Source organism: Myotis myotis, unplaced genomic scaffold (genome assembly GCF_014108235.1).
Source record: "Myotis myotis isolate mMyoMyo1 unplaced genomic scaffold, mMyoMyo1.p scaffold_m19_p_6, whole genome shotgun sequence".
NCBI classification, from domain to species: Eukaryota; Metazoa; Chordata; class Mammalia; order Chiroptera; family Vespertilionidae; genus Myotis; species Myotis myotis.
In genome coordinates this window covers 78,955,081-79,069,284 of record NW_023416368.1, presented here as the reverse complement: position 1 = coordinate 79,069,284, position 114,204 = coordinate 78,955,081, and the positions used below count along the sequence as shown (strand labels likewise).

At 52.7% G+C, this 114,204-nt stretch overlaps 6 protein-coding genes and 1 long non-coding RNA gene across 25 annotated transcripts; 2 read left to right on the top strand and 5 right to left on the bottom strand.

The window, feature by feature from the left end:
- Window positions 1-9,591: 9,591 nt before the first annotated feature.
- OAZ1 (ornithine decarboxylase antizyme 1) lies at window positions 9,592-13,361 on the bottom strand. The gene is given in 6 exon segments (XM_036313614.1): window positions 9,592-10,163; window positions 10,407-10,492; window positions 10,861-11,033; window positions 11,506-11,592; window positions 11,594-11,651; window positions 13,124-13,361. Coding segments are annotated over 6 exon segments (684 nt in total). The 5' UTR covers window positions 13,270-13,361; the 3' UTR covers window positions 9,592-10,029.
- Window positions 13,362-13,792: 431 nt separating this feature from the next.
- LOC118658295 lies at window positions 13,793-16,334 on the bottom strand. Its single transcript, XR_004968276.1, has 3 exons — window positions 15,022-16,334; window positions 14,119-14,169; window positions 13,793-13,892 (listed from the first exon to the last, which is right to left on the bottom strand). It is a non-coding gene; the product is annotated as an uncharacterized LOC118658295 (long non-coding RNA).
- Window positions 16,335-23,500: 7,166 nt separating this feature from the next.
- Window positions 23,501-27,710, top strand: JSRP1 (junctional sarcoplasmic reticulum protein 1). Its single transcript, XM_036312889.1, has 7 exons — window positions 23,501-23,992; window positions 24,977-25,071; window positions 25,540-25,577; window positions 25,717-25,846; window positions 26,218-26,388; window positions 26,970-27,061; window positions 27,170-27,710. Exons 2-7 carry the CDS (start codon window positions 25,017-25,019, stop codon window positions 27,620-27,622), a joined length of 939 nt encoding a protein of 312 aa, XP_036168782.1. The 5' UTR covers window positions 23,501-23,992; window positions 24,977-25,016; the 3' UTR covers window positions 27,623-27,710.
- Window positions 27,711-27,903: 193 nt separating this feature from the next.
- AMH (anti-Mullerian hormone) lies at window positions 27,904-31,313 on the bottom strand. Of its 2 annotated transcripts, none has more exons than XM_036312884.1 (5): window positions 30,295-31,313; window positions 29,508-29,650; window positions 29,174-29,303; window positions 28,935-29,094; window positions 27,904-28,850 (listed from the first exon to the last, which is right to left on the bottom strand). In XM_036312884.1, exons 1-5 carry the CDS (start codon window positions 30,731-30,733, stop codon window positions 27,983-27,985), a joined length of 1,740 nt encoding a protein of 579 aa, XP_036168777.1. In that variant the 5' UTR covers window positions 30,734-31,313; the 3' UTR covers window positions 27,904-27,982. The 2 variants fall into 2 exon arrangements, with proteins under 2 accessions (XP_036168777.1, XP_036168778.1); XM_036312885.1 differs by having other exon boundaries at window positions 29,174-29,282.
- A 123-nt stretch (window positions 31,314-31,436) lies between these two features.
- Window positions 31,437-41,291, bottom strand: SF3A2 (splicing factor 3a subunit 2). Of its 3 annotated transcripts, none has more exons than XM_036312888.1 (9): window positions 41,161-41,291; window positions 36,915-37,078; window positions 35,522-35,593; window positions 34,757-34,803; window positions 34,126-34,235; window positions 33,052-33,101; window positions 32,832-32,972; window positions 32,388-32,456; window positions 31,437-32,279 (listed from the first exon to the last, which is right to left on the bottom strand). In XM_036312888.1, the coding sequence occupies exons 2-9, from the start codon at window positions 37,038-37,040 to the stop codon at window positions 31,563-31,565; spliced, it is 1,332 nt and encodes a 443-aa protein (XP_036168781.1). In that variant the 5' UTR covers window positions 37,041-37,078; window positions 41,161-41,291; the 3' UTR covers window positions 31,437-31,562. The 3 variants fall into 3 exon arrangements, with proteins under 3 accessions (XP_036168781.1, XP_036168780.1, XP_036168779.1); XM_036312887.1 differs by lacking the exon at window positions 41,161-41,291 and adding an exon at window positions 40,751-40,896; XM_036312886.1 differs by lacking the exon at window positions 41,161-41,291 and adding an exon at window positions 40,691-40,845.
- Window positions 41,014-43,518, top strand: PLEKHJ1 (pleckstrin homology domain containing J1). Of its 4 annotated transcripts, none has more exons than XM_036312891.1 (6): window positions 41,248-41,513; window positions 41,619-41,686; window positions 41,774-41,840; window positions 42,648-42,738; window positions 42,860-42,887; window positions 42,965-43,518. In XM_036312891.1, exons 1-6 carry the CDS (start codon window positions 41,273-41,275, stop codon window positions 43,028-43,030), a joined length of 561 nt encoding a protein of 186 aa, XP_036168784.1. In that variant the 5' UTR covers window positions 41,248-41,272; the 3' UTR covers window positions 43,031-43,518. The 4 variants fall into 4 exon arrangements, with proteins under 4 accessions (XP_036168787.1, XP_036168786.1, XP_036168784.1 ...); XM_036312890.1 differs by having other exon boundaries at window positions 41,300-41,513; window positions 42,824-42,887; XM_036312893.1 differs by lacking the exons at window positions 41,619-41,686; window positions 41,774-41,840 and having other exon boundaries at window positions 41,085-41,513.
- A 931-nt stretch (window positions 43,519-44,449) lies between these two features.
- Window positions 44,450-110,017, bottom strand: DOT1L (DOT1 like histone lysine methyltransferase). Of its 13 annotated transcripts, none has more exons than XM_036312869.1 (28): window positions 109,869-110,017; window positions 98,849-98,892; window positions 90,863-90,937; window positions 87,406-87,469; window positions 86,662-86,890; window positions 84,810-84,904; window positions 84,188-84,250; window positions 74,734-74,789; window positions 71,849-71,928; window positions 69,641-69,709; window positions 68,606-68,712; window positions 68,095-68,136; window positions 66,979-67,089; window positions 66,462-66,696; window positions 64,015-64,128; window positions 63,103-63,194; window positions 62,559-62,660; window positions 62,055-62,192; window positions 60,921-61,046; window positions 58,458-58,942; window positions 58,163-58,298; window positions 57,502-57,645; window positions 55,905-56,034; window positions 54,089-54,666; window positions 53,614-53,819; window positions 51,409-51,473; window positions 50,033-50,968; window positions 44,450-49,283 (listed from the first exon to the last, which is right to left on the bottom strand). In XM_036312869.1, the coding sequence occupies exons 1-28, from the start codon at window positions 109,947-109,949 to the stop codon at window positions 48,694-48,696; spliced, it is 5,193 nt and encodes a 1,730-aa protein (XP_036168762.1). In that variant the 5' UTR covers window positions 109,950-110,017; the 3' UTR covers window positions 44,450-48,693. The 13 variants fall into 13 exon arrangements, with proteins under 13 accessions (XP_036168762.1, XP_036168772.1, XP_036168763.1 ...); XM_036312879.1 differs by having other exon boundaries at window positions 44,450-47,075; window positions 109,869-110,016; XM_036312870.1 differs by lacking the exon at window positions 109,869-110,017 and adding an exon at window positions 101,598-101,666.
- Between the last annotated feature and the right edge of the window lie 4,187 nt (window positions 110,018-114,204).

Below are 114,204 nucleotides of genomic sequence, written 5' to 3'. Positions count from 1 at the left end.
GCAGTCAGCAGAAGCATGGCCAAGAGCAGCCTCTCACTTGCACCCCCCCCCCCCCGCCCCGCCATGTTACTCTCTGGGCCTCAGTTTCCCCATTTGAGCATGGGGGGGGGGCGATTTCTGTTCTGCTCTGCAAAATAGGCACATGTCAGAGGCTTTGGAGTGCCTCCTCCATGCCTGATTTCAAAGAAGCCAGAAAGTGGCGGGCACGGGCCTTATTTTTCCTAGTCCTCCTGCAGCAAAAGCAGGAGAAACGATTGCTTCGTGTGCCTCAGTTTCTCCATGCCTGGGTCTACTGAGTCCCTAGTTCAAGCCAGGTACAGATTTAGGATTTTCTAAACCCTGGCTTTTTTTTTTTTTTTTAATATATTTTTATTGATTTTTAGAAAGGAAGGGAGAGGGATAGAGATAGAAACATCCATGATGAGAGAATCATTGATCGGCTGCCTCCTGCGCGCCCCCTACTGGGGATCGAGCCTACAACCCAGGCATGTGCCCTTGGCCAGAATCGAACCTGGGACCCTTCAGTCCGCAGGCCGACGCTCCATCCACTGAGCCAAACCGGCCAGGGCGTCCTTGGCTTATTCTTGAGGTGGGGGTGGGGGGAAGGGAAGTCAGATGATTCAATTTTTTTTTTTTTTTTTGAGAAGAGAGATTTCAATTATTCAGTGTCCTTGGTTTTTCAATGATGGATACAGAAGGATAAGCCAGGGCCTCTTCCCACAGAATTGACATTGTGAATAGAGAACAAGACAGACACTACATAACAAAGGCAAATAATTCCTGGAGATAAATATATGTGTTTTGCAAAATACACATCTTCATACAAATGCATAACTAAATAGTGACTCCACGGTGTTTCAGTTATATCTCGAAGGGCTGTGGAGTGTCTGGGTGTAAAATAAATCCCATTACCGGACAAAAACTAGTGGTCCATGGAGCGAAACAGCATTCCCAGAGGCATCAAAAGAAGTGGTAGGGACGGCAGAGGGACGGGTCAGATACCTATAACTGTACCCAGCCCAGCTGGAGCGGCTCCGGTGGTTGGGCACCGGCCTGTGCCCCGAAAGGTTGCCGGTTGGATTCCCGGTCAGGGCACATGCTTGGGTTGCAGGTTCAATCCCTGGAAGGCAGCCGATGGATCTCCCTCTCTCTCTCTCTCTCCCCTCTCCCTTCCTCTCTCTAAGAATGTCCTGCAGGGGGGATTACAAAAACAAACAAGCACAAAAACTTTGTAAATGTATCCAAAGCTTGCAAACACCATGAGGAAGCTTAGGAATCCCAGCAGTCAGTGACTGGGCTTCTCAGTGTCCATTGCACCTACAGGCTTCATATGCAGCTGCTCAGGCTCCGCCGCTGAGCGGGGTGTACAAGAAGTGCATGACTCCCTGTGTTGGCTTCCTCTTCCTTAGCCTTTTCTTTTTGTTCTTCAATCACCTCTGTCACAGAATAACTGTAAGTAGCTGTGAAGTGTTAAATTCCGACAGCAAAGCAAAATTAGAGTCAGCCCTGGCTGGTTCTGCTCAGTGGATAGAACGTCGGCCTGCGGACTGAAGGGTCCCAGGTTCGATTCCGGCCAAGGGCACATGCCTGGGTTTCGGGCTTGATCCCCAGTAGGGGGCGAGCAGGAGGCAGCCGATCAATGATTCTCTCATCTTTGATGTTTCTATCTCTCTCTCCCTCTCCCTTCCTCTCTAAAATCAATAAAATATATTTTTTTTAAATTAGAGTTAAAGGCAAATGTTTAACCAAACGTGTTTAAGCACAAGCCAGTGAATGAAGAACTTTAAGTTCAAAGAGCCAAATATTCTGCATTTCTGAGAAATCTGTTTGTCATTGCACTTGGCTTCCACAAACCAAGTGGGTGTACATTTAAAAAAATATATTTTATATGTTTTTATTGATTTCAGAGAGAGGAAGGGAGAGGGAGAGATAGAAACATCAATGATGAGAGAGAATCACTGATCGGCTGCCTCCTGCACACCCCCCACTGGGGGTGGAGGCCAGGCAGCATGTGTCACGACCGGGGATCAAATCGTGACCTGCTGGTTCATGGGATGATGCTCAACCACTGAACCACACCAGCCAGGCTACGTGGGTATACATTTTTGAGTGTTGATTTATCGCTAGAAGACTTGAATTAGGAGACTGAAAGAAAACATGTTGTACCTACGTACATTTTTAAAAACCCATCCAGGAAGAAGGAGCCAGGTGTCAGCTTCCTGTGGGGAGACGTTCTCATGGAGGTACTATAAGGCCAAGTCGGTCCGCTTTATTTCTTGTTCTTTAACGGATTCTGTGGTTCCACCTTGTCCCATTCAGGTTCAGAAAGCTTACTCAGTAGTATTGCAACATCCTGTTAAGATGATTTATCTTCTTTTTTTAAAAAAAATATATATTTTTTTTATTGATTTCAGAGAGGGAGAGAGAAGGAGAGAAAGAAAGATCAATGATGAGAGAGAATCGTTGATCAGCTGCCTCTGGCACGCCCCCTACTTGGGATCAAGACCACAACCTGGGCATGTGCCCTTGGCTGGAATTGAACCCAGGACCCTTCTGTCTGCAGCCGAGGCTCTATCCACTGAGCCAAGCCGGCCAGGGCAGCAGTTTATCCTCTAGACAAGCATTGTCAATCAAATCCAAGATCCTTCCATCTCTCTGTACCTCCTGCAGCTTTGATCTTGTCAAGTCGGCACCCAACCCAGCGGTGCACCCACTAATGCCAGAACCCAGATGATTCAAATTTTTAATCCTCACTCGAGGATACATTCATTGATTTTAGAGGGAGAAAGGTAGGGTGAGAAAGAGAGAGAGAAACATTGATGTGAGAGAAAACCATCGATCGGTTGCCTCCTGTGCAGGCCCTGACCAGGGATCAAACCCCCAACCTTTTGGTGCCTAGTTCAGTGTCCCAACCAACTGAGCCACCCAGCCAGGGCAGGGCTCAATTTTTTATTTTTAAATATATTTTTTATTGATTTCAGAGAGGAAGGGAGAGGGAGAAAGAGATAGAAGCATCAGTGATGAGAGAGATAAATCTGGCTGCTTCCTGCATCTATTGGCTGCCTCCTGCACGCCCCCTACTGGGGGTGAAGCCTGCAACCCAGGCATGTGCCCTTGACCTGAATTGAACCCGGGACCCATCAGTCCACAGGCGGACACTCTATCCACTGAGCCAAACTGGCTAGGGTGGGCTCAATTTTTTTAAAGAAAAATCTAGCTAGTGTGGCCAAGAGAGGGGGAGACACTTTTCTTTGTTGAACACAGAGTGCTGGGGATTTGCATAGGTCGCACAGCAAGTCAGAACAGAGTCAGGCCCCAACAGGGCAGCACCCGCCCAAAGCACAATCCTGGCCTGAAGATCCTGGAATGGGGGGGTGGGTGGTAAGGGGGGCCACGCACTGGGGGTTTCTCAGATGGTCCCACAGAAGGGGAAGTGGTTCTCCAGGAAATGAAAGCCACAGAAAAAAGAGCCCTGGTTGGGTTTCTCACTAAACAGTCTTTGTTGGGGTTCCTTGCCCTCCCCAAAGGTGGGGGACCTGAAACCTCTCACTCCCCCTAATCCCCTGGGACTACCCACTGCCGCCCACCTGGAGTGACCTTCAGGACTTCGACCTGTCTCCCCTCCTGCCCCTGCCCTGCTCTCACCCTGGACTGTTGACTTCTGGCTCCCACTTCCTGGTGTTTAGCACGCAGGCTGTGCTTCTGCCTGAGACGCTGTGCCTACCTTTGAGGGAGTGTGTGGCTGGTTCCCGGAGGCAGAAAGGCTCCCGCCCCACCGGCCTTCTAGGCTAACGGTTTCCAGGTCGCTGCCTGTGACAGATCAGACTGTCCTGGGAGGCCAGGGGCGGCGGCTCTTAGGAGTTTGTTCTCAAGGCCGCCTGCCCAGCAGTCACTCCTGCCCTGAAGGTAGGAGGCTCCGGGAGGAGTGCTGGGGCAGGACGAGGGCAGAAGCAGCAACTTTTCCAGGCTGGGGTGATCTGGAATCGGGGTGGGGCAGGGCTGGAGGTGGGGCTGCTGTTGTCCTGCAGGAGCTGAGCTCTGGGGATGAGGCCCAAGCACAGGTCCCTGCATATTGTTGCTGGCCCCCAGCTTTCCCGGTTGGCCCACCCTTACGGCTGGACAGTCTATCCATGTCACAAAAGCACCAGGTGCTTCCCACTACCCTGAAATATTGATGGGCAACAACCCTGTCTTGCTGATGAAGAAAGGAGCTCAGAGAGGGCAAGAAGCCCCCCCAGGATCACACAGCAGGGTTAAGGCTGGGCAAGAGGGCCAAGGTATGTGAGACTGCCCTGCTTTCACCGAGGACCCTGCACATTCACCCACAACCATTAACCGCTCACAGACACCCCATAAATGCCCACTTACACTTGCCCCCCACTTATTCAGCAGCATGAGCAGCTCCAAGCCACTCACCAAGACCCCGAGACCCAGTGCCCCCACCTTGCTGATTCGCCCACATTCGACACCCTTGTTGAGCCACCTAAGGGGACCCTGGGCTGGCGGGGGGGGGGGGGGGGAGCGGGGGGGAGTGTGCAACCAGATCCCTCCCAGGTGTCCAGAGAGAAAGGATAGACTCTCTAATTGAAGGTACTCTCTGCCTAATGATGGTTTTAAGTCAATTATATTAGCTTTTTTACTACCTTTGTTTAAAAAAAAAAAAAAAGCTGGGCTCACCAGGTTGTAAAACTCTGAGGAAACTGGAGTTCAGAGAGCTGCAGGGGGCTGCCCAAAGCCACACAAGGAAGTGGGGGCTGGAGGGGCACCTAGAACTGGGCTTCTCTGCCACTGAAGGTCACTCCTCTAAGCTGTGTCCTCCTCTGTACACAGGTGTCATCCTACTCACAAGGCACAGGGCAGTTGGCTATTAGTGTTATTTCCATTTCAGAGATGGGGACACGGGGCTGAGGGCTGGAGTCCTGTATCTAGGGCCCCATACTCTGTGCATCTTCCCCCCTCCTCCCACAGGTGTAATCCAGGTCCTCCTCAGCTGACCCACAGCCCCTGCCCCCACCCCTGCCTAAGAAGACCCTGAGCTGCCCCCCGACAGGGCTCCCAGCCCCAGCCCCACTCCCAGCAGGGCAGCCTCAGAGGCCCCTTCTGGGGTCCCACAGGGTGGACGAGAGTCAAACAGGCAATGACAAGACTGGCCAACTTTTCCCCCTGCAGAGCTGCCCTTCTGCTCGATGGACACCGAGCTGGGCCTGTCCTTCCACGACCAGAGGCCTGGCAGCTGGAGGGCTTCTGTGCCATGCGTGCTTGGCTCCCAACTCGGGTCCTGGGGGGCACCCGGCCCTCCCGCCTGCATGGAGAGCAGAGCGGGAATGCCCTCTACTACCGCACGGTGCGGGCGGACGAGGCCTGGCCTGGCCTGGCCGCCAAGAGGAGCCCCACCATCACCGCTCCTCCGCCAGGGGCTCTCCAACTTTCCCGCCTCGGCAGACCCACACCTGCTTATTTCACAGCCAACGAATTAACAGACAGCCCTGGGAACCACGTTTCTCCATCACCTGGGAGACTTGTTAAAACTCCCTCCCCACACCACTCAGGGGCCAGCAATCTGCAATTTTAACTCACTCCCCAGTAGATTCTGGCTAGAAAGCCACTGAGTTTGCCAGCCACAGCCAGCTGACAGCCACCACTTTAAATAATAATAACTATAATAACCATCATCATCAACTTCCAAAATGTATTGAACAATTCCTCTGTCTTGCGCTGTTCTAAGGCCTTTTAAATGTTTCTTTTTAATGTTTTTATTGATTCTAGAGAGAGAGGAAGGGTGAGAAAGAGAGAGAGAAGCATTGATCGGTTGCCTCCCGCACACACCATAACCAGGAATCAAACCCGAAACCTGGGTATGTATCCTGACTGGGAATCAAACCAGCGACCTTTTGGTCCATGGGATGATGCTCAACCACCTGAGCCACACTGGCCAGGGCTGTTCTAAGAACTTTTAGACTCATTTACTCATCTAATCCTCACTCTGGCTTTATGATGCAAGTGTCACCGCATTTCATCAGATGTTTGTTTTACCCTGGTTGGTACTCAGTGGTTAGAGCACTGGCCTATGCACTGAAGGGTCTCTTCAAATAAATGGTGTTTGGAAAACTGTACAGATACATGCAAAAAAATGAAACTAGGCCACCAACTTACACCATACACAAAAATAAACTCAAAATAGATAAAGGACTTAAATGTAAGACGGGAAACCATAAAAATACTAGAGGAATCCAAAGGCAACAAAATCTCAGACATATGCCGAAGCAATTTCTTCACCGATACATCTCCTAGGACATTGGAAACTAAAGAAAAAATAAACAAATGGGACTACATCAAATAAAAAGCTTCTGCACAGCAAAAGAAACCATCAACAAAACAACAAGAAAGCCCACTGCATGGGAGAACATATTTGACAGTGTTATCACTGATAAGGGTTTAATCTCCAACATTTACAGAGAACTCATACAACTTAACAAAAGGAAGATAAACAATCCAATCAAAAAATGGGCAAAGGACCTAAATAGACACTTTTCAAAAGAGGACATTTGGAAAGCCAAGAGACATATGAAAACATGCTCAAAGTCACTAATCATCCGAGAGATGAAAATCAAAACAACAATGAGGTACCATCTCACACCTGTCAGACTGGCTATCATCAACAAATCAACAAACGACAAGTGCTGGAGAGGATGTGGAGAAAAAGGAACACTCGTGCACTGCTGGTGGGAATGCAGACTGGTGCAGCCACTATGGAAGACAGTATGGAGTTTCCTCAAAAAACTAAAAATGGAACTCCCATTTCACCCCGTGATCCCACTTCTAGGAATATATCCCAAGAAACCAGAAACACCAATCAGAAAGGATATATGCATCCCTATGTTCATAGCAGCACAATTCACCATAGCTAAGATCTGGAAACAGCCTAAGTGCCCATCAGTAGATGAATGGATTAGAAAGCTGTGGTACATCTACACAATGGAATACTATGCTGCTGTAAAAAAGAAGGAATTCGTACCATTTGCAACAGCATGGATGGACCTGGAGAGCATAATGCTAAGTGAAATAAGCCAGTCAATGAAAAATACCACATGATCTCACTCATTTATGGATAATAAAGGCCATTATAAACTGATGAACAAAAATAGATACAGAGGCAGAGCAGCATTGAACAGACCGTCAAACTATAGTGGGAATCCTGAGGAGAGTTGGGGGGAGCGATAAGAGATCAACCAAAGGACTTGTATGCATGCATATAAGCATAACCAATGGACATAAGACACTGGGGGGTAGGGAAGGCCAGGGGAATGTCAAGGGGTGGGGGGGAAGCAGACATATGTAATACTCTTTGTAATACTTTAAGCAATAAAAAAAGAAAAGAAAAGAAACCAATATGTAATTATATGTTTTTGCGATGGTCTTAGGCAACACCTGTGAAAGGGTCGTTCGACCCCCAAAGGGGTTGCGACCCACAGGTTGAGAACCGCTGCTCTAGAGGCTCTGTGGTCTGGTGTCTGAGGGTGCACTGCCCGAGAGGCGCCCTAGAGCAGTCCCATGGGAGCACAGAGGCCCACAGACTTCGCCTAAGCCTTGGCCTTGCTGCTGCTGCAGCTGAGCACAGCCCTGGAGCACCTGGAGGCCTGGGCACATTCTTAGCAGAGCTGCGGCCGGGAAGCCTGCTGCTGGGATGCCACGGGACTGCTCGGACTCCAGGGCCCTGTGCCTGCTGCTCTGGGTGCCCAGGAACTGCAGCTGGCTGTCTGCTCGGCCCTGTGCCGTTGGCCGCAGACCCGGAACATCTGGCATCCCAGGTACTGCCCTGGGGACCCTGGCCGGAGCTGTGTGGTCACAGAGCACTGCTGGGCCCTGGCTGCGGGTGTGCCACGCTCTGCTGGTCCTGCACCTAGTGGAGCAGCTGAGCTGTGGATACCTGGCAGAGGCCATGAAGGCCTCACTGGGCCGCACCCTGGCACTGCTGTGGGACTGACCCTCCGAGAGTGAGTGCCTGTCCAGGGCCTCTGCAGGAGGTAGGCACTCCCTCCAGGGCTGGGTCTGGTGGCAGTGCCTTCACAAGAGGGTCGGTGCCCCCTTCCAGAAGGCTAGTGCGTCCCTCCTCCAATGCCTGCCCCCTTCTCTTGTTGGGTATTTAGACCCACGTCCACCCCGAGAAGGCAGGTGTCCCCTTCCAGGGCTCAGGACTAAGGCCAGGGCCAGCGAGGCTTCCTGATGCCAGGGCCACCTGCCCCTCTTCCCGGTGTGGACACCCCCGTCCATCAATGTGTGTGGAACTCCTCCCCCACCGTCCAGCAGAAGCCAGGGTGTCCTTCTAGTGCTGGGGTCTGATATGGTCTCCACAGCAGCAGAGCACGGACACTCCTTCCAGTGCCAGCACAGGTTGATGAACTGGCCTGCAAGACCCATCAGGGGACCTGAGGGAGTGAATGGGAACTCAGTTTATGCCTCTGAAAATGGACACAGGAGCCCTGAGGGGTCCCACTGCTCTTGCCTGGGCCTCCAGCCATGCCTCCTTACTCCTCCTGCCCGAACAGGGTGATCCTGGAGGGACTGTTTCTAACGCCCAGGTATGACCAGCTCTGTACCTCCAAACCTTTGAAAACTGGCTCCACCCCTCAGGCAGCTGAGTGTCCCATCCCACCGTCTCCCAGCACCTTTGCTGTCAGATACCCCTTTGCAGCCTATTTCCCAGCCAAGGCCTGGATGAATTTCAGGCAATGCCCAGATGCAGCCAGCAGGTGGCGCTACGATGCTGCCAATCTCGGGACTTGAGCGCCACCTCGCCCCCTCCACTGCAGGACCAGTCTCCCCCAGGAGTGCTCCTATTCCAGCATGGCACTGTGAGGCCCTCCCCAGGGGCAACTGGGGTGCACAGGGTCTGCAGTTGCTAGAGGGGGGCCCACATCCACACACATCCATACCACCCTGGTTGTCTCCCACAGGCCACCCCGAAGCCTCAGGCAGAGGTGAGGCCATTCAGGTAAGTGGAAGCCAGCCAACCTCTAGCCTTGGTGACCCCAGGGAAGGGGACGGGACAGGGGACCTGAAGGTCCAACATGTGGGTGAGGTAGGGCGTATTGCCATCCAGAGCTGCCTTGCTGAGGTGGCGGCAAAGTAGGGCCCCAGGATCCTGAAACCTGCCATGGAGCCAAGCCACTCAGCACATCCCACAGAGCCTGGTTGTGGCCACACGAGACTAACCCAGGGGCGGGCAAACGTTTTGACTCGAGGGCCACAATGGTTCTTAAACTGGACCGCAGGGCCGGAACAAAAGCATGGATGGAGTGTTTGTGTGAACTAATATAAATTCAAAGTAAACATCATTACATAAAAGGGCACGGGTTTTTTTTTGTTTTTTTTTTTAGTTTTATTCATTTCAAATGGGCTGGATCCAGCGCAGGCCGTAGTTTGCCCACGGCTGGACTAAGCCATTGGCTTCCCACCCTGGGCCTGTTTCCTCTGTGAAGGGAGTTACTCAGCTCAGAATGCATCCATCACACACTTGCAAACAGCCCCAGGCCACACCAGATAACTGAGGCCCCTCCAGGCCAACTTAACACCACTGAGCCCAGACAGATCTTAGATGTAATTTTTATTCAGAGTTTTTCAAAGCAATAGAAGGGTAGATTAATACCTATCTTTCCAAGTTAAGACCTAAAACTGTTTCCAAAACTTCAAATAAGAAAACTCCTGCTTGAAGTACAAGGATAATCTGTATCACCTTAAACCAGCAATAAAAAAGTAAAATATAAACTTTTATTTAGAATTAAAGCAAATACTTCAGTATCACAAACACAATATTAAACTTCAAGAAATATACCGCTAATTTGGAGTGAGCATTTATTTGCACAATTACAACATGCGGACAAAACCCAGAAGAGGGGAGTGGGCCTGGCATATGCACCCCAGTGCAGCAGTTGGCCACACCACCAGCACAAAGCGAGACACATGAAGGGGCTACGATCTGCGATGATCTGACAAGTGGTGGCAGAGGTGAGGGTGCAGGTGGTGCAGCTGCTACTCGCCCTCGTCCGAAGACTCTCTCTCAAATGTGTAGGCCATGAAGCAAGCGTCGGGTCTCTTGGGGACAAGGGGATGCCCCGGTCTCACAATCTCAAAGCCCATAAAGCTGAAGGTTCGGAGCAGAGCGGCTGTGGAGGAAAACTGCATCTGAGCCCGCTGGCCTCCAGCACCCTGGGCTCTGTGCCCGCCCACCTTCACAGATGGCCCTAACAGGAGCCTCCCAGGGGCTGCAGCAGTAACGGGCAGGGGAAGCTCAGCAGGGTCCCGTAAACAGCATGGCCAAGATCTGACAACAGGACCTTGGGCCACAGGTCTCCACCCCAGGTCTCCTTTTATCCCTGCAAGAGCAGCTGGTGATGGTGGTCACCTACCTCTGTCATCACGGTTCTTGTGGAAGCAAATGAAGACATGGTCAGCATGCAGCTGCTCCTCAGCAAACTCGAGAAGAACTGCAAAGCTGAAGTGCAACTGTCAGAATCTGCCCCCCCTCACGTGCCCCTCATAAGGGCCCAGCGTGCACCTCCACTTCTCTTAAAGGGCTTGATTGATGGGAGCACAACTTTCAGGTGTAGACCTAGAGGCACTGGGGCTGGGTCATTCTGTGTGGAGGTTGAGCATCCCTGATTCCATCCCCTCAATGCCAGGATCAACCCTAAGGGGCACCCCCGGATGTGACCACCAGATGTCCGTAAATATGGCCGTGCCCCCTGTGGAGGATCTCCGGAAAACTGCTAGACCACTACTCAAAACAGGGATGGCCGGCCCGACTCTGGACTCTGGTTCCCTCCTCCCCTAGGAGTGAGGACATGACAGGCTGGCCCTCACCTGTCTTTGCTCCCCTCTGGCAGAGCTCCGCCTGGGATCTCGATGTAGAGGCAGCTACTGCTCAGCACTGCTCTCCAGTTGATGTGTTTGGCATCTGTGAGCCTGGTCTGGACATTGAGAATTCTCGTCTTGTTATTAGACGTTAGTTCCTCTGTTACATTCAGCCTATTATCCTGTGAAAGGAAAAAACCAAGTTCAAACCTTTAGACATCAACCCCCACAGACCAAGTGGCCGATCTTCCTCCTCAATGCCACAATTTGGTAAACCCAGAAAAGCACCAAATCAACCAGTCACCCAGCCCCCTGCAATGATGGCTTCTGCATGCAGGGCTTCCCAGGCTTCTAGGGGAGGTGGCTCGAGCCAGGGCCAGGGTGGGAGCCCCAGGCTGGGGCAAAACAGTTCACCAAGGGCTACTTTGGCTCAGTAAAGCGCCTGGGCTGCAACTTCCACCTATGTGTGTCCCCTGATCCTCAGATTCTGAGAATTCAATAAAATCGTGTAGTTAGATTCCTAGCACACAGCAGGTGTACAAGAAGTCTCCACTGCTCAGAAGCAGGGCTGCAGGTATGGTGTGATGTGGCCTGGCCAGCCCACCCACCCCCACACCCCCCAAGGTCAGAGAGCCCAGAGAGCCAGATACTTACGGAGTAAAATAAATTAGCTGAAAGATTGTGATCCCTCTGACTATTCCCTCGCCCACCTGGGATCTTCAGGGGTGGGTGAGGGACATCAGGAGCACCACTGAGGCCCTGGACCCAGGTTACTACAGCAGTTAAGGGAGACCCTGGAACTGGAGGAAAACAGGCTGGTTAGCAGTGTGGCCTTTACTGACAAGACCCTGAGCTTCAGCCAGACAAAGCTGAAGGCCAAGGCATTCCCGAGTCCCAGCCAGAGTGGTGCCCACCCGAGATCGCCCTCCCCAGTCCCATGCTTACACCAGTCAAGGGGTCAAAATCAACAGCCGCCAGTCAGGGCAGCTCAAAAGCTCCACCCGCCCCCTACCCAGAAACCAGAGAAACAAGCGGTTACTTAACGGGGCCTTCTTGGGCCATGCTTGGGTTATCAACCCAAATTCCACTCAGTGCTGTCTTCCGTCCTTGAGTTATATCTCAAGACAAAGACAAAATCTCACTAACCCAATCCTACCTCCCCATCAAGTTTTACTTCCCACTTCTCACTCGGACCACTTCAGCTTCCCCCTTTCCATTTTGCAGTCTGTAGCAAAAATCGGAAATTCTAGCGCATTCTCCGAAGCCAGCAACATTTTGTTGGTCCACCACCGGCAGGGCGCGCTTAGGGGGAGAGGCCCGCGGAGGCGCCCCTCCCGCTGGACTCGGGATTGCGTCATCTCAGCAGCCTGCCCTGCGCCCCGGGGAGATTTTCACAATCGCGCAGTCGGGAGCGCCAGCAGCCATTTGCTGCGCAGTGTAAACAAGTCCCGAAGTCGCCTCCATTTTGCACGGCTCCCGTCTGGGGCCCCTCAAACCCCTGCCCGCACGCTTCTCGGCTCAGGACCCCCCCGCTGCGGGGCCAGTGGAACCCCGGAGGTGGCGGTGGTGGGTGCCTAAGATCTTACCAACTACTAGCAGACTTCACATCCGACCCCCGGCCCCTGGAAATGGGCACAGCTACGTTCACCCAAAACATCTCTAGCGCGGGGGCGGCAAGAAGGGCCAGGCCCGGAGCCCGCGGCAGGGCGGTTCGGCGGCCACCGCCACCCACAGAAAGCCCCCGGCGCCGCCTACGTGGCGCAGCCTCGCTCTGCCTGCCCTCGGGGCCTGGCGCACCCGGACCCATACGCTCTGCGGCCAAAAATAGGGGTCACTAGGGGGACCCCGCTTGTTCGAGCTTTTCCTCCGTCTGAGCGCTCAAGATCCCCCCGGTCACCGCTAATGGGCCAGCGCCCGCAAAGTGCAGATTCACGGGACTCGTGGGCCCGACTCGGCCTCGAATCAACCCGCCCCCCCAATCTTTCCCCCCAATCCCGCGACCCTCTCCCAAACTCGATTTCGTATTTCCGCTGTCTCCCTAACCCAACCAGGTGCCCCCGAGGCCCCCAGGCCGAGACTCCGGACGGGTCCCGCTGCCCGCCCCGCCCCCATCCAGACGAGAACCCGCCCCCCCCCCCCCCCGCGCGCGATTGTGGCCTCGACAAAGGGGCGGGTCTCGAGCTCCCGGGGCTTCCGTGGCGCCCCGCGGCCGCCACCCTCCAGCTAGCGCGGCGGCGCTTCTGGAAGCTTCGGGCAGGGGCGGGCCGCTCACCTCTCGCTGCTGCGGCCTCCGCGGCTGTGCAGACTGATGAGCGGCATGGTGCGACTGGGGTGAACGGTGACGCTGGGTTTATTCCCTTCCTTCTCTCTGGCGAAACAGTGGCTGTTGAGGATCCGCTGCAGGGAGGATTTCACCATCCGGCCGCTGGGGTCCGAAACCAGGAAAACCTCCGCTGCGCCTCTCCGCGTCGCCGCCGCTGCTCGCCGTTCGCAAAATGGCGTCTCCGCCGCCGCCCGCTTTTATAGGCGCCGCAGAAAGGCCACGCCCCCTACGCCGCCTGGAACGCGGCCGCGCGAGGGGCGGGGCCTCAGGGAAACAAGGCACGCACGCCCCTCTCGGCGTCTGATTGGCGAACGGCGAGAGAGAGGGTGAGATCACGCCGAGGATTGGGCTAAAAGCGTAGGGTCCCGCCCCCACCCGCTGGCGTCCCTCTGCGGGCGCGCGGAGGGGGCGGGGCCGCCTTGGCGCCGGGAACCCGACGCGCGCGCCCCGCCCCACCCCCACATTCGGACCGGAGCCGGGTGGTGGCTTCGCGCTGGGTCCGTTTTCGGCGTGTCTCCCCGTGGCCCAGTCTCCTCTGTGGTCCCATCGCCGTCACGAGGGTCCCTTCCCCCAGCGGGGCCCCCTCCCCCGATCTCGGGGCGGGGAAGGGGTCCTAGGACCGCCACCCCCCCAATAGGTCAAAATTATTTTCCGAAATTACCTGCGAATAATGGGTCATAATGATGGCTCTCTGGATTCGATCTCTCACGTTTTAAAACTTAAAATTAAAAAGAATTTTCAATGTTAATGACATTCAAATTAGTAAAATATTTTTCTCTAAAATTTGGACTTAACAAAATATTACTCTTTGCAGATAAAGTCAGCTATTTCGTGTGTGGACTAAAAATTTTCCCCCCAGCAAAGATATTACTTCTTTGTTAATTTAAATTTAAAAAGTTAAATTCAGAAACACATTTCACGCAGGCACTAAATTTTGCACTTACCGCGCGACACGAGCATTTCTTGCGGGTCCCACGGTGTTTCGCGGTTTCGAGCTGTGGGCACAAACAGAAACTCGGAGGGTGGCCTGGGGCTGCAGCGGCTAAACCCCGCCAGTCATTTTTATCCCCTTTTTATCCCCAATCCACTGTGTTCATTGGGGTCAGGAACACAAACTTCCCCCAAAGGACCTTGAATAATTACAAAACGGATAGACATTTACTCTGCAAAACATGCGTCTAGTCCCTGTGTGTCTCTGAACGCCTTGTTATGTGGAATGCAATACTTACACAATATAAGTAAGAAAAACGTCTAATTTACAGTAATATCGGTTATTTTTTTTAATGTATTTTATTGATTTTTTACAGAGAGGAAGGGAGAGGGGTAGAGAGTTAGAAAATCGATCAGCTGCCTCCTGCACACCCCACACTGGGGATGTGCCCGCAACCAAGGTACATGCCCTTGGCCAGAATCGAACCTGGGACCCTTGAATCCGCAGGCCGACGCTCTACCCACTGAGCCAAACCCGTTAGGGCAGTAATGTCAATTATTAAAACAACAACAACAACAACAACAAAAACACTAACAATTGCAGTGGTTGGGCCAACCAAAGAATTTTCCCGGAGAAAAAATATGTAACCAGCGACATTGGGTAGGATTGCAGCTCCTGGGGAAAACTAAAGCAAGGGGCTTTTCCGTTAACGCTATCATCGTTTTCAGCTTCTCTACAGAGGCGCACACTTTACTGGGCGGGCTCACGCCCACACCCTAGGTGTAGAATTAGTGTCCTCATATTTGTAGAATTAGTACCCTTGTTATTATTTAGGCCTTACATTTTCTTGAAGCGGGGAGAGCCCCCCGGTTTTGAAATTTGTTTTTTCCTTCTTCCTAGCTCTCCAGTGTCTTACCCGGACAGGCGCTGCTGGGCCCAGAGTCCAGAATCCAGGCCTGCCGACGGCTGGCCACCGGTCCCTGGGTCACACTGTGTTTACCCACCATGGCTGAGGCCAGAGCGTGACCCAGATCCCAGCTGACCCCCAACACAGGGGGCTTGCAGCCCCAAAAAGACTGTCCCAGTGGGGTTGTCTCCAAAATCTCCGCAGAAGCCTCCGGACCCTGGGACTCGAGACTTGGGGTGGGGAGGGTTCTGTCTTCATTGGCAGGCCCTGTGCTGTTTCCCGCCAAAGTAAACTTAAGTTTGTAATCATCATGGGTGGAAAGGGGGGGAAATGTGGCCTCTTGGAAAACAAACAGAAGCAGGTTGCTTTTTGCAGGGGTGGAGGAGGAAGGGGGTGCGTTTGGGGCCAGGGTAGGGCAGGTTGGGAAAAGTCACTCGAGGGGGTCACGCTGTCTGAGGGCCCCCAGCCTGGGCAGGGAGGTGGGGAGCAGTGTTGTGTCACCCTCGCGGGGACGGTGGGCTCGGTTCTGAAACAGTTGCCTCTGCCTGTTGTCATGTCTTACAGCAGCCACAGGAGACGCACACATGGGAGGCAAGGTGGGCATGTGGTCTGCTTTGCGCCGATGTGGTGGTGGGGCGGGGACTGAGGTCCTTGCCACCCCTAAGGCTGTGAACACTGAAGCCAGACGGGAATCTCCTTCCGGGTGTCACCCGGCACTGAAAGCCTTGCCGCTGGTGGACCTTGATGACGGAGCAGGCAGCACCTGGTGGCTGAGGCAGAGATGAATTCCCACGCTCCACATCTGGGCCGGCCCCGCTCTGAGAAGCCGTCCTGGGCCCTATGGGGGGTTAACAGCATCCCTGGCCCCACCCATTCAATGGCAGCAGCACCCCCACTTGTGACAACCACAGATGTCCTCAGACATTGCCCCGCATCCCCCCAAATGTCATTTTGTCTTTCCTCTGTCTCATCCGGGGGCCCCTGCAAATGCTGAGTCTGTGAGAAACCATGCTCAGCAGGCCAGGGCGGATAAAGGCACAGGGTCCGCACTGGGGACTGAGGGAAATCAGACAGGTGGGAGGTGCCCCGCTAGGAGAGGGGAGTCGACAAGAGGTGAGGGGTCCCCATACTGCAGCGCGGGAAAGAGGGAGTAGGGACGGCTTCCTGGAGGTACTGAGGGCTGAGCTGTTGAGAAGGGGCAGCAGCGGTTGTGGGAAGGGCATGTCAAGGATGGAGGGCCCATGCCCGGGGTCCTGTAGAAATCAGTGTGGCCAGGTTAGGCATCTGCATATGGGGGTGGGTAGAGGAGGCCATGGATCTCACCATGACTTAAAAAAAAAAAAAAAAAAAAAGACTTGCAAAGTATATTCAACTGAATAAGAACCCCCAAAGATATCTACTTCTTTTTTAATATATTTTATTGATTTTTTACAGAGAGGAAGGGAGAGGGATAGAGAGTTAGAAACATCGATGAGAGAGAAACATCGATCAGCCGCCTCCTGCACACCCCCCATTGGGGATGTGCCCGCAACCCAGGTACATGCCCTTGACCGGAATCGAACCTGGGACCCTTCCGTCCGCAGGCCGACGCTCTATCCACTGAGCCAAACCGGTTTGGGCTCTACTTCTAATCTGTGGGACTTGTAGATGTGTCACCGCATGTGGCGGGGGTAAGAGGAAGCCGAGGCCCCTGAGATGGGAATGACTGCGGATTACCAGGGAGCCCCGGCTCATCAAAGGCCCTCCTAAGAGGAGGCAGGAGGGTCAGAGTCGGAGATGCAAGAGGCTGTGCTGCTGGCTGTGACGATGGAGGAAGAGCCGAGAGCCTGGGATTTGGTGCTGGAAAGGGCGGAAATGGTTCTCCCTGGAGCCCCCAGAAGGACCAGCCCCGCCCACACCTGGGTTCAGCCCCTGAGCCCCTGTGTGGGACTCCTGACCCCAGGACTGTGAGATGATAAATGTGTTGTTTGAAGCCACTAAGTTCATAGTTGATTTCTTACAGCAGCCACAGGAGACTCCTACATGGGGTGATGGGAATGACAAACACCATCTGACAGTGCACCGAAGATTTGACATTTCACTTCATGTAAACGTCTCCTGACCACGAAAGCCACAAGCAGGTTCTGGTCTCTAGCACATGGTGTGTGTGCTGAAGTGGTTCCATGCCTGCGACTGACTTCGAAATGTAATTTCAGAAGTGAGGTGGGTGGAGCCCTGGCCGGGTGGCTCAGTTGGTTGGAGCGTCCTATAAAGGCTGCAGGTTCCATTCCTGGTCAGGGCACGTACCGAGGTTTCGGGTCCAGTCCCTGGTCAGGGTATGTACTGGGAGCACCTGATGGATGTTTCTCTTTCACATCGATCTTTCTCTCCCTTCCTCTCCCTTCCTCTCTCTCTCTTTCTTAAAAAGAAAAAAAAAAAATCAATACGATAACATATCCTGGGTTGATGAAGCCATGGACAGACAGACAAAGACGGAATAGTGCAAACACAACAGAATATTACCTGTAGCATCTAAATAGCAGGTATGTGAGCCTTCACTGTAAAACTCCCCCAATCTTTCTATATATCTGAAAATTTTCATAATAAAATGCTAAAGAGTAACAATAAAAAAGGATGAGGCCCTAGCCAGTTTGGCTCAGCGGGATAGAGAGTCAGCCTGCGGACTGAAGGGTCCCAGGTTCAATTTCAGTCAAGGGCACATGCCCGGGTTGCAGGCAGGATTCCCATGGGGAGTGTGAAGGAGGCAGCCGATCAATGATTCTCTCTCATCATTGATGTTTCTATCTCTCCCTCTCCCTTCCTTTATTTTTTAAAAGATTGATTGGATCACCTTTCATCATGGTTACTGTAATTTTCAAGCCTGGCCTCTTCTAACATTATTCTTGCTGCGGGGGCGGGAGGGGGGGTGGCGGGGGGGAGGCGGAGAGAAACTCTTGAGCAAGCAGCAAGAAAAAAGGGAAGTAAACAGAAACAACTAGTTTAAAGAGGCATCAAACATACTTCAGAGAGAAGCAGGGCCAAGGAAGGCTTCAAGCCGTTGCGATTGGCCACAAATCCACACACACATCTGGGGGGGATGATAAGGTGTCCGTGGTGTTGCGACAGCTTTGTGAAAACACCCGCCAGGGACGAGAGGGCATGCGCCAGAATTAGCAGGGCCTATCTCACACTGGTGGCTGTTTTTGTCTGTTTTGTTTTGTTTTTAATTGATTTGAGAGAGAGAGGAAGAGAGAGGAACATCGATGTAAGAGAGACACACGGACTGGTTGCCTCCCACACAAACCTCACTCCAGGCCAGGAAGTGGACCCAAAACCCAGGTATGTGCCCTTGACTGGGAATCGAATCTGAAACTGTTCAGTCCAAGGGTGACACTCTAACCACTGAGAAACACTAGGCAGGGCAAAGCTTATGTATTCTTTTTTTTTTCTTTACTATATTTTTATTGATTTCAGAGAGGAAGAGAGAGAGAGAGAGAGAGAGAGAGAGAGAGAGAGAGAGAGAGAGAGAGAAACATGAGGAGAGAGGATCATTGATCGGTTGCCTTCTGCATGCCCTCTACTGGGGACCGAGCCCACAACCCAGGCATGTGCCCTTGAAGCATCCATCTTATATAGAAACTGCTGTTTGAAATTTTAACCCTGCATTTTGGCTTCTGGAATGCTTGCTGGCTTAAATAATAAGGAACATAAGACTACTCCCATTTCAGAGAGGCCATTAAACCTTCCCCAGCCGAAACCGGTTTGGCTCAGTGGATAGAGCGTCGGCCTGCGGACTGAAGGGTCCCAGGTTCGATTCTGGTCAAGGGCATGTACCTGGGTTGCGGGCACATCTTCAGTGGGAGATGTACAGGAGGCAGCTGATCGATGTTTCTCTCTCATCGATGTTTCTAGCTCTCTGTCTCTCTCCCTTCCTCTCTGTAAAAAATCAATAAAATATATTTTAAAAAAAAAACAAACCTTCCCCAGACTAAGTTATCAGTGCTGGCGTCAGGCCAAGCCTTTGGTCGAGGTCTCAAAGTCCCAGCACATAGGGGCTCTTTAAGAACTTGCAAAGGGAACCAGAACAGAACCCCATATTTGGGAGACAACGAGGGTAAGATGGTATAAATACAGGAAACTTCCTGTGTGATTTCGCCCAGAATTTGTGAGAAATTTTCCTCTGGGCCCGCGCGTAATAATAATAAATGTAACTCCATCTCTCTAAGCGTTGCTTGGTTCTTCTCTGGTTTTCTGTAACACCCTGACTGGGAATCGAACCGTGATCTCCTGGTTCATAGGTTGACGCTCAACCACTGAGCCACACTGGTAGGGCAAAGCTTATATACTCTTAATATGAACACTCTGCCACTGAATTTTTACACTGACAGATGTGTATTAAAAATATTTCATATACTAAATACTGCACTGGTTTCTGCATATATGAAGCCAGTGATAATAGTTTCTGTCCTACTTGATTAAAAATAGGTCTTAAACAAACTAATTTTAACTGTACTAAAAACTACAACAGTTCAAGAATCTATGACCCTATATAAAGAAATCCAAAATGTACAAAACACAACTATAAAAGCAAGGAACAATATGGCCATGTAAAGTATTAAACTAAAAATTGCATAGAAATGTGATTTTAAGCCCTGGCCTATGTGTGTGGCTCAGTGGTTAGAGTGTCGGCCTGCCCACTGAAGGGTTGAGGGCTTGATTCCCTGTCTAGGGCAGGTACCTGGGTTGCAAGTTCAATCCCTGCCCACATCCAGGCACCTGTGGGAGGCAACGAATTGATGTGTCTCTCTCACATCAATGTCTCTCTCTCTCTCTCTCTCTCTCTCTCTCTCTCTCTCTCTGTCTCTCTCTCCTCCCTCTCTCCCTTTGCCTCTCTCTCAAAAAAGTCAATGGAACCCTAGCCAGTTTGGGCCAAGTGCATAGAATGTCAGCCTGTGGACTGAAGGGTCCTGGGTTAGATTCTGGTCAGGGGCACATGCCCGGGTTGTGGGCTTTATCCCCAGTGGGGGGCATGCAGGAGGCAGCCGATCAATGATTCTCTGTCATCGTTGATGTTTCTATCTCTCTCTTCTTCCTCTCTGAAATCAATAAAAATATTTTTTTTTAAAAAGTCAATGGAAAAATATCCTCATGCGAGGATTAACAACAACAACAACAAAAAAAAAACAAGAAAAAAGAAATGCAATTTAAAATGGCAAACTCAAATTCTGTAACTCTCAAGATCAAAAGTCAGCATTAAATTCTACCAATGCTTGCGAGGATTTAGAAAAGGAAATACATTCTCTGCTAGTATCCTATATAATAAAAGGGTAATATGCAAATCGACCAAACAGCGGAATGACCGGTTGCTATGATGCACACTGATCACCAGGGAGCAGATGTTCAATGCAGGGGTTGCCCCATAGGCGGAGAGCTGCTCAGCTGGTGGCTGATGACTGGTGAGCGCAGCGGCAGTGACGACAGCCTCTCCATGGGGAGCCGGACTAAGCCGTCAGTCAGACATCTCCTGAGGGCCCCTGGACTGCAAAAGTACACAGGCCAGGCTGAGGGACTCCCCCCCCCCGCCAATGCACGAATGTCGTGCACCAGGGCTCTAGTAATGATATAAATTATATCTTTAAATCCATGGAACAAGTTATTTGTCTCTAACCTCTAGTTCAGTGGTTCTCAACCTTCTTAATGCTGCGACCGTTTAATACAGTTCCTGATGTTGTGGTGACCTCCAATTTCATTGTTACAAATTGGACATAATTAAAGCATAGTGATTAATCACAAAAACAATATGTAATTATATATGTGTTTTCCGATGGTCTTAGGCGACCCCTGTGAAAGGGTCGTTTGACCCCCAAAGGGGTCGCGACCCACAGGTTGAGAACCGCTGCTCTAGTTCAAAAAATTAGCTCTTGCCCTAGTCGGTTTGGCTCAGTGGATTGAGCATCAGCCTGCAGACTGAAAGGTCTGGGTCTGATTCTGGTCAGGGGCACATGCTTGGGTTGTGGGTTTGATCCCCAGTGGGGGTCATGAAGGAGGTAGCCAATCAATGATTCTCTCTCATCATTGATGTTTCTATTTCTCTCTCCCCCTCCCTTCCTCTCTGAAATCAATTAAAAATATATATTAATAAAAGGGTAATATGCTAATTAGACCGGAAGACCTTCCAGACGTCCTTTTGGACAAAGCCATGGTGGTGGGCTAAGGCAGAGGTGGTTAGGGGCGATCAGGCTGGCAGGGTGGGGGGAGTTGGAGGCGAGAAGGCCGGCAGGGGGGGCAGTTGGGGGCGATCAGGCTGGCAGGCAGAGTGGTTAGGGTTGATCAGGCAGGCAGGCAGGTGAGCAGTTAGGAGCCAGGGGTCCCATATTTCGAGAGGGATCCCAGATTAGAGAGGGTTCAGGCTGCCCCCCCCCCCCCGCACAATTTTCGTGCACCGGGCCACTAGTATGTATGTATGTGTGCCGGTGCACAAAAATTTGTGCACTCGGGGGGGAAAGGGGGGTCCCTCAGCCCAGCCTGTGCCCTCTCGCAGTCTGGGACCTCTCGGGAGATAACGCCCTGCTGGCTTAGGCCTGCTCCCGGGTGGCAGAGGGCAGGCCCAATCCCTAGGTGCAGCCCCTGGTCGGGCTCAGAGCAGGGCTGATTGGGGAGTTGGGGCGCCGCCCCCTGTCACACTCAAGGCAGGGTCAATGGGGAGGTTGCGGCGCCACCGCCTGTCACGCACAGAGCAGGGCCAATCAGGGGGTTGGGGCGCTGCCCCCTGTCACTCACAGAGTAGGGCCGATAGGGGAGTTGGGGCACCGCCCCCTATCACACACAGAGCAGGGCCCGTGGGGGGGAGGGGTTGGGGCACCGCCACTCTCACACTCAGGGCAGGGCCGATGGGGAGGTTATGGCTCTACCCTGTCACACACAGAGCATGGCCCGTGGGGGGTGGGGGGTTGGGGCGCCACACCCTGTCACATGCAGAGCAGGGCCGATCAGGGAGTTGGGGCGCCGCCACTGTCACACACAGAGCCACAGGGCGATCAGGGGGTTGGGGAGCTCCCCCCGTCATGCTGATCCCGGTGCTGGGAGGCCTCTTGGCTCTGCTGATCCCAGTGCTGGGAGGCATATTACCCTTTTACTATATAGGATAGAGGCCTGGTGCAGGGGTGGGGCTGGCTGGTTTGCCCTGAAGGGTGTCCTGGATCAGGGTGGGGGTCCCCACTGGGGTGCCTGGCCAGCCTGGGTGAGGGGATGATGGCTGTTTGCAGCTGGTCACACACCCTTCAGGGTGGGGGTCCCCACTGGGGTGCCTGGCCAGTCTGGGTGAGGGGCTGAGGGCTGTTTTCAGGCTGGCGGGTGACGGAAGCTCCCAACTGCTCCTTTTTTTCTTTTTTTTCTTTTTTTATTCTGGGCCAGCTTTAGCTCTGGCTCCAGCTCTTAGGCCTCCGCTCCTGAAAGCAGGTATCTGGTTTGTTTTGGTTCTATAATCGAAACTCTGTATCATCTCCAGCTCTGAGTTCCCTGCTTGCTGAAAGCAGGTTTCTGGGGTTTTGTTTAGCTTCTATATTTGTTACAATGTTTCTTAAACTTCAAGCTCAGAGGCTGGCAAGGCAGGCGGGGAACATTGGAGTCCTCCGTCACTGAAGCAAGCAAGCCTCATGTTAGTTTCAAGCTGCCTGGCTGCCGGCCGCCATCTTGGCTGGCAGTTAATTTGCATATCTCGCTGATTAGCCAATGGGAAGGGTAGCGGTAGTACACTAATTACCATGTTTCTCTTTTATTAGATAGGAGAATATATATATATATATATATATATATATATATATATATACACACTCTTTAACAGTTGTTTTTATGAAAACCTTTTCTTTCAGTTAGGTCATAAGCAGGATAATCTTCATGTACCTTTTTGCAAATCTGCTTCATTTTAACTTCCTCCAAGGTAGCACTGGCCAATAACTTCGTTACTATTTCCTTAATTCTGTGCATATTTTTAATATCTGTGCTTATATTGTATATGTGTGTGTAGCCAGACACAAAACACACAGTGTGTGATTCCATGAACTGTTCAGAACAGGCAAACCCACAGAGACAGGAATTGGGTGAGAGGTTGCCAGGGGCTGGGGAGATGAGGGTTTGTAGAGCTACTGCTAATGGGGACGGGGTTTCTTTCTGGGGTGATGGAATGTTCTGGAATTAGATAGAAGTGACGGTGGCAGAACTGTACTAAACACCACTGAACTGTACACTTTCAAAGAGTAAACAGTATGGTGTGTAAATAGTATCTCGATAAAGCTGTTACTTTTTTTTTTTATGACAAAACAATTTCCCATAATGCTAGGCTGGGCTGGGTGGTGGAGTATTTGATGTTGGACTAAACGAGAGTGTGACTAGGTGGCACGACACAGCCTACGGTTACCCAGAGTTTACTTAACACGGAGCAACTCACTTCCACCTCACTGTCCCCCGCAGGCAGTGAGCACGCTTTGCAGAAGAGCCCGGAGCCCAGCTTTCCCAAGGGGGTCGTACCCTCCAGGAAGCCCTCCCTGCTGCCCTGGGCTCCGCAGGTCAGGCCAGCTATGGGGGTGGCACACACCCATGGTCCATAAAGGCTTGCTGACAGAATCCACATGGAGAAGGCAAGAGGACCACCTTTTATGGCGCTCTCACCCCTAGAGCCCCTTTTTCTGATGCTTAGGGACAGGAGAGAACATTCCCCGGTTACCAGGGCCAGCCTGACAGTGACTTTATGCTGCAGTGGGGGTGGGTCACCCTTCAGCCAATGCCTGGCCCTCCTGCAAGCAGAGGGGGTGGGGGGAGGACGCCCCAGCTGTGCCTGGCTCTCCTCCCCTTCCTGCTCCAGCCGCAGAGCTGATTGGCCCACCCTTCTGCCTCTGGCCACCTGTTGCTGTCTTTCCAGGAGTCACCCTCCATCTCCATCCCGTCTCCCAGGCCCAGCATGGTGGCTGTGAAGTAAGCGGAGTAGGAGGAGGCCTGGGCGGAGGTGAGCATCTCTGGGGGTCTGGGGAGGGCATCTCTGAGGTCCATGGGGGTCCCCAACTCTTGTGGATGCCCCTTACACACCTAGGGGTGCACCCCCCGGTCATTAGCCTCCCCCCACCACTGCCCTGTGACAGACCCAGAAAAGAGTCACCTTTTGGCCCAGGGATGGGACACACCAGCACCGGCAGCCAGAGGGACTGGGGATCCCGGAAAGCAGGGCTTTGCGATGCCCATGGACTTGGGTTTGACCTCGGGCTCTTGTACGACCTCTGGCCAGTACCTCCGTCCTTAGCCTCAGTTTCCGCCTCTGCTCTGAAGGAGCAGAGGCAGTGAGAGGAGACAGGGACCCCAGTGTTGGGATAGAGAGGCCCCCAGGACCCCCTCACCGTTCCCCTGTCTGTTTTGGCCAGAGCAAGGCTGGTCCTGGCTGCTGGAACTTGAGCTCCTAGATTTAGGGAAGGGGGGGCGGGGGTGGGGGGAGACTGGGTGCCAGGTATAGCAGGTAAGAATGGTCCAGAGGGAGATCCCTAGGGGGCAAAGGTCTTGAAGGGGACGGGCCGCATGCTGGCCCATCCCATGGCTCTTGGGCAATGGATAAAAATAGTCCCTGGTCTCAGAGACATGAGCCGACCCTGGGGCCCAGGGTTCTGGTTTGAGCTCTTTGCCCATCTCTTTGTGACTTTGGGTGGATCCTAATCCTTTCCGGGTCACAGCTGCCTCTGCTGTGTACTCAGGGGTGCTGGGGCCCAAGAGAGACTAGCCACTGGGGAGGGGTCCCAAGGCAGACCTGGGGTCAGGGAGTGTACCTGGGCCAAGCTCTGGGTGAGTATGGGGGGTTCCACGAATAGGGTCCTTCAGGGCTGGGGGAGGCAGAGGCTGGGTCATACATGTACTCAGGATCCTCCCCACCAGGTCAGGCCCAGGCCCACTCAGGGGCTCAGTAAATGCAAGCTCCCTCTTTCCCATCCCCCGCCCCCCTCCACAGCTCCAGTCTGAACTGAACCTGCTGCTTCCCAGACATCTCCATGACAACCATGGCCTTGGAGAAGCCTGATGGAGGCCTGGGCAGCTGCCAGGCGGGTGAGGACCTCTCTGTGCTGGCTGATCTCTGACCAGGCAGGCCCCAGGAGAACCGGGCTGGTGATATCCTTGGGGGTGCTGGCAGGGTGAAGACCATGCCCCCCGCCCCCCCTCCCCCCGTTCTGAAGATGGCTCCCCTTCAGAGACCAGGACTTGGACCCTTACACTGGCTTAAACTGTGAACTGTGCTCCCATTTCCCACCTCTGGTTCATTGGTGCCTCAGGGGTCTATAAGAAGCGCTCCCCCCTCCCTGCCCCTCTCTGCCCCCCTGCCGTAAAGAGGGGCTGGGACGCACGGGTTGGGGTTCTAATCCCCGCCTGCCAGGAAACTGCTGTGTGCCTCTCGGCGGCTTTCCTATCTGTAAAGTGGGAGCAATTACCTACCCCTCACCCAGCAGAGCCTGGGGGAGGGTGGGATTGGCCTGAGGATCCCCACGACCTTGAGTCTTCCTCTTTTCCCACTAACAGTGACACCCAGGCTGGCCGACTCCAGCAGCTGGGCCCACGTGAGTAGCTGGAGCTCCCCTGGAGTCAGGGACACACTGGCCAAGGAGGGTGGGTTTCTACAGTCCATGGGAAGGTGTTGGGCTCCCCCAGAGGAAAGACCGGAAGGAAATACCCAAGATGACTGGTGACTCCCCACAGGATTCTCAGGAGCCAGAGGCTGAGGGTAGCCCTGCGGGTAAAGTGGATGCCAGGCCCAAGAAGACAGAAAAGGAGTCTGTGGCCAAAGTGGCCCCAGGACCCAGCAAGGAGAGGCTGAAAGCAGGAGCAAGTCGGTTTTCAGGAGGCAGGGGTGAACTGGGGGTGGGTCTGGACTGACGTGGGGAGTTGGTCCGAGGTTGGCTGGGTGGATCTGGGGTGGAGGGGGAACGGGGTGCTGCAATGTTGGTTCCTGGCTGAGTGGCGACCAGGTGTCACATGGAGTAACCAGAAGGTCTGGGAGCTTCTGCTAATTCATTATGACACCAGCTAAGGTGCTACTAAGCTTCAGCTAATTATCCGGAATATTCTCCGCATAAGAGAACCCCTGAAGCTGCCAAATTAGTCCCCTGCCTAGGGCCACACAGCCAGGCAGGGCTGGGCCGGGTTGAGGGTGCAGGTCCGCCCTGGGAACCGCGCCCAGCCCCACACTTGCTCCTGAAGCTCCAAGGAGCCCCGCGCGCAAGAAGACGCAGGCCGCGCCACCCCCGCAGCCGCCGCCGCCGCCCCCGGCCCTGAGCGAGGAGCTACCCTGGGGAGACTTGTCGCTCAACAAGTGCCTGGTGCTCGCCTCGCTGGTGGCGCTGCTGGGCTCAGCCTTGCAGCTGTGTCGCGGTGAGCCTGTGCCCCGGGCCTGATTCTTACACGTCCCCCTCCTGATGGACAGGCCCACGTCACTCCCCCGTCTCCCCTCGCGCCACTCTTTTCCCCTAGCATGGACCTGTGCGCGGTCCTCCTCTTCTGTGCACCCCCAAGGTCCGCCCGGGCCCCTCTCTCCAGGATGGGCTTTGCGTGCCTCCTTCTCCACCCCCCCCCCCCCCCCCCCCCGACCTTGCAGTGGTGGAGGGGAACCTTCCCCGCCCAGTAAGGAGCATGGTGCACCTCCCTGCCCGGTGAATGCTCCCCCCACTCCCCCAGGGGCCTTGCACGCCCAGGATGAGCCACGGGCGGCCTGCAGCCCGCGGAGAAATATGACCGGTCCTTTGGCAACCGGAATGCGATCTGGAGCAGCAGCGGGGACCCGCACTCTTTCCAAGGGCTCGGAGGCACGCAGCCCAGCTCCGAGTCCTGGAGAAATCGGCTCCTCCTCTCCACCTGTCCCCGGAAGAGGGCGCTGTACAGCGGCGAGGGCTGGGAGGGACGTGGGTCTGGCTCTTGGCGCCGGCTGATTCGCACCCGCTCCCGTCCCCTCTCAGACGTCGTGGTTGGAGTGGCGGACGCCCCTGCACCTGTCCCTGAGCCATGGGTCCCTCCACGCTCTGCGCCAAAGAAGCCGGCGTCGCCCTCGGTAAGTGTTTCCTTCAGCGACTTGGGGCGGCTGAGCCCTCTTTAGAGGAAGGGGCTGTGCCTGGGGGGTGGGTTTGCGCCGATTCCATCCACCCGCACTGCGTTGCAGCTGAAGCCCGAGGCCTGGACTCCCCCAGCGGGACCCCCTGCGCCCCAGGTGCCGGCAGAGGAGAAGACAGAGGTTCCCAGGAGTGCGGAGGCTGCAGAAAAGGAAGAAGGGGACCCTGAGGAGGCCGCTGGGGAGGAGCGCGCGCCCCTCGCCCACGAGGGGCCCAAGGAGAAGCTGCAGAAAGAGAGGCCGCGGAAGGAGAGGCCACGGAAGGAGAGGCCGCGGACTGAAGAGAGACCATGGAAGCCAGAGAAGCCACGGCCCGGCAGGGAGCCCCGGGAATCCCCACCCCAGCGCTGGAAGGCACGAGAAGAAGGCCATCGACCGTGGGTGCGGGAACCCAGAGACCCTAAGCACAGGAAGAGGCAGGCCTGGGCCTCTCCGCGACGCCCCAACGCAGAGGACTGGCCTCCGGGCCGCCAGAAGCACCGCGCGGGGAAGGGGCGAGACTGAGCCGGGCCTGGGTCCCGCGCCGGAATCCCGGGACCTCTTCCGAGTAGCCCCTGGTTCTAGCGAAATAAAGCGAGTGCTGTGGCCCCCACGTCGCCTGCTCCTTTGCACCTCGACCTCGGATGGATGTAGCCCGGGGCCTGAATGACTGGGATGGGAACGTCAGACAGGGGTGGGGTGGCGAAGGGAGGAGGCAGTGCCAACCGGATGACCCAGCCCCGCACGCCAAAAGAGGGCTGGCTGAAGGAGGCCCCGCCTGCCCCCAAAGTGCACGGACACCTCAGCCGTGTGCTTGTGGTCTTTATTGGGGTGATGATTTGGGTCCGAATAAATATGGACAGGGGCGCCATTCGCAGCACGGAGTTACCGGCAGCCGCACTCGGTGGCCACCATGTTGGGCACGTGGTGTGCGCTGATGCGCTCCTCCGACAGGGTGATGAGCAGCTTGCCCGCGTAGGCCGTGGGCACGCAGCAGGGTGGACGCGCCAGAGCCGCCCCACGGGCCTGCATCTTGAGCAGCAACACCACGTGGTTGCCATAGCGCGGGTTGCGGTCGGACTGCGGCCAGCCGCAGGAGCCCTGGCAGTTGTTGGCCTGGTAGGTCTCGGGGATGAGTACCGAGCGCTCGGCACGGAGGTCCACACTCAGCTCGCGCAGCGCGCACGGCTCGTCCGCGGTCCTGGGCCCCGCGCTGCGCTGTGCCCGCGCCGGCCCGCTCCACTCCCTCCCGCGCCACTCGGCGCGCAGGCCCTGCAGCGCCTTTAGCAGAAGCAGCGCGCGCAGTGGGCCGCCGGGTCCGCGTGGGTCCCCCGGGTCCCCGGGGCACAGCGCCAGCAGGCGCGCCAGCAGTGGCGGGGCGGCGGGCGGCAGCCCTGGGAGGCCGCGCAGCTCAGCGGCAGCCGCCTGCAGCTCTGCGGCCACTCGGCGCGCCAGATCCGCCGCCCACGGCGAGGACTCCGGACCCTGCAGCGGCGTAGGGTCCCCCGTGGTGGCAGCCGCAGGTGGCAGCAGCAGCAGCAGGGGCTCCTCGCCGTCAAGCAGGCGCTCCAGTGCCACAGGGTCCGACAGGTTGACCAGGCCCTGCGGGAAGCCGGCCAGCGCGGCAGGGTCCAGGGCCAGGCGCGGCGGCGAGGCCCGGTTTTGGGGCCCCCGCAGCGTACGCACCAGACGTGTGAGCGTCTCCAGAAAGGGATCCGTGCCGGGTAGTGGCTCCTCGGGCTCCGGGGTGGGACTGGAAGGCGGAGACTGGATGTAGGCTCTGGGCTAAGCTGTCCCCACCTACCTCCCCGCGCCCCTGGGCTGGGCCAAGGCGCACCTGGGCGACGGGAAGGGCAGTGTGTCCAGCCGACCGTGCGCGGGCATGGGCGTGGGCCCGGGCCTCAGCAGCAGGAGCAGGGCCGGGGTCATCCGCGTGAAGCAGCGGGGGTCGGCGCCGAACAGCAAGGCTTGCAGCTGCGCGGTGCTCAGCGGGGTGCCTGAGAGCAAGGCGCCAGGCTGTCAGGAGCTGGGATCCAGGGCCGCGGCCCGCGCCCGCTCCCTCTTCTCCCAGCCTACCGTTTTCGCGGTGCCGCAGGGTTAGGGCAAGGCCCAGGCCGTGCCAGGCCCCCGCCGGATGGTCCACCGCCAGCGTCAGGTAGCCGGTGTCCCGGGATAGGCAGAGACTCTGAGGAGATGGGAGCTCAGCCTGGCTGGGCGGAGGCGCAGGCTGCCAGCCCTGCTCTGTTCACTGCCCTCACCACCCCTTCCAGGTTCGACTCTGGACCCTGGAGACTTTCCCTGAGGTGAAGACGGTTTACCACCCTCCCCGCGCCCCCCCCCCCCCCCCCGCCGCCCCTGCTATGGGTAAGGGTGACTGGGGGTGAAGGAATGCCCAACTCAACCCTGGTACCTGGGTGCCCAGCAGCCCGGCCCCTGTTACAGTGACCTCTGGGCCGGACCCCGGGTACAGCACCAGCAGTGCCATCTCTGAGGGGCTGATTTCTCCAGATGGAGGCTCCTGGAACCTCAGTGAGGGTGTTGGCTCCCAGGTCACTGCCGCCAGGATAATGGGGAAGGGGGACAGTTGAGCCACTGAGGCCTGAGCCCCTGGCCCAAGCCTGTCCTTCAGGGAGGGAGAGCTCCACCCCAATGGGGAGCCTTGGGACACTCGTGGGGGTTGACACCCCTCAACACAAGGGGCAGGACCTTGCCAGGACATGGGTGGGAGGACTGACAGGGTGGGTGGCGGGCTGCTGCCTGTCATCCCTGAACCCTTGAGGTCTCTTGGGTTTGGGGATCTCCTGGGTGGAGGTCCACGTGTCACGTGGGCACCCCTTCCCGGAAGTGTATCTGAGGACAGACCACCTCTTACACTGGGCTACCTGCTGTGTCAGAGGGGCACTCCTCCACTGCTGGCCCCAACCCCATGGCTCCTTCCTGGAGTGGGGACCTTCCCAGGCAGTGCAAGAGGGGTGGTCTGGGAGCCCAGCATTCACTGGCAAAGATAAGGACACACACCTCCCAGGCTGCAGACTCAACCCAGCCCAAGTGAGCAGGGCCATAGGCTTCAACTTCCCCAGGTCAGAGAGGGGTCTGGGGTCTTACTTGGGAAAATAATGGTCATCATGTAATGGGAATGATGGCTAGGGGACCACAGCAGAGGAACCTGCCCAGCCTCAGCCATGGGCCCGACGTACCTTCCTCCAGGTGCAGGACCGCCAGCCGCTGCCCCCGGGGCTCCCCCAGCCACACTCTAAGCCACTGCAAAAGGGGCAGGGCAGCGTGCTCATGGCTAGGGGTGCAGACGCCAAAGGTGGCCAGGTCACGAGGCCCCCAGTGGGCTCGATGCAGGGCCTCCAGGAAGGCCTGCTCGTAGCCCCTCAGGGCTCCCATCACCTGTAGGGGGGCACTGCTGCCATTGCTGCCACCAACCAGCGTCACCAGGCACAGGGAGTCTCGCTGACTGCTTGGAGGCAAGCCCTGGGGGGCTGGCCAGTCCCAGTCTTGGTGGAAGATGAGACCGCCAGTGCCTGCAGGCTCCCCAGGCAAGGCTTCTTCTCCAGGGGTCCCAGCCCCCATCAGGGTCCCCATCGCCCATAGCACCAGGACCAGCCGAGAGAGAGGTGCAGCCCTCATCCTGGGAATTGTCAGGGGCTTGGCCACTCTGCTTATATGGGCCAGCCCAGGGTGTTTGTTGCGGGAGGACAGCCCTATCGCCTCCCAGGAGGTGACCTTGGGGGCCAGTGCCTGAGCTCCCCTACAAGCCTGGGCCAGCTCAAAGCCCCTTCTGTTCTGGCCCCGCTGCCTATCTCCTTCCCACCAGTGATAGAAAGTGTGGCCTGTGACCGATTTGTCCAACTGTCCTTGAGTTTTCTCTCTGGAGACAGCGGTGGGAATGTGAGCAGGGAGTGACCGACCCAGATGGACCAAACATCAACAGCTGCGGGGCTGGGCCTGGAAGGCAGAGCCTCCTCCTCGAGGACCCAAGACACCAGGTCTCGGTGTTCAGACCACCAGGTGGGTGGTCTCCAGACTCAGCTGGCGCTCTGAATCTCCTGCCCACTCCCCCTGCCCTTAGGAATCAGGGTGCAAAAGGAACTCGGGCATCTTGGCCTGGAGACCCCAAGGACAGAACATCCTCTGCTTTGCTCTCCTCCCACAGGCTGGACCCCAGACCCACTGCTGGCTGGCTGGCTATGTCCATCTTCCATCCTGGAGTTTCTAGGACACAGATGACTTGGAACATCCACCAGTATCCTGATGGGCCAGTGTCTTGGAAGCCTGACCCTGAGCCACTCCCACTCCCCTGCCCACCCACAGACACAGCAGTGCACCCAGGTGTCTGAGAAGGCTGTTTAATGAGATCTAGGGACACGGCACAGCCCTGTACAAAAACACCAAATTCCATCAGGGAGAAAAAACAGGAAAACAGGAAAGTAGACTCGCAGTGAGAGGGGGTGGCTTTTCAGTTGGCTGGGGGAGGGGGTGGAATGTTTCCAGGGCCCTCGGAGGGCAGTGGGGGTCTCATCATTGGGGGCATGGGAGCTGGGGGGTGGACCCCGGGATTGGAGGGATGAACTCCAGGAGGCTGGGGGTGAACCCCAGGAGCTGGAGGATGAACCCCTGGAGGAGGTGGGTGTACCCCAGGTGGCTGGGGGTGCATCCCCGGGGCTTGGGGGTGTACCCCTGGGGCCTGGGGGTGGACTGAAGAAGCTTGTGGGTGTACGCCTGGGGCCTGGGGGTGGACTCCAGCAGATGGGGGAGGGTGGACACCTGGGGCTGGAGGATGGACTCCTGGGGCTGGAGGGTGAACCCCGGGAGCAGGAGGGTGAACCCCAGATGTTGGTGGGTGGACCACCGGTGCTGGGGGATGGACCCCAGGAGCTGGAGGGTGGACCCCAGATGTTGGTGGGTGGACCACTGGTGCTGGAGGGTGGACTCCAGGAGCTGGGGGGGGCAGTTGGGGAGGACCTGGGGGCCCTGCAGGTGCAGGCCCACTGGGTGGCATGGGGGGCAGAGGCAGGCCTCCTGGTGGGGGTGGAGGCAAAGACTCAGGCAGTGGTGGCCGTGGGGGCAAACCATTCATCAGTGGGGGTGGTGGCCGCTTCACCCCAGGAGGCCCAGCAGGGAGGCTTGGTGGGGCTGGAGGCTTTTCCATCTTAAAGTGGAACTGAAGAAAGAACTGGAAAAAAAAACACAGAAAAGGTGAGTGGAGCCCCTGGGGGTCTTGGGAGGGTAGACAGGATGGTCAGGGCAGCCACCAGAAGTTCCTTGGACCTAGAGTGATTACCTGCTTGGTTTCCCGGTTCCAGTGAGTCCAAAACTTGCCCTCGGCCTTGTCAATCTCTCTGCTTGGCACCTGCGAGGGGGAGGGGTGGAAAATGGCCTCAGGGGGCCCATGGCCCAGGTTTAGGCAGGGACTACTCCCGGTGTTAGAGCAGGCCCAGCCGGGAGAGGCCCTCATGAAGGAATAGGGCTTGGTTTTGGGGTACCAGACACAGCTTACATTCTAGCTCTGCTGCCTAGTGACCCCCATCACCCCAGTTAAATAATAGTTTCAATATGTGTTCATCAGTGTCTGTTAGGGCACAGGACACAGTCAAGGAATTCCTGACCAGCCCAGCACAGAGGCATGCACTGCTCTTGGTGGGGGTGCCACCTTAGGGTGCCCTTTCCCACCCCAGAAGCAAGCCCCTGTTGGGAAGGACACCTCTGGAGTAGGCAGCACAGCTACCTTGAAGGCGATGGTCTCGTAGGGCTCAGCAGCCATCAGCAGGTACTGCCAGCGCCTGTCTGGGGGCTCGATCCTCTGCTCGTAGGCAGACATGAAGCGGTGGCGTGGCATGATCCCGTCAGCGATCTCCGGATAGTCGATCTGCGGCGAGACAGCCAAGTGGCAGCACTGCTCTCCAGGAGCCCCTCCCCTCATGACTGGGCCCCGGGCCTCGTCTCACCTGGAAGAGGAGACTCTGCTGGCCCATCTCTGTGTCCCTCTGCTTGGTCACTGCAACACACAAGGGTCTCAGGTCCAGGCCAGCTCGTCAACCTCCCAAAGCTCAGGACCCCGGAGGGCAGGACACCAGGGGAGGTCACCTGGCTGCAGGGCACCACCCAGGCCTGGGAGAGCTCTGTGCTATAGGTGCCACCTGCCCGAGACCATGCAGGTGGTGGTGGGAGAATGGCTCGGAGTTACCCCAACCCCCCGAGGCCTGGGACAGCAGTGAGCAGGAACTGAAGACAGGAGGCACTAGGTGTGTGGGGCAAGCGAGGCCTGCAACCCTGCCTCCAAGAGAGGGTGCCCTTCATATTAGAGTCCTGTGGCTTTTAGGCTGTTCTCTGCACAGCTCCCAGGCACGTAAAATTTCCCCATAACCCCCCCGATTCTCCCCACTACACTCATGACAGAAACTGACAGTCTATCACAGCCAAAAGGCCTTTGGTGGCCCCACGTGGCCCCTGCCATTGTAGCTCTGGTTCATCAGCAGGCCTGCCCCAAGGCCTCTGCACGCTGTGTCCTGTCTACAGTGGCAGACACACACAGGACACCCCCACATTTTGTTAGAACGTAGTCCCCTATGTTCCAACAGGGCCATATAACCAGCTTTCTGAACTAAGTAACCCAGAGCCCTGTTCCCTGCTAATGGCCCTGCTGAGTAAGCTGCCACCAACACAGACCATTACCCTCCCATTCCACTTTCTCTTCGGGTTAAGAGGAGCCAGCTAGTTCTATGCTCACTGCCCCTCCCACACGTCACTCATCTTCACTAGGAGTGCAAATAATTGTGAGCTCTCACAACTCCCTGATAGGCGCACAGGGGAGTGACATCCACAAGGTCATGTTTGAGAAAGTTCATATGGAGATGGGGCCCCAGTGGGGTGGGTGGTCTCTGAAAGCAATGAAAGGTATGAGCAAATGAAGGCCAGTGAATAGCAGTGTGTATGGCTCAGGGGCGGGACCAGGGTTCTGGACAAAAGGCTCACTCCTTCCCACACCAGCTGTGGGCCAACCTACACCCAAACAGACTTACCTTTATAGCCCGGGCGGCCGATCTTCACAAACTTCTTCACTTCCACCTTGACCTTCTCTGGTGCTGGCTGGGCGGGGGCCTCCTTAGCCTCCTTGGCTGCTCGCCGGGCCCTGCAGGCATGACAGACACAGTGCTGCTGCTCCTTCACACGCACACACACGCACACACACCGCCAAGGCCACAGGCCCAGGTGCTAGGAGCCATCCTGCCCCCACATCGACCTTGGAGAGCCTCTGCTAAGTGAGGGCGTTGGGAGGGGTGGGACTGAATGGGTGGGTGGGTGGGTGGGGTGTCTCCAGGTTTGAATGGAAATGGATGGGACAGGCATGGGCACCTTTCTCTTCTTGTCACATTTCCCACTGTTTCTTACAAGGGAGCCCTCTGAGAACTCACACCTCTTTCCTTGCTAGGTAAGGAGCATAACCTGTTCCTCCCCTCACACTCGGGTAGCTGTACCCACCCACCCAGCCACCCACGATGGACAGGGCTCAATGTACTGATCACAGGACGAGCTGGCCCCAGACTACCTCTGTACCATTGTCTGGTGTGGCTCACAAAGATGTCAGAGAAGTGCCAGCTCCTAACCCCGGGGCCCAAGGCTTTGAGCAGGGAGTAGGGGTGACATACTCACAAGTTGGTCTGGTGCTTTTTCCCCTGGGTGTGCGCGAGGTAGCTCCCCTAGAGTGGGACAAAGTGAGCAGGGATGGGGCCTGGATGCCCCTCAACCAGGCCTGCTCTCCCTTCTGCCTCCTGGGAGCAGGGCCCCAATATCCACAGTGCAGAAGGGAGACGCCCTGACATACAAGGCTGTTCAACAGCACACTGTCCATGGTTGTGAACAAATTCCAAAACAAAGCGAATGTTCAACAACACAGGGAAAGGACAGACAGGACCGGTTCATTGCTGCATGCTGAGCCCAACGTGAGAACTTGTCAGACTAGCGTATCGATGACCTCACAGTCGTTAAAGGAAATGAACTGGAGCTACACCGCTAGACCTCAAAACCCAATGTCAAATGTTCCAAGATGTGCTCATAGATGCACATCTGTATAACCACGGCACCAATGGTATTAAAGGACAATGGACAAGCAGCAAATTCACAGCACTGGTGGCCTCTGGGGGCCAGGAGTGCAGGGCACAGGCGGGGGACAGAGAGGGCTCGGTTTTCATCTGGAGTGACCAGTATCTCTCCTAGAGAGACGCGTCTGAAGCTGTGCTCAGTGAGTGAGTGGTCAGGCGTGAGTGGCGGGCCCCAATCACCTCCTTCGCCCTCGGCCGAGCTATGAACAACAGGTTAACAAGGCAGAAGCCTGGAGTGGGTGGGAGCAGCGCGTCCTGCCAGCTTTTCCGCAGGACAGGGGAAGGGACGTGTGGGGAACGGGCCCTGAGAACTCACCTCATTGTTGTGGAGTGTCAGGCACAGCTTGCATTCATACGAGCCCAGGTGGTTCTTCATGAAATAAGGGTCCTGGGAGGGAGGCACAGTCCATTAGATCGAGGGAGATGGTACCCTGAGCGCCGTCTGCCGGGAGCAGTGCCTGAGAAGCAGGGCTCTCCCCTGGCTGGCAAGGGAGGGGTGGCTGTTGTCCTCTGGGACAGATGTTCTGGGACGAAGGACTAGAAAACTGGGGCCAGCTCGGCACCAGCCTGCGAGGGCAGTGCTGCGGGGCCCCGAGTCTATTTGGCAGGGCTGGGGGTTGACTCAGTATCTACAACAAGCGCCTGGGGCAGGGGTGGACATTGCTGGTCCCTGGCCCCTCCTCTGAGCTGAGAGTTCTTCAGGAAAGTCCCTGGCCCCACATTGGTGGCCATTTTGGGTCTGGAAGGAGGCAGAGCCCAAAGAGCACTGCTGGTCACCCATCTCCAGGACTGGGGCAGGGATCTGGCCACAAACCCCACCAGCTTCCAAGTGTTGCAGCACAAGGCAGATACAGGCAGAGGACAAGCAAGCAGGTGAAGGGAAAGGCGATGGAGACCCATGTCTCTACAAGTCCTGTGGGCCGGACAGGTGACTTTCCATAAACCAGGGCAGCATGGCAGTGCTGCTGATCGCTGATGCGGAACAGACCCGTGGGGTTCAAATCCTAACTCCACTGTCAAATCCTGTCATCTTTGACAGTGACACACCCTCCACCACCACAACGGTTTCTTCGTCTGGAAAATGGGCAAAGTAATAGAACTGACCTCACCAGTGAGGCTTTGAGGGGCTGCCTGGCACACGCAAGGGCCGTACACACCTCAGGGGGTTTCAAAGTCTACGTGAACCATACACTGGTTCACATACCTGGAGATATCCGTGATCATCATGACTGGAGGTGCTCCTGGCATTGAGTGAGCAGAAGGGATGCTGCTCGACAGCCACAGTGCCTAGGATGGCCCCCCCAGACTGACGCTGCCCAATGTCAGCAGAGCCTAGGGAAGAACTGGTCTACTAACAGCTCTGTGTGGTTAAACTAAAATGTTGCCCTTCACTGCCTATGGCTGGAATTATATCAATTCATGTGCTGCCATCCTGGCCCTCCCCACTGAAATTCTCCAAGCCACTGATTAATTAAATAAACAAAACCAAAATGCCTCACACAGTAAAAAGAAACCCTTGAAATTTAGGGTCAGTAACAGTGGATGGGCCATGGAAACCTGCTGCTCTAGGTCAAGTTCCCTTTTTTACCAACTAGGAGACCAGGTCCACAGTCAGGCAACTACTCAAGGTCTCACTCAGTTGTAAGAATCCGGAACATGACTCCATGGTGAGATGGAGGCTGTGGGGACCCCCTCTGGCCCCACCTCACCTTGTTGATGTCGATGGTCTCCAGGGCCAGCTGCCGGAGGCGCTCCCGCCGGTCCCTGTTGCTCTCGGAAGAGGAGGCCACGCCCCCACTCCCGGTCTTGCCCCCAGGGCGATGCTGGAAGTCCATGGTGAAGGCCTTGGGGCTTTACTGGACTGGAGGGATACCTGAAGGAGGGGGGGGCAAAGGGGAGAGGTGGTAAACGTTGCTAAATGTGGCCAGCTATCACAGGGGGACTCAAGCCTAACAGGGGGAGCATGTGAAGAGACCTCGCCCCGACCCCTGGTTTTCACCCCTCACTCCTGCCACACACTCCCCCTACATACCAACACCACGTGTAAAAACCCCCATGGGACCAGTCTTCAGTCTCCGTGGGACTGGAACAAGCCCAGTGCCTTCAGAATAAGCACCTGAATTGCTAGTGGCAGGCTGGTGTTGAGAAAGTACCCACTGAATCTGGCTCAGGGAAATCCAAACCAAGCAAATACTTAACTGCTCACCTAGAATAAAAACCAGTAACTACTGGAAACCAAACTGCTGGTTACTCAAGCCCACGGTACACGTCACCCCTCCCCTGGCAGCACCCCCTCCCCGAATGAACTGAGAACTCACACCCCGAGAGGAAGGTCCCTGCCCCGGTACCCTCGGCTCCCCAGAGAAATCAGTTTTATATTCAGAAAAAATGGAATGAGGGGTCTCTCAGCTGAGAGAGGCAGACACGAGAGGCTGGGGGTGAGGGCCAGGTTGAAAAGAGGGGAGTCCATCAGAACCAGCCCACTGACCAGCAGGCAGACTGTCCTTCCTCCCACTGTGTCCAGAGGGCAGGCAGCCCCGCCTGCAGGCCCCCAGCCCAGGGCACCTTAGAAGACGTTCCCGGGGAAAGAACGCCAGGGAAAGTATTCTCAGACACTGACAGCTGGGGGTTCCCCATGCCAGGCCCACTGAGCAGTGAGACCCACAAGATAAGCATGGCTCTCCCACACAGAGCCGGTGACTTCACGTAACAGACACAAAGAATCAAACATACCCAAGGAACAAGACACCTACTGGAAACCCCAACAAGATGACAGCATCCTCCTGAATTATCAGAGATGTTACTGTACCACGAAACCTGAACAGGATGCCAAAGGTCAGCCCAGTGAGTGAACCCTTGGAAAGTAGAGACTGGATGATCCAAATAATTGAAAACGAGCGCTTGAAGGTCAATGAAATCTCTCAAAAAGGAGAACAAAAAAATGAAAAGAGAGGAGCACAGTAAAAGCCTAGATGGGATTCCAGAGTGAAAACAGAAAGAGAGAGTATTATCAAAGAAGTAAAAGAAAATGCCCCAGGACTAAAAGGATCTAATTCTTCCCACACGACAAAAAGACCTTCTTCAATAAATGGCTCATGAAACGTAAACCACCGAGGAAACCCCGTTTCTATTAGCCAAAGAAACAACAGGTCAGAAAGCAGCGTGGGGCCAGCATTATTCACCAAGGTAGAGGCCGGCTGTCAGAACAGCACTGAACTCTAAAAGGAGCAACACTCTCACAGGTCTCCATGTGGATCTGCAACCCAGACTTTTAATTTCATATCCAAGCTGTGACGGTAAACGAAGCCATTTTCAAATAACCAAGGACTCAAAATCAATCCACTGATCAATAGATTTCTTCAAAAACTACCAGGAGATGAGCTTACAGTAGGAAGAGAAGAAAACGGTCAGACTGAAAACAGAAGCCAACCCAGAAGAGCGCTAACAAAAAGTTCTAGGACAGTGGTTCTCAACCTTCTGGCCCTTTATTTTTTATTTTATTTTAAATATATTTTATTGATTTTTTTTAAAGAGAAGGGAGGGATAGAGAGCCAGAAACATCGATGAGAGAGATCAATCAGCTGCCTCCTGCACGCCCCCCAGTGGGGATGTGGCCACAACCAAGGCACATGCCCTTGACCGGAAGGAATCGAACCTGGGACCCCTGAGTCTGCAGGCCAACGCTCTATCCACTGAGCCAAACCGGTTCAGCCCTTCTGGCCCTTTAAATACAGTTCCTCATGTTGTGACCCAACCATAAAATTGTTTTCGTTGCTACTTCATAACTGTAATGTTGTTACTGTTATGAATCGTAATGTAAATATCTGATATGCAGGATGGTCTTAGGCGACCCCTGTAAAAGGGTCGTTCGACCGCCAAAGGGGTCTCGACCCACAGGTTGAGAACCGCTGTTCTAGGACAACTGAGGAGTAGCAGAGTGCCAGGGTCTGGGGAAAATAAAAGGATCAATTCCTTTAAACCTGTGGGAAAATACAACCTACCGCTGTGACGTGCTGGAGCTTTGAGGAAAATATTGACAACTGGCAAAGGAAATCAGGCTCCCGGCCGGGTAGCTCCGTTGGCTAGAGTATCATCCAATATACCAAGGTTGTGGGCTTGAGCCCCAGTCAGGGCACACACAAGAAGCAACCAGTGAGTTCACAAAAAAGCAAAACAACAAACCCAAGTCTCTCTCTTGAATCGATATATAAAAATTAAAAACCAAGCTAACGGAAAAGATGAAGACATTAATTAGCGCCCTGGCTGGTTCGGCTCAGTGGATAGAGCATGGAGCTGCAGACTGAAGGGTTGCAGGTTCAATTCCGGTCAAGGGCACATGCTGGGGTTGCGGGCTTGATCCCCAGTAGGGGGCGTGCAGGAGGCAGCCAATCAATGATTCTCTCTCATCATTGATGTTTCTATCTCTCTTTCCCTTCCTCTCTGAAATCAATAAAAATATATTTTAAAAAAGACATTAGCTTTGGGGGGAGGGGGGAATGAACAGTACAGGAAAAGCAACACAGATGAACATGTTAGTTGCCTTAATACTGAACAATATTTTCAGTCTCAGAAACAGAACTGGCCCTGGCTGGGTAGCTCGTTGGTTAGAGCACTGCCCGGATTGCCTCCCCCGTCAGGGCACTTACAAGAATTAAACAATAAATGCATACATAAGTGGAACAACAAATCGATGTTTCTCTTTCCCCCTTTCTTGCTCTAAAATCAATCAATAAAAAAATTAGTAATGAAAACAGAACTAATGATTTGACGAGCGCGCATGACATAAAGTTTATGTTACATCCAGGTATGGAGGGTGAAGTTGGCGTGGATGGGCGGGGGGCAGAAATCAGACCGCATCGATCACAGTAGAAGCCAAAAGGCTGAGTGTAAAAGCGACCCGTCCAGAAAGCCGCAAAGGCCGGCGTGAAGCTGTGCGCAGCGGCGTCCCCTGGGGCCACGGAGGATGCAGGGATGAGTGACAGCTTTATGAACAGGCTATTGTCTCCTTCAACAGGGCAAACGGATGATTAACCTCGGGAACTTCTCCCCTCGGTCCGCGCTGCCACGGGGCAGAGGAAAGAACGGTCCTGGCATCTCGGTCTGGCCGGGAGGGAAGTCGTTAACCCCGGAGCCTCGCTGGCGGAAAGGCCGGCTAGCGGGGGCACTCGGTCCTCAGGACCCTATTTACTCTTTAGCTAGAATCCGTGACCGCCCTTACCCCATGCCAGGTAGCGACCCTGAGGCTCGGCGGAGCCGTGTGACTCTCGGGCGACAAAGCCAGTCAACTAACGGTCGCAACCTGGTGCTCACACAGGTCCTCGGTTACACGGGCGGCGCCCTGTGAGTTAGGACCCCGACACGATCTCAGCGGGTCTTGGAGAGATTCAAGCGGGCGGTGGGGCGCCAGGGACACAGAGGCCCGACATTCCTGAGTGGGCGACGCATCCGCCCGCCCTCAGCCGCGCCGCAGGCGCCCTTCGCTCACGTTTGGTCCCTTCCAGGGAACTCCGGGCCACGGGGCCGCCGCTCTCGCCTCGTTCCTCACCTGCACCCGAGGCCGCGATCTGGTCGCCTTTCCACCCGCCACGGCCACTACGACTTCGTTCAGCGAACAAGCGCGGCCTAAGGAAGCACTTCCGGGGCAAACAGGGCGGGACCTCCCTTGTGCGCAAGTTCCGCCCGCCCAGGAGCGTAGGCCAGACACTCGGAAAGTGCGAGGGAAGAGGAGGGGTTGAGAATGCGGGCCGGAAGCAAAAGTGCGCATGCCCACGAGGCTCAACAAAAAAACAAAACACACACAAAAAACACACCACGAACTAAAAAACACCACCTCTCAGTCAGTCTAACTCGCGCGAGGCCAGTTATCGCGGGAAGGAGGGCTGGGACTTGCCCTCCTCGGCCTGTTCCGGTCCATTTCAGTAGGGATGCTTACTTTCCAACCCGGCTCCAACTTACTGTATGGTTACAGAAAATGACCGTGGTGTCGCCCGCTGTCCCCTACGCCCGGCGAGGGCGCCACTCTGTGTGCCCCACTCCCACCCCCGGGACGCTAGTGCCCCTCCCGGTGATGGACAGGTTGAGAGGTCTGGGAAGCGCAGGCGCAGTAGCTTCGGAAGCGCTTCCGGGACGGCGCTGTGGAACTTTTTTGGCGCGAGTGGGGGGCGGCGGCCGGGAAATCGCGGTCCGCACTCCGCGTTCTGGGTCCTGGGCCGCCATGCGCTACAACGAGAAGGAATTGCAGGCGCTGTCCCGGCAGCCGGCTGAGCTGGCAGCCGAACTCGGCATGCGAGGCCCCAAGAAGGGCAGCGGTGAGTGGGGTAGGGGCTGTGAGCCGGGGACCGGGCGGACGGGGGTGCCGGTCGGGGCGGGATGGGCGGTCGCCGAGCCCGCGAGAGCCCGCCCTGTGTCCACAGTGGTGAAACGGCGGCTGGTGAAGCTGGTAGTCAATTTCCTCTTCTACTTCCGGACCGACGAGGCCGAGGTAGGGCGGCGGGAAGGCGGGCCCCGGGCTGGGGTTGGGGAGCTGGGGTCCCCGGACGGCCCGCCCATCCGGCTCGTCTGCCCCCAGCCCGTCGGAGCTCTCCTGCTGGAGCACTGCCGAGTCACCCAGGAAGAGCCCAGCGGCTTCTCCATCAGTGAGTGCGGGGGGCGGGGACCCGGCAGGCGGGGACCCGAGCTCCGCTCTGCCCCTCCCCATAGACGAAGTCCGCGGTCCGGGCAGGGCTGCGCTTCTCCCCTTTGCCACCGCCAAGGCCACCAGGGTTTTCATTTCTGTCGGCGAGCACTGTCCTCTCGGGGTGCCTCTCCCGAGACCCGGGGAGCACCGGTTCTCAGTGCCCGGCTGGGGATCCTAGAGGATTATCCGAGTCACCTTGAGAGGATCGGGTCTGCAGGGAAAGGCAGAACTTTTCGTTTTCTGGAGTGGCCTTAACGTAGTGCCACAGACTGAGGCTTCAGCAGCAAAAACGTACTTCTCCCAGTGCTGGAGGGTAGAAGTTCGGGGTTGGGGTGTCTGCAGGACTGGTTCCTTCTGAGCGGGGAACCATGCTCTCCCAATTTCTGGAGGCTGTTGGCAATCTTGTAGAAGTGTCACCCTGATTTCTGCCTCCATAGTCCCGTGGCCTTTTCCCTGCGTGTCTGTGTCCAGGTCTCTCCTTTTTTTTATAAAGACACCAATCCCACCCCACTCTAGTGTGTCCTCACCTTAACTAACTATACCTGCAACGACCTTGTACCCAAATAGGCTGTTCCCAGGTTCCAGGAGTGAGGTTTTGAACATACTCTTTTGGGAGATACAGTCTCTAGCCTGTGGGAAGCGGTGAACCCAAGCTGGGTCTAGAGGAGGGGACAGTTGTGGACAGTGGCAACAGGAGGCTGAGGCCGGTGGCCAGCATGGCTGGTGGTGGGAGTGAGCAGGGACAGATGGGCCCCTTCCTCTGCAGGTTTCATCGAGGACCCGGAAAGGAAGTATCACTTTGAGTGCTACAGCGAGGAGCAGTGTCTAGAGTGGATGGGAGCTCTGCGTCGAGCCAGGTAGGGTGTGGGGTACATCCTGGCCTGGGGGCCTGGAGCAGGGGCAGAGCTGGGCCCTGTGAGCACAGGCCACTTCCTTTCCCAGCTACGAGTTCATGCGTAGGAGCCTCATCTTCTACAGGAACGAGATCCAGAAGATGACTGGCAAGGTGTGCGTGGGGCACGGGAAGTGGTGGTGGGGGGAGAGCTCCCGGGCCAGAGCTCATGCTACCCGTCCATCACACAGGACCCCCTGGAACAGTTCGGCATATCGGAGGAGGCCCGGTTCCAGCTGAGTGGCTTGAAGGCATGAATCTGGGGGTTAGGCTTGGGCTCCTCAGCTTGACTCACCGAGGCCCAAAGGAGCCCTCCCTACCTCGCCCGGCCCTGGGCTTCCGGGCCAAGCCTGGATTTCAGAGTGAGGTGTTCAGTAGCCCCAGGCTGGTGCGGGTGGGCAGAAGCTGTGCCTTGGGACCCATCATACTAGTCCAGCACCTCTCAGTGCCACATGCTGCTGCTAGAGGGCGAGTACACACTCCCAGGAGCTGTGCTTGCTTCCTCGGGCTCACCCATCTAGGGCCTGGTGGGCTCCCGAAGCTGGTGCAGCTCTCTTGCCCTGTACAGGCTGAATGTACAAACCGAGATAATGCTGTGAAGGGCTCGGGAGCCTTGCCTTCTGGGCTGCTGTGAATTCTGCTGAGGGCCAGGGCCCGGCCAACACCTCTGGGCAGAGCTAGAAGCATTTGCCCTTGGGCTGGTGTACTCGTTCTGTTCAAATAAAGGTACCTCTTTTCTACACGGGACAGTGGTGCAGTGAATGCAAAAAGGGGCGTGTCCTCCACAGGCTGGTGGAGCTGGTTTCCAAGGGAAGTAGGGTTCCTGGGGGACAAGAGGTTCTCTTTAGGCCTGAGGTTCAAGTGCCTGGGAGGAAGGGGTGGGCCATCCAAATTGAGGGGAGAGGACACAGAACCTAGAGCCTAGAACAGCGGTTCTCAGCCTGTGGGTTGCGACCCCTTTGGGGGTCGAATGACCCTTTCACAGGGGTCGCCTAAGACCATCGGAAAACACATATAATTACATATTGTTTTTGTGATGAATCACTATGCTTTAATTATGTTCAATTTGTAACAATGAAAGTACATCCTGCATATCAGATATTTACATTATGACTCATAACAGTAGCAACATTACAGTTATGAAGTAGCAACGAAAATCATTTTATGGTTGGGGGTCACCACACCGTGAGGAGCTGTATTAAAGGGTCGTGGCATTAGGAAGGTTGAGAACCACTGTTTATATATGTGTTTTCCGATGGTCTTAGGCGACCCCTGTGAAAGGGTCGTTCGACCCCCAAAGGGGTGGCAACCCACAGGTTGAGAACCGCTGGCCTAGAAAGTCAGGGAGGCTGGGAGCCCAGCTCAAGGGCCCTGAGGGAGAACGGGTGGGTGATGGGACCCTCAGATGGCCCGGGATCCCACCTCCGGTCACAGGCTGATTCTTTGAGTGCAGGCAGGACCTTGCACAGGGTTTGGTTTTTCATCGAAGTGCCGTCTCTGGTGGGGAGGAGGCCTGACCTAGTCAGATAGGTCTCCCCGAGGTGGGCACTCACTGCCAAAGCCACAACAGCTGCTTTTGGGGCTGTGGGGCCTCTGCTGGGAGTGACCATTCTCCACACATGGAGCCCTCAAGGTCCTCTAAGGTCTCACCATGTGAGAAATGCCAGCAGACCAGGTTCAAGTGAAAACAAACATTTTATTACAGTCTGGAGATGGAAATCAGAGTACAGTGGGGTTCCCTTGGGAAAAGAGGGTCAAACCAGCAACCCCAAGTGAAACACAGTCTACCAGAAGGACAAAGCAGGGCTGGTCTGAGACACAAGACATAAGCCAGCATGGATGGACCGTGGGAATGGGGGCGGGGGCGGGGTGGATGAACAGTCTCCTTCGGACTTCGTGGATAAATAAAAGGGTGAGCGGGTCTTAAATAAATCATAAGTCATAGCTGGAAGGGAAGGCTGGCTCCTGACCGGAGGGTCTTCAGAGTTAGGTTTTCCTGAGCAAAGCACCCTCATAGCCCTGGGCTTCCCTGAAGTTGCCCGGAGTCAGCAGCACTGGTCTCTGCCCAGAGACTAGAACCTGTCCTCCACAGAGGGATGGTTGTTCATGCACCCCGCCCCACTCCTTCGCTGCCCTCCCCACGCCCTCACTGCCAACAGCGGCTGATCAGTCTCACAGTAGGAGGGCTGGAGGGTGCACAGAAAGGAGACCCCAGCGCTTGGGCAGACATGGTTGTGTGGGGAACACAGATACAACACGTCAGTAGGAAGTCCTGCACGGTGGCACACAGTTATCACGGAAGTGATGCAGTGTTTACAGGGTTGCTTGATTCCAGACCAGGGACTTGCTACATGCTGCAACTTTGCTACTGCTAACCCTGTAGCTTTTTTAGGGAGCCCTGTGCTGGAGAACGGGATTGCAGGATGTGGGGTGAGCACAGCACCTTCATGTGCCAAGAGCACAGACCTGGAGGTAAGGGAGCCAGGGCAGCAGTTACAAGACAGCCAGTTATGAGAACCTGTCTAAGCACCATCTACAGCCTGACGATGGCTCTGGGCCAGGCATCACCCCTAGTACACAGGGCTCTACCAGGACGCACCCGAGGAAATTGGGGAGTCAACAGCCAGGCCTGTTCTGCACCCTTTTGGGCCTGTGTTCCACAAGGCCACTGCCCACCCCCCAGAAAAGCTGGCTCCAGCCCTGCCTCCAGTTATCAGGAGGAGTGAGCCCAATCCAGGCTTGCCACATCAGCCCTCCCAGGCAGGCCACGGGCCCTGGCAACCACATCTGGAAGGATGGGCTGTGCTGGCCAGACTGGGGAAGGTAGGAACTTGAGGCTTTTCTTGGGTTCCCATGTTCCCTGATGGTGCCATCATGGGGACAAGCACCAGAATAGCAGGGCTCTGACTGAACCAATCTAAGCCTGAAAGCACCCCCTGCTGGGGGTCCAGGCCCTGCTACCAGCCAGGACCTTTGGCTGATGGCCCTTCCAGAGGACTGAGGGCTTCTGGACACACCCTTTCAGGGAAAATGCACAAACACTGTTCAACTGAGACCCAGGACTGTTAGAGGCTGCAGCACTGGGGGGACCCGATAACCCTGTTGGCAACTTCTAGAAGCATCAGAACAGCTCTCCTGCCCTCATGTGAAGCCGGCCTTTGCCCTCATTGCTTACCCACAGTGCATTCATTCCCAAGCACCAGGGAGGCTGCTCCAGGCGTGGGGGCAGGTGTCAACCCAGCTGTGGCATTAAAGGGCCACGGAGCAGCAATACAGACTGACCAAGGGGATGTGGGCGCTTTGGCCCTGGGCCAATGCCACTTGTATGCACTTGAATAAATAAAAAGGTTTTTCCCCCTCACTTTTTTTTTACATTTACTGTGCATTATACAATCTAAAAATAAATGAAGTCAAGTCTATGAAATTTATAAATTTTCATCACATCTCTATAAAATACTGTCACTCGTCAGCGTGACTCTCTTCTATACAGACACACCAGGCACCCATGGCTAACCTGCCCCATGCCCCGGCCAGTGCCTTGCTTGACTGCGCAAGCCCGAGACAGTACAGACATACAAAGTAAAGCACTTGCTCCCCAGCAGCCCCACATTGGAGTCAAGTACCAGACCTGCCCCATGAGCACCACTCACAGCAGCCCTCCTCCGTGCAACATCCAGAGGCCGCCCACTGGCCCTTCCTCACCAAAAGGCGCCATCCCTGGGACCAGGGCTGACAATCTGGCTGGAGCGTTCACAGTGAAGGGGTGGGGCAGAGGGCCTTTTCTGAAGGGCATTAAAAACCAAGCGAACCACCCTTGACCAGGAGATAGGCATGCCTTTGGTATGGGAGAGCTTGGGGATGACAGGGCAGGCGCATCAAGGACTGGTTTTGGCGTTGGTCAACCTCGAGTCAGCACCAAGAGAACGTGGAGATGGCAAGGCCTGGCGACGAGATAGCACCGGGCCCGGCTGTTGGAGTCTCTGCTGGCGGGCCAGTCCGTCCGGTCGATATCTTTATATAGATCCTCTCATATATAGTATTTACATTTCTTAATAGGTTGCCTTTATGACTTCGGTGGAATAAGTCAAAATTGTTTATACTTTTTAAAAAACGATAAATATTTTATCTAAAACTATTGACAGTATAAGCTGGAGCCAGGCCCAGCATCTCCCGCAGGTCTGCGCAGCGTGGACTCAGAGCAGAGCCTCGTCCTCGGTCCATCCCGCCATCTGGTCGGCCACCAGCCCTGCAGCCCACCTATCCTTGCACAGGTCTCGAGGTTGAGGTAGAAATCCTAGTTACCTGCAGAGACCGGCGCAGGAGGAAAGGCAGCACAGTGTTAGCATCTCACTGGGAGAGGCCCATACATCCCCAGGCTGGGAACCAAAGCCTATAGACAGATGGATGGACAGAAGGAACTTTGTTGCAAACAACGCCCTGCCATGCCCCTGGTTCAGTCAGAGGTGGGAGGTCACCAGCCCAAGGCCTTTCATGGGGCGCTGGGTCCCGGCCTCCTCACCTCCCTGGTCGCCGGATGCCAGCTCATGGGGAGTGAGCAGGAGGTGTACCTGTGGGCAGCCCCACTGACAGGCCTGCATGCCCCAGCAGTGAGGCCATCACTGTCCAGCCTAGGGAGACCTGTGATGGGCCTGGATAAGATGGAAGGCAGGTGTCCGCTGTGGGTCAGGACAGGGAGCCTGACACCCAGATGCTTCCTCGTGTATATCTTTGACCTCTTCAAGCCAGTGCCTTCTCTGACAGCATGAGGACACTGTGAGCTGGAGCCACCCTACCTTCCAGACTTTTCCATTGGGACTGAGGCACTACCAGAAGGCCATCAGACTCCTGCAGCCTCATGTCTATTTCCACTTAAACACATGCAGATGGCCAAGGAGAGCAGGCAGACCTCATGCCTGGTCCTCAGTGCCAGTTAGCACCTAGCTTGATCCTGGAGTACTCACCCCATAGGCTGTGGACTTGCCCAGAAAGGCCCTTTGCCCTACCAGCAGTGGCTGAGTCAGCTGCTCCAGGGCCCCAACACCCTCACAGCCAGCAAAGGAGCAGATGGCCTTCCTGCAGGCCTCATAGGCACCTTCCTTACCCCATTTCCAAAGTCAGGCCCTTCCTACACTGTTCTCTGACTCCACACTGACATCGAAATCCTTGAGGGCCAGAGGAGCACCAATCACCTGCCCAAGCAGCCCTTCCTGTGGCTGTGCTATGCTCATCCCATTTCCCACAGGCCTCTGGTGCATGTGGGTTGGGCCTGCACAACCATCATCTTCTGAAGGCCAGCCAAGTACCAGAGGCCTCAAATGCATAAAAATTTCCTAAAACCATGAGGTACATTCAATAAAACAGGCTGAGAGAAGCCTAAGAGTGGGCAAACAGCAACACTGAGATTCAGAGCTGCCCCAACGGCCCACACTGGGTTTTCCTGGGTTCCTGACAACTGCAGACATGCAGCCAGAGGGTGGCAGCAAAATGGAGCTGGACTGCACAGCCAGGACCCTGGCCGCATCCACCTCCTGGTCCCCTCCATGCAGGACTTAATGCAGTACCCTGCCTGCCCAGCCTGCAGGGCCTCCCTGATCTGCTATTTCTTTGGCCTGGAGCACTGTGGGACCTGGTGGGAAGGTCCAGTGGGCACCAAGGGATTGGCCACTCCCCTCCTGAACTCTGTGGTGGAACACAGGCTGCACTCAGACGTCAATATGCATGGCTGCCACGGTCTCCCTTCCCGCCCTGTGCTTATTTTTCCTTAGCGCCTCTCAGAACTAACGGTCCCAGGTCCCTCTGCAGGGCCCTGTGGGCCTGTCCACTCTCTGTGGAAGAAAGGACAGGTGAGTTTCTTGTATGGGCCACCTGGTTGGGCTCTAGCCTTACCTTACAGAACAGAACGGCTAGCTAACCAAGGTCTTTATCGCGGCTTAACCCCCGCAAGGCGCGCGGCATAAGGAGGCGGCATGCCAAGGGAAACCCACACGGCGGATGGCCCCGTGGAGCTGGCCTGTGGGATCATGGGTGAGGCCTGGGCCAGAGCCAGTCCAGGCAGGGGCTGGTGGTGCACCATGAAGGAGGGGCGGGAGACCTTGTGTGGGAGGGAAGCGAGCTTGATAGACAGAGAGGCGTTAGCAGGAGGCAGAGAGGCGGCAGAGGAGGCAGGTAAGAAAGCTTGGTTAGCCGGGAGGGGCGCAAGATTCTGCAGGAGCACAGGCTCAGAGTTAGCAGGGAGCAGTGCAGGAGCAGGAGGCAAGGCAGCGTTAGGAGGAGGGGGGGGCGCGTGAAGTGCTGGTGGCCCCGCAGGGGGCCGACCCAGGGGCAGAGGAGGCTGGGGTGGGGGCTGCCTGGTCTCCACAGAGGACAGGGCCTGAAAGGAAGAGGCGGGGGTACTGGCCACCGCCTGCATCGGGGTTAAGCTCAGCGTGGTGCTGCGACAAGCAGCCCCGCTGCCGAAACTGGCTCCAAACGGATGAGTGGAGGCGGAAGGCACCGTGTGGTTAAAGATACCTGCAAACAGGAGAGAAAAACTCAGCTTCAACAGGCGGGCATTCTCCAGGCAAGCGAAGAGACACACGCAAAAAAGGGGAAGCAGACAGCAGCCGCAGCTCTGAGTGCACACAGGTGCAGGGACAAAGCAGCAGGCAGCAGGAGTGCAGGTGGCCAGGTGAGACTTACCTGCAGGATGGCCCCATGCCACACCCCCCTCAGCACTCCCTCCTAGGTTCCCAGCTGTGGGCATCTTGCCCACCTGTACCCAGCAAGGAGCCACCTATGGAGGTCTGGGACTGCAGAGGACCCAGCCAGTGGCTCCTCTCCACCCGACAAAGAGCCACAGTGCAGGAGGCGCTGTGGTCACTCTCCCGCAATGCCCTGACAGTCCCCAAGGCTGTCAGATCTGACGGTGACCTCCACAGGGAGGCCTGAAAGCTCTAGTCACGGCGCCAGCTCTCCTGAAGGTGCGAAAGACACTGTCACAACCAGAAAGCCTGACAGGCAAACTCACGCGTGAGTGCTCTGCCCATGTGAGTCATATCTGCATTTTGTGAAAAGGAATGAGGTGGCAGGTGCAAAGTGGACACAAAGGGACACGCGGGCACAGCCTCTCGCCCCTTAGGGGGCTCTGGAAGGGAACCTGTAAAGCAGTTGTGATTAAACACAGTGGTCCAGGAGGCTTCCTTGACGACGTAGTGTCACAGACCCCAGAGCAGGTCCCATGGGACCTGAGAGTCAGACAGGAGAGACGCGCTTCTGCCTACCTCCAACTGCACCACCTGCCACACCGGAGGAAAAGCTGCCCATGGCATGAGAGTTGGTCAGTCTGGTTGCAGCGGATGAGACGTGCACTAGGCCAGCAGCAGCCGGCACAGAGCTGAACAAGGACTGCAGCACAGATGAGCCTAAGTTGGCCTGCAGGGACATGGGGCCCAAGGCAAACTGTGGGCCAGGTGCAAAAGTGCCCAGGAAGGGCCGGTGTGTCTGGGAGGAGGGGGCTGTGCCGCTTGCTGAGGACGCTGCTGTGGTGAGGCCTGGCCCGCTGAGGAGGCCCCCAGGAGGCACGGCAGCGGCAGAAATGAAGAGATTGTGGCCATTTTTGAAATCAGGCTCGCGGTCCCGGCCCTTGCCCACCTTGCCATGTGATGAGGCCTTGTCTGAGGGTGTGCACACGGGCAAGCTGACTTCTCCCTCCCTGCCCTTGACCCCCTCACCCTTCGGGCCACCCAGTCCATCCAGCTGCCTCTTGTTCACAAAGGGGCCAGGCTCCGTGCTGCTCTCCTTACCCCTCGGGGCGGAAAAGCTCAGGGGGGCGCCCAGGCTGGCCACCTCAGGGGCCTTGTGGGAGAGAGAAGCACCATCACTGAAACTGTGTAAACTGAGGTCGGCAGCCAGGCTCCCGCTGAAGGCAAAGCCGTTGGGGGGGTTGCTGATGGGACTCAGCCCGCCAGGCCCCGACAGTGCACCCGGAAAGCTCTTCCTGGGGTGGGTGGCCAGCTTGGCATCAACTGAGCTGAGCTCCTCTAGGGTGGGCCGAAAAGCGAACAGGGAGTTCTGGCTCAGAGCGGAGCTGGCCTGTAGCGGGCTGTCAGTAGCCTTGGCCAGGCCAAGGTCAGCGATGGGTGAGAAGGTGGACTTCCACTTGCTGCTGTTGATGGGCTCGCTGGAGGGCATCGGCTTCCTTCCTACCAGGCTGCCACCTGATGAGGAGAGGCAGGGGCTGAGGCCTGGGTACCTCCAAGGGGTCAAGTGGGACGGGAGCTGTGGTAGAAGGTCTCCGAGGGGGTCGGGAGGAAGCACCACAGCTCAGAATGATGGATGCCCCTTCCACCCAGAAAAGGTTGGTCCTCCATGTGGTTAGGGTGGGACGGACTACAGGAGAAGGTAAAGATGAAAGGAGTGCTTCTGTGGGAGGGCAGGTGGGTGAGTGAGTCAACACAAATCAGACTTTGGCCCATTTCACCAAGAAGGAAACAGGTCTGCTGCCCAGGCAACTGAGGATATGGTACCTGGCAGCACCAAGACTGGCCTGTGGTGGAATGGCCTTTCTAGCACCACTGTGCTCAGGAGCGCCTGTGCAGAAAAGATAGGGCATGCCACCTAGCACTGGGGACTCATGCAATGGAGCACTGTTACTCACCATTTTCCAAGGTTTTCGGAGGAGATTTGCTTTCTAAGGAGATAGTTGCAATTTTTCTCTCAATTCTATCAAGAAAAAAAATATGACTGTTTGAAATCCCTGTGCATCCTGAGAGCTGTATGTTCACTGAATCGCCCAGGGAGGTAGAGCAGCAGTAGACACACAGCTCCCCTGCCCTTGGACCTCCTTCAAGAACGACCCATGGCTGTTATGTCCATGTTGCAGCCCAATTACTGAGGGTTCAACAGCTAAAGAGGAACCGGCATTCCACTTCCCCAGATACAGAGACACACACATGTCCCAGATAGAACCATCTCTCAATCTCTTTAAACCCTTGTGTTTGCCATGTCATCTATAGTATGTCATGCATGTGACACATAGGCTGTAGTACACTTCAGCAAAGTGGAATTCATAGCAGCCCCAAATTATAAATAGTGCGCATTCTATGTATCAGTGTATTATGGCCTTTTCCCAAGGACATAGAACTTCCAAATGAATCTGGAAATTGATAAGTTGGATGTGCCTGAGACAAAAGAAGACTACCCAAGTGCAATCTTTAAGAACATATATATGTGGAAAAAACAAAATAAAATCACTTTGATGAGACACCAAAAACATAGGCAACAAAAAGAAAAAACAGATAAATGGAACTTCGTCAAAATTTAACCCAGGGAGGGAGGGGAAAGTCATACCACAAGGGATCACGTACCTAGAACAGTGGTTCTCAACCTTCCTAATGCTGCGACCCTTTAAGACATGTGTGGTGACCCCAAATTGCACTGTTACAAACTGAACATAATTAAAGCATACTGATCAATCACAAAACAATATGTAATTATATATGTGTTTTCCAATGGTCTTAGGCGACCCCTGTGAAAAGGTCGTTCAACCCCCAAAGGGGTCGTGACCCACAGGTTGGCGACCCACAGGTTGAGAACCGTTGATCTAGAATAAAGAACGCTCATAAATCAACAACAGCAAAGTACACCCAATTAAAGGAAGGGCCAAAGACCCTGGACAGATACACACAGACAGCCAATCAGCATATGAGAAGATACTAAACATGACTAGTCAGGCAGATGAAAGTCAGGACCATGGTGAGACACCACTTCACACCCATAAGAAAGGAATTCACATTAAGAACAAAATCAGACAGCCGAAACCGGTTTGGCTCAGTGGATAGAGCGTCGGCCTGCGGACTGAAAGGTCCCAGGTTCGATTCCGGTCAAGGGCATGTACCTGGGTTGCGGGCACATCCCCAGTAGGAGATGTGCAGGAGGCAGCTGATCGATGTTTCTCACTCTCTCTATCTCTCTCCCTTCCTCTCTGTAAAAAATCAATAAAATATTAAAAAAAAAAAAAAAAAAGAACAAAATCAGACAATAACAAGTGCTGGTGAGAATGTGGGGGAACTCGAACCTGAGTGCACAGCTGGTGGAAATGTACAATGGAGTGGCCATTGTGGAAAACAGGATGGCGGTTCCTCAAAAATTAAACATAGAATGACCATGTGACCCAGCAATTCTACTTGGTACGTCCAGTTGGTGTGGCTCAGTTGTTGTGTCAACCTATGAACCAGAGGGTCACAGTTCGATTCTCCGTCAGGGTGCATGCCCGGGTTGCAGGTGTCATGCGAGGGGCAGCCAATCAATGATTCTCTCATCATTGATGTTTCTCTCTCTCTCTCTCTCTCTCCCTTCCTCTCTGAAATCAATAAAAATATATTTACATATATGACAAATTCTACTTAGTATGAGGTAAATTGAGACAAAAAACATACATGACAGTTCACAGCAGCACCATTCACAATAGCTAAAAACTGGAAGCAACCCCAGTGTCCATGGACAGATAAATGGACAATCAAAATGTGGTCCATCCACACTGGAATATTATTCAGCCTTAAAAAGGAAGAACATTCTGACACCTGCTATGACATGGATGAACCTTGAGGACATTACACTGTTACATACGAGATTCTAGAGAAGTCAGATTCATAGAGACAGACAGTAGATGGTGGCTGCCAAGGGCTGGGGGAGGGAGAGAATATGGGGAATGATTGTTAAGGCCCCCTTTACCCCCCAACTAATGGCAGGTGGAAGCTGCCTGTCCCTGGGTCACACATGACCACAAGGGCCTGTCCTTCAGAACCCTGCTGGTGTACGCCCCTCTCCCAAGGGTGGAGTGCCTGCCCTGCCTGGCCCTCACCTGGTGCTGCCTTGCTCATCCTCAGAGCCCGGCTCCTCATCGGAGGTCAGTGGGGAGTAGTGGGCTCCATTGGTCTGGGTCAGGGGCTTCTCTTTCTTGAGCACGGGTGGCTGGTCATTGTCCGGGTAAGGTACAGGGGAGCTCTTCAGGGAGCTCTCAGGGGACGAGATGGCTGTGATTTCCAAAGGTTGGTTAATGTTGTTGACCTGAGGGACCAGCAAGACACAGCACAACTCTGTCAATGGGCTCCCACAGCACCAACCCCAATGGCTTTGCTCTGATCCTTCTGCCTAAGCTACCCAGGCATGGAGTTCTGGGGAATCACAACGCCTGCCAGCTGTTCCTTCCAGCATGGGCCCCTGGCCCAGCCCATCTCGGCTAGCCCCGGGAACAAGAGACCCAACGTCCAGTGCCTGCTTGTCTGTACTGGGTGGCCCCACTACCTCCTGCCCCAGACATTTGTTCCTGGCCTCACCATAGAGTTCAGGTTGAGGGGAGACCCTGAAGACTGAGTGAAGAGGCCGGCAACGGATGGTAAGGCCCGGCGCTTGGGGGACACGCCTGAGCTCAGATTGGGGGTCCCCGCGGATGCCCGCTTCCTCCTGCCCCGCTTTCGACTGTCCTGCCCATGGCTCTGACTGCTGTCTCCACGAGCACCCCCAGGCAGAGGGCTGTGCTTGTTGGAAGGTGACTGCTTGGTGCTGCTGGCAGCAGCTGAGATGGTGAAGATGATCCTCCTCTTGGCCTCGCTCTCTGGATCTGAGAAGCCAACCTCAGAGGGAAGGTCCCCTTTGCTCGCATCAGGGAGTGAGCCCTGGGCAGCGGTGAGTCGGGGGCTGACGCAGAGCTGGTGCGTGGGCGAGGCTGGACCGGAGTTCCGGGGTTGCACTAGCAGTTGAGGGTGCTGTGGGGTGGAGCTGCGGGAGCCCATGGTAGTGAAGAGGCTCCCCGAGCTGGAGGACTCATCGAAGACAGGGGGCTCAACTCCAGGAGCGAGTGGGGCCGGGCTGCCTGCCAGGGCGCCACTGATGGCGACTGAGCCTGCATAGAAGCCTGCCAGGAAGAGAAACAGTGTTTCAGGGAAGCCCATCCCAGGAGAGGACACTAAGCCCCGCAGAGGCACCCTCCATGTCGTGGGTGCGGCCACAGATGGCACCAAGGGACTAGGCAGGCACCCTTGGGCTGGCGCAAGCGCAGGTGAGAGTGCTCAGGCATGGTGAGCTCCTTCCCATGTTTGGATCTGGCATCACTGGAGGCCCTGGAGCCTGTGTACCACTCCCCACCCTGAACCCTCTCTCCGGACCTCCCCTAGAGGCTCAGAAACCCTTGTGACATCCAACTGAGACGGAATTTGTCCTTTGCCCAGAACTCATCATGCTGCCAGCTGCAAAGTGCCCCCCACCCCCACCCCCGTGTTGGAGTAGTGGGACGCAGGGAGCCTAGGGGAAGAACTGCTCTCAGTAATGGCCTCTACATTTTATTTTGTTTTTTAATTTTCAAAAAATTGATTTTTGAGAATGAGGAATGGAGAGAGATATTGATTCTTGTATGTGCCGACTGGGGATCGAACCCACAACCTTGGTGTATGGAGACAACGATCTAATCAACTGAGCTACCTGGCCAGGGCTGAATTTTATGCCTGGAAAAATAATGTCCAAACAGGCCATGGTGTTCACAAAAGTCAGGAAACTACAGCCCAGCCCATGGTCCGGCGTTTTGGCTGCCAACCTTTGCTATAGCAGTTTTACTGGCACATGCCCACCGCCTGTCTACGGACTTTCACAACTAGAGTTGAACAGCTGTGACAGAGCCTCTCGGCTTCAGAGCCACAATTCCCCCCACCCTGGGGCCCTGTGTCAACACCTAGATGTGTCAAAAATTGGAGCCCTGTGAAGGAGATCAGAATCCAGCTAGAAACTGGGTGGCCCCGGAGCCCACGGTGGTTTGACAAGGACAGTGCCACCACACCACCCAGGCTCTAATACAGTCAGACCAAGCACATCCATATCAGGATGCCAGCCAGAGGTTCAGGTGATGCACGGAGGGCCCACCCTACAGTCCCCGACCCCCAGGTCTCACTGGGCTGCTGCTGTTGCTAAGGAGGACAACAGTCTGGACTCAGCATAGACCCCATGGCTGGAGGAGTCAGCTCTGAGCCAGGCATCTCTGAGGGCCTCACTATAGACACTGTTCACACCTTATGCCCCCAGCACAGCCCCTGGAGAGGTGGCAGTGGGCACAGGTGGAAGCTGACCTACGGAGACAGGGCAGGAATAGGAGAAGCACCCTACCTGTGGGCGCCAGGGTGAGGTTTTTGCTCCCAGCAGCGTTGCTCCCAGCACCATGGGCGTTAGCACCCATCTGCTTTTCAAGTGTGGACGAGGACTCTCGGGTCTGAGGCACAGGACTGGGGGTGCTTCTCTGTGGAGAGAATGCACTGTCAGCTGAGCTGGGACGGCATGTGAATGTCGGGGAGGGGGTCACGGGTCACAGAACGTGCTGAGGACATGAAACAGGGAAAATAGCAGGTGTGTGAAAAGCAGCTCGAAGAAGGGAAAGTGACCTGCTCAGGGTGTGAGCACAGTGGGCAGCCACCAGAAGGGTCTGATCAGGGTGGGACAGATGTCTGAGTTGGGTCCTAAAGGATCGTTCTGGCTAATGGGCTCAGGGTGGGGATGAAGGGTACAGGGAAAGCAGTGAGGGCTGCAGCTGCAGTTATGATCTGACCCAGCAATTTATCTCCTATGTGCAAGGAGATGAAAACACTGTCTACACAAACCTGTACACACCTGTTCACAGTGGCCAAAAAGTGCAAACAAAAAAATGACCATTGATAAATGAAACAATACCCCAATGTGTCCATTCCACACGAGAATATTATTCAGCCCCGAAAAGGAGAGAAGCACTGATACTTGCTACAATATGGATGAACCTTATAAACAGGATGCTCAGTGAGAAACGCCAGACACAAAAAGATCACAGTGTGTGTGATTCTATTTCTGTGAAATGTCCAGAACAGGGAGACAGGAAGTGTGGGTTTGTGGTTGTCAGAGTTGGGGATAGGACACACACACGACTATGGATGTGGGTGGGACTTCCTTTGGGGGGGTGACAAAACACTCTGGAACTAGATAGAGGTGATGGTTGCCAGCCCTGTGAACATACTAAATATCACTGAAACACACACTTTAGATGGTGAATTGTATGTGGATTATACCTAAAAAAACAAAAACAAGAAAAACATGCATTATATAGAGAGTCCATAAGCGTGAGGCAAGGGGAATGCAGGTATGGACTGAAGCGGATGCGCTTCAAGCTTCTACCACATCGGGTAGTTCTATTCCTTCTCCACCCGCACACACCACCATTTACAAAAAAGGATCTGAGATAAAAATGACAAGATGTAAAAAAAAAAAAAAAAAAAGATGTGCTCTGGTTGATTGCTCAATGGTTAGAGCATCGGCTTGTGCACTGAAGGGTCATGGGTTCAATTTCCAGTCAAGGGTATGTACCTGGGTTGCAGGTTCAATCCTGGGCCCTGTTCAGGGCGCATGGGAGACAACCAATCGATGTGTCTCTCTCACATGGATGTTTCTCTCTCTCCCGCCCCCCTCCCTCCCTCCCCTCTCTCTAAAAATCAATGGAAAAAATATCCTTGGATGAAGATTAAAACACAACAAAAAAAACACACCGTAAGATGTTAATGTAATTAAACCTGGATTCTTGGATGCTCTATTTTTCTCAAACTTCAATTGCATGCAATTTAACAAAAAGGGACGAGGTCTTGTGGGGCAAACACCAGACAAAAGTCTCTTCTGCCTGTGCTGATACTCTCGGAGCAACACAGCATTGGACTGCCCCCGCCCCCCGATGGTGCCCACTCACTACCTTCTCGGCACGGTTGGGCAACACCACGCTGGCCAGGGGGATGCTGACGGGCAGCTTGCTGGGCTGCACAGTGCTGAGTGGAATGCTGACGGGTAGGCTGGTGATGGCCTCCCCACTGCTGGCATAGGCGCGCTCCTTCAGACCCTGCAGACACAGCAGACTGCCTGCTGCTGCTGACCTGATAACCCCAGGCCACGACACCACCCGAAGGACACAACTACCCTCCAGCCATGGACAAGGGGCCGCTGTAGCACAGTCCCCTCACCCCACTAACGCCTATCCCTCCAGCTCCAACCGCTTCTCCTGACCTTCCAGGCCCCTACCTGTCACACTCTGACCTAATGGTTTTCAAACTTGCCACCTCAGCAGAGACAGAGCTGCCCCCTGGCAGTGCCACCCTAAGGGGGCTCTACTATCTTGCCACTTTCTTAGTCTTGTTCCTGAAGATGTAAAGCAACTGTGGGTGGGGACCTGACTAACGAAGCCCTATCCCTCCATCTCCACCCCACACTCTCCTGGTTCCACAGCCCTCACCCGGATGCCCTCACCCGGATGCCCTCACAGACCCGCTCTGGATACCCACTGAGTGTCCCCCATAGCCTCGCTCAGGCACAGGTAAGACCTCCACCCCGAGTCCCTCCCTCCCAGTGATTGCCTGCACCTTCTCACTGCCTTTTTCTCCTGTCATCTGTAAGGCCACAGGGGATGAGGGCCGTGGGTCCTGAGGGCTCAGCTTGATGCCATTGGCGAGGCCCGGGCTCTGGTATGGAAGGCCATTCTCCTTGGCGTGCTCAGTTCTGGAATGAGACGCACACCGCAGTCACTCTCTGTGGAGACCCAGTGGCTGTGGCTTTGTGTTCAGAGCTGACAGCCTGGGCCTAGCAAACACTTCCAAACTGATGAGCAACCCCTCTCAAAACCCCACAACAGCCCAAGGGCGCCAGGGGCAGACTCACCGTGGGTGTAGCTCACCAGCAGGTATCTTGCCACTGGCAGTGTGGTCCTGGCTCAGGTGGCGTCTCAGCACCAGCTTGGCCGGGGAGAGCCTGGTGTAGTCTGGCAAGGCCAAGCCAGATAGCTTCTCAAGCCGGGGCCGGCCGCTGTGGCTGGGAGTACATGGCACCACCTCCTGGTCCAGTGGAGAGGCCAGGTACTGGGGGGTGTTCTGCTTGGACGAGGGCCGACTCAGTGTGTTGCAGAGCTCATAGCCGGCCGCGTGGCCATTCATGGAGAGCTCCGGGCTCATGCTACTGAAGTGGGGCAGGGAGAATTTGGAGCAGTCCAGTTCAAGGTGCAGCCGGCTGGGTTCCGCCTCCAGTTCTCGGCCCAGGCCACCTTTCCCTCGTAGGTGCAGGGACACAGCATCATCAGGCGGCACGCAGGACTTGAGTTGCAGGAGCTCCTGCTGCCGCTGGCTCTTTTCCAGCTCCACGATGCTAATCTGGAAGAGCGAGGGTGTCAGACCCTCAGCTTGCTTGGGAGAGAGGCTCCTGCACACCCACCGAAGGCCCCAGAACAGAGGCCAGCCAAGCCCAGCAACCCACCAGAGGAGACCATCCCAGGAGGGCGAGAAGGATGCCCCCAGAGTAACTACAAGGAGGCAGACTGACTGTGTGTGTAAAGGGGAAGCCAGAGCAGCCAACCACCCAAACCCGGTCAGGGCGCTCTGGGTGGACGGATAAAACAGCATGTGAGTGTTAAAAGTGGTTCTGCAGATGCACATCTGCTGAAACTAAAAGACGTCCCCAGGAAAGCAAGGAACAGAGGACTTAGCGCTCTCAAGAGCATACATTGGGAAAAACCCTGAAATAGCATTTCCTTCCAGGGGTCAGACACAGGGCTTTTTAAAAATATGTTTTTTTATTGATTTTTAGAGATAGACACATTGATGAGAGAGAAACACCATTGATCGGCTACCCCCTGCACACCCCCTGCTGGGGACTGAGCTCACAGCCCAGACATATGCCTGATTGGGACCTCCTGGTCGCTGGGTCAATGCTCAACCGGCGAGCCACACCTGCCAGGCCACAGGGCACTTTTCTTCTTACACTATGTTTGGGCTTTTTCTCTATATGAAAATGTATCATCTCTTATTACACAGAAGAGCCAGAAACCAAATATATTCCCTGTGGAGACTTCTCTTGCAGGTACACCCATGGAAACAAGGCCTGGCTTTTGTAGCAGTCAGCAAACCTCTTTTTTTGTTGTTAATCCTCACCCAATTTTTTCCATTGATTTTTAAAGAGAGTGGGAGGGAGGGGATGAGACAGAGAGAAACATCAACGTGAGAGACACATTGATTGGTTGCCTCCTGCACTGGGAATGTCTGGGCCCCCTCAAAGGGGATCGAACCTGCAACCAAAGTATGTGCCCTTGACTGGCACTGAACAGGAGACTTTAGTCCTCGGCTGATGCTCTAACCACTGAGAACACCGGCTCGAGACAAACCTCTTTCTATGACACACCTAGGCCATGTATCACAGGACCTTAAACTGCTCACAGATCTATTTTGGGGACTACATATTTACAGAAATATCCTTAAAATAAATCACGGTGCAGAAAAATTCATTGCAGTTTCATTTTATAATAAACCACTTAAAAGAGCCCCCAGGGTCTGGCGACCGGCAATGCTCTATGTTATGAAGCTGAGCTGGGTAAATGCAGTAGAACCTCGTGTGTATACACGGAGCTTTCATAATGACCAGTGCTCATGCCCCACGTCTCTTTACTTTCCTCATTGTTACTTGTAAGTTCTGTACTCAGGAACTCAGCCATGACCTGTGTTATGTTTTCTCCTTCCCCGAACTTTTTTCTAGCTGACCTCAATAAACGAGTTACCCTATCAGAAAAAGCACAAGCCGCCTGGCTGGTGTGGTTCAGTGGTTGAGCATCGACCTATGAACCAGGAGGTCATTGTTTGATTCCCAGTCAGGGCACATGCCTGGGTTGTGGGCTCGGTCCCCAGTAGGGGATGTACAGGAGGCAGATGATCGATGATTCTCTCTTATCACTGATATTTCTCTCTCTCTCCCTTTCCCTTCTTCTCTGAAATCAATAAAAGTATATTTTTTAAAAATAAGAAAAAATGTACAATCTGTTTTGTTTTAATGCGCAAACACAAGTCTGTCCAGTGACTGTGTCAGAAATGCTTCACCAGGGGGCGCTCAGGCACACGTTAGGTTTAGGATCAGATGAGATGCCCTAGGGTAGGTAGAGTGGAGTGCCCACCGGCCCTACTTCTTGTTTCCCTTTAGGCTGATGATGGGGTGTTAGGCTGTTCTTAATGTGATACCAGAACTAGTACACTGTCCTTGGGAGGAGGATGGGTTTGGTGGGTCTGCCAATAGCACTGACCATGTTCCTAACACCATAGCTGAAGCCCCGAGAGGCCAAGGCAACCCCATTCCTTGCCCCCCTACCTGCAGCTCCAGGCAGTGCCTCTGTTTCTCAGAGATCTGGCTCTTCAGGGCCTGCTTCTCCTTTAGCAGGTTCTCCAGGGACAGTGTGGACCAGTCCAACTTCAGCTCCTCACACCGAGCCTTCAGCTGTGGGGACAAGGCAATCCCGGGCCATGAGCATGTGTGCGGCTATAGGGAGGACAGGACGGCCCCCTGGGACCTGCTTCCTGCCCTGACACTGGGCTCTGGGAGGAGACAGGGCAGGTGTCCTGGGGGCCAGTCCCACTCTCCTTCCTGCTTTTGGAAGGCCAGGCTGCAGAGACAGCCAGAGACCAGGGTTCCCATAAGAAATACCCACAGGAGTATGGCGAGGGGTCTTATGGGACAAAGCAAGGGGACCCATTAGAAGGGAGGCCCCTGCACATCCAGGGGGATCCCAGGAGGAAAGACTGGGAAAGTCCAGGCCCCCTCAAAAGGTCCATCTAGTCCCTGGCCAGTGTGGCTCAGATGACTGGAGCACCGTCCCATAACCTGAAAGGTGGCATGTTTGATTCCTGGTAAGGTGTGTATGGAAGACAACCAATTAATGCTTCTCTCTCTTTTTTTTATAGCAAAGGTGGAAATTTATTGAACAAGTACAGACTCCCACGTGGGGAAGGGAAAAGAATCTCATAGCACAGACAACCATGGGGGGAGGGGGAAAGAATCCCTAATGCTTCTCTCTTTCTTTCTAAAATCAATGAAAACTATATACTTGGGTGAGGATTAAAAAAAAAAAAAAAGTCCCATCTAGTAAAATCATGAGTCTTTGGACGCCCCTGAAAGGAATTTAAGAAGCCACATTCCGGGGCAAGTTCAGCTCATGCTCATGTGCTCTGAGAGCCAAGTAAAGCTGTGCCAGCATTCCTCAAATGAACTAGGTCAGAGACATGGGGAGGGGCTCTGGGCTCACTCGGACTAAGGCAGTCACGGAAACTCAGGACAATGTGCTGGGCCCCAGAGGCAACCTCGGGTTATCTGTCTTGGGACACACATCAGCAGCTGGGCCTCCAGACCCATCAACTGAGGGACACCTGGCCCTCCCCCTGGTCTGAGATCTAAGGATTCTGCTCGCTCTGGAATGTGCTGGAACTGCTGCCTTCTCTGGGCACCCACCAGCTGCAGGCTCTGGCTTCTCAGCTCCCTGTTGTCCTTCTCCAGCTGCTCCGTCTGCTCTCGCAGCTGCTGGTTGTGAGCTGAGATCTCTTTCTGAGCTTGGATCAGGTCACTGTAGGTCAGCGCCTTCACTCCCAACTGTGGACACACAACAGCAAGGCTGGGCTTGCAGGGAGGTGCAACCATGGTAGGGAGGGGAAGGGATTGGCTTTCGCCCAGACAAGACCGGGGCGGCACTGTACTAGTCATAGACAGGAGAGACTAAGTACAGTCCCCCAGAAAGGGAACAAGGGGGTGACCTCAAGACACAAGCCTGTGCAGGCCCCATGAGGGGCTGCTGGGAACAGCCTTCTGTCCAGAGCCCAAGTTCTAGACTACCAGAAAAAAATATCTGAAAGGAAACAGTCCTTCTTATCTCAGTTGCCCTGGGCTGTGCCCCCCCGCCCAGCCCCTGCCCACCCCTCAATTCTGTACTTGAGTCATCCTGGCCTCAGGTAGCTCTACCTCATCCAGTTTCTGTTGAAAAAGCTTCTTTATTTCTTCTTTCTGGGCCTGGCAGTGACCGAACAGCTGCTGTGCGGCACCCAGCAACCGGGCATTCTTCTCCTGTAGGAGACAGAGGGCTGGTGAGTGAGCCCAGCCCACACCATCTCTTCCCTCAAACAGGCTCAAAGGAGTGCTGATGGGACACTGCCCAGCCCATCTCACTGATAAAGACCACTGTCCATTCCCTGACCTGCGAGAGCTGCCACCTCCCTATGCTCACAGGTGGCAACACATGCATACACTGGGCACGTCGGCTGGTCCTCCATCTCAGACTTTATCGGAAGGTGGTACCAACTCAGTGGCTATTTGAGTTTACTAACTGGGGATGACAGACACCTCTCAGCACGGGCAGCAGCAGGCCCTCTGGGCAGGGACAAGGGGACGTAACAGGAAGCAGGGCATGTTCTGGGCGGGCTGGGGTTGTTGGGGGGTGGCAGGCTGGGGGCTTGCCTGGCTCACCCCTCGGCAGAGTGCTGGGAACACAAAAGCAGGCACCCCTCACCTTCTCCTGGTCCAATAGCTGCTGCAGGCTGGCCTTGTACTGAGGGGTCTTCGTGTATGCCAGGAACTGCAGGTACTGAATCTTGAAGGACTCTAGAACCGGGGACAAGGTCTCAGTACAGAAGCCATCCAGCTGAGGCTGGAAGCTGTGTTGGTAGGGGAAGCTTGGGGGCACTCATTGTCAGATGCTGCGGAAAATCACCTGTCACTGTGCCAGCACCTTTGGCTCCACAATGCCTTGGCATCACCACTCTCCTGCACCTATGGCTAGTGTCCCCCCATGAAGCCCTTTGCAGTTCCTGCCATCACCACGCACATTTTCTTTCTCCCCAAGACTGCGGGTTTCTGTGACCAAATTTCCCAGTTTTCCCAGTAAACACATGCTGTTCAAGTGGGGAAACTGATGGCTCCCACAATTCAAAGGCATTTCCTTCACCCAGTTTTCAAAAGAGATGAGAAGCTTATCGGTCAAGCACCGCAAGGTGAGCAGGTGCCTGCTCCCTCACAGCCCCAGCCTATCCCTGACAGGCTCTTCCCACACTCTAAGAACTATGGGGCTGGGTCATTATGTGGGGCTGTCCTGGGTACTGTGGGGAAGTGAGCAGCATCCCTGTCCCCCACTATATACAGGAGCACCCCCCATATAACCACAGATGTCCGCAGACATGGCCCAGTGTCCCCTGGGGGGCAGAGCTTCAGCCTAAGAAGACCACACGGGTCCTGCTGGCCTAAAAGCCCAGGCACCACCTGGCAGGACTGAGCCTGAGCCCTCGGGACTCCAGTGTGGCCAGTTTGCTGCGGGTATCACAGGGGGCTTGCCAGAGAGGCAGAACCTCGGACCCGCCCCTTCTTCTCAGAGCTGTTAAGTTAGAATCTGCACACGAACCCACAAATGTTTGCGGCGCCAGCTCACCTAGCAGCTTCTGCAGTGCGGGCGGGGTGGGTGCTAGCAACAGTTGGTCAGGGGGGTGCCGCTGCACGCTGGGAGGTAGCTGATAAAATGGGCTGTGAGGTGACTTGTATGAATCTGCAAGAAACAGCAACATTTACGTGTCAACACTGACTGGAATGCCCTGAGGGAATTCCAGATTGTTCTATGGAACTTTTCAAGCCTTTTAAGAAAATGTATTTTTTGTTGATCCTGTGAGACCCGCCCCGCCCAAGCCCTGCACAGAGCAATTTGCTGGATAGCCTCAGGCAAAGGCTAGATTAGCACCTCCCCAGAGGACAGAAGTTCTCTCACTGCAGACACTGCTGACTCTCACAGCCAGTTGGCCTGGAGGTCAAATCCCCCAAGTATTAACTACAACAATCAAGGCTTAACTACAACAAGACTGCGCACAAAGACCACAAGGGGGTGCACCAAGAAAGCACAAAAAATGCGGAGACAAAGAAACAGGACAAAATTGTCAAGGGAGGACATAGAGTTCAGAACCACACTTTTAAGGTCTCTCAAGAACTGTCTAGAAGCTGCCGATAAACTTAATGAGATCTACAAGAAATCTAATGAGACCTCGATGTTACGATAAAGAACCAACTAGAAATTAAGCATACACTGACTGAAATAAATAATATTATACAGACTCCCGACAGCAGACCAGAGGAGCGCAAGAATCAAGTCAAAGATTTGAAATGTGAAGAAGCAAAAAACACCCAACCGGAAAAGCAAAATGAAAAAAGAATCCAAAAATACGAAGATAGTGTAAGGAGCCTCTGGGACAGCTTCAAGCGTACCAACATCAGAATTATAGGGGTGCCAGAAGATGAGAGAGAGCAAGATATTGAAAACCTATTTGAAGAAATAATGACAGAAAACTTCCCCTACCTCGTCAAAGAAATAGACTTACAGGTCCAGGAAGCGCAGAGAACCCCAAACAAAAGGAATCCAAAGAGGACCACACCAAGACACATCATCATTAAAATGCCAAGAGCAAAAGATAAAGAGAGAATCTTAAAAACAGCAAGAGAAAGAAACTCAGTTACCTACAAGGGAATACCCATACGACTGTCAGCTGATTTCTCAACAGAAACTTTGCAGGCCAGAAGGGAGTGGCAAGAAATATTCAAAGTGATGAATACCAAGAACCTACAACCAAGATTACTTTATCCAGCAAAGCTATCATTCAGAATTGAAGGTCAGATAAAGAGCTTCACAGATAAGGAAAAGCTAAAGGAGTTCATCACCACCAAACCAGTATTATATGAAATACTGAAAGGTTTCTTTTAAGAAGAGGAAGAAGAAGAAAAAGGTAAAGATACAAATTATGAACAACAAACATGCATCTATCAACAAGTGAATCTAAGAATCAAGTGAATAAATAATCTGATGAACAGAATGAACTGTAGATTATAAGAGAATCAGGGACATAGAAAGGGAATGGACTGACTATTCTTGGGGGGGAAAGGGGTGTGGGAGATGCGGGAAGAGACTGGACAAAAATCGTGCACCCAGGGATGAGGACAGTGGGTGGGGAGTCAGGGCAGAGGGTGGGGTGGGAACTGGAAGGAGGGGAGTTATGGGGGGAAAAAAGAGGAACAAATGTAATAATCTGAACAATAAATATTTAATTAAAAAATTTTTAAAAAATGTATTTTTATTGATTTCAGAGAGGGAGAGAAAGATAGGAACATCAATGATGGGAAAGAGTCATCGATGAGCTCCCTCCGACATACCCCTTACTGGGGATAAAACCCACAACCTGAGCATGTACCCTGACCAGGAATTGAACTGTGATTTCCTAGTTCATAGGTCAATGCTCAACCACTGAGCCACACTACCCAGGCTTCTCCAACTTTTTAAAAGATAAGACTCGCCCTAACCGGTTTGGTTCAGTGGATAGAGCATCGGCCTGCCGACTGAAAGGTCCCAGGTTTGATTCCGGTCAAGGGCATGCACCTTGGTTGCGGGCACATCCCTAGTAGGAGGTGTGCAGGAGGCAGCTGATCCATGTTTCTCTCTCATCAATGTTTCTAACTCTCTATCCCTCTCCCTTCCTCTCTGTAAAAAGTCAATAAAATATATTTTTAAAAAATAATAAAATAAAATAAAAGACTCAACACAGCTCTTACAGTCCAAAGGCATAACCAGATACTGCATCTCAGCAGTTCTAGAAGCTGAGACGAATGCCCTCATAATGTAAGAAATTTCTGTGAGCAGTGCTATTTCTGCCATAGCTGCTGATGTTATCAAAGCCCTGGATGGCAGGATGTGATGGAAAAGCCCCCACCAGGATTTGCTCTTGGCAGATTATCTGGGTGAAGTGAGGCCCAGGCGAACCATGAGGACATCATGAGGTGCCCTCTGGAGCATGACCCATGGAGCCTGAGCGGCCCTAAGGAGGGCTCTGAGGCCTGGCTCACCTTGTGGTGAGGGTGTCGCCGTCTGGGACACAGTCTGGGCGTGCAGGAGGTCCAGTGCAGTAGGGTTCTTCTTGGGCTTACGCTCAGGGTTCGCAGTGCTCATCTTCTTGGGACGTCCGCGCTTCCGTCCAGCCAGCTTCCGGCCCTTCTTGTTCAGCTTCTTCTTCCGTGCTTTGGAGGGAGATGGCTTCTTGATAGCGGTGGTCGCTGCTTTCTCTTCCTCAGCACCAGAATCCTAGTGAACAGAGGTCATTGAGAGAGCAATGCTCCCACCCCTCTTCCCATTAATAATGAGCCCACAACACAGGCTCTGGGAGAGCAACTGAACAGAGGCACCTGAAACCCAGGAACCCCCTTCCCTCCTCCAGAGCCCAGTGATCAGCCAACCCACGTGTGCACTGAGCAGGACCACCTCTCTGGTTGGAAGAGCCCAGCCCCTCCCTCTATAATGAGGGCTGTGCCCGTCAATAGCCCTATGGGGCCCCAAGCCCAAGAGAAGGGGTTGGAGGGCACTTACCACAGAGGTGTCCGCAGGCACAGCCGCCTTGCTCTCAGGCACCTTCGTGGGGGTGGTTGTATTACTCTTGTTTTCTCGCTGCTGCCGGCGCCTAGCTGCCTCTTGTTCCTCCTAGAAAACAAGTGTCCCCCAAAGTGTCAACATGTCCCCCAAAGTGTGGGCATGACCCAAAAGTGCCACCAAGGTGGGCTACCTGGCCCAGCTCTGCTCAGGCCAACTCCTCTGCCTGCTGTACAGAGGAAAGTAAGGCACAGAGGAGCACGTGAGCCGTCCCAAGCCTTAGCCAGCCACGAGCCATGTGTGTATCTACTGCCTGGGTGCAGACACCCTAGACCTCTCAGTCAGAAACCCGAGGCTTTCTGACCTGTGCGTGACATGTGCGAGGAAATAAAATCAAAGATAAAAAGGCTCTGGGTGCACACAAAGAAACTGCCTGACAGTCCTCTCTCCTCTCGGGGAGTACAGGGACCCCCACTGAAGTACATCTCGGCCAAGTGAGGGTTACTGGAAAGGCTGTAGGAGAAGGAAAGAGGATGGTGCTGGCTGGCTTAGTTTGTTCTTTGTGCTGAGGGTGGGTAACCTCATTAAGACCCAGATATCCCAAGTATGGCAGGAATGACACAGGACTCTAGGTCATGGGGAGTTCTTCCTGCTCAGATGCTTGTCTGAGTCTCCAGAAACACTGACATTTGGACAGATGTACTCTGAGGTCCGAAGGAGGCAGGTTTGAGGACTGGGCATTGCAGGGACACTGGGAGAGGCAGTAGAACCACCATGTCAGAATCTAGGCCACTCCCCTCTAGCAAATGTGGCGTACTACTTAGAAGCAGTTGCCTGTTTAGGAAGAGGAACATCTTGTGTTCCAGATGTGGTGGGTCAGCGTGGCTCGAGCACCTCCCTCAATCCTGCACTTGGCACACTTCACCAAGCTATCGTAGCGTTCAAAGGTCGAGACTCACTCAACCTAGTTTCCAAAAGACTACTGATAGGAAGTGTGGCCCCAATGGAACCATGACCCCTGTCCCCAAACCACCACTCCCCATCTACCACTTGGAGTTCCATCAAGCTCATCAAGCAGCATACCAGTGATGTTCAATGAGGGAAACACATACTTACCCTGAGTTTTGGATTTTTCAGACTAGAAAAATAGTTTTCAAGCTAAAAATGAAAAAAGAAAGGAAAGAAGTTTTATTAGACATCAGTCCCAAACCCTGTCAGGACAACAGCAACACCTGAGACACGCCACATGAAACATCGTTGGAGCTGTCACAGGGATACACCTTTGCTCAAAGATCCACAGGTTCCCACTCTCAGGGGCTGTGCAGACCCGTAGGGCCATCTCACATGAAGCAAGCTGGGTGGGAACCAGGCTGCCCAGTTCAGGGGCTCCCTGGACACCAGAAGCCTCTGATACTGAGGTCAAATCCATGATTATTACATCATTCAGGACAATGTCTGCCTCATATAAGGACTGGGAGAAAAGAGGGAAGACAAAGAGTTCCTGGCTTCCACTCATGCTATGGCACAAGGTCTCAGATCCTCCAGGGAGAGTGCCGTGGGGCAGGCGGAAGGGAAGGGAGAGGAGGCTTTCTGGGAGGGCCTGGGCCTCACCCACACGGACACTTACTATGGTGCGGTCGATGGTGTGCAGGTAGTAGGAGACGGGCTTCCCCGTCCACGACACTGAGCCCTTCAGGGGCGAGAGCTCCACGACGCGCATGATGGTGCCGATGTCTGCAACGACGGGCACAGGTTAGGGCCTTGTGCACCTGGGGGAATGACTCAGGCGAGGCAGGAAGGGAGCAGAACCGCGCGCCCTCATCACGTGAGGCCGTCCCACTCGCCAGGCCGGTGAGGTGCCTGGATATCAGCACGCTGGCAGGTCAGGGAGGCGCACGGCGTGCACAATGATCCCCGCTAACCCAGGTGCTTGTCCAAGGAAAACGGCAACGAGCCTGACTGGGTGGGATGGAAAAGCACTTGAGGACCACTTGGAAAGAACACGGCTACTAAGATGCCCAGCACCCGAGAAATTATGACCCCCAGGCCAGGTGCCACAGAGCAACATGGCTCTTCCCCAGGAGGCCAGAGGTCCAGCTCTTCCTGCTGAAGGTTTCTGCACCTGGAGCCCATCACACACACCAGCCATTTGCCCCTCAGGCCAATCAGATACGAAAGCAAAGCAGCTTGTAAACTACTGAATTTTCATAACCTGGAGTCAAACGTGTGGGGTCTCAACCTGGGTGGGCAATGTGTAGGGATATCTGTGGTGGTCAAGACAGGGGTGCTCCTGGCATCAAGTAGGTTCCCAGGAAGCTCCCACAGAGATGACCTGGCCCTGAAGTCAGCAGTGCTGTGGAGGGACCCTGTACTAACATGTGTCAAATGCTTAAGACCATATATATGGCCTGGCCAGTGTGGCTCAGTGGTTGAGCATTGACCTATAAACCAGAAGGTCACTGTTTGATTCCTGGTCAGAGCACATGTCCAGGTTTCAGGCTCAATCCCCAGTTGGGGGCGTGTCAGAGGCAGCCCATCAGTGAGTCTCTCATCATTGGTTTCTACCTCTCTCCCCTTCTCCGTTCCTCTCTGAAATCAATTAAAAAATCTACATATATAAAAAAGATCATCTGAAGAATTTAGCAACATGAGAGTTTCTTACCACTCAAGTTTCTACTGTTTATTCTGAAGTTCAGAGGTGCAAAGGGCTTCGAGGACACAATTCTGCCACCTGAAACATAAAAGCTGATTATTGCCTTTCATGGGGAAAACCGTCATACACATAAGGAAAGGATGATGGAAGTTAGAGCAGGGAGGAAAAGCCAAAGGAAGAAATGAGCACACTGAGCACACAAGTAGCCAGGGACCAGGAGTCCTTTCCGTTTCCTACAAGTAAAAGCAAAATTAAGGTATGCTTAAGCCTGACCTACCAATGGCTTTCCTGTAGAAACTTGCCCAAGGCCTCCTGAAATCCCACAGATGCCGACCTCTGACCCAATGATCCCCACCTGCATAGATGTGTCTCATAACTCACACTGAATCTGGGAGACATCAGCAGCCCTTATGCCCACCCAGAAGGAAACAGCCTGACTTGTGTATCAGGTTAGGAACTGCCACACGGAAAACACTAATGTCCCATGTCAGTGCGGTTGTTCCAGAGGAAACGGACTGTCACACCTGTCACAGTGAGCATATGTGAGTGGTGCTGCTCATGTTACGATTACGACAGCGTTCTACATGGACTGAAGAAAACACTAAAGTAAACATGTTAATGCTAAACTTTGCAGTGTCAGAAAAAAGAGTCAAATAAAAACTTAAAGAAAATGTTTCATAAATCCATTTGTCATACACACACACACACACACACACACACACACACAGCCATACACACGAACACAGCCCCATAACACCCCAGTCAGAGGTGCTCCCCAGTGATCAGATTATTCCTGAGTACTACCCCCACTAGGAAAAGGAAAGGATGGATCCCAGGGCCGGCCTGGTGCGGGGTCAGGAGACCACGAGGGGTATTCACAGTCATAGGAGCATCTAAGTGTGGGGGACACAATGAAATAAAACCCAGGGGTCCACAGACCGCTTTCATTAGGAATCTGCCATCCTGTGATGCTCACATGACAATGCATGCATGAGGGGACTTCTGAGGGCAAGTCACTATAGGACAACAGATCCTAATGACTAGAGGGTTTAGCAGGCAATCCTACCCCTGAGCCGGCCCATGTGTGACAACCAGGCATTGAGACCGGCAGGAAATGGGGCTCAGAGGGGCAGGGTCAAGCTCACCATATGGGATAAGTCCAGTATGGATGATATCCCACAGGAAAATGAGCCCAGATAACCCATGGACACTGTCACAAAAGATGGAGGGGCCATTTTCTAATAAAACTACACAACAGGCCAAGGCCCGAAGGCCATTTGTGACTATTGGCTGAAGAGATGGGAAAAAACAAAAGAGAAGCTGGGAGAGTTCAAGGAAGGGTGGGACCCAAAGGCCACAGGAATCCCAGTCCTCTCCTCTCCTTGGGGCATACAGGTGCTGAGGGAGGGGCCTGAAGGCTCAGGAGATGGTGTGTGTGCAGGGTGCAGTGGACAGTGGCTGCTCACTCTTACAGTGTTTAAAAACCACCATGCACACACATACACATGCTCACCTGTACACAGAATGGGATCACACATGCTCATACACCCACATGAAACTGGCCGTGTTGAAGGCAGATGAAAGTTATCTGTGTCTATGACCTTCCCCCTCCCCCACCCAGGTCTGCTCTGGGCTGTTATCTGACCTGGGATAGAGGAAAGGGAGACAGAGGGAAGCAGTAGGGTGGCTCTGGACAGGTGAGGGTGGTTCCAAACACCCTCAGAAAATGCAGAAGGGCCCAGGAAGGATATCCCAGTGTCCTCAGTGCCCCCAGGTTAGGGTTGCCAAACAAACAGGGACACTGGTCTGAATTTCAGATACATATACCTTTAGTAAAAGCTGGGAAGCTAGTTGTTGTCTATAGGAAATTCACATTTAAACAGATAGCCAATATCTTACTTGCTCATCTGGCCACCCACCCCAAGTCCCTCAGGCTGGCTGAGCAGTGTGTGTGGGGGAGGTCAGGTCTATTCCATTCCAAATTCTAAGCTGGGATGCACCCAGCCCGGTACATCAGGTGACAGTGAGAGCCACAGTGAAGGCATCCCCACTGCCTGAAGCCTTCCAATTGGATCTGAAATGGATGGATATGAAAACTTAGAACTCCCACACCTGTAATCGGTGTCAAATCTAGCCAGACCAATGAGTGGCGGCTCAAGAAGAACGGTGAGCCTGCTGCAGCCACATAAGGGTGGAGTTAAGGGAGAAGTACGTTACCTTCCTTCATGTTTGCAAATCGCTCCTTCAGCTGGTGATCCACCTCAGGACCAAAGGCAAAGTTATTCACAAATATAACACTGCAAAATAATATTCCAGTTGAGTAAAACGAAGGTTCCATCTTCACGTGTGTATACAGTGCCAGTGCATATGCTGCCTATTGCTTCCACTGCCAGCTCCATTGTGAGGCCTCCCCAGGCTCTGCCCGCACCACTTCCACCCGGCCCAGGGAATGGGCTCCCGCTGCCCAAGTTTGTTGCTAATGTACAATAATTTAGAAATTTCCATGACTACCACATTGCTGGCCTCTCTGAAAAAAACAAAAAACCAACAAAACAACAACAAAACCCCCACAAGATGAACATGTGCAGGCCAAGGTGGCCCCAGGTCAACCTGTACTGAATGGCTGGTGGGCCCTGCCTGCCCATGGACTTCCTAGATTGGAATGCAGGCAGCACGACTGTAACCTGGGGCCAGGGGCGTGAGGAGAACCAAATATCCAGGCAGGAAGGTAGCACGACTGAGTCAAGCTACATCTGAAAGTGACACCCAAGGGCCCTTGGGACCAGAAGCAAAGCTCTTCCAAGGGACGGTGTAACTCAGCCTAATTTTTTCAAATGGTCTCCGGCACCAGATGACCAAAGGAACTTGGATCTGCAGATGCCTGCTGGGATGGCTGAGGAGACTGCTGCCCCGCCAGGAATAAGGAGGTGTTCCCTGCCTGCTCCCTCACCCACCCAGCCCGGCCCTTGCCCATTAAGAGGAACTCTCTGAATGGCTAAATGCTAGAAACATCCGTGCAGCTGGTTCACGTGAAGACGCAAAGACAAGACAGACAGTTTCATACTTAGAGTCATGTGGCTCTCCTCTCTGCCGCAAGTGCCTCCAGATAAAAACTGCCACGGCAGAAACTGGGCCACGGAGAGCAGAACTGCAGACATGGGGTCACTTCCTCTTTTGAGCGTTACAGAAAACGAAGTGAGCTGTCATCTCCATGCTGCTTGTTTTAATGAAGTCTCAATAGCTTTAAAATAAGAAATCTCAACCCTTTACAGCAATCAGGTGAAGGAGCAGTAACAAAGGGCCTGACACGTGCCAGGGCAGAGTGGCAGGAAGGATACTGAAGGGATAAATAAAGGCCAGTACTCTCTCTCTGCTCTATCAAGCAGAGAGAAACAGAGAAGACAGTAAGATTTAAAGTGGGATGGGGGCACCCCAGCTGTCGACGGGCAGAGCATGATGAGGACAGGTAAGCCAAGTTAGGCCATGGCCCTACTCGGAACAGAGCTTGGGAAGGCTGGACACCAGAGTCTTAAGGTGACCAAAGCCATGAGAGGGCAGAACCAAAAAGGCTTTGAAGAAGGAGACTCCAGACACTCCTGCCCTCTCACATTCAGACCTGAGGAAACCAGAAAACTAATTGAGGCAGAGGTCACACCTGACAACAAGCACTGGTGGGGAGGAGACACCCTTGACAGAAAACAGAGTACCTGGGGGACATCCAGGGGAACGCAAGTAGGTCCGCCCTTGGGCCCTCACCCACAGGACCATCACAGGCCAAGCGGACGATGGGCAGAAGAGGAGCAGGATGCAGTATGCTCTCAGGAAGCTGTCACGAGGATGCCCAGAAGACAGGACACTGCAGCCTGGATGCTGCTGGGCAGTGCTTGGTGAGTATGGGGTTCTCCTCACTGGAGAGGTCTCTCATTGCATTCAGACCCCGTTCAGCCCACCACAATGGCAGCACGGATCCTATTCAATGGGGATATCCACGGTCATCACAATTCTCTCAAGAAGATGAGGAGGACCTAGTCATTGCGGAACAATGTGCTCACAGAAGCAAAAAAAAGAGGACACTTCTATGAAAGAGCAATGCCTAGTTCCTATTTGCCTCAAGAATCGCACAGTGGGGAACACAGGGTAACCTACAGTAGGTGCGCCCAGAAGAACAGGGAGAGAAGGACAAGACAGCAGGCCAGACTGAAAGCCTGGGATCCACCCGCCAAGGCAGGCCCACCACTCCCCAGCAAGAGCACTTCAGAGGATGCAACGTGGCCTCACAGATCACCATGGTCCTGGCTACCTCGGCTGGTGCATAGAAGACCTTCACACTCCAGCACTGCCTCCTGCTCATCCAGCGAGACCCGTCACATCTGCAGCTATGCTAGAGGTGAGGGGCAGAGCACAGCAATCCAGCCTGGCATGTCTTAGCCCCAGCCTGGGGCCAGCGGAAGGACAAAGAGAAAATAGTAAGAGAGAGGGCAGGCAAGAACTGTACACACAGCTGCAGGAGCTGGTGGACATGGAGGTCACACCTCAAGTCCTCGGTTGAAGGGTCTGCTGGAGCTGGGATGGCTCTGGGATGGCCTCTCATCCGAAGACCAGGCAGGCAGGCCTGCCGAGCAAGCTCAGGGTATTTCCTGCCAGGCTGTTCACACCCATACTACACTCCTCCCGACAGCGAGTACAGAGAAACAGCCTCCCTCCAGTAGGCACAGAGCACAGTGTCCACGTGCAGACACAGCGAGAGCTGAGCTCAGGGCCAAGATCTCCGGGCAGTTTTCCCTCCCTGGCTGCAAAAGTAGGAAAGGGCCCTTCCTGATAGGCTTCGAGGGGCCAGCCACACTGGCCCTAGGCTGGTCACTGACCACCTGCCCTGCTGACAGCCCTGAGAGTGACTCTTGGCAGTCTGAACCAGAAGGGAAGAAGAGAAGAGAAGCTCCAACTGCCTCTGCCATCTAGTTCTGCTTTGAGAAAGGCAGCCATGCCAACCACACAGAAACCTGAGAAAGCGAGATTCCCCCCGCCCCCTGGGGGTGCCCTGCTCAGTCAGGCCCCAGCCCTATCCTCATAGCATTGAGTGGCTACTCCCAAACCCGCCATACCTTGTGTTGGCGATCCGCTCTCTCCACTCCTCCGAGAGGAAATCACCTCTTTCCAGCTGAAAGGAAGAACACAGGGACAAGAGCTCATCACGGGTCTCTTTTGGCCCCTGAGCCAGCCTCCCACCTGGCGAGGAACAGATGAAATGAGCACAGAGTCACTAAAATGGGCAGACCTTGAGGTAAGACTGAGGCATGGCTGCTGGCAGCTCCACAGGGAGGAGGAAACAGTTGGGGATAAACAGAGACCACACACTGCAGTATGGGTCACCATGAGCCCTGGAGTGGGTACCCTGACTAGTGCTAGAGCGCCCATCCCAGAGGGCCAAAGCACAGAGCAATGAAGACACTAGAGAAAGTGCCCGGAAGTCACCATGTCTTGTTCACTCATGGCCAGCAGGGGGCGCTCCCAACACATGGCCTGCAGAGCCAGGGAAGGTCATCACCCCATCACAGCGGGGCTGTTCGGGACAGAGGGTGGGTTGGCAAGGGCTACCAGAAACCTGTGCTGGGCACACAGGGGAGTGTCCAGGACACAGACCACTGACCATCAGAGACATGGCATAGGCTAAGCTTCTTGCTGTGACGCGAAACACACCTGCTGCAGCTCTCTGACCTGCTTTACCTGAGAACAGCGCCGTTTGGAACTTCAAAACCTGCTTTCAGCACTGCTTTTATTAGCAAACCAATGTCATTCTGCCTCAAGGACAAAGTCTGTCCAAGAGGACACAGTTTTAAATAACTGAACTGTTCAGAGCTGTAACATTTTCCAAAACAAGAAAATTAGTTCTGTAATTCTTCAAAGGCTATCGCCATCACTCCATGGTGTCTATCCAACACAACTGAAAACATGTCCACACAAAAACCTGTCCTTGGACGTCCAAAACAGGACTCTCAGCAACCCAAAGGTGGGAACAACCCAATGCCCATCCACGGATGGACAGATACACACACATGACCTATCCATACACTGAGTATTGCTCAGCTAGGAAAAGGAGTGAAGTACTGACACTTGCTTACAATATGGATGGACCTTGAAAACATGATGCTCAGTGAGAAAAGCCAGAGCCAAAAAGTCAAGTGTGTGATTCCATTTCTGCGAAATGCCCAGAATAAGCAAGTCCACAGAGACAGGAGCTGGGTTAGTGGTTGTCACGGGCTAGGGGACTGCTGGTGGCCCCTCATCCATACCACAAGTGCTCTGAAGTGACCAGGAACCCCTTCTCGAGAAGACAGCAGGTGCCCAATGGGCACTGCATCTCTCTCAGGAAGACCCTGAGCAAAGTGTCCTACGGGTGCTACTGCCGCAATGCAGTGAGACCATGTGCCCAGGGCAGGAGTAGCTGCAAATTCTATGGCCTCCAGTGTACACAGGGAGACCACCCAGGATATCTTGTGACATGATGTGATGTGGTGGCACAGGGCATGAGGAAGTGGCCTGTTCTCTAAACCACTCAGGTGCTGTGGGAGGACCCGCCCACAGACTGGTTGTATCCTATCTCTGAATCCTCTCCCCACCTGAGGAACATTCTGAATCTGCCATGGCTACCAGTGAACAGCCCAGCCAAGATATGGGGAAGTGACTCGAGGCCAAAGTCCTCACTGGAACGGTATAAGACAAAGCTCTCAGAGCAGGCCTAACATCTATCTTCTATCTGTATAAACCACAGCCATGAGGATGACTATCTGCTTTGTCCTGGGTCTTCCCTGCAAATCCACAAACCTGGGGGTCATCCTGAAGACCCTGATGCAGGTGATTTTAGGCTCCTCCTGGTGTGGCCTCTCTCTCCCTGGAGGCTCCCCCATCCAGGCCATAGTGTTTCAAGCCACAGCACCACTGCTCCCTTTGACCTCATACTCAAGGCAAGGAAGCAGCCATAGTCCTCACCTCTGCCTGCCAGGCCCCTCCGCTCTTGTGCCATGACCATCCAAGGAGTGATTGCCTAAGTGGGCTCTGTGTCACTGAGGCCAATGTGCCTGAGCTAACTCTGGCCATAAAGATGTGCACGTTACCCCCAAAAAACCTTGTGACTGGCCCCCAAATCACTGAGTTCTCCTATTTCTCCCATCTGTGGAGACACACATGAGGGAAAGGAGAGATGGGAGGAGCCTCCAGCACGTACATCATCCTTTCCACGGGGAAACCAGATTTACTCATGTTCCAAACCAGCAGGTAGGTCCACAGTCTGACTCAGGCAGGGTGATCACACCCCTGTCCCAGCCAGCTCCGCCTCACCACAGACATCCTCCTGGGAGCCACCACCCACACCTCACAGAATTCACATGCTCTCAGCATCCAGGAAAAGATCATGGTTTGTATGAAGCATCCACTCCAATGGGGTGACCAAGGCAGGTCCCACCCAAAGCCATATGAGCAAGAACCACTGACAGGAGGCTCTAGGCTTTGTCGTTCCGCCAATCTTCCCAAAGCAGTCACAGATTTATACAGACAACGCCCAGCTGAACTGCCTGACTTCCAGGGACTCAACTCAGGCAGGATCGGAGTAAAGGTGCCAATATCTCCAGAACGCACGCAGCTCACAGATGACTTTCCTAAGGACAAAGCAGCCAGCATTCCAGTGCCCGGCAGCTCTGCACCTTCTAGGTCTGCCTGTCAGCAGCACTAGGCTGTCCTAATGTGGACAAGCCTGAAGGGAGCAGCTCTTACCCAGGGGGAGGCCCTGAGACACTTCCCGGAAAGGCACCTATCCCCAGGTGCAGAGGCAGGTCCACAGCTGCAGGGCGCCTTTCACACGCAGCACTTCCGTGAGGCCGCAGCTGCCCAAAGTGTCACACATTGGATGAGTGAAACCTGTGTGCCAGGCCCATCACTGGGAACCAAGAGCACACAATCAGGTTGTGAGCAGATGACTGAGGTACTGCAGGGTTCTGGACATCAGCTTGGGCAGAGCTGGATGAAGCATCCCCCAGGTGGAGGTATGACAGGTAAGCAGACAGAGCCAAGTGGAAGGAGCGGATAAGGCACCAATGGAAGGAGAAATATGAGTGGGCAGGAAGGTCCTAGACCAGGGGTGGGCAAACTTTTTGACTCGAGGGCCACAATGGGTTCTTAAACTGGACCGGAGGGCCGGAACAAAAGCATGGATGGAGTGTTTGTGTGAACTAATATAAATTCAAAGTAAACATCGTTACATAAAAGGGTACGGTCTTTTTTTTTTTTTTAGTTTTATTCATTTCAAACAGGCTGGAGCCCGTGAGCCGTAGTTTGCCCACGGCTGTCCTAGACACTGGGAACTGCTGGGCTGCAAGACAGGGAGGGTCAAGGGCAGAGGCTGGCCTTGCCTGCCTGGGCGGTACCTCCGCAGATCGAGAGGGAAACAGGAGAGGAAGAGGGCCACCAGGGACCCTTGGCCCTGTGAAGTAGGCTCTGGGGCCTAGAGAAATACACTGGGCTATTTTTAGGCTCCTGTTGGCTTTGTTTGCTCTCCAGTTCTTAAGTAACAGGAGACAAGACTGCACTTGCCAACCCAGCGCCTGGTTGAAGCCACAGAAAGCTGCTGGGACTCCTCTCAAGACCCAGGACACATTCCTGCCAAATCCAGGCATCCAGCAATCAGGCAGATTCTCACCGCACTCTCTTGGAGCAGGGCTGCACCCAACAGGACAAGCTCCGGAAGCAAGCGAGAAGACACCAAAGGCACAGATGGCTGTTCAGCCTGCGGCCAGCTGTTCCAGATCCCACCAAGGTGGGAACCAAGTGTCCTTTTAGTCAAATTCTACTCCCTGACACTTTGCAGGAGCCACATTGGGCTAATGAGCATCCTAAGCCCCATGAGACCCCAAGAACGAGATGGTTTCCATGCAGGGAGCTCTCCTGTGTGCTCAACGATATAGCACAATGTTCAGACGCATCACTGACCCCCAAACACCCACAGGGCTAGGCACTGCCAATGGATGGTGACGGAAGGAAGAAGAAGAAAGGATAAATGAAGTGCCCAGGGCAAGCCCCCCCTTCCCCCGCAGCTTCCTCCAAACCGCAGAGTGCTGAAGGCAACAGGTGGATTGATCGGGGCTGTTCTGGGAACCAGGTCAATAAAAACTCTTATACTGTGGCCGAAACCGGTTTGGCTCAGTGGATAGAGCGTCGGCCTGCGGACTGAGGGGTCCCAGGTTCGATTCCGGTCAAGGGCATGTACCTGGGTTGCGGGCACGGCCCCAGTGGGGGATGTGCAGGAGGCAGCTGATCGATGTTTCTCTCTCATCGATGTTTCTAACTCTCTATCTCTTTCCCTTCCTCTCTGTGGAAAATCAATAAAATATATTTAAAAAAAAAAAACACAAAAAAACTCTTATACTGTGTGCTTGGAACTGTTGGGCTCACTCACCAGAAGCAGAAAGTATTTTTTGAACTTAAAAACCTGTGTTTTGCCCTAGCCTATGTGGCTCAGTTGGCTTGTCATTTTCCCATGCACCAAAAGACTGTCAGTCGGGCCGAAACCGGTTTGGCTCAGTGGATAGAGCGTCGGCCTGTGGACTGAAGGGTCCCGGGTTCGATTCCGGTCAAGGGCATGTACCTGGGTTGCGGGCATATCCCCAGTGGGAGATGTGCAGGAGGCGGCTGATCGATGTTTCTCTCTCATCGATGTTTCTAACTCTCTATCTCTCTCCCTTCCTCTCTGTAAAAAATCAATAAAATATATTAAAAAAAAAAAAGACTGTCAGTCCCATGCCTGGGTTGCGGGCTTGCACCCCGGTGGGGGGCAGGTGGGAGGCAGCCAATCAATGTTTTACTGTCACATCAATGTTTTTTCTCTCTCTCCTCTCCCATCCTTCCTCCCTCCCTCTCCAAAAATCAACAAAAAATCTTTTTAAAAAGCCCCCAAATACCTGTGTTTTAAGGAAGCCATGAAGTGTTAAGAAAATGGTTAGCTATCTGAAACTCCCAACCAGCAGATACAACAATCAGGTGGAAAGATATTTCCTGGGAACAAGAAGCAGCTGGACTTACTACCCAATCAGCCTGCAGGACAAATGCCAGAGAACTTTAGGTGTTGGAGAAACAAGAGAGGTCAAAGGAGATGACTCCTCACCTTTCACTGCGTGGAAAAAAATCTGGAAGACATTCCACCAATAAAAAGGGAAGGAGAGCTAGGCCCACCCCTGAATGTGCAAGTCCTGCCAAGGAAAATCAAAAGAGCAGCGGAAGGAGCACTTCCAAACTCACTGTACGAGGACAGCATCACCGACACCAAAACCAAAGACGGTACAAGAAAGGGAAGCCACCGACTAAGACATAGATGCAAAAACCCTCAACTAGACAGGAACAAACCAAAAACCCAACAACATGTGAGGACACATACCGTGCGCCAGTGGAATTTACCCTGGGTGTGGACGGTCAGCTCAACGAACCCCCATCATATCAACAGGCCACAATGAGAAAACCACATGGTTATATCAACAGGAGCAAAAAATGTATAGTAAAATCCAACAACTTTTCATGATAATGATTCTCAGCAAATTAAGAATAGAGGGGAACTCTGTCAACTTCAGAAAAAATATCCACAAAATACCTACAGTGAATGTCATACTCCATGGCGAGAAACTTGAGGTTTTCCCACTAAGATCAGGAACCAGGCAAGATGACCCCTCACCCCCGCTCTTCAACACTGTACTGGAAGTCCTAGCTAATGCAATGAGACACAAAAAGTAAACACAAGGTGTACAGATTGGGGAGGAAGAAATAAAACTGTCTGTTTGCAGATGACATGATCATCTATGCAGAAAATCTGAAATAATTAACAAAAAATAACCTGGAACTAATAAGCAATTATAGTGAGGTTCAAGATAAAGGTAATATTATATATTATACAATATATAGCCCAGCCAGTGTGGCTCAATGGTTGAATGTCAACTTATGAACCAGGAGGTTCAATTTCCTGCCCAGGTTACAGACTTGTTCCCCAGTAAGGGGGTGTGCAGGAGGCAGCCAATCAATGATTCTCTCTCATTATTGATGATTCTATCTCTCTCACTCTCTCCCTCTCCCTTCCTTTCTGAGATCAATAAAAATATATTTAAAAAAATACAACATGTAAAGGTCAGTTGCTTTCTAATAAACCAACAATGAACAAATAGAATTTGAAATTAAAACAACAACACCATTTATTATCAGCATCACAACAAAAGGAGAGAAATACTTAGGTATAAATCTAACAAAATATGTACAAGATCTATGTGAGGAAAAGTACAAAGCTCTGATGAAAGAAGCCAAAGAACTAGATGAATGGAGAGAAAGTCAATGTTTATGAATGGGAAGAATCAATATTGTCAAGATGTCAGCTCTTCCCAACTTGACCTACAAATTCATCACAATCCCAATGAGAATCCTAGCAAGTTATTATGTGGATATTGACACACTGATTCTAAAGTTTATATGGAGGCAAAAGGTCCAGAACAGGCAACACAATATTGAAGAACAAAATCAGAGAACTGATGCTACCTGATTTTAAGACATACTCTAAAGCTCCAGTAATCAATACAGCATGTATTCTATCCAGCAATTATGTTTGCTGATATTCCAAAGGACTTAAAAACTTATGTCTCACTAAACTCGGCACACACATGGTTATAGCAGCTTAATTTATAATTGCAAATTTTTGAAGCATCCAAGATGCCTTTCAGTAAGTGAATAATTACACAAACGTGATACATAAAGATTATAGGATATTCTCCAGTACTAAGAAGACATTACCTATCAAGCTATAAGAACACATGGAAGAAGCTTGAATGCATGCTATTAAGTGAAAAAAAAAAAAAAAAAAAAAAAAAAAAAAAAAAAGCCAATCTGAAAGACTACATACTGTATGATTCCAACCATATGACATTCTGGAAAAGGTAAAACTATGGAAACAGCAGTGAAAATACTCTATATATTATAATAATGAATCTATGTCATTATACATTTGTTCATACCCATAGAATACACAACATCAAGATTGAACCCTGCCCTGACCGGTTTGGCTCAGTGGATAGAGCGTCGGCCTGGGGACTGAAGGGTCCCAGGTTCGATTCCGATCAAGGGCATGTGCCTCGGTTGCGGACACATCCCCGGTGGGAGGTGTGCGGGGGGCAGCTGATCAATGTTTCTCTCTCATCTCTCTCTCATCGATGTTTGTAACTCTCTATTCTTCTCCCTTCCTCTCTGTAAAAAATCAATAAAATATATTTAAAAAAAAAAAAAAAAAAAAAAAAAAAAAAAAAAAAAAAAAAAAAAAAAAAGATTGAACCCTAAGGTAAACTACAGACTTTGGGTGATTATCATGTGTCAAAGTAGTAGTCACTATTCTGGCGAATGATGTTGATAACTGGGAAGACTAGGCATGTGTGGGGACAGGGAGTATATGGGAAATCTTTGTACCTACCTCTCAATTTTGTTGTAAACCTAAAACTACTCTTAAAAAAAGATTTTAGCCCTAGCCTGTTTGGCTCAGCGGATAGAGCACAGGCCCACAAACTGAAGGGTCCCAGTTTCCATTCTGGTCAAGGGCTCATACCTTGGTTGCAGGTTCCCTGGCTCTGGTGCGTGCAGGAGGCAACCAATAGATGTGTCTCTCTCACATTGATGTTTCTCTCAGTCTCTTCCTCTCCCTTCCACTCTCTCAGGTGAGGATTAACAAAACAAAAGATCTTATAAAAAATGAATAAGCAAACACACACACAGAGGAACAGCGTGTGTTGCCCTGGCTTGTGTTATTCAGTGGTTAGAGCACTACCCTGCGCACCGAAGGGTCGAGGGTTTGATTCCTGGTCAAGGGCACATACCTGGGTTGTAGGTTCAATCCCCAGCCCAGGTCAAGGGGCATGAGGGAGGCAACCAATCAATGTTTCTCTCCCTCCCTCCCTCCCTTCCACTCTCTCTAAAAATCAATGGAAAAAATATTCTCAGGTCACAGAACAGACACATAGACTAGTGGACAGAACAGAGAGCACAGAAACAGACCACCACAAACATAGCCAACTGCTCTCTGACAAAGGAGCAAAGATAGTTTTCACAACAGATGGTGCTGGAACAACTTAATCTCCACATACAAAGAAATGAATTAAGACCCAGACCTTACATTCTTCATAAAAATTAACTTAAATAGACCATAGACTTAAATGTAAAACACAAAACTAAAACTCCTGTAAGATATTGTGAAGGTAAACCTAGGTGACCTTAGGTTTAGCGAGGACTCTTAAATACACCAAAAGCATGATCTGTGAAAGAAGAAGCTGTTATATTGTTTCCAAGGAGCAGAAAATTTCCTCTTTCCTACTCTCCCATACCCCCGATCAATCCCCGAACTATGATTATACGATTTAATCCATTTCCCTAATATCTCAGGGACATCAATTTCCACTCAACTGTCAACACCCCATGGGACAGCCTGCTCTAAACTGGTGACAATACAGAGGGAAAGGACTGAACAGTTGTGAGAGCCCTTTGGGAGGGAAGAGCCACAGGACCAGCTGGTGGAACCAGGAAGAATCTAAGTGGTTTTGGCCTCAACAGCTGGGTATTTGGTAGGTAATGAACTGAGAGAGGAAGAGAAGGACCTGTTAAAGATCTGGTTTTGGACCCACACCAAATGAATAGACACTGCATTACAGCTGTATGTCCATGGGCAGAAGGAAACCCTGGTAGAAAGATGAACAGGGAGTCTTGAGCATGGAAATGCATTTCAAGAAGTGGATGTAGATGCCCTGGGCAGAAGAAGCAGAGAGACCAGAAGATCTAGGCCAGGGCCTGAGGAACCTTGTCGTTGAAAGGCTGGGCTGAATGATGAAGATCAAGGGGCAGCCCAGAGAGCCGTAGAGAATGCTGCCCCTAATCCCAGCCTTGCCAAGAAAAGGTGCTTGTGGGCTGGGTCACATGCTGCTGGGAAGGCAGCAAGAGAAAGATGCCACTCAGCTGGCCAGTGGATGGGGGAAGCAGCTGTTCCCTTCACACCCTACTTACCCACCTCGCACCAGCTCCACCACACACACATGCACGACATGGAAGGAGGGGCCGCCTCAGAAGAAGCCCCAAGTGGTTCTGGAGACATGCAGAGGGCAGGTGATGATTACCTTTGTGCTAACCAAGGCCTGAGAAAGATGTGCCACCTCTGTTCTCTGAAAGCGTGGAGCAGGAGTTAGGAACACCTGCCCCCAAGATGGCCCCTGAAAGAGGAAGACGAGCATGGCCAAGAAGGGGTGAAAAAGAGGGGAAGAGGGGAGGGAGAACTTCTAGGTAATGTCAGCCATCCCATCCAAGGGGCTCCTGAAGGGAGCTAAGCAGGCCTTCCTCCAGCAATACCACATGCCCAGCTCGGGTTAGGCCGGGGCAAGAATGGGTGAGGAGGGGATGCCCCAGTGGGGATGAGCTGGATCCCATAGGAGATGAACGGCGGGTCTGGGAGGAGGAGAAAGTATAGGGGACTTGTTAGCCACGGGGGCATGGAGCGATGGCACTCACTGTGTATTCTGCATGCTTTTTTCCATACCATTTCATCCACTTCCTGAACTCTCGGTCCATGGTCTGCAAGGGAACAAAATCAGACAGCCCATCAGAAATCCAGGAAGGCAGAGGAACTTGGGCAGATGGCCTGTGGCTCCTCGAGGCCCATCCATCCCTTTGTTCCCCTCCCACTCTGACAGATTAAGCCGAGACTGCCAGTCTTCCCCCTCCACCAACACAACCAGTAAGCAACAGCTCCAGGAGGATTCTGGGGGTCCCATGGATGGTAGACTGTGGGCCTATAATAGTTCCCAACCTTCAGGGAACCGGAGGACACCAGAGTCCAAACCACAAACATTTCTGTTGGATGAGATGATGCTCAGACCCATTTACTCCGCAGACAGTATTACCAGCTGACCCCACCCTGGGGGCAAGAGGCTATAGTTTCCAGAGGAACAGAAACACACTAACAGAGACCCAAACTCACATTGGAGACCAAAGAGCCTCAGAGCTCCTGCCTGGATGACCCTCTCTCCCCATGTCCCACCACACCCCCATCCCCACCACCTGATGATGGGGGCAAACAATGTGAAAAAGAAAAGAGGTACAAAGACATGGCCAAGTCCCCAAAATGGCTCACCTCCGCGTACTTGGCTGGGATGTCCGCTTTCTCGACTCCGTAGTGATGTTTGCAGTTGGTGGCCGCGGCGACTTGCAGCACGACCTGGCCCACTCCTTCAGAGAGAGGTGGGGGGAGGGGTAGTCACAGATGCAGGACCGTGATGGAAGGTGGGAGAAGCCAGGTGGGCAGTGGCCAGGAGGGTATTAGGCAGAGCCCCCAGACTCTCCACGAAGGCCCACGCATTCACTAGGGGATGGCTGTCACACTTTGGCTCCCACAACTAGAATTGGTCTATGGCCAGATGAAGCATGAACTATCCAGACACAGACACAGCCCTTAGAGACTGATGCCACAGGGTAAGGCTCCCATTTATCTCAAATCCACACTATTACTGCTGCCACAGCACAGCAAGGCTCACCAGATCGGACATCGCCTTGAGAACACCATCAATGCTTGTCAGTGACTGGGTTTAAAACGGGATTGGAGGTGGAAGGAGAACCCCCCGAAAAACAGAAATGGGATCTCCAAACCACTGTCACTGGTGGCATCGTTGCCCAGCCGGACAAGCAGGAGGAGCTGAGATCCAGGAAAGGGGCATTGCCTGCCAGCGCCAGCACTGTGGACCTTAGCCAGCAACCTGTCCTCCCATGAGAGGTCAGCTTTACATTTCAAATAATGTTAGGAGCCCTTCAATTTTCCATTTTGAATAGAAGGTATTCAAATAATAAAAATAAACACACATGCCTGACTGGCGTGGCTCAGTGTTTGAGTGTTGATCTATGAACCAGAAGGTCCGGGTTCGATTCCTAGTCAAGGCACATGTCCAGATTGCGGACTTGATCCCCAGTGTGGGGCATTGCAGGAGACAGCCGATCCATGATTCTCTCTCATCACTGATGTTTCTCTCTCTCTCCTCTCTCCCTTCCCCTCTGAAATCAATACAATACACACACACACACACACACACACACACACACACACACTTTTTTTTTTTTTCACACACACATTTTAAGAAGCACACTATTTAGAAACACAGGTAAATGAAAGCCCACAGGTAAAGGTCGTGAGGGTCCCTACCAGGGGTAGGGGAGGTAGTGAGAGTCATGCACAAGACTGGTGGTTTTAAAAAATCATCACTCTTTCAATATAAGAGAGATAACTTAAACAGCCTTCTAGATAACTGGCTTTTGAACCACATGCATCCCAATTAAAATATGAATTGTGTGCTTGAAAAGGGCTTAAACTAAGGATGACGCTACCAAAAATGTCATCTTATTCCCAAGTGTCGAGGACACACGTGCCTGTTCAGACAAGGCTTTCAAGTCTGTAAGCATGAGGCTATAGTGTATAAACAAAGTCACACGGGGACGGCAAAGATACCCAAAAGGGAGGCTGTGCACAGGATTCCTAGTAGAGCAATCTGATTTTGACAGTCAGATAATCAGCCCTGTCATGCCAATCAGAATATCCTACCAGGAATCAATCAGCCTGATGTTTACTCATTCTACAAAGCTCATCTTGGGCACATCTGCCAGGCCCCTGTAGCTGTCCTGCTAAGACAGGCCTTGCTCCCAGTAGCCTCCACTGGTGCTGAGGATGTCCCATAAGAAAGAAATAGGGGGCTGCTGGGGCTGGAGAGAGCTGGGACCCCACCCAGGTATTGAGAAGCAGAAAGGGCTTAGTTGAAACCTGTTGGGATGTAACTGTTTCCTCCATCTCTGGGGGAGCTAGAGGATCTGCAGGAAGGTCGGCTGGGGCAATGGGTGTGAGGGAGGACCTGCCCCCTCCAGCAACCTCACACTCTGAACTTTTCACAGAGGAGGTCTGGGGACTTGGAGCACAGCCCTGGGGCCTCCTATCCCACACTCACCACTTCCCAGGTCCACAAACAGGTCGTCCTCGGTCATCTTGATCTCATCAATCATCTGTGCGACCAGGTCAAAGGAGGTCTCCCCATATACCTCTGGGGAGAAGGGCTCGTAGTTGTTGAGCTTCTCAGGGTCTGTCACTGAGTGGTTGTAAACCTGCTGCAGGATGTGCCGCAGGAGCCCATTGGATGGCCGCGTATTCAGCTTCATGGGCTGCGTGGTTCCCTTCCACTGCAGACATCAAGGAAAAGTGCAGGAATGCGTCACACAGGGGAAAATACACCCTACGACCTTCACACCCCAACACCAGGTTACTGCTTCCTACTGAAAAAAAAGTGTGCATGTGTATATACAAGTGTGTGTCTGGGTACATGGGCGTTATATGAGCCTGAACATGTATAAGGGTATGTATGTATATATAGGTGTGCATGTGTGTGTATAACTGGTGAGCAATAAGGCCCACAGTGCACACAATGCTCACTGCCTGGGCCCTGCCATGCTGCCATGCTGCCTCGCTACACAACAGGGTTGTTAGCCTGTTGACCTCAGAACCCTGGCCTCAGAATGACTGTCTTCCTGAAAATCTACGTGGGAAAAGAAATGGGCCCAGAGGAGCAGAGAGCCAGCACCCTTCAGCCTTGGCCTTCCCCTCTTGGGATCAAGTAATGTGAAGGACAATGGGGTTGAGAACCACAGTTGGGGTCTAGATGAAGAGATAGGCCTGAGGGGAGAGTGAGGCCACCTACCAGCTGGTGGATGCTGTCGATGGCCCGGTTGTACTTATCACAGAGCCTCTGCATGCTTTCGAAGCTGAAAAAGGCAAAAGAAAGGCACTGGTTACTGCCAAGCTCAGAACAGGACACCAAGAAGGGATGGCACGTGGACAGATGTCACAGGGTCAGGCAGAGCCTGGCTCCCACCCAGAGGTCATAGGGCACCAAAGAATACCCCACATGGGCAACAAGGCTAGGCCAAGAGTTTCAGGGTGAGGCAGTCATGGCTAAGAGGCTGTATCTTGTACTCACAGGCCAAACCCGAGGTCAATGGTGTGCTCATCAGGCCATAGATCAGAAAAGGGGTTCACACAGCCATTCCTAGAGCCCCATGGGGAATGGGACCCAGACCAGGCCCTCACCCCCAACCCAGCAGGCAGGCTCTCACAGCCTTTCTCTCCCTGGCTGGATCCCGCAGCCCTCCCGCCCTCGGCCCTGACTCGGATGGGTGCTGAGAACACCCACAGGGAGAAAGGGCAACTGGCTTTGCTGGACCACGCCAATACCCTGACTGCAGAAAGGAGGGCAGCACTTCCTCACTTCACACCGGTATCACTTCTGTTTACTTTTTTAAAGTTTCCACACTTTCAAAGATATAAGCAGCATGTGTTAGATATATAATGAGAGCTTGGGGGAGTTTTGTTTTTTTAATATATATATTTTTATTGAAAGGAGAGGGAGAGAGACAGACAGAAACATCAATGATAAGACAGAATCATTGATCAGCTGCCTCCTGCATGCCCCACACTGGGGACCAAGCCTGTAACCCAAGCATATGCCCTGACCGGGAATTGAACTGTGACCTCTTGGTTCATAGGTCGATGTTCAACCACTGAGCCAGGCCAGCCAAGCGGGGGGAGTTTTTTAAGAAACGAAATTCTTGGGGAGGGTGCAGGATCAGGATGGATGGAGTCAATGGGGGAGGAAACAGGGACACTGAATAATTTCAAAAAAAAAAAAAAAAAGAATCTAAATTCTCCCAAACATGATCAATTTTATTTTAGGTGTTAATTTTCAATGAAATCCCCTAAACCAGGGGTTTTCACCTGGGATTGTCATACCCCAAGGAATACAGGGTGATGTCTGGGAACATCTGTTTTGTCATGACTTGGGGTGCTCCTAGCATCTAGTACGTAGGGGCCAGGGATGCTGTTCAGCACCCACAGTGCCCAGGACCGCCCCACAGAAAGTGAGCCAGCCCTGATGTCCACAGTGCCACGGGGGAGGACATGCACCAGGTTCCTGTGCTATATAAAAGGAGCATCCCTGGGGCTCTCTACGTCTGCTCAGCGATGCCAGCTGAGTAATGGGCTCCTTCACACACGGGACACAGAACCCTACTCCCCACGAGCACCTTCGATACCTACCCCACTCCTCATTCTCAGCCCTAGATTTACAGAGTTTAGGGGCACTTTCCTTCCTAACAGAAGTAACAAATTCAACTAAGACCAGCACCCACATGACAGGTTTGCAGCTCCCTTGGGTGGCAGCTGCCACTGAAAAAGCTAGAGAGTTCAAGGGCAGGACAGAGCAGCCGCCACCAAAGCCTGAAGAGTTCTCACAAAGGACAGTGACTGGAAACATCAGAGCGGGCTGATGCAATTAGTAACCAGGAACAACAAGCTCCAGCACATTCCAGAGACTAGTTACAGGATGGAGGTGACGAGCGGTATGAGGCCCCAGCAGGCTCACAGTGGGCAGAGGCCCTCCTGGCCCTGTGGCCCTGAGTCCACCTAGCAGATGAGAGGATGACTTAGCAGCAGGTCCAGGGCTCTGGTCCACACTTTCTGTGGCCGCAGGCAGAAGCCACTACACTATTCACCACTCTGCATTTTAGTTCCTGTGCTCCAACTTTCACATCACCCCTTCAACCCAACCACAGTGACCACTCACAGCCTCCGACCACCCCTGGGAGACATTCTCCTGCAAGGATGAGCAGAGGTGGGGGCTCAGAGCACCTGGGCCATATCCCTGCAGCCTAGCCCCAGACAGGAATCCACCCCAACAGACAAAGCTCAGCCCCACGGGCTTTTCTGAAAGAGAAATGGTCCCACTGCTCGCCTGACCCTCATGTTGCACCAGTCCCTCGAGGGATGCCATCAGACTGGCCCCACCACTCTCTGCCAACTCCGACATCCTTCCAGTCTTTTCTAAGCCAACTGAACATGAAAGGAAGAACATTAAACTTCCAATTCAAGCATCTTGTAGCAAAAGCACCTCTCAAACATCTGCTGCTGTAGGCCCTGCACACAGTGGACACCCCTTTATTAAAGATGTGCTTCACCGACTATGTGATTGACATGCAAGGGCCAGTGCCCCTACATATCCTCACCCTAGGGGCAAGAGGACTTTGTCATGGGATCCACAGCATGGTTGATGCCCTGGACAATGAGAATGCAATTCCCCCCTTTTTTCCCCCTCCAATCTTCACCTGAGGATATGTTTTCACTGATTTTAGAGAGGAAGGAAGGGGGGAGGGGAGAAAGAGAGGGGGAGAGAGATCAATTGAATGCCTCCCGTACGCACCCCAATCGGGGATTGAACCCACACCTGGATATGTGCCCCGACCGGGAATTGAACGGGTAACTTTTTGGTGTATGGGACAACACTCCAACCTACAGAGCCACACCAGCCAAGGCCAGTTCCCTTCTTTTTACAACACTGGGTGACAATTATTAGATGGGGAGGAGGGCAAGAGGTGAGAGGACAGAATCTGGCTGACTGAGGTGGGAAATGCTGACCCGTGAACCAAGGCCTCTAAACACACATGAGATCAAGGAAGGGACGCCTGCGTGCTGGGCCCTGTGCGGGGGCTTCTGGGCTCCTGTGGGCCATGCTCTTCAACAAAGGGTGAGTTATCTCAGCCCACAGACAGCACCACCCTTTAGCCTGCCAAGAGCTAAAATGGACACAAGCCTGGAATGTCATCTTTCTTTCTCAAAGAAAAAAAAAATTCCAAGCAGGCATTCCAGAGCTGGCCTCTCCCTTCTCCACCCACAGGACTCTCCTTTGAGATCAGGATGTGCCTGCAGGAAACTGCTGAATGTGGCCAAAAGGCTGGGTACGGTTACTGAGAGCTGGACTGGGGCTAACGAGTATCTGGAGCTCCAGAGGCCAGGCCACCAGTGGCTTCTGGGTAGGAAGCTTGGCTGCTGGAGTCGTCCGCTATGAAAACAGCGACTATTAACTTGAGGTGATTTCACACAGACCAAGTCTTGTTGCACAATGTGGCATTCTCAATTATGTCCTCACTCTGACAGCCTCTGCCAATATCTGATAAAAAGTTCCTATAAAATAGCTCCAGAGATTATAGCCAATTCTGAAAGGAAATTTCAGATCAGTTTGTACCATGGAAGAAGAACTAATTATAGGCTGTGTCCCTACCATGTGTTCAGATAAAGAGAAGCAGCTCAGACAGAAACCCACTTACCTTTTGGTGTCGTAGTCGATTAGGACGTAATTCTCCATAGCGAGCTTGAGGTCTGGGATTTCCTCACAGACCCATCTGAAATCCAAAAGCAGAAACAACAATGAAGATGATTTTTCAGGCTGGACATTTCACTCTGAACTTTCTTAAACACTGTTTACTTCTAAATATAAAAAGAAAATATCTTCATTACTCAACCGGAGTCATCACTACAGATTATACAGAGAATAAAAGGCAAATCAGGAATATGATGAAAAATGATATGCCAATGAATTCAATAACTTAGTTGAAGTGAACAATTCCTTGAAAGACACAAATTACCAAAACTGACATGAGAAGAAACAGAACATCTGAATAGCTCTATCCAATTACATAACCTGATTCCTTAATAAAATACCTTCCCACGGAGAAAACTCCAGGCCAAGATGGCTTCACTGGTGAATCATATCAGACATTTGAGAAGAAATAGCACCAATTCCACCAAAATGTTTCCAGTTTTATGAGGCTAACATTACCCAGATACCAAAAGCAGAGGAAGACAAAAGCATCGTAAAGGCATTACAAGAAAGATTTTTGTGTCATCAACAGACACAAAAATCCTTCACAAATATTACAAATGAATTCAGCAAAACACTTTTATCAAGTGAGGTTTATTCTAAGAATGAAGAGTTGCTTAACACTAAAATTAATCACTGTAATTTACCTCACTAATAGAATAAAGGGGAAAATAGTCTGGCCATCTCAACAGATGCAGAAAGTGAACATGACAAAATTAAATCCCTACTCATGATTAAACAAACTCTCAGGAAATTAGAAATGGGGGAGGACAGCTCAATAAAAGTCTGGGGTCAGGTATGAAACTATTGTCTCTGGGCAAGAAACCACCCGCAGCTCCACTTTGCCTGCTGGCTCCGTTCTGTGATCTGCAGGGGATGGGAGGTGGAGTGGGGGACACAAGGATACTTGAGAAGGAATAAGGAACAGCTCTTTTTGCCCCTGGGTCCCTATGTCATCTAGCAAGACTCCTCACTCTGCCTTAAGTATTACTTCTCGTAACAGCTACTGAATCCAGCTAGCAGTTTTCTTTATCATGCCCATAGACCACACACTCAGACCACACTCCTATCTCAGAAGTCTGGGTACCCTCCCCTGGAGACCCATTCCAAACTCAAAGTCGCCAGAGCCAGCTGGACAGTCCACATGTCACCTTCCTGTGCTCCCCAGATCCAAGGGTCCCTAGGCTGCAATAGTGCTCTCTTCTCCTTTGCTTACAGAACGTGCCCCTTACTCCCAGTGAGCACCTCCTGATGGGGAAACCTCTGATCAGCAGCACACATGGTTTCAGGCAGGAGACTATGAGCCCTGCAGCTAACACCAAACTGGGTTCAAGACTCATACTCCCAGGAGGGTGGAGACAGTGAAGATGCCTGTAGGCCCCACCTCCCTTCAACACTGTACTAGATAGATAGAGGTCCTGGCCAGTGCCACATGACAAGAGAAACAAATGGACAGTCTTTACTGGAAAGAAACAAAACTATCTCTGTTCACAAGACACACGATTCAGTATGTAGTCTAGCCTATGGAATTTACAGAGATGCTTCCAGAACTCAAGATGTGAATTCAGCAAGGTCGCAGGACACATGGTCAACATGCAAAAACGAGCTATATTTATATGTACCAGCAACAACAAAGAATAAAATAAAAGAAAAAAGAAAATAAATTAAATGTCACTTAAAAAAGCATTAACACATAAATACTCAGACCCTGGCTGGTGTGGCTTTTAGTTGGAGCATCATCCATGCACGAGAAGGTTTCAAGTTCAATTCCTGGTCAGGGCATATACCTAGGTTGTGGGTTCGACCCCAGGTAGGGGCACCTACAGGGGGCAACTGATTGATGTATCTCCCTCACATCAATGTTTCTCTCTCTCTTTCTTCCTCCCTCTCTAAAAAATATCCATTAAAAAAATCCTTAAAAAAACATAAATACCTAGGGATCATTTTAATGAAAGACTTCCAAGAGCTCTATTGAAAACAAAATATTGAGAAAAGTTAAAGGCAACATAAACAAATAATGTTCATGGGATCCAAGACTCAATATTGTTAAACCTCCTCCTCAAACTAGACTCCACCTCAAAGTAATCCCTAAAAAAGCCCAACAAGCGCCCTAACCGGTATGGCTCAGTGGATAGAGCGTCGGCCTGCGGACTGAAAGGTCCCAGATTCGATTCCGGTCAAGGGCATGTACCTGGGTTGCGGGCACATCCGCAGTAGGGGGTGTGCAGGAGGCAGCTGATCGATGTTTCTCTCTCATTGATGTTTCTGACTCTCTATCCCTCTCCCTTCCTCTCTGTAAAAAATCAATAAAATATTAAAAAAAAAAAAAAAGCCCAACAAGCTTTTTTGGAGAAACAGACAAACTGATTCTAAAATTGACACACAAAGGCAGAGAACGTGGAACAGCCAAAATAATCTTTAAAAATAACAGCACTGTTGCAAAACATACTATCCTGTTTTGGGACTTACTATAAATCTGCAGTAACCAGCAGTGTGTGGTAAACAAACAGGGCGGTGACACTGAACACAAAATCCAGACACACAAACAAATAAACATGAAATTTTGATAAAAGCACCAAGATAACTTAATGGGGAAAAGAGAGCCTTTTCAACAAATGAGACTGGAGCCCTGGCCGGTTTGACTCAGTGGATAGAGCGTCAGCCTGCAGACCAAAGGAAAGGGTCCTGGGTTCAATTCCGGTCAAGGGCACGTACCTTGGTTGCAGGCTCCTCCCAGGCCCAGGCCCTGGTGGGGACACGTGCAGGAGGCAACCAGTCAATGTGTTTCTCTCACATCGATGTTTCTCTCTGTCCTTCCCTCTCCCTTCCACTCCCTCTAAAAGATCAATGGAGAAACATCCTCAGGTGAGGATGTATCAAAAAAAAACAACAAATGAGGCTGGAACCACCAAGTATCAGATGGAAAAAACTTAAATTTTCACCCTCATAATCTTTGTAATCTCATTTAATAGAACCATGATTAATTCACAACTGATTTTAAACCTGAACGTAAAAGTGAAAACCACAGAGCTTATTGAAGAAAATAAAAGACAGCATCTTTGCAACTCAGGAGGCAAAGATTTCCTGGATGCAACCCAGACAACTAACCATCAAAGAATGAACTCAGTTAAAAGCTTCCACTCATTGAGGTGCCATGAAAACCGCAGTCAGCTACGCTACACCTCCTATAGCACCTCATCAGGCACTCACTGCCAGAACATGTCAAGAATTCTCACAACTTCAGTCAAGGGAGACAAACAACTCAATCTCAAGAAATGACAAAACAAAGCAGAGCTCCCCAGAGAAGTGGCCGATTCTAAGGGTGCAATGTGGGAAACTCAGAATGTCTCTGGAGCATCCTGTGGTTCCAGAAAGTGAGGCTGGACTCAGAGTGGGCGGGGGCAAGTCAGAGGAACACAGGACAGAATGAAAAAGCCCCATTGGGCTTCCAGAGCTGAAAACACATTCATCATGTGGTGGACCGGTAAACAGGATGAAGGACCTGTGGTCCCCCCTACAACAGCACACTGCTCAGTAATAAAAAGGAAAAGCTACTGGTACACACAATGGAGAATCTCAAAACGGCGTGCTCAGCGTGTGCTGTCCAATTCCATGCAGGTGAAATTTTAGAGAATGTAAAGTAACACACAGTGCCGGAGAGCACATCAGGGTTGCCGAGGACAAGAGTGAAGAGGGAGATGGATTCAGGGGACATGAGGAAATGTGGGGGCTAGAGATATCTGTTGCCATGACTGCCGTGCATGGACATGTGTACAGCCACCCCACTTAGACTGTACACTTCACACATGTGCAGTTTCTGTGCTTCGGGTGTATTTCAGTTACAATTTTTAAAGTAATAATATCGGAAAGAACACCCTCAACTACCTCTGTGTAAGTTGGAAATTCTCCATTATAAAAAGTAAAAGGAGAGGGGGAAAAAATAAGGTAACCACCCATCTCTGCCAATGAACAGAACTCATCTGCAGGGACAAAGGGAAGAAGGTCAAGTTGTTTTGAGACACAGGACTTGAGGCTCAGGCCTGGAGGGCAGCAGCCACTGCCAGTCCAGGAGAAGACCAGGTTAACTGGAGATGCCAAACCAAAGGCTGGCTCCCCAGATTCAAACTGGCCTGACACCCTGTACTGCAGGACAAAAAGACACCCGACTTTGCAGAGGAGAACCCATTGGAGAGGCCGACTACCATGAAGCACCCCCAAGGAGTAGACAAGAACCAAGCTGCCAGCTCAGAGCCCTCCCTCTCTCAACCACAACACTTCCACCATCTAACCAGCAGCCTCTTTAAAAATAAATAAATCAGCCTGGCTGGTGTGGCTCAGTGGTTGAACGTCAACCTATGAACCAGGAGGTCACAGATCAATTCCTGGTCAAGGCACATGCCCAGGTTGCGGGCTCAATCCCTAGTAGGGGCATTGCAGGAGGTAGCCAATCAATGATTCTCCTTCATCATTGGTGTTTCTATCTCTCTCTCTTCCTTCCTCTCTGAAATCAATAAAATCAATCAATCAATAAACCAGCCCTAGCCAGTTGGCTCACTGGTTGGAGCATTGGCCCTCAGACTAAACATTCAGATCAAGAGCACATACCTCGGTTGTAGGCTCCATCCCCAGCCATGATTGGGGCACCCGCGGAAGGCAGCCAATCAATGTTTCTCTCTCCCTCTCCCTTCCCTCTCTCTAAAATCAATAAAAGCATATTTTAAATAAACAAATAAATAGATAAATAAAACTAAGCAACCGGAGAACCAAGGTGGCGGCATAGGTTAACGCCTGAGTTTGCTGCCTTGAACAACTACTTCAAAAGTGAAACTAAAAGACGGAACGGACATCACCCAGAACCACAGGAACGCTGGCTGAGTGGAAGTCCTACAACTAGGAGGAAAGAGAAACGCATACGGACACTCAGAGGAGGCACAGTGCTGAAGTCAAATACTGAGGTGCGGAGTGCGCGGAGCCGGCTGGCGGCGGAGGGCGTGGTTGGCGTTTTCAATTGGGAGGGAGTCGCAGACTCTGAGCTCCAGATACGAGCGAGTCTTTAGGGACCCAGACTCAAACGGGAGAAGCGGGACTGTCTGGCTTCCATCAGAGCGAGTGCAGCTTTCTCTCCGAGCTTTGCAGCGGGTGCTGGGACTCAGAGAGGCAGAGCCCCTGGGGAAAGGACTGAGAGCCGCCATAACCGCTCTCTCCGGCCCACCCTGTTGATCCTGTGCGACCCGCCCCGCCCAAGCCCTGCACAGAGGCATTTGCCAGATAGCCTCAGGCAAAGGCTAGATTAGCACCTCCCCAGAGGACAGAAGTTCTCTCACTGCAGACAGAGCTGATTCTCATAGCCACTTGGCCTGGAGGTCAAACCCTGCCTGGTATTAGCTACAACAATCAAGGTTTAACTATAAGACTGCGCACAAAGACCACTAGGGGGTGCACCAAGGAAGCATAACAAAATGCGGAGACAAAGAAACAGGACAAAATTGTCAATGGAAGATATAGAGTTCAGAACCACACTTTTAAGGTCTCTCAAGAACTGTTTAGAAGCCGCTGATAAACTTAATGAGATCTACAAGAAAACTAATGAGACCCTCGATGTTATGTTGGGGAACCAACTAGAAATTAAGCATACACGGACTGAAATAACGAATATTATACAGACTCCCGACAGCAGACCAGAGGAGCGCAAGAATCAAGTCAATGATTTGAAATGCGAGGAAGCAAAAAACACCCAACCGGAAAAGCAAAATGAAAAAAGAATCCAAAAATGCGAGGATAGTGTAAGGAGCCTCTGGGACAGCTTCAAGCGTACCAACATCAGAATTATAGGGGTGCCAGAAGATGAGAGAGAGCAAGATATTGAAAACCTATTTGAAGAATAATGACAGAAAACTTCCCCTACCTGGTGAAAGAAATGGACTTACAGGTCCAAGAAGCGTGGAGAACCCCAAACAAAAGGAATCCAAAGAGGACCACACCAAGACACATCATCATTAAAATGCCAAGAGCAAAAGATAAAGAGAGAATCTTAAAAACAGCAAGAGAAAGAAACTCAGTTACCTACAAGGGAATACCCATACGACTGTCAGCTGATTTCTCAACAGAAACTTTGCAGGCCAGAAGGGAGTGGCAAGAAATATTCAAAGTGATGAATACCAAGAACCTACAACCAAGATTACTTTATCCAGCAAAGCTATCATTCAGTATTGAAGGTCAGATAAAGAGCTTCACAGATAAGGAAAAGCTAAAGGAGTTCATCACCACCAAACCAGGATTATATGAAATGCTGAAAGGTATCCTTTAAGAAGAGGAAGAGGAAGAAAAAGGTAAAGATACAAATTATGAACAACAAATATGCATCTATCAACAAGTGAATCTAAGAATCAAGTGAATAAATAATCTGATGAACAGAATGAACTGGTGATTATAATAGAATCAGGGACATAGAAAGGGAATGGACTGACTATTCTTAGGGGGGAAAGGGGTGTGGGAGATGTGGGAAGAGACTGGACAAAAATCGTGAACCTATGGATGAGGACAGTGGGTGGGGAGTGAGGGCGGAGGGTGGGGCCGGAACTGGGAGGAGGGGAGTTATGGGGGGAAAAAAGAGGAACAAATGTAATAATCTGAACAATAAAGATTTAATTAAAAAAAAAACAACCTAAGCAACCTGTAATACTGCTTCACCAACTGAGGGGTTTATGGATTATACTAGAAAAAAAAAAGATCCTACATCTCAACAATGGCACCCTGCTAGATCCACACAAATAATTTCACCCAATCCTTAAAACGATCTTTCAAGGAGACACTGCTCAGCCCCAAGATCAAACCAAAGCAGCTGGGGAAGCTGCAGGGCCTGTTAGGTCACCAGCTCCCAGGCGGCAGGGTGGAGATGCCCATCCTGACTCTTCCACAGACATCACAACCTGGCCCTGCCATGGGCTACTACAGGCTCATGTGGATGTCATGGTGTGTGACCCAGGTGGTGACTACATGGCTAAGGATGTTAAGAAACAACACAGCAAGATGCCAGTAAACAGCCCTAACCGGTTTGGCTCAGTGGATAGAGTCAGCCTGCGGACTAAAGGGTTCCAAGTTCGATTCCGGTCAATGGCATGTACCTTGGTTGCGGGCACATCCCCACTGGGGAGTGTGCAGGAGGCAGCTGATCGATGTTTCTCTCTCATCAATGTTTCTAACTCTCTATCCCTCTCCCTTCCTCTCTGTAAAAAATCAATAAAATATGTTTTTTAAAAATGCCAGTAAACAGACATGCGAGTTTACCGAGGGAACTGACAAAGACTGGGGTTTCCAAGCATGGGATATGCAAAGCAGGAAGTAGCCACTGTCATCACTCGAGTTTGTTCCAGACCCTCAATCCAGCATGGAGAAAAGGCCCATTAGAGAGAGAGTGGAGGGTACCTCCCTCCTGGCTCCAGACCCTCAAGTGCCATACCAGAAGAAGGCCCACTAGACACAGCAAAGGGCACCTTCCTCCTGGTTCTGTCAAAATTGTCACTGACACACCCTGTGTTCTTCCCTGCACTCTCATAGACTGGGCTTTTGGAGGGCTACCAAGGATATGGAGGGAAAATCAGTCCACTAAGGGGCTGTGCTGAAACAGCACCAAATCCAATAGGAAGAAGACAGAGACAGATGGAAGAGAGAGTAAAACAAGGGGAAGAGGAAAGGAGTTCCCTTGTCCATCAATTTCCACCAGAAGCCGAAGTTCATAGAGGCACCAGGACCTATCCAGGCCACACCCAGACAACCTGGACTGCTCTAACCAAACTCTGACACTTTTCAAGTCTTCTCAAGATGCCGATAGGGAACACAAGAAGGACTGGGCTGAGAGAAGGTGGGTGTGCTGGAAAGACAGGAACGGGCACTGGCCCCAGGCCAGACCCACCCCCGCAGATGCCACACTCACCGGATGGTCTCGATGATTTCATGAGCAGCATCGTGGTGTTTGTCCTGAAAGATAAAATGACAGGGTTTAGAGCTGACTGAGCAGTCTCTCTATACTCCATTGATGGCAGGTTGGCCATCTTAGGGTCCAGGGACTACAGGAAGGGGGCATTGTAACCCCTGGGCTTTCCCATCTCTGTATTTCCAGACCCACTAAGCTCTCAAACGCCCCACTCAGGCAGGACTTCCCAGTGAGTTATTAGGGTGCTGTCCTGGGACCCCTGCCCACTTGGGACATGCTGGCCTAGAAGAGACCCTGTCCCTGTAGTTTCTCTCCCCAGCAGGCAGCAGGGAAGGGATAAAATCTATGACTCCGACCGTCCTGTCCTCCACCCGCCAGTACCCACTGGCACTTCTCCTGGGCACTCCCACGGCCTGGATGCTACAGGCCTGGCTTTGAGTTACTGAACCTCCCAGGCCTCTGTTTCCCCATCTGTAAAATGGGAAATGCCAATAATAACCATTGTGAGAATGCATGTGGCCATCCTCCTGCCTAGACAAAGACACCTCCCACTTCCACTGGTGGCCAGGACTGTGCCCACTGTGTGTGTGGGGGGGGGGGGGGGGGGGAGGATTCTCCATGGCTTCTTCCTCAAAGGAAGCTCAGGGATCATCCAGGCCTTTCACCAGGGTGTGGGCAGCAAGTTAATCCAAAATCTCAAAGAAACTAGGATCAGAACCACCGAGTAGTCCCCTCTAACTCTGTCCTTCTCCCACATGAACACTATGCCTTCCGTTCTGCGGTGAGAGTTAGTGCAGGGGTCAGCAAAGAGGATGGGCCTGGAGGGAGAGGCCTGCCAACCGCTGCTCTGTGGCAGTAACAACGCCTCTTAGCCCGGGCCACCATTTCTACCACTTTACAACAGGATATGGGTAGAGTCCCTCACATTCAATAACAGAATCAAAACAGCTCTTTAGATACCCTTGAGACTTAAGTCTTATTTTTAAAAAAATAATAGCTCTATTGAAATATAATTCTGATAGAACGAACTCACTTGTTTCAAGTACACAGTTCAGTGGTTCTTAGTAGGTTCAGTGTTGTACAACCACTGCACTAATTCCAGAATATTCCATCACCCAAAAAGGAAGCCACATCCCTATCAGCAGTCATCCCAGCCCCCTCCCAGCCCCTGACAACCACTAACCCACTTCATGTCTCCGTGGATTTGCCTATTCTGGACATTTCACATAAACTGGATCACACAGTATGTGGCCTTTTGTGCAAGGCCTTATTTTTTAAGGCACAAGAAAAAAAACCATCTTTCTAATGTTCAGAATAATATCCTCCCATTTACTAAGAATCAACCAATAAATATTAAACTGGTATCATTTAAACAAGGTGGGGACAAGATGAGAACATACATCTACACAGAAATTCACATGTGAGCGTTCACAGCAGCGTAATTCACAACTGCCAAGGGTGTAATGCAGCTGCCAGCCATTACCAAGCCACAGGTATCTTTACTCGAGTTTGTTCCAGACCCTTATCTTTCAGGACAATATTAGCAAAATAATGCACCAAGCTGCATTAACTGTCTTGGCCCAAATATGCACACAGGCCTGCAAAGGCACAGGAGCCTGGAATTTGGTCTCTTCTGTGATGAGAACTTGTGCTTTCTCAGCTTTAAAACCAAAATAAAGGGAGAGAAGTTGACAACTGTGCCCTCTGAGGTCTCAGAGCAATCCTTTTAGGACCAGGCCAGTTTCTACCCACAGTCCTGAAGGTATAACTTTAGAAGCCCTGGTCACTATCAATGATTCAGATGCTCTCCTGACCTACTGGCCATGGCCTCTTTTACTTCTCCATAGACCTTCGGAGGAGAGAGATGTCAGACCCGGCCAAGAAAGGTCAGACAGGGAACAGCCCTGAGGAATCCTGCATTGACAGTCCAGTCCTCATCTTGTTATGCAGGGACGCCCCCTCACACTTGCCCCTCTATAACAGGAGCCCTGGACCCTAGATTGATGGCCCAGCCTTTGTCTCATTATGCAAGGACACCTCTTCATATCCCCCCTTGCATTTCAAGAGCTCTGGACCCTGAATTGACAGCCCAGTGCTCCCCTCATTACACAAGGACACCCCCACAATGCCTCCTTCACTGCCCACATTCCCAGCCCAAGGTGGCCCACTGCTGCATCAGAGACTGACCCATGCTCTTCTCACTACTTGTACCAGAGCACCCTAAAGAAGCAGCTGAGAGCTCTAACCAGTTTGGCTTAGTGGGTAGTGTGTCGGCCTGCAGACTGAAGGTCCCGGGTTCAATTCCAGTCAAAGGCACATGCCCAGGTTGTGGGCTCGATCCCCAGTAAGGGGGTATGCAGGAGGCAGCCGATCAATGATTCTCTCTCATCACCAATGTTTCTCTCTCTCTCCCTCTTTCTTCCTCTCTGAAATCGATAACATATATACATATACATATACATACATACACACACACATATATATATATATATATATATATATATATATATTTTTTTTTTTTTTTAAAGCAGCTGAGAGAGGTTCTTCCCATAAAAATCTGTCTGGTGGAACGCTGGCAGCTGGGAAAGCTGAGTTGTGTGTACCTGGGGTTCATCAGGTCCACCCACTTTGGGAATCATGTGAAAAGGTCCACAATAAGTGCAACTGTTCCATCTTAAACTGTGCGCTGCACAGAAGGCAGTATCACGCCCTGAGATGACACCAAACTGATCCTTATGGTACTACTCACCTCCCCAACATGGATGTGAGGCTGTCGCTTATTCTTCCAGACGTTGAACCTCATGTGCTCAGGAGTGTGCAGGGGACACTCACCGAAGGAGGGTGGGAGAAGGGTGGTTTTTTGTTTGATTTTGTCTTTTTATATTTTTATTGATTTCAGAGAGGAAGGGAGAGGGATAGAGACAGAAACATCAATGATGAGAGAGAATCATTGATCAGCTGCCTCCTGCCCGCCCCTACTGGGGGGATCAAGCTCACAGCCTAGGCATGTGCCCTTGGCTGGAATCGAAACTGGGACTTTTAGTCCAGTGGTCGCCAACCGGTGGTCCATGGACCACTGGTGGTCCGTGAGGTCCGAAAGGTTGGTGACCACTGCTTTAGTCCACAGGCCGACATTCTATCCATGAAGCCAAATGAGCTAGGGCTCTCTGTTTTGATGGCAGGGTTTTGATGAGCAGAGGTCTGGCTGGAAGAGTGAGACGGGAGGTGGTCACTTACACTCTGTCAACAGGCATCCAGAAAACTCAGTCCCAGAGGAAAACCAGAGGGTGTGACCGGAGGCTTCGGGGGAGGGGCAGCACCAGGTCCAGTAGGTGCCTGTCTCATACTGGCCCATTTCTTCACCACCCCTCTCCCCACTTCCTGGTGTACAGGTGCCCCTGGAGTTGGACTGGGTGGCAGGCTTACAGATTAGGTTAAGTGCATTAATTGGGCCTGAAGCATTCTGCTGCTTAGGTGGGAGCAAAACTGTGTAGTTTATGGTTTATCCTTTATATGGTCGACTCAAGTATTGATCATGATAGCACCTTAACTAGTTCAAAATATGCAGGACCCCAAACACAGAAGCCACATGTCCAAACAAATTAAGAGCAAAAAACAACTGGCAAATGGCTGGAGCAGAGGAGGAATGGGCAGAGAGCAGGTACTGATGGGACGTAGGATGGGCAGTTAGAGGTCAGGTCTTCAAGAAACATGACTGATGTGGTGCCTGGGGCAAAGATGGTAGGTCAGATGGGCTGAGGGTGGCCAGATTTGTGGGGTTCGAGACAAGAGGAAAATGCAGGTGCCTCGTTCAAAAATGGTTAGCAAGTTCAAGGCAACATTGCAGAGCATTAACCAAGAGAGGTCCTTCTGCAGAGAGGTTTGCAGGCAGGACAGAATGGATTTTGAATCCAACAGTGCTGCTTCTAGAAATGGATCTCAGACGGGTCGTATAACCCCTGCTCGTGGCTCTCTCATTTGTACACTGGACCCTGTGGGGACGTGTCTGTGCTGGAAAACCCTCCTGTTTGTCCCGGTCCTGCTGCCAGACCTCTGCTCTCACGTACCCACCCAGGGAGAGATCTGCCCCATGGAGATGAACTCCCAGGCTCACAGTGCCGATATCCACACAGCAATAAATACCAGGGCTCAGGGCCTGCCATCTGGGACACGGGGCAGCACAAGGAGAGAAGGGACAGTGAGGCAAGAGGTCTCAATCACAGTGAACGCACTCCCAGAGTTGCAGAAAAAGTCAAGTCCACCCAATCACTGCTTTTGAGCTCACTAGTTTTACAAACTATGCTTATATGGCCCTCAAAAGAATGCCACATTACAAAAGGGGACAAAAAGGGGTGGCTAATATTGCTCTGCAGGAAGGAGGGTGCTGAGTTGGTACTGTCACAGGGCTGGTCCAGCTCTGACCTGCCCTTCCTCCCACTGTTAGGGAATGTCTTCTGCTCAGACAAAAGACAGAGCTGAGAGAATGGCCAGCAGTGACTTACCAGGTCGGAAGACTCATCTCCTGCTGCCACCCCTGTGGCACCTCTCCTTGCAGGGCCACACTGCCCCAGCCACCCATGCTCAGTGCCAACTCTGACTTGCATAAGCCAGGTGACAAACAGGCTGGCCGAAGGACAGAGCTACATCTACCCACCAGACCTGCAGCTCCCACATCCCCCAACTCCATGGGACAAGGAAGCCCCAAACCAACACCATCCTAGCACCACTGGTTTTCACGAATGCCTGCCCCACTGAGGAAGCGAGCAGCTAGGCCCCTGGACCTCATTTGGATAGTGGCACCCACTGTGCAAACACAGTCCCACAATCCTGCAAGCTAAGCTCTGTGGTTGGGAGGAAGAAGCCTCCATGAGGAAGAGGGATCTACAAGTATGCCATCCCCATGGCAGCCACAGGCCACCTAGGGTTATGAGGCACTTGATGTGGGCTGGTCTAGAAGCAGTGCTCTAAGTGCAAAACACACACTAATTTCAAACACTTAGAAAACATACCCAAAAAACTTGCTCTTAACTTTTTAATTACAAGTTGAAATGCTTGTATTTTGGTCATAGTTAAATATAATACATTATGAAAATTGATCACACCTGCTTCTTTTGACTTTTTATTTATTTTTAAAATATATTTTATTGATTTTTTACAGAGTGGAAGGGAGAGAGATAGAGAGTTAGAAACATCGATGAGAGAGAAACATTGATCAGCTGCCTCCTGCACATCTCCTACTGGGGATGTGCCCGCAACCCAGTCACATGCCCTTGACCAGAATCGAACCTGGAACCTTTCAGTCCGCAGGCTGACACTCTAGCCACTGAGCCAAACCGGTTTCAGCTCTTTTGACTTTTTAAACGTGGCTACTAGAAATGCTGAAATTGCACATGTAGTTCATGTGCTAGTCCTACCAGGTGTCACCTCCCATACCTCATTCCACCTCTGCAACTAATGGAACATTTTTGAGGTCTGACCCTGAACATGAGGGTCTACAGAGAGCCTGGGTCCTTGCAGAGCTGGGACCAGGCATGGAATGCCCTGTGCTCTGGGCAGGGTCTTTTGAAGGTTGGGAAAGATGTGGAAAGGGGGCTTAGATCTCCATTGGAGGACAATTGCCACCTATAGCCCCAGGTGACAGAGCTAAGACCAAAGCTCTGGTCTTAACAAGAAAACTTCAGATGCTTTAATAAAAACTAGCCCATCAGCCCGGTTGGTGTGGCTCAGTGGTTGAGCGTCAACCTATGAACCAAGAGGTCACGGTTCAATTCCTGGTCAGGGCACATGCCCCGGTATGGAGCATGCAGGAGGCAGCCGATCAATGATTCTCTCTCATCATTGATGTTTCTAACTCTCCCTCTCCCTTACTCTCTGAAATCAATAAAAATATATTTTTTTTAAAAAGAAGTCCCTCTGCAAGTGCCCAACGACTGGATAATGGAAGTCTTCATAAAATGGCTGTCAAGAAGTGACACCAGTGGGACAGTGGGACAGTGGGACATGATGACCAAAATTTCACCCCCAAAACTCTTCTTGTCCTCATCAGAGAAAATAACTTATTACCACAGACCACTCCAGCCTAAAGCGAAGGGTATGAGGAGAAAAGAGACAGCACAGGACTGATGAGACCCCTCTGACCAGGAGAACTTGCCCAGGAGGCCCTGCCACCAAGTGGCGGGCAGAGACTCAACTTGGGATCTGGAAAACCAAGACACACTGTGCCCCTGAAAATTCCAAATATTTTTACCTCTAGCAAGTGGTCACTATTAGTGCCACACCAGTTCATGTGGGGTCATCCCCACCCCCAGACTGAAGGCCAAATGAATGCCTCACCAGGGCCTCAAGACCCCACAACTTGGCCTGTCCTTGTAGGGGGATATTACGCAGCCAGGAAAGGGGGTGAAGCACTGAACTAGTTATGGCAGAACAACCGAACAATCAAACAACTGGTCGCTATGACATGCGCTGACGACCAGGGGTTGCACATGGAACATTGATGTTTCTATGGTGGGCATCAGCAACGGGTGGCAGAGCGCAGAACATGGCGGGCATCAGCCATGGCAGGATGGTGGAGAAGGTGAGCAGGGGCGCCAGACCAAGGCGGGGCACCAGTCATTGCCATCAGGGCAAGCCTCTGGTTACTGAAAATTCTTTGCTCCTGTGCGCCACAGTCCCGCCAGGTGCTCGCACCTGCTGCCAGCACCAGCCCCACTCACACCCACTGCTGGCGCCAGAGCCACTGCTTGCACTCACTGCTGGCGCCCAGCGCCGCCCCGATCACTCGGTGCTGTTGGCGGGTGCGAGCGGCGGCTGCCAACCCAATCGCCCCTCAGGGCTTCTCCACCTCCCCCTGCTTCTGAGGGGCGATTGGGGCAGCAGCCTCCGCTCACATCCGCAGCTGGCGCTGGCCCCAATCACTCTGTGCCATCAACGGGTGCAAGCGGGGCCGCCGTCATCAGCCTGTGGGAGCAGCAGCAGCAGGAGCAGGGCTGCAGGCAGACAGGAGCCCAGCGGTCTCAGCAGGAGGGGCTGGGCGGGAGTGCGGAGGATGGGCCGAGACCCGCCCCTGTGCCCACTGCAGCCTCATGGCCCACAGTTCCTTTCAAGGTGCACAAATTCGTGCACTGGGCCCCTAGTAATTACATATTATTCTCTAGTCATGTAAGATGTCACCATTGGGGGAAACTAGGTAAAGAGAACATGGGGTGTCTCTGTATTATTTCTTATGGCTGCACAAGAATCCACAATTATCTCAAAATAAAAAGGTTAATTAAGAAAAAAAGCATGGAGTTCCCACAGGGAGACTGGGTGGGCAGGTCCCCTGTAACTCTGCCTCCTCCTCCCTAGTGAATGTCCAAAGTTTCTGGGGCCCCCCTGACTCCCTCTAGCTCCCACCATTAGGATCAGAGTTCGCAGTAGGCATGTGGATTTTAGGGACTAGAGCAGGGGTGGGCAAACTTTTTGACTCGAGGGCCACAATGGGTTCTTAAACTGGACCGGAGGGCAGGAACAAAAGCATGGATGGAGTATTTGTGTGAACTAATATAAATTCAAAGTAAACATCATTACATAAAAGGGTATGGTCTTTTTTTTTTTTAGTTTATTCATTTCAAACGGGCCGGATCCGGCCCGCGGGCTGTAGTTTGCCCACGGCTGGACAAGAGTATGAAAACAGCCACATGTGGAACACCAGACTTTTTTGATCATCCTTTCCCCTATTACATAGGCTATTTCAACCACATAAAGCCATGGAAGGGTTAATCTGCCTTCCCCCGAACTTGGATTAGGTAGGATTCACGCAGGCAGAGGTCAGATCAGAAAATATCTTCTGAGTCACAGGATGGCTGGCTCACTTGGCCGGCCCACTCAGCTATTACTCATTGGCAGCATTAAGGGCATGACTACTCAGAGGGCACTCATCAGAGAACTGTGGGCTCTGGGTAGGAAGCCGAGGGTGGAGACAGTCACACTGAGGCTGCTCCCCCCGCCCACAGCCTTATTAAGTCACCCAGGTGAAGGACCCCTGCACATCCTCCTCTCTAATATTCTTGCACTGCCACCCAGCAACCCAAGATGCCATTTACTCCCTTCTGAGTTGAGACCTAGTTTCCCACCCAAGAAGGGCCATCCTGCTTTAGAAATTATGCCACTGTGAACTGCAAGTGGGTATTAGAAACTCAGCCACAGAAGGAACAGAATGTGCTGGGTCTCCCCCCTCATGTTTGCCAATTGCATAAAAGCTGGTTTCCCAGGCTGGACACTTCTGAGTGTGGCCGTTGTGGCTGTTTGCACTTCCTCCTACAGATGCCCCTCCTCAGAGAATCCACTCACACCTCCCCCAGGACAAGAGTGGTAGCTCCTCCCCTCTGAACCTCAGCTGACCCTATACACAGGGCTACAATAGCTCTGCTAACTTTTATGTTTATACATCATTCACCTTCCTTCATCTATAAGTTCCTTGAGAATAAGAACATTGTCTACTATCCCCAGGAACACTAGAAATGACTCAGTGAACAAGTAAGCTCAGTCATTTCAACTGTGTGGTCACATGAGTAATCTGACCTTCCAAAAAGTGAAGCTTCTTACGTAGCCCACTTTCTTCATGTATTCATCATTGAGTCATCACAAAATATGAATTCTATAAGTACTGCCCCCTCAGTTCCCATGAAAAGCAAAACTCCTCAGTGGGGAAATGGAAGATTGACAGACGTCACTGCAAAGTAAGGCTGTTGCGAGCCCCGGCAGCTAGCTGAGAATTTCACTGGACTAGCCACACCAGACAGGGACCTGCTGACATGAGGTGGCACACCAGGCCAGGTGGGCAGCACACCCCATCCCCTGCCAAGTGAGGCCAGGGCCAGCAAGGGAAAAGATGCTCTGCAGTTCAGAACCACCTGCCACTAGAAAGCCAGGTCCCAACCCAGGAGGCCTTATTTACAAGGTTTACAAATCCCTGTGGCCTTGCTCCACCTGAATAAAAGCAGGTGATAGAAACAGCATGAGTGTCTCTGGGTAAATTTTCACCTTAGTATATAATGCCTGGGTGCTGGGTCATAGTGGTTTTAATTCTTCCCATGCTCAAAAATGCAAATTCGCAAGGTACACAAATGTTAATTGTACACTCAGTACAGCCCTCCCCACCAGACCCCCATCCTGCTCCTAAGCATTTCCCAAGAGAAGTGAAACCCAAGTTCACATAAAAACCTGTCTGAGGATGTTTAGAGCAGCTTTATATGTAATCCCCTCCAAACTGGAAATATCCCAAGTGTCTTGCCACCAGCAGCCTAATGGATCAATGGGATACACAGCAAGAAAAAGGAGTTACTTTTTATTTTATTATTTTTAAATACATTTGTATTCATTTCAGAGAGGAAGGGAGAGAAGTGAGAGAGACAGAAACATCAATGATGAGAATCACTGATCTGCTGCCTCCTGCATGCCTCACACAGGGATCAAGCCCGCAACCCAGGCATATGCCCTGACCAGGAATGGAACCGTGACCTCCTGGTTCATAGGTCGATGCTCAACCACTGAGCCACACCAGCCAGGCAGGAGTTACTTTTTATACCCACTACAACATGGATGAGTCTCGGCTATGTTTTGCTGAGCAGCAGCAGCCAGAATCAAAAGGCTCTGTGCTGTTTAGTCCATTGACCTAACTTTCTGGAAAAGGCAAAACTGTAGGGATAGAGAGGAGGTTAGTGATGGCCAAAAGGTGGAGGACAGTTGGTGGCAAAGGGCAGAAGGGACCCTGAGAAATGACGTGATTGTTTTGCAGTGTGACTGCCATGGATCTGTCAAAAACCCCTAGAACTGTACCCTAAAAAAAGTTAGTTATACTACACGCCACTAAAGATAATTAAACTTTAAATAATGCACTGGACAGCCACAGGGCCTCCCACTCTGCTTTCTCTAGCTTTGGAAGCTCCCCACCCTGCCCACTGCTCAAGTCGCCCGCAGGACGCACACCGGAAAAGCCAGGGCTGGACTCGACCTCACCTCCGGGTTCGGGATGAGCAAAACTCCAAGGGCGGGCTGGAAACCAGGAAAAACCTCAGACGTCAGCCCCCGGGCGGTCCCAGCGTCCCAACCCCGCCCCTGGTGCGAAGTTTCCAAAAACTGACACACTCCCAGGGCGTGCGAGGGGCGGGGCGCACGGGCTTCCCCGCCGGGTCCCCTGGAGGCCCCGCCCCCGTCGCCCCCCCTCTCGCCCCGCAAGACAGGCGCGCGAAAGGGCGCCCCAAAGATGCCCGCCCACGGCGCCCGCTGCGTTTTCCCTCCCGACGGCACCCTGCCCGGCCGGAGCGTGGACGCAGGGACACCGACACCGACACCCACCGCACCGCACTCCGGGGCGGGAGGCCGAGGCGCCCACCCCGCGCCCCGCATTCATAGAGTCACCCAGCGGACAACTTTGTAAATTTCCGCTCGACCTGTCACTTTCCAAGGGTCACTCGAGATCGGGGACAGAAAGCCTCACGGCCACGGCGCCGGCCGGCCCGCCGTTCAGATTACGGTGCAGAAAGCCCTATTCTGGGCCGGCCAGTCCTGCCGCTCCAGGCGAGGGGGGCAAACCGCCGAAAGCAAAACAAACAAACAACAACTAGGGGGAGGGAGAAGGAAGAGATGCCCTCAAACACAAAAATACAGCGGAGCCCACTGACAGCTCCAAGAATAAACTACAAAAAGAAAAAGGAAAAAAAGGAAAGAAAGCCAAAAAGAAACCCTGACTGTCAGAACATGAAACACGGGAGGGCAAGTTCGCCAGCCACCCCGGCCGGGGGGACCGGGGCCCCAGCCCCGCACAGGCGACCGCAGCCCGGGCTCGGGCGCCCCTCGGAGGCGCGGGGTCTGGCCGTGGGGACCCCCGGCAGGCAGGCAGGCAGGGAGGGAGGGAGGGTCCCCAAGAGTGTTTATGGGATCGAGTCGTTCCGTTGCTCGGTGGACCCCCAGCGCGCTCCGCCGAGAGCGGGGATCCGGGGGAAGGGGCGGCCGGAGGGGAGCAGAGGGTGGTACTCACGTAGACCGGCAGCGGCCACGGATAGACGGCGGGCTCGGCCCCCACGGGCGACTTGAGCCTCAGCTCCAGCTTCTCCCCCATGTCGGCGCGCGCGGCTGCCGCACCATGCTAGTCGGGCGGTTGGGGGAGGGGCGGGGCGCCGCCGGCGGGGGCGGGGCGGGAGTGTAAAGGCGGGCGGGCGGGAGGGCGGGAGGCTGAGGAGAGGGGGCCCGGCCTGGGCCTCGGCCGCCGCCGCCGCCGCCGCCGCCGCCGCCGCCGCCACGCTCCCGTCCAGCTCCCGGCTCCCTTTTTGTGGTCACAGGACCAGGGCCTCCAGCGCCGCCGCCATCTTGGGCCGGCGTGAGACGAACACAATGAGCCGGGAACAGGACCGAACCACTCGCCGCGCGCGTGCAGGGGGAGCCCGGCGCGAGGCAGAGGCGCACGCCCGCTGCCCCGCCCGCCGCGCCGCGCGCGCCTCCCCTGCTCTCCCGCCCCATGGACTCTCCCGCACGGACGCACGCACGCGCGTCCTCGGCTGTCCTCGGCCGCCCCAGCCCGCTGATGCTGGGACCCAGGGAAACCCCGCGGGACCTGGGGTGGCGGGTTCGAGCCCCGCCCTTGAAAGAAGGTCCCCCTCCCCATAATAAAGCCATAATTCTTTCTTTTTACATTTTATTGATTTTTCACAGAGAGGAAGGGAAAGGGATAGAGAGCTAGAAACATCCATGGGAGAGAAACTTCGGTCAGCTGCCTCCTGCACGCCCTCCACTGGGGACGTGCCTGCAACCGAGGTTCATGCCCTTGACCGGAATCGAACCCGGGACCTTTCAGTCCGCAGGCCTTCGCTCTATCCACTGAGCCAACCGGTCAGGGCAAAGCCATAATTCTTTATTACATGTAATGGACGGAGCCCAGGTCTCTGCGCCAGCTCCGGCTCCCAGTCCAGAGCTTGCTCAACAGGAATGCTTCTTATTGAGCATCTGTAGGCCCACACCTTGGCACTCAGCGCCGGCAAGGAAGAAGTCACCTGCCCACACCGCTGCCGGGTTAGCTGACAGTGGTCCTGGGGGAAGATAAAGCAAGTGTCACAGATGCCACGGGACGGTTCATCTTAGTGTTCGCTATGCCTGCAAACTTTATCCCAGCTGTGGTCCCTAGGCATTTTTCAGATGAGATTAACACTGACACCAGCGGACTTCGTGTAAAGGAAGTTGTGACGGACACATGTGGGTGGACCTGGTCCAAACAGTTGAAGGTCTTGGAAGAAGAAAATGTCCTTTCCTAGAAAGAGGGAACGCTGCCTCAAAGGCCTGAGGGCTCCAGCTGCCGCATCAGCTCTTCCCTGGGTTTCCAGCTGTGGCCCTGCGCTGGAGATTTCTGACCTGATGGCAGCACCATCAGGTGAGCCAACACCTTTATGTAAAACTCTACATCTGTATGTGTGTAATAGTGTGTATACATGTGTATACGTAGCGAATATACACACATATTTATGTGTGCATCTATACATAGTGTATATGTGTGTATATACGAGTATGTTGTATATGGGTGTATATATTATACATGTAAACATACTGTATATACACACCTATATATTTATGTGTGTATAGGTATATATGTGTATATTATACATATAAACATGTATCTACATGCTGACATCTTTATATACTGTATATATGTATAAATATATGCTATTTATACATATATAGTATACATAAGCACTTTTATAGACATGTAGGTATATATAGTATATATGTATGTGTGTATATATTATGTGTGTATCATATGGTATATTACACACATACTTATATACAAGTGTGTATATGTATTATATATATATATATATATATACATACATACATATGTACATATGCATGTACATGCACACACACATTCCAGGGATGCTGTTTGGACATCCTCACTAACACAGCTACCTGACTGTGACAATTGCCAGCTATATATTTATATATCTGTGTATGTGCATTGCTTATATGTACATATATGTGTGAATATATTGTATATGTATTATATATGTTGGATCTGTGCAGCTAGGGACCCAACCGCTTGTCTTTTCAGTATCTCGCATAAGTGTCACAACTGCCCAGGGAGGGAGGCGATCCTGCACTCCCCAGAGGAGGTGCCTGAGGGCCAGAGATGCGCAGCAAAGCACCCAAGTTCACATAGGCTTGAGGTGGGAAGGCTGAGGGTGGAGCCCCGCGGACTTCTGGCAGCAGCACACACACTCCTAGGGGTGATTCTTACCAGCAATGCTGATAGAAAGGGACCAGATCTGAAGGAGGAGACGTAGCTGCTTCCATGTGTGTGAAATCCCAACCAGGGCCCCCTGGCCTTGGTTCAAGTCAGTGGTTATCTTGGAGTGGGGGGTGGGGGTTACACAGGGATGTTCACAGCTGGGAATGTTCAGCTTTGTGAATTAAGGACCTGCAAGCATGTCAGACTCACGGGGACGCCGACCCGTGAGTTTGGGGTCCCTGCTCTGTCCCTGCTCAATATGCCCTCCCCAGCCTGAGAAATCCAAAGCTCAGAGCCGCCCCTCCTCCTACCAGGGAGAGGAGCCAGTCAGTTGGATTCCCTGGCTCCCAGGCTCCCTGAACTAGGAGCTATTTTAAGCTTTCATCCCACAAAACATAGCAGCTGGAGCCAGTGGCTCAGGAAACTCCCTCTCTCTCCTCCTCCCTCACATCTCCGGCTCCCTCCTTCCCTCCCCTCTCCTCTTTCTCTCTTCCTTCTTCCCTCCCCTCCTCCTTCTTTCTTCCCTCCTCCCCTTCTCTATTTCCCCTCACTTTCTGCAGAGACCCCAGGGTCCTCTCAGACCCTCACGCAGGCAGCCAATCAGAGAATGGCTCCCTGTTGAGGTCCTGCCCCAGCAGGTCCAGGGGCTCCCAAAGGTGTGGACGTAGTTGGCGAAGAAGGAATGACACGGAGACAGCGTTCAGTTGATCAGCAGCCTAGCCAGGTCCTCTAGCCAGGTTCTAGCCAGAATCTCCAGCCAGGCTCTGTGTGTTACTGTCTTGTTACATCTGTATGTATTCCAGTTGATTTTAATCCTATCAATTTCTATTCCAAAGGTTAGGGCGTTTCTTATCTCCATTCCAGGGAGTAAAGATTATGTAGCTTAAGCGTGATTGTTCGTAGTTAAAGTGATTAACTACCCGCCTTGCATTTAGTTAAGGGGTTTTATTCCCTCCCTAACTTCAGGGGAAAATCCCTACCTGGGGAAACAACCTTTCTCGGAGAGGTGACCTTGGTTAAAACACATAGCGCCAAGAAGGGGAGCAAACATATTAAGAACAGTATGTCATATACGCCACGTCCCTTGAAACATGCTGTGCAGGTGTTTCTTCCCTGCAGCGACTGTGTCAAGCAGCAATGACGGACCGGCTTCCGGCAGCTCCCAGCAGCTGCTCCTGTCTAACTCCTCCCCGTGAGGGATGTCAAAGCAAGCCCTGGCTTGGTAACAGTGCTATTCCCCTGCATAGAATATTCTTCCTTCCTCTCCTCCTTCTGGTGTCACTTACCTCCCTTTCTCCAGAACCTTCCTGCACCTCTCCCAGCAAGGCCAGGTCCCAGGATATGCTTTGTATCTCCCTATTTCCAGGCCTGGCCCACCCTTCCCTGCCTGGGTTCTTGGGTAAAACACTTAACCTCTGACAAACAGCTGCTACTAACAGTCCCGACATCAGAATGTTTGTGAGGATTGAGTGAACTAATATAGAAAGTGCTAGAACAGTGCCTAATCAATAGCAGTTATTTTCTGTCACACTTGCTGTTGTAGTTGTTATTGCAGGTAGGTAGGGTGACCAACCATCTCAGTTTGCCCAACACTGTCTCAGTCTTCAGACTAGAAATCCAGGAAACCTCTTGGTCCCAGGCAAACTGGACGGTGGGTCCCTCCATGTAGGATACACCCTTTCCTGATCTTCCATCCACCACTTCTTCCCCTCCTTCCTTCCTTCATTGTAACCCTCTATTTATTCATCCACTCATGCCTTTGTTCAACTCTTTATCCAACTAGTGTGTATTAAGTACCTACTACATAGCTGACACTCATCTGAGTGCTGGGGACATAACAGCTAAGGTGTGGATGAGGATGCCCGTCCTCGCAGAGTTCCTGTTCTAGAGAGGACAGTGAACAATGAGCTGAGAAGATGTAACTTGTTGTACAGGGGTCCTGTCGCAGGGAGCGTTAAAGCAGGAGCGGGGGTGGGAAGAGGGACCGCTTTCAGTTTAGGCACTGACCCTAAAGAGGCTGAGATCACCCAGGGCCATACTGGCAGCTTCCGCACAGCTGTTTTCACCAGGGTGACTGCTCCAGGGGCTACTGAGGGCGTCT

What these genes read in the sequence shown, in the direction of transcription:
- SF3A2 (XM_036312888.1), bottom strand. Translation starts at nt 37,040, where the DNA reads ATGGACTTCCAGCATCGCCCTGGGGGCAAGACCGGGAGTGGGGGCGTG. An exon ending in AGCAGAGTCTCCTCTTCCAG is followed by an intron (nt 32,973 to 33,051) that starts GTGAGACGAGGC and finishes GTCTCGCCGCAG; the next exon opens with ATCGACTATCCGGAGATCGC. An exon ending in GGAACCGGGAAACCAAGCAG is followed by an intron (nt 32,280 to 32,387) that starts GTAATCACTCTA and finishes TTTTTTTTCCAG; the next exon opens with TTCTTTCTTCAGTTCCACTT.
- JSRP1 (XM_036312889.1), top strand. Translation starts at nt 25,017, where the DNA reads ATGACAACCATGGCCTTGGAGAAGCCTGATGGAGGCCTGGGCAGCTGC. An exon ending in ACTCCAGCAGCTGGGCCCAC is followed by an intron (nt 25,578 to 25,716) that starts GTGAGTAGCTGG and finishes GACTCCCCACAG; the next exon opens with GATTCTCAGGAGCCAGAGGC. An exon ending in AGCCTTGCAGCTGTGTCGCG is followed by an intron (nt 26,389 to 26,969) that starts GTGAGCCTGTGC and finishes GTCCCCTCTCAG; the next exon opens with ACGTCGTGGTTGGAGTGGCG.
- AMH (XM_036312884.1), bottom strand. Translation starts at nt 30,733, where the DNA reads ATGAGGGCTGCACCTCTCTCTCGGCTGGTCCTGGTGCTATGGGCGATG. An exon ending in CCGGGCTGCTGGGCACCCAG is followed by an intron (nt 29,304 to 29,507) that starts GTACCAGGGTTG and finishes CCGCCCAGCCAG; the next exon opens with GCTGAGCTCCCATCTCCTCA. An exon ending in CTGCCCTTCCCGTCGCCCAG is followed by an intron (nt 28,851 to 28,934) that starts GTGCGCCTTGGC and finishes TCCGCCTTCCAG; the next exon opens with TCCCACCCCGGAGCCCGAGG.
- DOT1L (XM_036312869.1), bottom strand. Translation starts at nt 109,949, where the DNA reads ATGGGGGAGAAGCTGGAGCTGAGGCTCAAGTCGCCCGTGGGGGCCGAG. An exon ending in GAGCGGATCGCCAACACAAG is followed by an intron (nt 71,929 to 74,733) that starts GTATGGCGGGTT and finishes ATTATTTTGCAG; the next exon opens with TGTTATATTTGTGAATAACT. An exon ending in CGCACTGCAGAAGCTGCTAG is followed by an intron (nt 63,195 to 64,014) that starts GTGAGCTGGCGC and finishes CCCCGGTTCTAG; the next exon opens with AGTCCTTCAAGATTCAGTAC.
- PLEKHJ1 (XM_036312891.1), top strand. Translation starts at nt 41,273, where the DNA reads ATGGACAGGTTGAGAGGTCTGGGAAGCGCAGGCGCAGTAGCTTCGGAA. An exon ending in AGGCCCCAAGAAGGGCAGCG is followed by an intron (nt 41,514 to 41,618) that starts GTGAGTGGGGTA and finishes CTGTGTCCACAG; the next exon opens with TGGTGAAACGGCGGCTGGTG. An exon ending in GCCCAGCGGCTTCTCCATCA is followed by an intron (nt 41,841 to 42,647) that starts GTGAGTGCGGGG and finishes CTTCCTCTGCAG; the next exon opens with GTTTCATCGAGGACCCGGAA.